The 144179-nt window shown below is 40.7% G+C and overlaps 3 protein-coding genes, 2 non-coding genes and 1 pseudogene across 12 annotated transcripts; 4 read left to right on the forward strand and 2 right to left on the reverse strand.

The window, feature by feature from the left end:
- Positions 1–18123: 18123 nt before the first annotated feature.
- NDUFS1 (NADH:ubiquinone oxidoreductase core subunit S1) lies at positions 18124–46365 on the reverse strand. 3 transcript variants are annotated; one of them, XM_045868146.3, is made up of 19 exons: positions 46208–46365; positions 42933–42997; positions 42119–42210; positions 39955–40062; positions 39188–39264; positions 38470–38551; positions 38249–38379; positions 37608–37793; positions 35557–35691; positions 34793–34907; positions 33731–33876; positions 32937–33065; positions 31853–31982; positions 29513–29673; positions 23965–24119; positions 21581–21756; positions 20879–21013; positions 20712–20784; positions 18124–19330 (listed from the first exon to the last, which is right to left on the reverse strand). In XM_045868146.3, exons 2-19 carry the CDS (start codon positions 42991–42993, stop codon positions 19239–19241), a joined length of 2184 nt encoding a protein of 727 aa, XP_045724102.1. In that variant the 5' UTR covers positions 42994–42997; positions 46208–46365; the 3' UTR covers positions 18124–19238. The 3 variants fall into 3 exon arrangements, with proteins under 3 accessions (XP_045724102.1, XP_045724103.1, XP_064443042.1); XM_045868147.3 differs by lacking the exon at positions 46208–46365 and adding an exon at positions 46124–46146; XM_064586972.1 differs by lacking the exons at positions 42119–42210; positions 46208–46365 and having other exon boundaries at positions 42933–42972.
- A 92-nt stretch (positions 46366–46457) lies between these two features.
- On the forward strand, positions 46458–49499 carry EEF1B2 (eukaryotic translation elongation factor 1 beta 2). 2 transcript variants are annotated; one of them, XM_064586975.1, is made up of 7 exons: positions 46458–46588; positions 46817–46966; positions 47394–47516; positions 48165–48303; positions 48577–48643; positions 49063–49188; positions 49299–49499. In XM_064586975.1, the coding sequence occupies exons 2-7, from the start codon at positions 46887–46889 to the stop codon at positions 49451–49453; spliced, it is 690 nt and encodes a 229-aa protein (XP_064443045.1). In that variant the 5' UTR covers positions 46458–46588; positions 46817–46886; the 3' UTR covers positions 49454–49499. The 2 variants fall into 2 exon arrangements, with proteins under 2 accessions (XP_064443045.1, XP_045724101.1); XM_045868145.2 differs by having other exon boundaries at positions 46461–46588; positions 48177–48303.
- On the forward strand, positions 48419–48497 carry LOC123840087 (small nucleolar RNA SNORD51). The gene has a single exon (XR_006789899.1). It is a non-coding gene; the product is annotated as a small nucleolar RNA SNORD51 (small nucleolar RNA).
- Positions 48793–48928, forward strand: LOC123840092 (small nucleolar RNA SNORA41). The gene has a single exon (XR_006789904.1). It is a non-coding gene; the product is annotated as a small nucleolar RNA SNORA41 (small nucleolar RNA).
- Positions 49500–53115: 3616 nt separating the features above from the next.
- Positions 53116–99921, reverse strand: CMKLR2 (chemerin chemokine-like receptor 2). Of its 5 annotated transcripts, none has more exons than XM_064586974.1 (4): positions 99686–99921; positions 88402–88452; positions 67961–68037; positions 53116–59066 (listed from the first exon to the last, which is right to left on the reverse strand). In XM_064586974.1, exon 4 carries the CDS (start codon positions 59036–59038, stop codon positions 57971–57973), a length of 1068 nt encoding a protein of 355 aa, XP_064443044.1. In that variant the 5' UTR covers positions 59039–59066; positions 67961–68037; positions 88402–88452; positions 99686–99921; the 3' UTR covers positions 53116–57970. The 5 variants fall into 5 exon arrangements, with proteins under 5 accessions (XP_064443044.1, XP_064443043.1, XP_045724095.1 ...); XM_064586973.1 differs by having other exon boundaries at positions 67965–68037; positions 99686–99916; XM_045868139.3 differs by lacking the exons at positions 88402–88452; positions 99686–99921 and adding exons at positions 81141–81217; positions 84588–85128 and having other exon boundaries at positions 67965–68037.
- Positions 89342–90209, forward strand: LOC135363781 (large ribosomal subunit protein eL42-like; annotated as a pseudogene).
- Positions 99922–144179: the final 44258 nt, after the last annotated feature.

A 144179-nucleotide genomic window follows, 5' to 3' on the forward strand; every position in this document is an offset into this window, starting at 1 on the left:
AAGATCACAGTGTTCACTTCTGCTACATTCCTGGTGAAGCGAGCTTTTTGTAGACCCACTGGGAACTTAACCACTATTTCCATGGGAAAATAAATTCCAGGTTCCAAACAGCTAATCAACAGTGATGTTCCAGAACACGTTCATTAATAAGTTTGGACTTCCTGTACTGTAACGTCTTTGCCATGTATTTGTTATAGGTGGCCAGAATTCAATAGTGAGTGTGGGAAAAAGGAGGAAATTTATTCAATTAAAGTAAGGAGTTACTGTTGTTTTAAAAAGATTTATTTATTTTAGAGCGAGAGCATGTGCGGGGGACAGAGGGGGAGAGAATCTGGAGCAGACTCCCTGCTGAGTGCAGAGCCCCACACGGGGCTCCATCTCACCACCCATGAGATCACAACCTGAGCAGAAACCAAGAGTCAGTCACTTCACTGACTGTGCCACCGAAGGCGCCCCAGTAAGGAGTTACCTTTAACACAATTCAAATAGGGGCGCCTGGGTGGCTCAGTCATGATTCTGGGAGTCCCGGGATCGAGCCCCGCATCGGACTTCCTGCTCAGAGCGGGAAGCCTGCTTCTCCCTCTCCCACTCCCCCTGCTTGTGTTCCCTTTCTCACTGTCTCTGTCAAATAAATAAATAAAATCTTAAAAAAAAAAAAAAAAAAACAGTTCAAATAGCTTGATTCAAATTCAGGCGAGGAAGATTATCAAATTATAAAAGGGTAAGGCCAGTTCTACACCAGGAGGGAAGACCTCAGTAACCAAAAATTACACTTTTTACCTTAACTATACATTGGTATTTCTGTTTTACGCATGTCTGGGTGCTTATATGAGCTTACAAGTAGGTATTTGCATTTTGTTTTATTAAGGAAAACCAGAAAGAGAAAGAAATGAGGGGATAGAAGTCAGTAAGATTCTACTAAAAATGATCCAACCTCATTCTTCTGTTAGGCTGATGCTGTTTTTTGCTCCACACAGCAAGTCATGGCCATTTTTGTCTTGATGCCCCCGTTCCCACTCTGCTTTGATGCCTTGCTCAAAATCTCGTCCCTGAAGCTTTGCGGTGCCAACCTGAGTCTACAGTGACCTTATTCTTACTCTAATGCCTTGAGTTGTTTTCTAGGTTTTTGGGGGGTTTTGTTTGTTTGTTTGTTTCCACATGTGTTCCTCTTGTGCAAAAGAACGTGAAGTGATTAGGAGCTCAATCTCCAGTCAAGGCCATCTGGTTTAGGAACTTGGCTTTACCACTTTCCTTGGTAGTGTGATCCTGGGCAAGCTCTTTAACCTCTGTTTCCTCATTTGTCAAAATGAGAGTAATAATAGTACCTAGGTTACTGTATTGTTGTAAGGATTAAGTGGCATAGTTCAGGAAAGGCCCAAGGCAGGGTCTCCAGCACGTAGTAAGTGCTATGTAAAACTGCCCTTTTTGGTTGCTTGCCAATAAACACTTTACAGGCAGTATGGCTCAGGGTCAGGGAGGACTGTTTTGTTTTTGTTTTGTTTTGAAACACTACCAAGACAGTGAGCTCAGCAGCACTAGTCACAAGTTGACCTCAACACAGAAAAAGATGAAAGGAGATTAAGATTATGGCATACCAAATATCTACATTAAAACAGAAACAGTACATTGATTTTTTTTTCCAGATAGTTTTTTTTTTTTTAAGATTTTATTTTTAAGTAATCTCTACACCCATCATGGAGCTTGACCTTACAACCCCAAGATCAAGAGTCGCATGCTTTACCGACTGAGCCAGATGGGCACCCCTTCAGGTAGTTTTGAATACCCAGATAGTTGACAGTCTACAATAAAGAATATTAAGTTTAGCTGAGATTTTGGTGTCCTTCAGACTCAATCAAGGTGTTAAATATAAAATGGGGTACAGGGAGAGTACCCACAGAATGCACAGCAGGAGAATATTGTGACCAGTTAAGCCCTCTTTCATTAGCCATTCTAAAGAATGAGAAATGCATTTAAGTTTCAGTATGAGGTATTGAAGAAAGATTTTTCTGACAAGGAAGCATAAAAATGATTATGAATTTTTTTTTTTAAGATTTATTTATTTTATTTGAGAGAGAGAGAGCACTTGGCGGGCAGGGACAGAGGGAGAGGGAGAGAGAGAGAGACTCATCAGCCGACTCCACGCTAAGCCTGGAGCCCAATCCGGGGCTCGGTCTCACGACCCATGAGATCACGACCTGAGCTGAAACCAAGAGTCAGATGCCCAACCAACTGCACCACCCAGATGCCCCAGATTATGAAATATCTTCAAAAAGAGCCATCCCACAAAGAAAATAGTGGATGTTTGACACGTATAACATTTCCAACTGTTTTATCAGACAGGTATGAGTTAATTGTTTTAAAATGCAAATACAGTGTTAGGTTAAAGTGGGGTTTAGAAAACCATGTGTGAATCCCATAGCTAATATTTACTAGCTATACAAATGGGCAAGTTCCCTAGACTCTCAAGCCTCAATGCCCTCATTCTTAAGACCACTGCTTGAGTAAGATGATTTATAGGACCATGTATAGTATACTATCTGAAACTTAACCGCCACTCCATAACTGAACATTTCTATTTCTTTTCTTTTCTCTGAGCTCATAGAAAGTGACTGGAATCAAAGTAGGACTTGAATTAGAAAACTGAAGAGGGGCCTTGCCCTAGAATCGATCTCCAAAGTCTTGAAGAACAAATATCATATCAGTTAAAACCCTATTTACATATTTACAATTTCCTTGGAAGATTTGTGTGAGATTTCTCTGTGATTGAAGTTACTAGTACTTCTGATTAAATGAAAATTAATTTTGAAACATGTGATCAAACTATGTATTTTCACTGTAAGAACAGCCTCCGCCAACACAAAGCCAGGAGCATGTACCCACTCCGTCATGTGCCGGGCTGCTAGCTGGGCATTTCCCTAGCACTTGGCTCTAACAGCAAGTGATCACAGGGGTCTCCTTGCTCAGGGTACTAGGTGATACCCTGCCCAGAGAACGGACCTCAATTCTGTGGCGTTTTGTGTTTGAAACAGGGAACTTAAGACATCAACTCAGCAGCTAATGACCTACTGAAAAGAAGAGAATGCTATAAAAGAAAATATCCAGAGTCATTGTGGTCCAAGTTTATTTCATCAAACAGTTCTCTTCGGTTACAAACACATGTATGTATCTTCATGGTGGATTGGGACAGAAAGTTGAAGAGCTCCTGCTACATATTATCAGGCTGAAATTTGTAGGGTCCTGCAGTGGTAAAGGAGTAAACCAGACAGGCCCTGTCCCCGCCTTGGCTTTACAGTTGAGGTATAGGATAAAGGTCTGAACTGGCCTGGTTGAAGGCAGTAGGGAGAGGTGGAGCCCGAGAGGAACTCGAGACCACCGGGCTTAAAAATATTAAGTTTCTTATTTTTTTCTCAACTGCTGGCCAAGCTAAACATGTTGAGGGCAAATCTGTTGGCTCATGAGAACGCGTGATGCTGGATAGGTTATCTCATGAAAATGCAAGTTTACCTTGTCATACCTCAAAGACGTGAAGAGGCCATTGTGTGGTCAAAGAATGAAAGGAAACCTGGAAACACTAGGACTCCTGTGCTTGGAAAATAAACTGAACAGGGTTGTGATTAAAGTCAATGAAGGAATTAGATCAGCTGAACCTTAAATTGTTTACCAGTAAGTCAAAGATACTAAAATCTCAGGTGAGGTTTTTAAGACTAAAAGGAAGTGGGGTGCCTGGGTGGCTCAGTCATTAAGTGTCTGCCTTCGGCTCAGGTCATGATCTCAGGGTCCTGGGATCAAGCCCTACATGGGGCTCTCCACGCTACAGCAAGTCTGCTTCTCCCTCTCTGTGATCTCTCTCTCAAATAAATAAATAAAATCTTAAAAAAAAAAAGACATGTCTATTCTATGGGTTAAATGAGAAGGGTTCTGAGGAAGCAAATGTGGACTTCCTGTCAATCTCACTAAGAGTCCAAGGTGATTAATAAAATAATATCTGTACAATTCTAACTATGCCAGTCTCTTGAGGATTATATTCCAATTGTCCATATTATAGTCTAGCTAAAAAATCTGAGAGTGGTGCTAAGTATGCTACTTTTTTCTCTTAGCTTATTTCTGTTGTACAGTCTTTATTGCTAAAATCACTTAAAGTGTGTGCACACTCTATTTTCAAATGACTACAGGGGCACCTGCACAGCACAGTCGGTTAAGCATCTGCTTTCGGCTCAGGTCGTGATCCCAGGGTCCTGGGATCGAGCCCCATGTTGGGCTCCTTGCTCAGCAGGGAGTCTGCTTCTCCCTCTCCCTCTGCACCCCGCCCCCCACTCATGCTTGCCCTCTCACTCTCTCATTCTCACTCTCTCAAATAAATAAGTAAAGTCTTAAAAAAGAGAGGAAACTCTACAGGTTAAAAAGTAAAAAATGAAATATAAGAGAATCACCTGAAGTAAAAACATACAAGAGGAGAAAAATAAAATATGGTTTTGTTACAGCCTTTTGTGTGGAAACTCTGTGGCATATTTGAGGAAGTATCTTTAAGTATTCCCTTCCCCCATTTTGTAGGACATGATCAATTATATCATCTGCTCCTCTAGGTAACTTGGCAGCTGTTAATTGACATTATTCCCTGAGTTTTGCTGTAGCCATAGATGGTTCTAGAACATAAAAAAAAAGATTTGCAAGAATAGCTTTCATGGGGAGGGGGATGAGGGGAATGGGTGAAATAGGTGATGGGGATTAAGGAGGGCACTTGTGATGAGCACCGGGTGTCGTATGGAAGTGATGAATCACTACATTGTACACCTGAAACTAATATTACACTGTATGTTAACTAACTGGAATTAAAATAAAAACTTTAAAAATAAATAAATGGGGGAAAAAGAATAAATATTGACCAACTGGGAAGAACAAAGTAAATATTTACATAGTCATAAATCATTTTCGTTTTCCCAGAGGTTTTATGATGTTCTACATATCTGAATATTTTAATGTATTGATGTATAAAGCAGAAGCAATTAAGTAATTTAATACCAACAGAATTTATACTTCAAATGGCGAAAGAATGATCATCTCAAGTTTGTGGTAAGATACCCAGATGCTTCCTGTTACTCTGTCCAGAATGATGTTAACATTAACCTCAGAGGAGGCCGTTAAGCCAGTCTTCAGCTAGAAATGGTAAGCATTATGTTTCTATCTGTGGAGGAAGGAGGGAAGAATTATGTTACCTAAAATGTATGAGCAGCAAAGTTAGAGAACGTTATACAGTAATCACTGATGATGTGATAAAGTATCATTCATTCCCTACCATATATGTCCATCTCTCTGAAATAAAGCTAACAAAAAAATTATAGGGAAAGAGACTCATGGTATCATTCTTAGAAAGCTCAGGTAAATACTCCATGCAGGCCTTTTATCTGGTTTTTTTCCTTCTATTGGAAGAGGGTTTCTATCTTTTCTAAATCAAACTGTTTGAACAGTGTGTTACTGAATTCTCTTTTGCTTCCCTCTCTTTATCCTGACTTGAGTTCAGAAAATTCTGAAATGTTCATTCTTTTAAACTACAAAAGGGGATTTTGTGTATTTGTTGTTTACGCCAACTCCTTAATTTGAAAAGAAAAAAGCAAACAGCAAAGCAGCAATTACAAAAAGCCTCCACAATGTACTAAGTTGTCCAGATTTTCATTTTTGGATTATATCCATTAATAGTATTTGGTTTAGGGGCACCTGGGTGGCTCAGTTGGTTAAGCGTCCAACTCTTGATTTCGGCTCAGGTCATGATCTCAAGGTGTGAGATAGAGCCCCATGTTGGGCTCTGTGCTGAGCATGGAACCTGCCTAAGATTCCCTCCCTCTCCCTCTGCCCTTCCCCTGCCACTCTTGTGCATGCACCCTCTCTCTCTCTCTTAAAAAAAAAAAATAGTATTTTCTTTCATTAATCTGTAACACTGCATCAAATAATACTGAAGCATACTAAGTCTTCCAAAACATACCAACTCTTCCAAAATTGAGCTATCTTAAAGGAAAATAGAATGTGCTTTTTTGTTACCTAATAATTAGAAAAACCAAGTTCTAGGCAAGTAAATTGCTTACAGTTACATAGACTAGCCCAATTCTAGAGGGAAATAGTTCCAAGTGTTTTGTTGTATTTTTTGTTGTCGTTAACTAAACTACAGACTTTATTCAGATTTCATCAGCTTACCACTAATGTCCTTTTTCCACTCCGACACTCAAGTCTTTCCTTCTCTTTCATGACCTCAACCTTTATGAAGAGTACTGGTCAGTCATTTTGTAGAATGTCTCCCAATTTGGGTTTCTCTTATGTTTTCTCATGATTAGATGAGGTAATGTAGTTTTGGCAAGAAAATCTCAGACGGGATGTGTCCTTTTCAGAGCATCCTATCAGGCGGCATGATGTTGAGATGTGTTATGGCTAGTTGTATAGTTTTCTGCTGCTGCTGGAGTAAATCACCACAGACCCAGCACCGTAACACCATCCATTTGTTATCTCTTGGTTTCTAGAGGTGAGAAGTCCAGGCAAAGTGTGGCTGGCTCTCTGCTCAGGGTCTCACAAGGGTGAAATCAAGGTGTTGCTGGACTGCATTCGCATTTGGAACTTGTAATCCTCTTGCCAGCTCACTCAGGGTGTTGGCAGAATTCAGTTTCTCGGTTATAGGACTGAACTGTTTTCTGGCTGTCTGGCAGTGAGGGATCACTCTCACTTCCAAGAGGTCCCTCTCCAGTTCTAATTGATGGCACATCCATCTATAAGGGCAGCAGGAAATCCTCCCAGACAATCCCTCTCACACCTCGAGTCTGTGACTTCTAGGCCCAGGTGTAAAAGGCCCTTATGGGACACCTGGATGGCTCAGTCAGTTAAGTGTCTGCCTTCGGCTCAGGTCATGATCCCAGCGTCCTGGGATCGAGTTCTGCATCGGGCTCCTTGCTTAGCAGGATGCCTGCTTCTCCCTCTGCCACTGTCCCTGCTTGTGCTCTCCTTCTCTCTCTGTCACATAAATAAATAAAATATTAAAAAAAAAAAGGTAAAGAGGACAAAGGGAGTAAGCAGGCATCTTAGAATTCTGCTTGCCACACTAGTGATTATTAATCTTGATTACTTGGTTAAGCTGGTGTCTTCTGGGTTTCTCCACTGCAGAGTTACTGTATTTCCACTTGTAATTACAAAGTATCTTGGGAGACATACTTTGAACTATGCAAATAGTCTGCTTCTCAAAATTTCCCATATTAATTTTTTTAATGATTTTATTTATTTGAGAAAGAGAGAGAGAGCATGAATCGTGGGGAGAGTCAGAGGGAGAGAGAGAAGCAGATTCCCTGCTGAGCAGGGAGCCAGACTGGGGCTCCATCCCAGGACCCCAAGGTCATGACCTGAGCTAAAGGCAGACGCTTTACCGACTCAGCCACCCAGGCACCCCTTTCCCATATGAATTTTAACATTCTTCAGTGGAATTGTCCATTCTCCATGTATGTATGTATTTATGTATTTATTTATTTCATTGTGGACTCATGAGAATACATATTTTATTTAGGGAGTTATAATCCATCATTATTTTGTTGTTCAACTTGTTCCAGCTTTAGCCGTTGGTAGCCTTTTCAGGTTAGTGTCTGTACCCTTTTGATATACCCCCAATCCATTTTGAACACTTCTTCACTTTCTGATACCAAAAGATGCCCGGTATTCATCTTATCTTTTTTCCTACTCCAAACCTAGAATAAATCACTTTTCCAAGGATAACTCCAGTTGTAATCCAAGAGAACTAGAAGTAAAGTTCTGTTTGTATTGACTTCAAATTAGTGTCTCCGTAGGCTAGGTGCAGGTATTAATGGGAACTTGTCCTAACAAAGTGCCACAAATTTAGTGACTTAACACAGTTTATTATCTTACAGTTCCACAAGTCAGAAGTCTGAAATGGGTTTTACTGGGCTGAAATTAAGCTATCCGCAGGGTTGCATTCCTCTGGAGGCTCCGGGGGTAAGCTGCTCCCTTGCCTTTTCCAGCTTCTAGAAGCTACTACCTGTATTCCTTGACTCATTATCCCCTCCTACATCTTTAAGACCAGCAGCACAGTGTCTTCTAATCTCCTCTGATTCTTGTCCTCCTGCCTCGCCCTTATTACGATCCTTCTGATTACATTGTCCCCACCCAGTTAATCCAGAATAATCTCCCCAACTCAAGATCCTTAACTTAATCATATCTACAAAATCTGTTTTGCCATGTAGGGTACCATATTCACGTGTTCAGGGAATTAAGACATGGACATATTTGGGGGCTATTATTCAAACTACCACATGAATATATTTAGACTAATATATATGGACATTTTCAATCTTTCTTTTTAAAGGAGAAAATAACAACTAACACTAAGCACTTATTCATACTTAGTGCTTTACACATATTTAGTGAACTCTAAGAGGCAGGTGTTATTATCATTATCCCCATTTCAACTGGTAATAGTAATGAGATGACATAGCTGGTAAGTGATAGAGCCAGGATTTAAATCTGGGGAATTGATTCCAGAACTTTCTCCCTTAACACACAAGTCAGTGTGTACATTATCACATGGTGTTGCCGCTCAGTAAGTAGTGTTGGATATAATAATTGCCCCAAATCCTTCTCATAACTTGATCATTTTTCCCAAATTTGGAATAAAGTTAAAAAATTATAATCTCAATGGACTGTGATATGTGCAGTGAACAGAAATTTTAGGAACAGCCTCAGTGCTGCAAAGACTTAGTAAAGGTGCACATACATCAACTAGAACCTGGGACCTGGCCAACTTAGGTTCATCATTGAGTTCATTTTCTCTTCGATAGCATGACTCAGTATAATTTAGGTATTTGTTATGATTTGAATGTCTGTGTTCCTTCAAAATTCATATGTTGACATCCTCATGCCCAGTGTGATGATTTTAGGAGGTAGGACCTTTGGGAGGTGGTTAGGTCATGAGGATGGAGCTTTCAATGAATGGGATTAGCGCTTTTATGAAAGGGACCACACGCAGGAGCTGCCTACTCCCTTCTATCTTGTGAGGCACAGTAAGAGATGGCAGCGTACAACCTGGAAAGGGCCTCCACCAGAAGCTGACCACAACGGCACCCTGATGGTGGAGTTCCTGACCACGATGGCACCCTGGTGGTGGAGTTCCAGGCTCTGGAGCTGTCAAAAATAAAGGCGCTTATAAGCTGCCCGGTTTGTGGTGTTTTGTTATAGCAACCCAAACAGCAGGATTTTCCCAGTTCTTGGAAAAATCCTGAAGGGAAACTCATCAGTAGATAAATTTTGGCTGCCCAGTGATAGATTCTTAAAAATATATTCTAGTCACATCTAATCAGAAGGAATGTTTTTCATGTTTACTTTATTTCTATATTTGAGTATGTACATGTGTCATTCATAGAAAAACATGTAGTTTTTCTATTCCAGGATACCCAACACTAAAATATTTTCATGTTGAAGTTTGTAGATATTTCCCAACCAAGTTTAAAAAATATATAAATCTAGGGGCATCTGACTGGCTCAGTCAGTAGAGCATGTGGCTCTTGATCTCAGGGTCATGCGTTCGAGCCCCATTTGGGTGTAGAGATTACTTAAAATATATATATATATATTTTTTTTTCCTAACATATATATGTTATATTTTTTTTTTTCTAAAACACACACATATATATGTATATGTGTTAGAAAGGGGGAAAATGGATTCAATTTATGTCCACATTTGTGTAAGTCTTTGAAATATGGGTATACTCAAGAAGAAGGGGCATTATTCAAGATAATTGAACGTTTTGGAATAAAATAGATAAAATTTATGAAATGTGACTTATATAGTCCAGTAAAATACTACATCATCTAAAATATAATTTCAAAGTTTTTGTCAGCATATATATGACTACATATGACTAATTTCTACTGAATTGCTAATCACCTGGAAGTGATTCACAAATAACAGTGTCTATCAATAACTTTAAAGAAAGAGAAGATAGTATCTGGAAGGACCAATAAATTATACAGCATAAGGGTTACTAATCAATAAGTGGATTATTTTTCTACATTTCTGTATTTTCCAAATTAAGAGAGAGGCAGTTACTCAGCATTTGACAAACTAGATAACTTCACACTCTGCTCTGGGTGATTTGCTTTTAGTTTACCCAAGATCAAATTTTAAGACCTTAAGCCATATTATGTACATAGTTCTAAAGAAGACATAGATATTCCTTATTTAGGGGAAAGACAAAGTGCTAAAAATTATCTTTTTTTTGAGAGAGAGGACATTAGTCTTAGCTTTGGAAAACTGATGAGCAGCCTTGAAAACTTTGTTCATTCATTTATTCATAAAATATTTATATTGAGGCTACCTGCTGAAAGTATACTAAGACTTATACAGATGGACACACACAATAAGTGCTTGAGAAATTATTGTCTCAACCAGAGTTTCTGATGTACATCTATGAGTAAAGCACATGTACGTATTTAGTGACCAAAAAGATACCAGATCTCAATTCCCTATTGGGCCCCCCAGTTCTTTCCCTGGTTCCTAAATGGGTATCCCTCTATTACGAGTGGTGTCTTTGTTTTGTTTTGTTTTTGTTTTAGATTTTATTTATTTATTTGAGAGAGAGAAAGGGCACGAGCAGGGGGGAGAGGGAGAAGCAGGCTCCTTGCTGAGGAGGGAGCCCAATGAGGGGCAAGGAGCCTGGGATCATGACCTGAGTCAAAGGCAGACGATTAACTGACTGAGCCATCCAGGCACCCCTACAAGTGTTCTTAATGATACATATGAACAATGTATACATTCATAGTTGTGTCTCTAAACCTATAGGTGGTAGATAAAGTAGGTAGTACTTAATATCCTCATTTTACAGATTAAAAAAAAAAAAAAAGACCTAGTCATTTAATTCAATCATTGAACTACCATGATCCAGGCCCTAGTCTAGGGCTCTTTGCCTTGCAGTTTACCTGTCTGCACTCTTAATCAAATATCAGAAAGGATGTGAGGAAAGGACCACTGAGTTAATTACTCCCTCAGGAGAAGGACTAAGATGACTTTCTAGTACTTTTGCTACTAAAATTCTAAATATAGCAAGAGGGGGCTTGTTGCCTCTGATAAAATGCTGCCTCCCCAAAACAAATGATAAATTTGGAGAAGAAACTTCTTCTGTTCGAATAAAAATGTGCTGCTCTTTGAACTCATAATGTCTTATCAAAGAATTTGTCCTTATTGATATACTTAGAAAAGTATGCAAATATTTATGTACAAGAGTATTCATTACTGCATTATCTGTAATAAAAAAAAATCTAGAGGATTCTAGAGAGAAAGGCCTATATATCCCATTAATAGGGAAGCAGTATAACATTGTGGTTAAGAATTGCCTGGATTCGTGGTGCCTGGGTGGCTCAGTCAGTTAAGCATCTGACTCTTGATTTCAGCTCAGGTCATGATCTCAGGGTTGTGAGATCGAGCCCCAAGTTGGGCTCCATTCTGGGCCTGAAGCCTGCTTGGGATTTTCTCTCTCCCTCTCCCGCTGCCCGTCTCTCTCTCTTAAAAATAAACAAATATATATATATATTCTCTCTCCCTCTCCCCCCCCACGCTCTCTCATTCTTGCTCTCTTCTCTCTCCCTTTTCTAAAAAAACAGTAATAATAATAATTTCATATATAATAATTTTTTAAAATAATTAAAAAAATAAATAAAAAGAAACTTCATTTTATAGTTGTTAATGGTCTTTTTTTCTGTGTGTCTCCTTCTTCATTGCTGTGGTACAGATACAGGGCCTATGGCAGGAACTAATTGTCCCCCAATATCTACCGTTGCAGTGGTTTTAATTCTTTGACACTCCTCCCATGGGATGTATGTTTCCTCCCCTTGAATCTGGGTGGGCTCTGACCAGATTGGCTTGATCAGTAAAGGACAATGGAAGTGATGCTATAGAACTTCCAAGGTTAAATCATAAAAACCTTCCTCCTTGGTCTTGCTCTTGGAGCCCTGAACACTCGACAAGTACAATTGTCCTGAGAATTTCATGTGGAATAGGACACAAGTAGATGCTCTGGAAGACAATCCCCTCTGAGCCTGTCTTTCTACCATTCCAGCCCAGGAGCCAAACATGAATGAAGATGCTATCTGGGAACTGAGTCTTCTCATTGGAGCTGCTCCAGGCCCCAGCTGTTTGAGTCAACCTCCAGTATTCCAGCCATCCAGCTGAGGTTCCTACCTTATAAAACAGAGATGAGTCACTCCCATCTCTGCTGTGCCCTTTCTGTATTTTGCACTCATGGCATCATCTCATGAGCATAATAAGATGGTTGTTGTTTTACACCATTAAGTTTTGGGGTAGTTTGTTACACAGCAAAAAAAATAGCTAGAACACTCCTCTTAGAATCTCTGTTTTAGCTGGGTATATGACTAGAAGTTACATTTCCCAGCCTCTTCTCTTGCAGGTGAATGTGGCTGTAAGCCTTACCTACGATATTTGAGTAGAAATGATGCAGTTTCAAAGTCATGTCAATAAGATGTTTAGAGCTTGTCCTCTGCTTCCTCTCTCTCATGCACGTCTTGCTAGCTGAGACAGTGATATTTCGAGCAGCTACCTAGGATACAGAGATATTCTGGACGGCAGTCACAGATTGGATTCCCCAGGTAGTGGACTCTGAGAAGAGTTTAGTGTACAGAACATTTATTAATGAGTTCCCTCAAGGTCAACACTGTAAGGGAGGGAAAGAAAGCAGGAATGGGCAGAGGGAAAGCTAAGCTGCAATTGCAGGCCCAGTGACAATCTCAGCCAACCTCACAGAGAGATTAAGGAGCTAAGACAGCCCTTCCGAGTTGTCCCCCAGTGGGTCTAGAAGGTCAGGCCTTTGTATTCCCACATGGATCTGTCATTGTATGTGGGTCATCCTGCCATATGCTTTTGCTGTTATAATTACAGCATATTAGTTATCTATTATTGCATAACAAAATAACCCAAAACTTAGTGGCTAAAAACAACAAACATTTAGTATCTCAGTTTCTGTGTGTCAGGAATCTAGAAGTGTATCAATATGAGTCATCTCAATGCAATTGGGGGCCAAAGGATTCAGATCACTCACATGATTGCTGGAAGGTAGTCTTCTTCCTTACCACATGGTCCTTTTCAGAGGCTGCTTATGTGTCCTCACAGCATGGCAGGTGACCTGAGAGGGAGAGAATCAGAGAGTGCCCAAGATGGAAGCCAGTCTTAAAACCCAGCAGGGACATCCCTAATGATTTACAAATGAATCAGTAAGTCCAGCGCACAAAGAGAGGGGATTACATAAGGGTGTGAATCCCAGCTGGCAAGGATCATGCGGGCCATCTTAAAAGCTGCCTACCACATGTAAATGCACAGAATTTTGTGTCCTGCTATTTTTAGTTTTCATTAACTTATATATTTTGGTTTGCTACATATTCTTCATTTAAACAATGTGTTTAAAAATTATAAAAGCAAAATATTCTTGCTGTAAAAACTCAAATGTTCAAATGATAGAGTTGTAAAATCCTTTTCTTTATCCTCGATTTAGCTGAACTACCCAGAGGTAACCACAATATTTTTTTGTATCTGCTGAAATACTTTTCACACATAGGTAAACATATATATAGATACAGATACATATTGTTGCATCTTAATGTTCTTAATGGGGACTCCTGGATGACTCAGTTGGTTGGGTGTCTGCCTTTGGCTCAGGTCATGATCCCAAAGTCCTGGGATTGAGCCCCGCATCGGGCTCCCCACTCATCGGGGAGCCTGCTTCTTCCTCTCCCTCTCCTTCTGCCTGCTGCTTCCCCTGCTTGTGCTCTCTCACTCCCTAATAAATAAATAAAATCTTTAAAAAAAATTGATGTTCTTAATGTATCTTGGAGCTCTTTCCATAACAGCAAGTGGAGATCTAGCTCATGCTTTTAAACATTTGTATATTTTATACCAAAACTATTTTATGTCCTCCATTGGCGGACATTTAAATTTTTTGTTTTATTTGATGACCAATGTGAATGTACATTCTACTCAAGTCTTTGCAAATTCATGCTGGTAATCTTTAGGATAAATTCCTGGAAGTGGAATTGTTTGGTCTAAAAAATGAGCATTTAAAATTTTGATGGGGGGGGCACCTGGCTAGCTCAGTCAGTGGAGCATGGGACTCTTGATCTCAGGATTGAGTTTGAGCCCCATGTTGGGTGTAGAGATTATTTAAAAGTAAAATCTTTAAGAAATTAAGTTTTTAGGTACCTAGGTGGCTCAGTCGGTTGGGCGGCCAACTCTTGATTTCAGCTTAGGTCATGATCTTGGGCTCCTGAGATCAAGCCCCATTTTGGGTTCCATGCTCTGCAGAGTCTGCTTGAGGATACTTTCTTCCTCTGCCCCTTCTCCTGCCCTCTCTCCAAAAAAATAAAAAATAAAATCTTAAAAAAAATAAAAAATAATGTTTTGATGGATATCATACAGTGTATGAGTGTATCTGTTTTCCTAGATAATGGCTAACACTGGGTATTACTAAACTTTAAAATTTTGTCAGGTTTAGCCATGGCCACCACTATATTATGTATACCTGTATTCAAATGTTCTGCCATTACTATAATTGATGCTTACAGATCTTTCACTACATTGTTAGCTTCTTGAGGACACAAACTAAAGTGCATTTCTCTTAGCATTATACTTGGCACACAGTACTCTGCAAATGTTTCATAAATCTCAAAGTTGAATTTAAGGCTTTGAGATGTCACTCAACCAGGAGTCAGAAGAGCTGGTTCAACCCAAAAAACCTGCCCCTAATTTTCCCCTAATTCTCTCTGGCTTCCATTTCCACATTTACAAAATGCACATGTAATACTAGATTTCTTGGGGCACCTGGGTGTCTCAGTTGGTTGACTGTCTGGCTCTTGATCTCAGTTCAGGTCTTGATCTCAGGGTTGGGAGTTCAAGCCCCTCAGCAAGGAGACTACTTAAAAAAAAAAAAAATACTAGGTTTCTTTTTACAGTCCTTTTCAGACCCCAAATTATATGCTTCTAAGAATGAAATTAATGTTATTCATCTTGTGATCTCTTTACATACCAATTCAAAATTCAATACTGTAAACTAATCACTAGTCCTAAACCACACATTCACTGTATTTTTAGTACCAACATATGCTTTCCAGTGTAAGTTATTTTTAAAATATTAAGATATCAAAGATTTTGAATATCAGTCATAGGTAAATCAATCTTCAGAATTTTTCAGTAGTAAAATCTACAAACACTTCAAGTAAAAGGTATTTGGTTCCAAGATCCCTATTCTCTTAAAATCTAGACCTGAGGTCTAGTCATAGTTTTTTCATCGTCTCTTGGGCTAAATTAAATAAGCAAGCTAATTAAAGTACTATGCAATTGTTAAGATATTTTAAAATATTGGTTATTAAAAATTATTAGGGAGTTATCAGCTATCTTCATTATTGAACAGTGGCCATATATATGTCTATACACAATTTTTTGTTCCAACAGATCTTTGTATTATTTTCATGGCCATTTGTTTCCAAACATTGAATCAACCACAAATATGAGGTCTAGCTATGCTAAGATAGGAGTAGCCTCACAAAATGTCCTAAAAAATAGCTTGTCATACTCATGCATACCTTAATTTCTGCTTGAGCCCTCACTTTCAGGCAAACCAGATCTTAGCTAACAAGGAATTTGCAGTGTTACTAGTGACATCTTAACAGTAGTCATGACATATTAACATTTTAAAAAACACCTCTTACCACTGTTTTAAGCTGCTTTAGTTCTCTCCTTAGGTGTTGAATAGTGGTAGGGCAATCTGTTTAATAGTAAATCTGACAGTTTATATATATTAATCAAAAGTTTATGTTGGCAAAAGAATCCACTGGCCCCCTTTGTGCAAATCAATAGCTCTAACCCTCTTTCAGTACCCTATCACTAGCAAATAATCTTCCCCTTCTGACAGCACTGTTTTTATGGTTTTGCTCTTAGAAGTATTCTCTTTTAAGGGTTAGAACCCAACAGACTCAGTAAATCTTCCTACAACTCGTAAAAGTTCCATCAAAATAAGTAGAGTTCTGCATAATAAATTTTCACAGCCTTGGTGGATGGTATGTAGTAGCAGTGTTTTGTTGATTAGGTTGACCTTGGATAAGTCATTTAATTCCTTGGAGCCTTAGGAAAGGAATGCATTTCTTTAGAAAAATAAAAGCTGGAGGTTATATTAGGCATGACTTTCCCTTACAACCAGTAGTTTGAGAGTTTTCCACTTCATTCATTTAAAATGGGGACTTTTTAGGATCAAGAACTCCAGTGGGGGCACCTGTCTGGTTCAGTCAGTAGAGTGACTGCTGATCTCTTGTGAGTTTGAGCCCCATGTTGGGTATAGAGCTTAGTTTAAAAAACAGCAAAACTCCCTTGGTGATTAGCTGCAACCTCCTGAAACTGTTAGAAAAATTTTGAATACACATTTCCCTATAATGATGGTCTTCAGTTATTGAGCACATTGAACATTTCCTGTGTCAGGAAGTAAGCTAAGAGTTTCATAGGTTTTCTGACCTAATCCTCATAACAACATTATGAGGTAGAGGTAAATACAATTATTCTATTTTTATCCCCGTTTTACAAATGAAGAAATAATCTTAAAATTTTTCTTAACTAACCTTTCCGAAGTTCTGACCTGGCAAGAAGTGGTGTTTAAATAACTTGTTAAATAACAAACAATAATAAATGACTGTACACTGGGTATTACTAAGAGGGCATAATACTTTTTATTAATGTATTTGTTATAATATAATTCACAATAAATTTGGGAAGCATTTTGTATAGAGCTTAGGCTTTAAGATCTTTCCTGCACATCTATTCAATTTTCATAGCTGTCCAAGAGCTTTATATCTGAGGCAACATGGGACAATAAAATCTCTAATTAAACTCCCTTGCCTTTAGCCTCTAACTCTAGCTTTAAGCAAGTTATTTGATATTTCTTGGGTCTCAATTCCTATTGTTTGCAGGGTTTTTATGAAAATTAGACATAATGTACTTAAAGCTTTAGTGATACATATTTGGGTCCTCTTTAAATGAGAGGGTATTTCCAGACTGCCTTCTTCACCCAAAGGGACCTGGCCCTTGAGCCTTTCTCACCTTCTCATTGTTGACTCTTTCATTACTTAGAATCATAATTCCAGGGTGCCTGGGTGGCTCAGTTGGTTGAGCGGCTGCCTTCGGCTCAGGTCATGATCCCAGGTTCCTGGGATTGAGCCCCGCGTTGGGCTCCCTGCTCAGTGGAGAGTCTGCTTCTCCCTCTCTCTCTGCCTACTTGTGCTCTCTATCTCTCTGTCAAATAAATAAATAAAAATCTTAAAAAAAAAAAAAAGAATCATAATTCCATCAGCCAGGTTATTCTCACCTATATGTATTTTTCTTCTATTTGGGGGCTCTTCTTCAGAAAGCCTTTTTTCCCCCCTAGCAACCACCTTTAATGTTTATGTTCACGATAACCTTATTATTTCGCATTACGTGATTAATAAGTGCCCACTAGACAGACTTTCATGTTTACTTCATGTAAAAACCAGCCAATTTTATTGAGCACTACTTACCCCAGACAAGGTATGCTTTATAAAATTATAAGTTCAACACATGTTGCCTAGATGGCAGCCCAAGGATTCTGGACCATCGTGGTCGTATACCACCTCTTCTCCATTTGAACACAATATTCCCTCACCAACAGGCCTATGAAGTCTACACACGTTCACTGAAAAGTACTGTGTAGAATACAAAACTGGAAGCATATGCCCCCTCGAGGTCAGCTACAGTGCTAAGGGATAAAGAAAGTAGAGGAGGACAGAAAGTTTGTACTGAATTCAAAGACTTTCAGCAAGAATTTGTACAATTTCAGGCAACTTAGAATTTTAAGTACTTTAAGCAAAATACACTTCATAATGTATTGCTAAATGAAAAAATAAACAGTTCGGAAAAAACTGTTACAGGTGACAAATTCTGTATAATTTATCTTTTTGAAGATAAAGTATCGATGACATACTACTATTTAAAAAATCTTATTGTTGTATCAGGAATATCGCATCCTATAATTGGGCTAAGTTTTTAGTGAAAGCAGGAATAAGGATTACACAACAAAAGGATTCTGACCATAGATTCTGAAAAACATTTAATATGGCTTTAAATTATCTCCTAGATCAATTATAAAATTTTACCTCCTTTTTGTTTTGACAACTGAAAATTATGAAAGCTTTTAGCTTTGTCTTCTATTATTGGAATATAGTTGACTTAAAAGTGCAGATGGTTAATATAATAAATATGGAACATCAACAAAGACCTAAATTACATCCCTTAACTCCATCACTCCAGTGATGCATGTGTGTGTAATCTCTTATACAAAGAAAAATGTCATATAAATCACCATGATCTATAAACAGATTCAAGAGAAAACAGAAAAATGTACTATCCATTAAGATTCTCAATGCTAATTCTTAGAAGTAACAACCTATAAGATCTGTATTAATGGGAGGGAATTATGTATAGCAGGTAAGAACAATGAGCTTTGGAGTCAGAGAGAACTAGGCTGGAGTCCTTGACTATTTTTCTGTGACCTTGGGCAAGCTACCAAATATCCCTAGGCTTCAGTTTCTTCATCTGTAAAATGAGGTAACACTACCTCAGAGTTGTAGCAAGGACAAAACAAGATAATGCATGTAAAATCAGAGTGCTTAGCACACAGAAAAAGCTAAATAATCATTATCTATCATTATTATGATTATTATTATTTATAGTTGTCCAAGATACGTATCTGATGTGTGATTATGTTACACATATTTTTTCTATTTACCCAGTTTGACAGAATGCTCAAATCTTTCCTTGAGTGTTAGAAACTACCAGTGGGTCCTAATGGAAGCTCTTATTTCATACATTTTACAAACATAAATGATCAATGAAAATGAACAAAAACTCGTATTTTAAGAATTTTCTTTGTATGTGTCACAAAGATTGCCAATACTTTTATGGAAAAAGCATCTGTATACATTGTTTATTAAACAATTTAACGTTTACACACAATACATAAATGTCTTTGAAACCTCAAAGTTCACTGATAATTGCAGTATCATTTTCAAATAAGCAAGGTACGACCTTAAGTATTACATCATTCAGATTATTTTTTAAAGAATAAACCTGTAGGAGATCATTCCAACATAACTGTCCATTAATTATTTGTAACAAAATGGGGTTCCTAGTAGAAGTTTCAGCATATGGATGGTTCCTCTACTGCCTGGGCACCCTCCGTGACAGCTTTGACACATTTGGCCATTGTCTGTGAAGCTCTGCTAATTGAGTCTGAAAGATATTAAGAAAATTTTGATAATACAATTTTTTAAAAAGCATACAGTAAAACTTTCGTGTTGCACACACTCAGGAACAACCAAAAAAAAGACTATAAAATTCTATGTAACTGTATCTAATGTGAAGAAGAACTCCAGAAAATAAGCCCCTTATAAGCTAAATGCTTTTGGTAAGTACTCCTAGGAATGATTAAATAATTACATATAGCCATACAATATGCCATTATGCAACCCTTACAAATATTATAGAAAAGTACTAAAGATAGGACAAATATGTGCACAATACTGTTATTGAAAACAAGTTTATAAAATAGTATGTGTACTAAAATCCACTGAATCCAGGGGCGCCTGGGTGGCCCAGTCGGTTCAGGTCATGATCCCTGGATCCTAGGATCTAGCCCCACGTTGGGCTCCCTGCTCAGCGGGGAGTCTGCTTCTCCCTCTGCCTCTGCCCCTTCATTCCACTCGTGTACGCGCGCGCGTGCATGCGCTCTATCTCTCTCGCTCTCAAATAAGATCTTAAAAATAATAATAAAAAAAATAAAATCCACTGAATTCAGTGAATTTTATGGTCTGTAAATGGTATTTCAATAAAGCTGTCAACCCCTTCCCCCAGTAAATGAATCATCAAATCTTTTATTTTTTAAATGAATAATATATGTGTATATCCTTGTATGATTGACAAAATGTTAAAAAAATAAAACTAGTTATTTCTGGATAGTGGTATCATAGTAAATGCTCTTTGCCCTTTGGGCTTAGGTATGTATTCTACAATAAACATAACTTTTATAACATAAGTAAAAAACCAATTAAAAATATTCTTAGATAAACAAGCTTAAAAATTTTTAAAAATATATTATCTGCTTTTAGGTAGAAAATTATTTAAAATCATCTGTCAACTACCTCATAACACAGATATTATATCAAGTGTTATATCATGTTACATCAAATGTAAAATCTGCAGTAAACAAGTATCAGTAAGTCCACATTCCTTAAAAGCATCCCTAACAATGTCCATCAGAAACACTCTTTAACATACTTCACATTTAAGTGTTTTAATGTTTCTACTGTAATTCTCAGAAAAAACCTTCACAGTTGTCACTTAAAAAAAATTCTCCCTAAATTGCTATATGGTGATTTTATACACAACAGTAAATTTTATATTTAAAATCTGCTTACATTTCAGAAACAAAAGAAATTAGAGTAAAATCAGAAAATTAGAGTAAAATCAGAAATTACATTACCTCTGATGTTTCAAAGTTTTCAAAGATTAAATAAAAATATCAAATATTCTCATAAACAGGTTGGAATCATAATTAGGTGATCTTATTCCTTCCCACCTTTCATATTTGGCAGTCATGCTAACAAATGCATACCTGTCATGTAGAAGTCTTTTATTGTTAGCTGAGGTGGAACAAGTGGATCAGCAAGAACCTGTTGGTTCACTAGCTGCAAAAAAAAGGATTATGAGGTCAATAATAGAATTGAAAACTAACATCAGAGGATACACTACTATGAAAACTGAATACAGGCAAGTTTTTACCTTAGAGAGATCATTTGCTTGCTGGAAATAATTGGCTCCTTCGACATCATCATATCGGACAAGATTAGGAGAGACTTCTTCCAATCTGTTCCTTACTTGATCCAGAGTATCATATGGAAGAGTCATACCTGCAATCTACAAATAACAGGTCTCCAGAACTGACATAAAGCTTTAGTACTTAAAACAATTCAAATCATACATAACTGCAACTATAGTGAAATAATGTTGTGCTAATGAAAATTCTATTGGGTGTCCATTTGCAAGTACATTAAGTAATTAAGAGGAAAACACAATTGACAAAAATTCTAATTCATAAACAGCTGTCAGTACATTAGTAATTTCTCTTTAGAAATCAGACTGAGTATGAAATAAATGATTAAAGGGATAATGCTATACTAAATCTGAATGCTTCTGCTAACTTGATATTGATCATATACAAAGTTTACAGACAACGTATATTATTTTAAATCTCATGCTTTTTCTTTTTTTATAATAAAGAGTTAAAAGAAGTGTTTTTAGGCAAAAAACAAGCCAAAAATAAAAATACCAATATCAAACGCCCATTTTCTGAATACTTTTGTCTCACAGAGATTATTCAAATTATCCCTGCACATCAGGCTTGCATTCTCCTTGACTTTGAAAATCATTTTGAGAAGCTAACAAGTCAAACATCCCATTAGCAGCATCACTAAGAACAAATACCTCAGAGAGGGCTCTTAGAATTTTCCAGTCTTCTCTTGCCAAGCCAGGAGGTGTCACTGCTACTTTAGTCTGCTGAGCTCGGCCCTCAGTATTGACATAAGTAGCAGATTTCTCTGTGTAAGCAGCGCCTGGGAGAATAACATCAGCTATAGGAGCGCCAACGTCACCATGATGTCCTGCGAAAAGATGGAAAGGACAAACCATATTTTAGCAAAAAACTGATTAGGTATCATACATGAACACACAAGATATCCTTTTTATATCCCATTAAGAATTACAAAAGTGTTTACAAAATTGTAACATACAAAAATATATAAAAGAATTTTGGAATAAAAAGCCCACCTTGCCCACAATTCAACTCCCTTCCCAAAGAAAATTACTAATAAGCATTTGCTACCTTCCCAGATTATTTTTTGTAAATACAGAAATATGTATAATATAGTACAAACCTACATCATGGGCAATGAGGTATATTATTTCTCTTGATTACAAAGTGGAAATGCTCAGATGTATGTTAGTGAAATTCAGTAAAACATACTGAAATGGTGGAGGAACAAAAAATGTAGAACAGAAATGACAGTGGTAATACTGAAAAGAACATAAACAGGATATTATAGAAAACAGTATAATGAAAGACTGAAATAGTATAATGAAAGTTTTAATAGTTTAACAAAACTGTTAGAAGGAAAAAAAACCTTGAGTTGAATGAAAGAAAGTTATAGAGCAATATATAAAGTCTAATAATCTCATTTGTGTACATTTTTGTATGTAACAGAAAAATATATGAAGCATACATTTCCAAAGCCATCAATGATTATTTCTGGATAGGACTAGGAACTGGATGTAAATTATGCATTTTGATTTAACTTTATCAAACTAAAGATACTAAATATTCTATAATGCTCTTTATGTGCCATGGCAATAAAAAGCCTATTATAAATTTATGGCGTTTGTGTAAAATGAACTTGAGAGTTATGTAATACTTTTCTCTGTAAAATATCCGGGAGTACTCTGGACTCCATTTATTCCAGGGAAATATATTTACAATGAGTGAGAGTTCAAGAAAATGAGTCAAAAACAAAAAAGCCAAAGAAGTACTATCAAATGTATTTCATTAAATGTCCTGTAACTTGGGCGCCCGGGTGGCTCAGTTGGTTAAGCGACTGCCTTCAGCTCAGGTCATGATCCTGGAGTCCCTGGATCGAGTCCCGCATCGGGCTCCGTGCTCTGCAGGGAGCCTGCTTCTCCCTCTGACCCTCCCCCCTCTCATGTGCTTTCTCTCATTCTCTCTCTCTCAAATAAATAAATAAAATCTTTAAAAAAAAAAAATGTCTTGTAACTCAGCACTCATGATTTTTTTTTTTTTTTAAAGATTTTATTTATTTGACAGAGAAAGACACAGTGAGAGAGGGAACACAAGCAGGGGGAGCGGGAGAGGGAGAAGCAGGCTTCCCCCCAAGCAGGGAGCCCGATGCGGAGCTCGATCCCAGGACCCTAGGATCATGACCTGAGCTGAAGGCAGACATTTAACAACTGAGCCACACAGGTGCCCCAGCACTCATGATTTTTAAACACTGTTTATGTAAAAGTACTTTCCTCTGATTATGTAATAATACTAAATATTCTTTGAAAAGCTGAATTTTAATGTTACATAATATTTAATTGTATAAATAAACCATAATTTAACCATTCCTATTAGTGAGGCATAGGTTTCTTCTAATTCTTTGTTACTAAATATCATCAGGTAATAATTCTTTTTTTTTCCAGGCAATAACCTTTTTTTTTTTTTTTTAAAGATTTTATTTATTTGAGAGAGAGAATGAGACAGAGAGAGAGCATGAGAGGGGGGAGGGTCAGAGGGAGAAGGAGACTCCCTGCCGAGCAGGGAGCCTGATGCGGGACTCGACCCCGGGCCTCCAGGATCATGACCTGAGCCGAAGGCAGTCGCCCAACCAACTGAGCCACCCAGGCGCCCGGCAATAACCTTTTTTAAAAAAAAGATTTTATTTATTTATTTGAGAGAGAAAGAGAGAGTGAGCATGCACAAGTGGTGGGGGGGTGGGCAGAAGGAGAGGGAGAAGCAAGCTCCCGGGGAGCCTGATGTGGGGCTAGATCCCAGAACCCTGGGATCATGACCTGAGCCGAAGGCAGATGCTTAAAACTGACTGAGCCACCCAGGTGCCCCACCAGGTAATAATTCTTAGTAGTATCAACTATATAACTAATAAAACCTATGATTTGGTTTAAAAAAATACTGAGGTGTGTGTGTTGGGGGGAAATTCCTGAATGGAAAATAGTCAATCCACTAAATATACTGCCATATAGTTTCTAATCTACATAGCGCAGAATTCTTTTCTGTTTCTGGTATCACAGATGCTACTTACCTTGATAAATAATGAAACAATCCTTTGGCAAATCCTGTCGAGTGATACAACCTCCATCTGCTCCCAGGAGAAACAGCACTTTGGGAGGGTTCTTACGAATTGCTTCCACCCCAGGTTTATACCCAAGATCCAAAGCAGCTACCTGGCTTGCAATCCTGTAAAACAATTATGGATTTTTAGCACACCTGCAGTGTTATCATTATAAAAAATTAAATGTGACTCCTGAAATGATACTTAATCTTTTCTATTCAATGCTGACAAAAACCTTCCTTCATCTTCTTAACCCATTTTAAAATAGATGTCAAAACCAGAAATAGCAATATTTTACTGTTTTAAGGGTGTCAAACAAAAAAACAAGATGCTTAGAACACTGTCTCTTCATGACATATTTATTTATTGTTATTTCTTATTTTGGGGGGGGGGGGAAGGGACAGGGAGAGAGAGAATCCTAACCATACCCAGCACAGAGCCCAATGCGGGGCTCAATCTCACAACCATGACACCATGATCTGAGCCAAAATTAAGAGTCAGATGCTTAACAAACTGAGCCACTCAGGCACCCCACTTCATGAGATAATAGTTAATTGAATAATTCTGGAAACTTTATGCTAATTGAAATTGTCCTAAATTGATTCTTTTTTTATTTTTTTATTTTATTTATTTGAGAGAGAGCACATGAGAGGGGGGAGGGTCAGAGGGAGAAGCAGACTCCCTGCTGAGCAGGGAGCCCGATGCAGGACTCGATCCTGGGACTCCAGGATCATGACCTGTGCCAAAGGCAGTCGCTTAACCAACTGAGCCACCCAGGCGCCCTGTCCTAAATTGATTCTTATTCAATAGAGCAAGATATAAAACACGATAAGCCAAAAGCAGTCATTAGAGAAAAGTCATATGATTTTGAAAACCAAAAGGGAGAAATTAAAACAGCACTCATAAAACTTTAACTTGGAGAAAACAATATAATTAGTACATATATGTTCTATGAGCATATATTACTTTTTTTTTCTTTTAAAGATTTTATTTATTTATTTGAGAGAGAGAGACTGAGAGAGAGAGAGCATGAGAGGGGGGAGGGTCAGAGGGAGAAGCAGACTCCCTGCCGAGCAGGGAGCCCGATGCGGGACTCGATCCTGGGACTCCAGGATCATGACCTGAGCCGAAGGCAGTCGCTTAACCAACTGAGCCACCCAGGCGCCCCATATATTACTCTTATAAGCAGAAAATAATCCTTTAAAAAAGAGGTCTGGAGGCGCCTGGGTGGCTCAGCTGGTTAAGCAACTGCCTTTGGCTCAGGTCATGATCCTGGCGTCCCAGGATTGAGCCCTGCATCAGGCTCCCTGCTCAGCGGGGAGTCTGCTGTCTCCCTCTGCCCCTCAGCCCTCTCATGCTCTCTCTCTAATAAATAAATAAATAAAATCTTAAATAAATAAATAAATAAGGGGTCTGGAATAACTATACTCTGAACAACTGGGAGTCTGGTCCAGTTTGCTATTACTAACTTTCTTTCTAGAAATAGCCATTCTGAGGACCTACTGTATATAAAGCAAGTTGGTGTTTTACCTATTTGTTAGGGGAGGAGATCAGGTCAAACCAACTCCTACTAGATGCTGCTACTCTGTCAAACTCTGGATAACATCAAAAGCATAAAATGCTTTTAAAAAAACTTAACAATAAATATAAGATTTATATAATGAAAAGTACAAAACAACTTGAAAGAAATTCAAGACCTTACTAAATGGAAAGACATCCCACATTCATGGATTAGAGGACTTCATGCTGTTATGATGGCAATACTCCCCAACTGAGCTTACAAATTCCGTGTGATCCCTATCAAAAATCCAGATGAATAATTTACAGAAATGGACAAGCTGATTCTAAAATTCATATGGAATGCAAAGGACCCAAAATAGCCAACCTATCATAAAAGTGAACAAAGTTGGAGGACTCATACTTTCCCATTTCAAAACAAATCCCTCTGCCCCAACAGTTCCTTCTTAACTTCCCTCAGTGTAAGTCTTGACATGTCTCTCTCAAAAATCTGGGCAGAGACTCACATTAACTTAAGACACAGTCCACTTCATCCTGGAAAACAAATTGAGTAAGCTTATGTCTGCCTTTACAATAAAAGATATGTCCTGGGGCACCTGGGTGGCTCAGTTTGTTGAGTGTCTGACTCTTGGTTTCGGCTCAGGTCATGATCTCAAGTTTGTGGGATTGAGCCCCATGTCGGGCTACGCTCTCAGCGTGGAGTCTGCTTATCTCTCTCCCTCTGCTTCTCCCTCTGCTCATGTGCCCTCTCTCTCTCTCTCAAGTAAATGAACAAATAAAATCTTAAAGAAAAAAAAAAGATAGGTCCTAATAAACTAAAATGAACTTTCATAAAAAGGAAATCTTGTAAGAATGACAAACAAGGTTAATAAATTAAAAATTGTAACAAAGTCAGCGTTCTCCAGAATGAAAACTCACAAAATGATGGAACAAAATGTAAGAAATTTTCTCTAAACCCAGAGAAAAAAGATATGAGAAAAATTATGAGCCAAAAGTCTCAAGGCCAATCAATGCATAGCAAAAGAGGCTTCTGCATGAGAACAAATAACTAAGTAAAAGTAAACCAATAACCTTTTTCTGAGCTTAAAAGAAAAAAAAATCAAAACATTTCAATTTGATAATGGGAGTCTCTATGATATTCCCAGGCAAAAGTAATGACATCTGAGTGTCACCTACTTAAAATCTGGTAGAATTTTTTTTTTTTTTTTAACGTCAAAAATAAGGAGCCCAAAGGGTGAGGAGGCAGACACACATACAAAGTCAGGTCATCCTCAGTGACAAAACTGAGATTACATCAGATCCTCCCTAAAATATTAAATGAAAGAAAGGGTGCAGAAATACTTAGTATTAAAGGAAAAAAGACTGTCATCTTTGTACCTACCCAAGTAGTCATTTGTGAGAAGGAATCAGAAATACAATGTTAGACAACTGGGAATTTTTTAAAAAGTTTAATTAATTTTGGTACCCATTCAGAAAAACAAAACTGTATAAATAAAGACACAGATGGAAAAGTGAACTAAAAATAAGAAGTAAAAATGGTGGCTAGAAAAGATCCAGAGGTGAACAATGCAAATAAACTCTACCTAAAAAATATAAAGTTTTTAAAAATGTTTACATGATGGGGCACCTGGGTGGCTCAGATGGTAAAGCGTCTGCCTTCGGCTCAGGTCATGATCCCAGGGTCCTGGGATCGAGTCCCGCATAGGGCTCCCTGCTTCTTGGGAGCCTGCTTCTCCTTCTGCCTCTCTCTCTCTCTGTCTCTCATGAATAAATAAATAAAATCTTTAAAAAAAAAAATGTTTACATGATGATCTACAATGCCAAATTAAACCAAACAGAAATATAACATTGAAACTGAAATTAATGTTTAAGAATTTATTCAAGGGTGCCTGGGTGGCTCAGTTGGTTAAGCATCTGCCTTTCGGCTCAGGTCATGATCCCAGGGTCCTGAGATTGAGTCCCGCATCGGGCTCCCTGCTCAGTGAGGAGTTTGCTTCTCCCTCTCCCTCTGCCCCTCCCCCATGCTCTCTCTTTCTCTCTCAAATAAAATCTTAAAAAAAACCCACAATGTATTCAAATACTTTTAAAATTTAAAAAATTTGCCTATCATATTTAAAAGTGTTTAGCCTCAATCCTTAAAAAATTTGAAAAATAAAACTTTTTTTTTAAAAAAGATTTTATTTATTTGAGAGAGAGAAGCAGACTCCCTACTGAGCAGGGAGCCTAATGAGGGGCTCGATCGCAGGACCCTGGGATCATGACCTGAGCCAAAGGTCAGCTTAACTGACTGAGCCACCCAGGCGCCCCCTGAAAAATAATTCTTTTTTTTTTTTTTTTTAAAGATTTTTATTTATTTATTCATGAGAGACAGAGAGAGAGAGAGAGAGAGAGGCAGAGGGAGAAGCAGGCTCCCAAGGAGCAGAGAGCCCGATGCAGGACTCAATCCCAGGACCCTGGGATCATGACCTGAGCCGAAGGCAGACGCTTAACCATCTGAGCCACCCAGGTGCCCTGAAAAATAATTCTTAAGATCAAAAGGATTATGCGAAATGGGAAAACTTATTTACTAAGGTAAAACTGTTACAACATTTCTTTTTTATTTTTATTTTTTTAAGATTTTACTTATTTGTCAGAGAGAGAGAAAGAGAAACAAGCAGGGGAGCAGCAGGAGAGGGAGAGGGAGAAGCAGGCTCCCCACTGAGCAAGGAGCCCGATGCAGGGCTCGATCCCGGGACCCCGGGATCATGACCCAAGCCAAAGGCAGATGCTTAACTGACTGAGCCACCCAGGTGTCCCTGTTACATTTCTAAAACTTGGAAATATGCATTAAGAGCCTCAGAAATGCTTATCCTGTTTACCTTAAGAGCTCTACTTTTAGAAATCCACTGTAAGAAAATAATATAAAGTTCCTAAGTATCTGTGTATCATTGCATTATTTATAGTTTAAAGACTAGTATCAATTTATATGTTAACAAGAATTAAATGGCTAAAAAATTGTACATATTCATGATATTAAACAGCCATTCAAGTTTATAAAAAATTTCTAATTACAGGAAGAAATTTTATATGGTAATGAAAATTGATCAAAATCAGGATACAAAACTGTTCACACAGTATGATTTCAACTATATAACTAAAAAATATTTACACAGGAAAAAGAACCAGACAAAAGTAGGAACAGTAATTATCTATAATTTGTAGAAGAATAATTTCCATTTTCATATTTTCTTCTCTTTCCAACTTCCTAAAACAAATGTGTATTACTATTTTTTTTTGAGAGGTGTGTGCAGGGGTGGGGGGGGAGGGGTAGAGGAAGGGGGAGAAATACCTCAAGCAGGCTCCACACCCAGCACGGAGCGTGACTCGGGGCTCAATCTCACGACCCCTAAGATCACTGACCTGAGCCAAAATCAAGAGTCAGACGCTTAACCAACTGAGCCACCCAGGTGCTTCAAATGTGTATTAATACAGTCAGAAAAAAACTTCCCTTATGTTGAATTCTCACGTTAGCTTACATTTTTATCATTTAATCAAAGTCAGAGGGCTTGTTGCAATTTTTGAACCAAAATATACTAATATAATACAGATTTTCAAGATTTTCTCAGCACTGCTATTTCAAATATATTTTTTTTAAGATTTTATTTATTTATTTGAGAGACAGAGAGAACACAAGCAGGGGAAGGGGCAGAGGAAGAAGCAGATTCCCTGCTGAGCAGGGAGCCCTACATGGGGCTCGATCCCAGGACCCTGGGATCACGACCTAAGCCAACGGCAGACACTTAACCAACTGAGCCACCCAGGCGCCCCTCAAATATTTTAAATATTATTTATTATCTTCGGTTTTCACACAGAAAATAAAGGCATCTCTTTCACATCTACTACTGAGACATTGCTAAATATTAAGCTATTAGTAAATCTAAATGTGATAGTACAACAGTAACACATGTACACAAAATTACTTGAATCTTACAGTATATAATAAAACAATCACCCAACATACCTATGAAGGATATTCATAACTTTCCAATCACCAGTAACACCACTACTCATCTGAATCTTTTGAGCAATGTTGGAAACAGCTGCAAGAATTGCTGCCCCATCACTTCTCTGGAGTGCAGAACTGCCTACAACCACCATTGGTTTTTTAGCTTCATGTAATACCTATTTAAAAAAAGAACTTTGATTAAAAAATCTTTTTAATTTGCATCTACAATATGTTGTAGGCGCCCAGAAAAATAGTTTTCAATAGACTTATAGAAAATAAAAAACACACTTTTTCTCACATGAAAAAAAAAAGCATAAAAAAGTGACACAACAGTATTATACAGTAGAAGGAGCTTTTCGTCACAGAACTCAGGAAAGAACTGGAAGAGAAACAAATTAGAAATGAACACCATTCCAGAAACAATAAAAAACAAAATAAAACATGACCTTAAATGCAGGGACAAGAAAAGCAGACTACAGGAAATAATATAAAACAAACTGAAAAAGAACAAAAGAACAAAGGAAAAATGACAGAAAAGATACAAAAGGGGAACCACTATCTGTTAGGTTTTTTTGTTGTTGTTGTTAGGAGTTCTTTTTGTTTTTTTAAAAAGATTTTATTTATTTATTTGTCAGAGAGAGAGAGCACAAGCGTGGGGAGCAGTGAGCCCGATGCAGGGCTTAATTCCAAGACTCTAGGATCATGACCTGAGCCAAAGGCACTTAACTGATGGGCCACCTAGGTGACCCTTGTTAGGAGTTCTTAATGAAGGGAACACCACTAACAGAAAATATATTTAAATCTAGTATAGAAAAAAACTTCTGAAAAACACTGATCATTTTCTGGGGCATGGAGATGGGAATTAGAAAAGAGGAATACTTTTCAATATGTATTTCTTTTGCATTTTTGATCACTGCAATCATGATAATGTTTTTCCTATTCAAAACAAAGGAATTGCGCTTAGCCGCTTTGTACCACTTGATTACACCTAAGGCTACACCATCTTGGAACCATGAGAAGAAGTTCACTCAAATACACATGAATAAGCAAAGGCACTGAGGTAGTAAAGCAGGAAGGAATGTCCTTCCTTGATGACATCCTTGGACATCTGTCCAACTGCCTACCCTCCAGAACTGTTATGTGAAAACAGAAACCTCTTACATTTTTTAATAATCAGCATTCCACCACACATGCACAAATACTAAAATAAAAAGAGCCTTGAATTTTCACAATGAAAGGTGCTCCATGTCCCATAAAAAAGTGAAGAGAACCACCACTGTTAATTCTGAAGTTATTAAATTTCAAAGATAAAGAACCCACTATAAAGGTTCAAAAAAAGTATCTAGACAGTAAAAAAAAAAAAATTAGGACAGGGTTGGGAGGAAATATGACTGACATCAGGCTTCTCCACAGTAACAAAAGGCAGTGTCTATATAAAGTTCAGAGAGGAAAAAAGTGTGATCCTAGAACTTTGTATTCTGCCAAGGCTCTCTTCGGTAATAAAACAGACATTCGCAAGCAAGCAAGAACCCAACGAATAGGGTACTTATGAGCCCCTCTTGGAAAAGTAAGTAAAAACCTATTAATACCAGAAAGCAATGAAATGAATGTAAATAAAGTACTCAGTAATGAAAAAATCATTAAAAGGACTCATGAAATTTAAGAATAACTCTTGCAGTAAAGAAAGATTTCCCTTAACTTCAAAGTTTAATTGCTTCAGTTGCACTTCAACTTGGAGAGGCTTGAATTCATGAACCTGAAATCATGACCTGAGCTGAGATCAAGAGTCAGACACTTAACGGATTAAGCCACCCAGGCACCCCTTACGTCAATTTCTTTTCTGATAATTTCAAGTAAAATTAAGCTCTGGTATATAAAATAACACATATAATATAAGCTCATTTTTGTCTGCTTATCTGTTCATCCATCTTGCTCTATATATGAATAGAGAAATGATTATGTTTCATCAATATTTGTTTGGGGGTGCCTGGGTGGCTCAGTTGGTTAAGCGTCTGCCTTTGGCTCAGGTCATGATCCCAGGGTCCTAGGATCCAGCCCTGCATCGAGCTCCGTGCTCTGCAGGGAGCCTGCTTCTCCCTCTCTCTGCTGGCCACTCCCCCTGCTTGTGCACACACTCTCTCTCTGTCAAATAAATAAATAAAATCTTTAAAAAAATAAAAAATTCTTGTTTGGGTTGGTGGAACCTGGGGTAATGTTTTATTTTTTTCCATTTTTCTTTTCTATATTGCTATAATTTTTAATAGTAAACACGTATCATTATGACAAAAATAATAACTCTTAAAAATAATAATACTTAAAAATCAACAAAAGTAGATATGTATAACTTGAGAGCACCTGGCTGAATGGATGGCTACCGAAAGCAATGTCTTGAAGAATTTTGGGAGAATCTCCCAGATGGTCATATCTATAAGTGAGATCCACTGGGCTGCCAATAAGGGCCACTTTTAAGTCATTGTGAAGCCAGCTGAAATAAAAACGACAAAGTTTTTAGAGCTAAATTACTAAATTAGCATAGTCACCAGTCTCATCAATGCTAGGGGCTACATCTACTTATGTTACAAATGTTAAAAGCACAAAGCAGTCACAGAACATGTGGCCTTAACAGATATAATTTATTGTGTACCTTTCAAAATAACAGTGTTGTAAAAATGCACACCAAGGTAAGTCAGTGAATTAATTTCCTGTGAAGAATGCAAACCCTAAGCAAGCTATAAAAACTTTAATTTTAGAATAAATGATGTATAATTTTTATTTCACCATATTTACACAGCAGAGTCAATTATCTCCTAATTATCCATTAAGGTGATTTAAATATAGTTAATGAAAATAAACTACATCACTTTATTCTCTTTGACAGGGAAGTATGGATCCAGCTCTTCTAAAACTAGTTATAAACATGGTGACCATATATTGTTTGTCTGAGACAGTGGTTTTCATCTGTATCCTGCAGCATTAACAATTCCCCCTTTCACTCTCAACAATGTCACAGTATAGACAATAAATTATACCAACCTATTCATAAGTCTCGAAGATATGAAAAGATGGAGGTATTCTACAAAGTAACTGCCTGTGCTCTTCAAAAAAACGTCAAAAAAGAAAACTGAAGAGTCATGACACTAACTGCAATGTGTGACTTGAGACTGAATCCTGAGCAGGAAAAAAAATCATTATAAAAAAATCATTATAAAAGAAATCATGGAAAAATTGGTGCATCGTGAATTATGTCAAAATAAGAGGACAAAGTATAAAGACTAGCAGGGGGAGAGGGAGGGAATGGACCTTTTAGAAGCTGCACTCCAATTACCTTTTGAGTCTCATTCCCACTAACACTATTAGGAATTAACTAAAACAGTCATTTTTCAAATGTAAAATAAATTATTATATAAACATTTTTAAAACCCTCAATATTACTACTAACCTCTTCCGAATTCTAGCATTAAATAGTGGTGCCTCAAAACGTGGATTTGTACCAACCAGAAGGACAACATCTGCCTCTTCCACACCAGCAATTGTAGTATTAAGAAGATAACTGGAACGCAAATCTGTGCTAGAAATACAAAATAAAAAATGCAGGTTTACTTCAAAACTAATACACAATGATAATCCATGCAATATTCTCATGTCAACAAGCCCATGGTTATTTCCAAAAAATTCTTATGAAGTATTTCTAAATTACATCAAAGTTTCAGATTTTTTTTTTAAGATTTATTTATGTGAGAGAGACACAGTGCGCATGCAAGCAGGGGGAGGGGCAGAGAGAGAGAGGGAGACAAGCAGATACCCCGCTGAGTGGGGAGCCTACTCGGGGCTTCTTCCCAGGACCCTGAGATCATGACCTCAGCCGAAATCAAGAGCTGGATGCTTAACAAACTGAGCCACCCAGGTGCCATTCAGATACTTTTTAATAACTGGGATTCTCCAACAGTTCCTGGCTTGACTTTGGTCTCTAAGTGAAAAGAAACTGGTGGGTATGATGGAGAATCCAAGCTGTCACGTATCACTTATTGATGCCACAGATGTACTTATTTATTTATTTAAGTAAACTCTACCACCAATGTGGGATTGAACTTAGGACCCCGAGATTAAGTTACCCACTCTACCAATACCAAAGTTACCTGTAGCCAGCCAGGTGCACCAGATGTATTGATTTATACACAACTTGTACAAAAACAACAACAAAGCAGGCCTAGATGCTAGCTTCGTAGTTCTCACCCAGCTCCTGTAGTGGGGAAGACCTCTTCCGTGCACAAGGTGTCAGAGTCCACTCTATTAAGCAAATCTTTGAGAGCTATTAGGGCTTCGGCATCCACCAAGCCACCTGCAATTGCTGCCACATCATTGCCTTGAAAACTCTGCAACTAGAAATGGATAAAAAGGGCATCACCAAAAAACCTCCATTCAGCAAAGACCACTGCTCAGAAAACAAAACAAGTCATTTTTTTTTTTAAAGATATTATTTATTTGACAGAGAGAGCACAAGCAGAAGGAGAGACAGAGGGAAGCAGGCTCCCTGCTGAGCAAGGAGCCCGATGTGGGACTCGATCCCAGGACCCTGGGATCATGACCCTGGCCGAAGGCAGCCACTTAACCGACTGAGCCACCCAGGTGTCCCAACAATAGTCATTTTAAAGTATAAAAAAAGCAACGAACTTTTGACTAAAAAGGCTTACACTAATTATTAATCTAAAAGTGAGAAGCAAGGTGTATGTGAGGCCAAGGTTAGTAATACCACCAGCTTGGAGGGAAGGTATTTGTTTTAAATTAGAAACAAAGGGGCCTCGTGATGAGGTTTGGAAGATGAAGACTTCTTCAGAAGTATCTACCATTCCCTCAAGCCCTTTATGTACATTGCCTTTCTCTGACTAGAAAGCCACTCCCTCCATTTTTGCTCTGGCAAGTTTGCATTCATTCTTAGACTTTGCCTAATTCACCTTATGTAGGAAGGCATCCTTGATATGCTAGCCTGGTTAGGTACTCCTCCCAGGTGCTCTCTCATACATCATTTCTTGCACAACTACCCAAGCACATGATACCTGACTCACTATAGGTCTTACCATAACTACTACAAGATTGTGGGAAGTAGGTACCCTGTGTTAGTGGTCTCTACATCGCTACTTCATGCATGATATCTGGCATATGGTTCTTAATAAATGTTAAATGGAAGGCAATCCTGATAAGAGGAAAGAAGAGAAGAGACACACATTCCCACACTCTGCTACAAAGATGTTCCTTGAAAATCACAAATACTATTTATTCTATATTTCAATTTTTTACCATTCCAGCTACACGAGAGAGTGCATCCTCCCAGGAGGTATAGGTTAAAAGCCCCTTTTCGTTTCTGACCATCGGCTCGGTAAGTCTTTGACGTTTTAGCCCATCATAGGCAAATCTAGATAAAAGAAATTATACCATTTGTGGAATCCTGCTTAAGAGGCAACTATAGTTTTCAAGTTTAACATCTAAAAAAAATGTTATTTAAATATAGTACGAGTTAAAGTGTCAAATAGACTGATAAATTCTTGGATACAAATAATTATTCCAGGTTTTTTGAAAGATGAATAAATATTTTATGCACATCATCCAAAACTAAAACATTATCTAAAAAGTTTGAGTTTTTATAATTTGTTTTCAGCTACTTGAATAATCTTAAAATTACAACACAAAAATATCTGATAGCTGAAGAAGGAAAATCATTTTTATTTATAAAACTTGAATACTTTTAGATATTTTATCAAAATTATGATGTACAAGCTCTAAGTTACATTTAGCTTTTCTCTAATGAACAAACTGAAATAGATTAAATATCTTAATCCACTTCAAAATTGTAGGATGGATATTTGTCAAAGTTTATATGAAAGCCAATGATATGCCTAGACTATTGTTAATTTTGTCCAATTCTCCATATAAAGTCTAGATTTTCAATAGTCTCTATTTATTAACTAATTTGCAAGTATAAAAACGGTGTTTTAAAATTAAAATTACCATAAAATGTACTTCAAATCAATTGCAAAAATTAAGGAAAACGATGCAGCATATACCTGGTTTTATCAGAGATCCACTCTTCATTGATGTCCTCATGCATCCTTGGTAAAATCCTCATCACCTCTCCTGTTCTTGTGCTTACCACAATATTACTTCCAACCGCATCCATGACATCAATGGATTCTGTCTTTCTAAGAAAATAAACACATATATTTACTATGCTGAGTTTGGCAATAAGGACAAAGTTTCTGTTACCTGATTTACCCAAAACAAAAAAATTTTACAATGACTTGCCTTTCTGAATTTCTAAAAATAATGGGAACCAGAGAAATTGCAATAAAAAAAATTACCCTCATATTTGACTACTTCACACAAATTTCTACTGTAAAAATAAAGCTTTAGGGGCGCCTGGGTGGCTCAGTCGGTTGGTTGGGTGTCTGCTGATTTCGGCTCAGGTCATGATCTCAAGGTAGTGAGATTGAGCCCTGTGTAGTATGCAGAGTCTGCTCTCCCTCTGCTCCTCCCCGCAATCACACATGCATGAGCTCACATGCTCTCTCAAGTAAATAAATAAAATCTTAAAAAAAAAAAAAAACTTTAGAGATTGTTACCTAATACAAAAGCTAATGGTAAGGGTTCCAAATGGCCAAATCTCAGACATAAGATTATCAAAATAAATAGCAAGAGGGTAAGATTTCTGGGTATGGGTGATTATAAAAGCCTGACAAATCCTCCCCACAAAAAGCAAAAATAAAGCTAGACAAAATTAACAAAAACAACCACTTTGGAAATCTACCAAAGGCATACACTATCATGAGAAGCTTTTATGCAGGGAAAAACTACTGAAGTTCAAGTAAGAAGGCTGGAAATCAGTGGTGGTGTGGCTTGGGGCCTGTTCTCATCTCCTTCCCTACCACCTTGAACACATTCTGCCAGGCTGAGGTAGGCTGTGGAGATGGAAGCTTCTTTTCTGCTCGCATTATGGGAGTCTCAGAAGAAAAAGAGAAAAATCTCTACTTACATCTCAGCTATGTACTGTGCCCTATCCCCCTAATCCTTTTATATACATAAATATGTGGTTTAAAGCCTAAAATTGTAAGATACTCCCATATACTCTAGTGGAAGTTTAAAAATGGAGGGCAATTTAATGATATGTTTCTAGACCCTTAAAAATATTCAGGGGCGCCTGGGTGGCTCAGTCATTAAGTGTCTGCCTTCGGCTCAGGTCATGATCCCAGGGTCCTGGGATAGAGTCCAGCATTGGGCTCCCTGCTCGGCGGGAGGCCTGCTTCTCCCTCTCCCACTCCCCCTGCTTGTGTTCCCTCTCTCGCATAATCTCTCTCTGTCAAATAAATAAAATAAAATCTTTAAAAAAAAAAAAAATTCAAACATACTGCAACTACCTACTCCATTTCCTGGTTTAGTAAAAAGAATCAGATATATACAAGAAAATCTATGAATAACAATTTTTAAAAGAAGATTTTATTATTCATTCACTTGAGAGATGGGGAGAGAGAGAGACAGAAAGCATAAGCTGGGGGCGGGGGTTGGAGAATCTGAAGCAGACTCTGCCCTGAGCACAGAGCTGTAGGTGGGGCTTGATCTCACGACTCTGAGATCATGATCTAAGCCAAAACCAAGAGTTGGACACTTAAGTGACTGAGCCACCCAGCCACCCCAATAACAATTTTTATCATAGATTTACCACTACAGAGAAACAAACTAAATGTCTAATAATAGGAACTGACTAAATAAAATACGATCTAGCCACATGGTTGAAAACTTAATGTACAATGAAAGGAGACTATAAATCTTAAAAAATCAAGACAATTTTACTCTTTGGAAGAACGAGTGAATAAAATAATTATGTGGTTAAGTACTTTGGAATTAATTTCCAAGAAAACTGTACTTAATTTCCACAGGTTCATCCTATCCTTTAATCTATCTTCTTACCTTCCAGTAAGAGGGTTTTACTTAAAGCAAATACATAAAAACTTAGCAGACCAAAACAATTAGAATACAGGAAGAACATGAATCTTAAATTTTTTTGAACAGTAGCCAACTAAAGGACAAAAAACAAATTGTCAAAAAATACAACAATGAATACCTTGTTTCCCAAGGGCGGGCAGTAAAAGCATAGGGCTTAGAGGTCAGGGCACCTACAGGGCAGATATCAATGACATTTCCAGACAGTTCAGACATGAACATCTTTTCAATGTACGTGCCAACTTGCATATCATTTCCTCTGCCTGTTGTTCCCAAATCATCTACTCCTGCAATCTCACTTGCAAACCTGCAAGATAAAAATGTACTGTCAAATGGTCAAATCCAGCAAAATTATCTCCTTTTCTATGATCACAAAGAGATAATGATTTTCAAAACACTAAAAAGATGAGTATATTTTCAATGGTGAGCATAGTCCTTGAATAAAAAAGAGTTCAATAAACGTTTGCTTATAAGTTAATTGCAGTATAACACACATATAGAAAATTGCACAAATCATGTATAGCTCAACAAGTTATCACAGAGTTAATGCTTGTAGATTTTGATTTGTAAATTCAACAGAAGTTGATATTCACTGAAAGTGAACAATTCATTTCATTGGCTTATGCAGAAAACATTAAAAACATCCCTCTTCTACAACCAAAAAAAAGTTGCCATTTTTTCTAGTGTTGTTATTTCACCAAATTTGTGAGTATTAACTAGGTATGTGAATGATATTCCAGAAGACAGAAGAAAAAACATTACCTGATGCAGCGAGTACATTGTATACATCTAGTCATGATGGTCTTTACCAATGGCCCAATATTCTTGTCCTCCACAGCACGTTTCCCCTCTAAAAATCGGCTCCTATCACTTCCGAACATCATGGACTGGTCCTTAAGTAGATTAGGAGAGTTAATCTAATGATGCTAGTGAAATTAAAACTTAAGACAACCAAAAAAGATTTATGAAGTTAGATGACATACCTGCAGATCACATTCACCTCCCTGGTCACAAATAGGACAGTCCAGTGGGTGATTTGCTAACAAGAACTCCATCACACCTTCTCTGTATGGAAAATTTTAATATATAAAATGATATAAATTTTTGGCACCCAAAATGGTTTGGATATAGGCTATCTAAATAACCTTCAGAGATGTATCCTTTCTTAGAGTATTAATTTTACATTTATTATCAGAAATGCCAATGCAACCATTATTCTGGTATTAGACATACTATCTAAAAAAATGTTTATATAAATCTAGGAATAAAATATCAGTATAGAACCTAGAAAATTATGACTTTTAACAATATAAAACTACTGAAAATTGCTAAATGGTCTTCAGAAAACATTCACATTAACTCAAAACAAAAACAAACATATAAATGCATAGCAAAAACAAGTAACAGTGTAATATGTTACTGAAATAATCTCAGATCAATAAGCCCCAGATTTACTATTCATCACAAGTTTAACAAGTTGTTAAAGAAGAGCTTTTAGTGCTAATTCCATTCTAGGCTCAAAACCATAAACACCTGACTTCACCTCCTCAATGTGTACTTATTTCCACTGCTCCTATGAGCTGAACATGTCAACTTTTTCAGAGTTTGTTATTGAATTTCTCATCTATGAGAGGTCTAAATACTGAAATGAGCAATTTTCTCCTCTAAGAAAAGTTACTATGTTAAGTAGCATTAAAGTACCTGGCTTTCTTAGATTTCTCTGAGTTTGTCAGGATATTCCAACCTTTCATTACTGGCATGGCACAAGCAGCTACAACCTGAAATTTCAATGGAAAAATCTTTTAAGTACTTGTATTTGCTTGTAATTATAAGCAACCCAACATATAAAAACATTAAGTCATACATCTACAAAGAGACAAAACAGTATTTTTGAAGGCTCAATTTTTCAGTTTTCATATTCACAATATGATAACCTGACACTTTATATTTCTCTTAGAAAAAAATAAGACATCATGCTTTTAAATTCTATTCTCATAGCTAAAGCTACTTTATAAAGAGACTGTGAAACAGAACATCAATGTATGTTTTGATTAGCAGGTGCTACTGAATTAAAACTGTATGAGACAAAATGAAATTAAACTGAAAGTGAACCTCTTCATTGCAATCCCTTTCTCTACTGAAAATGGAACAGCAGAAGTGCTTTCAACGTGCTGCTTCGCAATTCCACATCCTAGCTGTGTCATATAGCCATGTGGAAATACTGGCAGGTATTTTACTTTCTAAATCTGTTACAGTTATATAGTGCTTGCATTTATAAAGCACTTTCATCACTGCATTTCCAGTTTTGAAATGAACAGATTTAACTGCACACAAAAGAATAAATTTCCAGATACAATTAAACAGGGCTAGGTTTCTCCACTACAACAATGATTCTAAATAAAGTTTGCTGCAAGATTTAAAGTTTTCTACCTTCTACAGCATGGTGTGGAATTTTAGGTATCAAGTACCTTAGGAGCTTTCTCAATTTCAACCAGGCACATCCTGCAGTTTCCAGCAACAGACAATCTTTCATGATAACAGAATCGAGGGATCTGCATGCCAACCTTCTCACAAGCCTAGAAGACAAAGTAAACATTTTTTTGCATTAGAATAACCTAACCTCATCCTTGTCTTGCCTAAAACACAGAAGGAAAGTCATCCCCACCTACTTTATTACTCCTATCTGTAAATATCTATACCTTCATTCATTCTTACTTCATTCCTGAAGAGACTTCCCTCCTTCTTTGCTCTTAATTCCTACCTCTGTTTGCTCCAAAGCTGCCTCTTTAAGAATCCTCAGCATACCTACACCTTATGTGGAAGAAACTGAATTAACCAACCTCTCAGATTGTGCTGAAGGTTTGACTCCCCATTTCCACTCTGAACCACTGTCCACAAAGACACCCCTTCAAACTCTGTCCCAGTGGTTTCATACTGGCATTTCCTCTTTGCTTAGCTCTCCTCCTTTGGATTAGACTCCATCTCACACTGTCTAGTTGGCTATGATCTGCTTCTATATTTGGCTCCATATACCCTACCTAGGATTCATACTCCCACTGTGGTTGAAGCTCTCCTCAGTTACCATTTGCCTACTAAGGGGGATTAGCCCAGCTCTCCTAATTATCACTCCTCCTTCTCGAGGCCTACAAACCTATTCAAATTTCCACTGGGGTTAGTTCTTCCATCTTCAGCCCTTACTCTAAAGCAATTTCCTCAAATTCCAATGTTTTAACTACTTAGCAAAAATGTACTGAGTCTTCCTATGTGCTAGATGCAGAAGGTATAGTAAGTAACAAGCAAGATCTGGTCCCAACCTTCATACTAGCTCACATTCCAGATGATGATTATATCTAAACCCTCATCTGTGGCCCTGACAGTCCATACCAAGTTTTAGACTTAAATAGGCATGCACATGTGTATGCTCTATAGAGAGTTAAAATTCAACCTATTTCTGTCTCCTATGATACATCCCCAAATAAACTAACAAAGCCAGAAACCACAAAAATTCCCCTGCTCTTCACTGTTCCTAAAGGCCTGTCTATCTACATTTCACTCTCCCTGAATCTGTCCTCTTACTTTCCTTCCCATTGCCACTATCTGTTTTAGGCCTTTCGTTTTCTGCTCTACTAATGCAAGATACTTCTCCTTTGTCTCTCACACCAGTCTTGTTATTCTCCAAACCAACATCCTCTATATTCACTGTCATATTGCTTAATTGCCATGAAAACTATTGATGGGTCAAACTCTAAGCTCTTTAGCATGACATATATCTTCTTTCATCATGGACCTATCAGAGTAATTTGATTTCCTGCTATCTCATCTTCTACATACACCTTATGTCCAAATGATACCAAGCTATTTGAAGCTTCTTTGTCCAAATACAAACACTTATTTATCCTTTAAAATCTCCTCAGGGATCCCTTGAGATACCCCAAAATCTCTTTCTATCACCTCCTGTACCTGGCAAAAATACTCTCTACTGTACCTTGAACATATACCTCTGTTATATACTTACTATTTACCTGTCTGTGCCTGGCAGATAGTCTAGAAATGACTGCGAACATGAATAAAGAGCATTTTAGCTTTTGATAACTCGCAGATAGAATGAAGCATCACTTGTCCATGACCGACTCTGTTAGGTCTGAAGGAATCTGGAGTAATTACGTATTCAGGGCATGAATTCAAGAACGGACTACCCTCCATTTACCTGCTTTGTAGGACACATTCTTAGAAATGTTATAAAAATTGAGAAGTTATATGAAGTGAAAAGCATCAAGCAGGTTCACAACAAAGACTGCCTTTTCTCCAAACTTACCTATATTAACTTATAATTTATTTTTGGTAACTTCAAATTTCTAGTAGGCATTTACTTGGAAAGCAGAAGTGAAACAAAATAACTACCATAATTCACTAAGAAAGTTATAAACAGATAAATGATAGCTCACTTTGAAATGCCAAGATTTTAAATCCAACTTATTTTCATATAATTTTACTATCTATAGTTCTTTTATGAGCATTTATCAAGGAATCTTAAAATTTTTAGAAGTAAATAAACAGTATTAAGGAAATAAATTGATATTCCTTAAAAAACCAGAACATACGCAAAAATAAAGAATTAGAACATATGCCTACTTGAAGGACGGTAGTTCCTGGTTCCACCATGACAGACTGACCATCAACAAATACTTCAATTAAGTTGCTTGCTGCTGTGGCAGTTGTTCGAACTGACCATCAAAAATATTGAGATGAGAAATAAATTAAAAGAGTTAAATTTATTATAGCAGAGGGTAGTGGATTAACTCTAACCTACAAGCCTAAGATTTTTCCTAATTTTATACCATTTCCCTCTATTTCTCTAGATGCAAACCTATAAAATATAGAATTAGATAAAAGCTTTTCCAATCCTGAATACCAGATAGAATATGGCTATCCACTCTTAATGGTAGCTTAAGCTGAAACTTTTAATACCACTGAAAATATGTTCATGGGAATACCACTTTTCAAAAGCAGCATGACTGCTTTTCCTTTCTGGCAATGATAGGCAGTTCCTACTACTTTCTATTTCATGACACCTCCTATAAATTGTTTAGTTATATTTTAAAAATTACTCTAGGTCGCCTGGGTGGCTCAGTCAGTTAAGTGGTCTACTCTTGATTTTGGCTCAGGTCATGATCTCCGGGTTGTGAGATCAAGCCCTGGGTCAGGCTTCCAGCTCAGTGGGGAGTCTGCTTGAGATTCTCTCCCTCTGCCCCTCCCCCTGCCTGTGTGCTCTTTCTCTCTAAAATATATAAATAAATCTTTTAAAAAATTATTCTATTCGACTACGGTCACTTGTTTCTATTTTATTTAAAACAAATTACAGCTTAGAAACATTCCATAAACCAATAAATTTACAAAGATAGAAAATCTAGTATCCACAAGTGCAAAATAAAAATAAAATACTTACCACATCCTTTAGAAGACTTAGAAAGGCCTACTAAGGCCCTTTTTAGAGGTATCCTTAACATATTGCTAAGAATAAAACAAAGAAGAGTTATATTATCATAGGGGGGAAAAAACCCTAATTACAAACTTTTTGGTAATAGTTCATAAGTTTTAAACACTTCACAAACATTATTACATTGAACATTCATGAGTCCTGATGTTTTCCCTCAAATTCTAGAGATGAGAATACTCAGTCTCAGGAGATCAACTGACTTGTACAATGTCAAGGAGCTAAGGAGCAGCAGCTAGTATATAAATCTATATAAAGGGCAGTTTTGTGTTGTTTTTAACTATCAAAAATGATCAAATGTAAAACATTATGTAGTAAAATAAACTCGAAGAACAACAGTGAGCTTACCATTAATACTATGTAAAATAACGTCTACCTTTCTGCCTTCATTTCCTACCAATACTCATTCTAACATCCTATGTTCTAAGCAGTTATCTACTAAATGTTCCTGAGATTCTGAGCTGGCTCACAAGTCCAAGCCTTTTAAGTGTCTGGGGTGCCATCTTCTGTGCTTAGTACATTTATCTTACAGATTTGCAATTATAAGTCTGTTCTACCCTCACTGTATTATGAACTTCTTCAATTTTTCCATCTTCAGTGCCTATTTCCAAGGCTGGTACACAGTAAGCTCCAAAATAGTGGTTCTCAACCAGGGACAGTTTTGCTTCCCTGGTTGCTTCCCATTTATCAATATTTGGACACATTGTTGTCACAACTGGGGGAAAGCTACTGGCATTTAGTGGGTAGAGGCCAGGGTGCTGTTAAACATCCTGTAATGCACAAGGACAGTTTCCCGTAATAAACGTTTGTTGTATTACTAAAAGAAATGGGAATTATATAAATAATACTAATTAAAGATACACACAAGCAAACAGAAAAGTTATCTGCACTTTTAGTTTTTATCCATTCACTTGATCATAAGGGCTAAGCACTGAACTTTCTGTCCACTCACTTGATCAAATGGGCTAAGCATCTGAATTGTCATTTTTCACTTAGAACTTCTAAAAATGGAAATTATGTGATCAGAATGTATCAACATAATGACTTTCAAAGTTAGAGAGTGGAAGACAGTCTTACACTTTTTAAGCATGAAGTTTCACATACCTACTACAGAAGAGGTATAACAGAAAATTTCATTAATTCAGACTTTAGTTAATTCATAACATTCATTAATTCAGAACTTTTGATATTAAATTTGCAGACATGAAGTCTATCACCTACAAGTGAGTGATTTTTGGTAAATCGAGTTTCTGCTTCTTTATCTATTGGTAAGGAAGAAAACAATACTTCCTAGGCTATGCGTTATTGGTAAGAGTTCAATAAATGTCAATTAAATCTAAATTCAGTTCAGACAGTACTAGCCACTGAAGATCAGTTTCAAAGTCCTCTTCCTTGGTACTCCCTCTGTACCATCAGCACACACTGTGTATATAGCTTTATTATTCCACCTACTAAATTATAGGTTAGTAATCAATTTTAGTACCTACTAAAGTGTAAGTTCCTTGAAGAGAAATGGTGCAATTTGGTCATTTCCCTTTTCTGAAGACTTAGCCCTTGAAAAAATAACCACCACATAACCTTACCACCAAGTTCCAAAGTGAGTAGCATCTGTCTTACTAAATTCTTCTGATGATATAAAGGTAAATCTGAATTTGCTGAATTAGAGTAATGACAGATTGAAAATCAACAATCAATATTTCATACAACAATGTAAACACTTTCTTACTATTATTTTGTCTCCAATACAATCTAAAAGTATTGTCCACTTTAGCTAGGAAATCAACGAGAACTAGGATGTCTCTTGAAAATCCAGCATCGAATGGAAGAGTGCGTAGCCCCAACAGAAGACAGTTTTACAAAACTTTGAAATGTACTTTACACATATTTATCTCCCACGTAGGAATGGAAATAGTCATTTCTAAATGGGAAAATGTTAATGACCAATCATTTCTAAAACTGGAGTGGACACTTTTTAGTATAAGAACAGTACTATTCCACATTCCCCACCGTATATCCTGCATCCATGCACTTCTCTCCTTCCAAGGTACCGCTCTACTGTATGCCACCATCGTCTTGTCTGGACTATTACAATAGCCCCCCAGCAGGTCTCCTAGCTTCCACACTGTCCCTACAGCCTCTCCCCTCTCCCCACAGGCTGTGGCCTCAAACTGAAATGCTCTTTCTTCAGATCTTTCTGGCTTCTTGTCCTTCAGATTTGGGCTTAACAGACATTCCTCACGGAGGCTTTCCTTGATCAGCCTATCTTAAATTCCCTAACTACTCCCCAGTCAAATCACCCATTTTATTCTTCCTCATGGACTGATTTCTAGTTTATAACAGACATTCAACACTATTTGCGAAATGAATTCTATCTCAAATTTCTGGCCAAAACTTCCACTTCCCTGGAATTAAAAAGTGCAGGTGCTCTGACAGCTTTGTAACACCCCGCTCAACGATGCATATGCAATTCGGTGTAAAAAAAAAAATTCCCTATGGAAACAACCTGGATGTTCATTCATCAGAAACAGTTCACGATACATTTTCAATGCCCTCAAATCGTTCTGGAGCAGAGTTGGGTCTGATCCACGGTCTTAAACGGTACATGCATTAGATCCCTACACAGCTAAACGTAGCCATGTCATTCGCAGTGCGACCTTGGGCAAACTTTTTAAGTATCATTTTCTTCAGTTTCCCCACCCGGGAAAGGAATAAAAAATATTGCCCAATGCACTCAACGTACAAAAACAAAACAAAACAACAACAACAACAAAACCCCAGAGGTGTGGATGGTTGCTAAGGCAACAGCGGCCAAACTGTGTACTATACCAAGTATAGGTTAATTTGGGGGTGTGTTAAACGCTCAGTCTTTAGGCCTAAGTCACTTGACATACGTCCTCTCCCAGGGAACAAAACGGCCTCCTCTCCACAAAGGGAAATGTCCTGCATTTCCCTTGCAGAATGAAGGTCACCCACAAGCCTGCCTCCGGGCCAGCGCTCCCAGGGCCTCCAGGTTCTCCACCTGCTTTGCGCTCCAAGAGACCGGAGACCACGCCAACAGCCCTCACCTGCCGGCTCTAGGGGCTTCCGGGGGAAGGGGGGGTGGGACGTGGCGCCCAGTCAAGGACAAGAGTAGAATGAGTCACCTGGGCCAAAAGAAACAGTGTCGTCAAGAAATCAACTGCTATGGCAAGGGGAACCTCAGCCTTCTCACGCTATCACGGCCTCACCTTCTCCCTGGAAACGCCGAAGCTGCTCTGCAGAACTGTCTGTACCGCACCAACCCCCTCAGAGGCCGGGTTGCTTATTCAATATGGCGGCCTCGGCTAACCTCGCCCGCAGGGCCTGGAGAACGGGAAGCCAGGAGGGACTAGAAACTCCAGATTCGACAATTTCCGCTCAGTTTGAGTTCGGCAATTTCCGTCCCCTGACAGGGGGCGGGGCGGAGGGCGGGCAGCCTGGAGGGGGCGGGGGCGGGGGCGGGGGCGGGGGCGGGGAGACCGTTTGGAACCGCAGTTCCGCCGGAAGTGGTCAGGCGCCTGAAGCTGAGCGTCTTCGGTCATCTCCGGCGCTTCGAGGGGCGGTTCTTGTAGTGTTCCAGAGCCGTGGAGGTACTAATTTAAGAAATACCCCTTTTATTAATTTATTCCTAAACACATAGAGGCCCGCAGATAATTTGTGGGGCGTTCAATTCAGAGCCCTCGAGTTTTTCGTGGAGTAAGGAGGATATTAACGTACTTTGACCTTTAACCTTCGACCCTGTGCGGCAGAGGGAAACGCCTCCGTCTCTATATAAGGCATTTTCCGGCCTTTTGCGGCCCTTTTTTTTTTCTTCTTAGCGCTAGGCGCCGACTACCTCCGCTCGTCTTTTCCTTCGCTGCCCCCCGGTTCCTGGGATCAGCCGACGGCATGGGTTTTGGAGACCTGAAAAGCCCCGCCGGTCTCCAGGTGCTCAACGACTACCTAGCGGACAGGAGCTACATCGAGGGGTGAGGACGGGCCCGGGCTTGGGGCCGGGCCACGTGGCGCGGCCTCTGCCGCCGCCGCTGGGGGAAAGGTAGCGGGGCTGCGAGGGGCGAAGGGTTAAACATACGCTTTCTTTCCACTGACTTGATTCAGCCATGGTTTTCCCCTTGTTCACTCAGTTTGTGGAAGTAAGCTTGTAGGTCTCCCGTTAGGGATTACAAACTTCGAGGTCCACGAGGTGGCAGGGATTCTCAGGGTAGGGCGGAAAACCAAACACATGGACCCCGATCTTGAGTTTATTTTACAAAATAAATACAGCGGCTTAGGTTGCCCAGTAGCAAATGGGCCAGTTCACAGTAATTAGTTTGACGGATGTGCCGTTTGTCATTTATTTGCTGATGTTTGTAGATTTTCTCCTAAAGGTGTGTGTAATTTTTGTATCCTTGGCAGGTATGTGCCGTCACAAGCAGACGTGGCAGTATTTGAGGCAGTCTCCGGCCCCCCACCTGCCGACTTGTATCATGCCCTCCGTTGGTATAATCACATCAAGTCTTATGAAAAGGAGAAGGCCAGGTAAAATTACCTTTGTATTTATCTGAAGAACAGAACGCTTTCTGAGCTTAAACTCAGGATTTTCACATGACAAAATTGGACCCAGGCTACTTCAGTTTTGTTTGGGGTATTGTAAGCTAAATTATCTTTGTGACTTGAGAAGGCCAAGAGACTGAAGTCCTCCATTTTTTCACAGAACAGGTAGAACATGGACAACAGCAGTTCAACTTTTCCCCACAATGCCCTGACAATGTGCCTCCACCCTGACCTGGGGGGCCCACCTCTGGGGTGAGAGGGTGGCTCATTCATTCAGTCCTTGGCCATTCTTCTGAAACTGCCAACAAGGGTGGAAGTTTGGGGAAGTGGACTCCAGTTCACTAAGAATGGAACTGAGCATACTTAATGAAATCTCAAACAGAAATATTCATACTGAAAGAGTAAATCATAGTGAGTATTGAATATAATGTCTCACATGCTACTAATGTTTGTTGGGTGAGGAGTTAAACATTCAAAAGTATTTACTTTTAAGGGTATATAAATACAAAAGTATTTACTGTTTAAGGGTAAATTCTTAGTACAGAAGGGATCTATTGGTAAATAGTGATGGAAACAAGTTCTCATGTGCTGTCTGAAAAAGAACATACTGACCTAGTGGTGGTTGAACTTAAGTTTTTTTTCAAGCCTTCCAGGAGTGAAGAAAGCTTTGGGCAAGTATGGCCCTGCTAATGTGGAAGACACCACAGGAAGTGGAGCTACAGATAGTAAAGATGATGATGACATTGATCTCTTTGGATCTGATGATGAGGAGGTATGGCATAAAGTAATATGTATATCAGTGAGCTTAATCATAGGCTCTGTGGTGAAATTGCCTGGATTTGAATTCTAGTTTCACCACTTTATTACCTGACTTTTAAAAATTCTCACTGGTTACATGATGAATAAAATCCAATCACCATCTTTCGGCTGAGCTTGTGATGGATTTGCTTTTTTCTGAAAAAACTGGTCTTTGCTGTGATGGTTCCACTAGCATTAAGCTGAGGAACAACCAGCTTTGTGAAACACACTTAATTTTTCTTTATAGGAAAGTGAAGAAGCGAAGAGGCTAAGAGAGGAACGCCTTGCACAGTATGAGTCAAAGAAAGCCAAAAGTAGGTCATTTTATAATTTGTGCTGCTTTAACTTCATTTCATAGTAATGTGAGTAATCTTTTCTGAAGCTTGATTTCCAAAGTAATTGCCTCTGCATTTGTTAACTAGGTCGGTATTTAAAAACCTATATAGGTGGTTCTTCATAAAACTTCCACAGCTACTGGTCTGCAGCTGTTCTTATGGTAGCAGTTGTGGCATTCCTCTGTGGGAAAGAAACTGTTACTACACAATTAAATACCTCTTTCTTAGCACAACAGAAAGTGGGCATGTGCATAACAAACATAAGATGTGTTCTGTAGTTTTGTTTGGCTGAGGAGATGATCCATTAGGAAACAGATTAAGATTATAAAGGTGTCACCAACTAAAATGAAAAACATAACTGAGTGTCTGAATAATGCTGATTGTACCTTTTTTTTTAGAACCTGCACTTGTTGCCAAGTCTTCCATATTACTAGATGTGAAACCTTGGGACGATGAGACAGATATGGCAAAACTAGAGGAGTGTGTCCGAAGCATTCAGGCAGACGGCTTGGTCTGGGGCTCTTGTGAGTTCAATCTTTGCTTTTTGGAAGTGGCATCTGGAAGTTGCATAGTTAAAATGTTTGTCAATCAACAGGACTTTGCTAACTAAGATTTTTCTTAATGTTCTTTTCAGCTAAACTAGTTCCAGTGGGATATGGAATTAAAAAACTTCAAATACAGTGTGTAGTGGAAGATGATAAAGTTGGAACAGATATGCTGGAGGAGCGGATCACTGCTTTTGAGGACTATGTGCAGTCCATGGACGTGGCTGCTTTTAATAAGATCTAATATCTACATCATAGATCATTGCCCTTAAATAAAAGCTTAAAAGACAGCTGCTGGCTCTTGACTCTTATGTAGGGTAGTTTCCATTTTGAGGGAAGAAATTCAATGGTTATATAATTCATAAAAATAAATTTGGGTCAGCATTGTTAGATATTTAGCCTAAAAACGAGGAAAATATCTATTGTGAATACTATAAATAGAGGTAGGTGTTGAATAGATTTTACAAACAAATTAATAGAAATGTACTCAGTCTTAGCATAGTTTCTGTACCCAATGCACAAGGATGCCGGTTTTAATACCACAGTGTTGTAAGTTTCATATTTGCTTTGTTTTAAAAAGAAATCAGGTAAGCTTCACTTGGGGAAATTTTGGATTAAGAATTTCAACTAGATTTTTTAGCCCTGTAGATTATAATGGTTCACACCTTGGGCTTTTTTGCAAGGAGTTTCAATGTAATACCCGGGCTGGTTTTCTGCAATGGAAATGTTGGAAGTACCTTAATGATGAGAAGTGGATCAATACATATAAAGTGCTTAAGATGGTAACTGGGCACAGTGAATGTTCTTTGTTTGCTGGAATAGTTAATGAAATATTTGGAAAAAGTTAAATGTTGAGATGGCTCAATGACTTAAATGACTGATGAAGTAATTTGTTGTCACATAGGATCTTCAAGTTGGGGGTTACTCCAGATTGAAAAATCACACAATTAAAAATCCCACTTGAAAGCAATATGATATAGGATGGGTGTGCAACTTCACTAAAGGACACCTAACCCAGAGGATGGAAGTTAGGTCCAAGGAAGGATTCCCAAAATTTGTTACAAATTAATCTGTCAAGGCAAATACTGCAAGTTGAAGATCATGCCTCATTTACTGTTAAGGGAGAACTTAATTAATTTTAAGATTTTTTATTTGAGAGCCAGAGCACAAGCAGCGGGGAGGGGTAGAGGGAGAAGCAGACTCCCTGCTGACCCACGAGGGGTTCAATCCCAGGACACTGAGATGACCTGAACAGAAGGCAGATGCTTAACCGGCTCAGGCACCCTAATGGAGAGCTTGATTTGTGCTTTGGAGAATGGTTTTGCACTATGTCATGGGAAGGAGGTTATACAGGTAATTGATGCCCAGGCTGTGGTTCATAAACCTGGCTTTGGTGTGGAGGTGGAGACTGAGTGGGACATTTTTTTGGATTTGGATAGCAACCTGTTGTGGTGAAGGGACTTCAATAATGAGGTAGTGCAGGGCACCTGGGTGGCTCAATTGGTAGAGCGTCTGCCTTTGGCTCCGGTCATGGCCTTGGAGTCCCAGGATTGAGCCCCACATTGGGCTCCCTGCTGGGTGGGGAGTCTGCTGCTCCCTCTGCCCCTCCCCACTGCTTATGCTTGCTCTTGCTTCTCAAAGTTTTAAAAATCTTTAAAAAATGAGGTAGTGCTGCAGCTAAGTAGGTGAAGGCAGCTTTTGGTTCTTAAAGGTCTTGAACTCATGACCTTGAGATCAAGACCTGAGCTAAAACCAAGAGTTGGATGCTTAACTGACTGAGCCAGTCAGGCACCCCAGGAATTACTGACTTCTAAAAGTCTTTGTGGTCTCTAATCTGTAGACCAAAAAGATTAAATGATTTGTTTGAGGTCAGAATTTTCCTAGCCAAACCAGACAGTTCTATTCTTTTCCTCTCAATCTGATTTTATTTATATGGGAGACTACCTTAAATGTGGGAGATTGTTTATTAAATTTGAGAGGTAATTTATTTAACTGGTACAAGTATGTACCAATGACTATGATCATCTTCACTAAGTACTTCCAACGTCATGAGAAATTTTCTGGTTGTCAGTGTCCTGAGAGCCAGCAGAGGGCAGCACTTCATTTTCTGTAGAACCAGAGCCTGGGGATTCTGGAAATGTTGCCATGGAAAGATCGAGATGTAGCAACTAGTAAATAGTAGCCCCAGATCACTCACAATCATTAACATGTTAAAGGGATTGAGCACCAAAAAGCTGGAAGAAGTATTAACAAAAATGATAGAAACCATTGATTAAAAATATGGTTAAAAGTAAAAAATTTAGAATGGTCATTTCAAACCACAGCTGTCTTGTAATCTTAAAATGATAAATGAAGCACATGACTAAAAATCTTGATTCCAGGGGCGCCTGGGTGGCTCAGTCGTTAAGCGTCTGCCTTCAGTGACTCAGGTCATGGTCCCAGGGTCCTGGAATTGAGCCCTGTGTCGGCCTGTCTGCTCCGCCGGAAGCCTGCTTCTCCCTCTCCCACTCCCCCTGCTTGTGTTCCCTCTCTCGCTGTGTCTCTCTCTGTCAAATAAGTAATCTTTTTTTTTTTTTTAAAGATTTTATTTATTCATTTGAGACACAGAGATAGCATGAGCAGAGAGAGAGGCAGAGGGAGAGGGAGAAGCAGGCTCCCTGCTGAGCCAGGAGCCCGATGTGGGGCTTGATCCCAGGACCCTGGGATCATGACCTGAGCTGAAGACAGACGCTTAACCATCTGAGCCACCCAGGCGCCCCAATAAATAAAAAATCTTAAAAAAAAAAATCTTGACTCCGCGGCCTCACATAAATATATTTAATGGTATCTTTTAATTTTGTATTTAAAAAAATAGATAATACAGTAACATAGTTCAAAACAAAGAAGTTATACAGTGAAGTCTCTGTGTGTGTCTCCCCTCCCCCCACTGCCCCCTCTCCCAGGCCTCCCATTTAGCTCCATAAAAACAACCAATGTCAACAGTTTCTTAGCTCTTTCCAGAACTAGTGTGAGCATATGCATGAAATAATTGTAGCATACAATGCAAACTGTTCACCTTTTACTTCGTCCATAAAAATAGACTTGGATGTCTTGGAAATTATATCTTGAATATTCCATGTCAGTACTTATAAAGCTTTCTCATTTTCTTTTTTTTTTTTTTAAAGATTTTATTTATTTGAGAGAGAGAGAGGGGACAAGAGGGGGTAGGATTAGAGGGAGAAGCAGACTCCCCGCCGAGCAGGGAGCCCAATGTGGGACTCGATCCCGGGACTCCGGGATCATGACCTGAGCCGAAGGCAGTCGCTCAACCAACTGAGCCACCCAGGCACCCAAGCTTTCTCATTTTCTAACAGTTACATAATCTTTTGTCTCATATCTTATTTAACCAGTCTATTTATTGGAGCTTTAGATTGCTTCAGCTTTCTGCTGTTATAAGCAATGCTCACATTTGCATGTGAGCCTGTATACTGAATAACCTGTTTTTGAACCAATGGGCTCAGAAGGCATAGGTGGACATAGAGAAAGAGATTTTTTGGTTTGTTTCTGGCTTTGGAGTATTAACAAAAGATAAAAGAGGCCAGCTTTTTTTTGTATGCCCATAAATGATTACAGTAACTCAGACCGTACTTATTTTTCATATTTGGCATCCCTCACAGAAGGCTGAGAACAGTGTGGGAATTAAAAATGATTCAGTGTCACTATGTTAGAAGCTATAAAAATACAAAAAAGGTAAGAAAATTACAATAGGGAGGTGGCTTGAACACACATAAAATTGTTAAAAATTAGTCATTTTGTGATTAAGCAAGTAATCAAAAGTTCAGAGGGTCCAGGAAGGCTAGAATCGAAAAATTTTTTGGAGAAGTTGGGACTTGAGCTGGGTGGACCTTGATCAGTAATTTGTTTAAAAAAAAAAAAAGAAAAAATATTCCAGGAGGGGATAAAACACAGGAATAGAATAGACAAAGCAACATTTACAAGGCAATTAGATCAATTTGGCTGGATTTTGCAGTGTCTGTTTGGGATTAGGTAGGGTGGGGCCAGGCGGCACATCCAGTCTGGCTCCTTCTGTGAGAGCAGTGTGTGTATGGGGGCGGGGGTGGGGGGGCATGGGGGTGAGGAGTGGGGAGAGCCTTGAAGTTTTCTGAGCCAGAAAATGACAAAGGCAGACAGCTCTGACCTGGAGGTGGTATGGATGGAAGCATGTGAATAAAAGGATTGTTACAGTCCTAACATGAATGGAAATGGCTAAATTATGGCATATATACTCAAGGAAATACTTTATAAACAATATAATTAAAAAGTAACAGACTAGAGCAACATTGAGAAATGCTGGAGTTTTTTTCCGTATTACGAAAAGATAAGCTTATGGACAAAAACAAATACAAAAGGAGTTGCATTCATGTTTTGGGATCTATATGTATTCCCCCCCACCCCGAACAAATCCAATTTGGCAATGGCAATTATTGTCCTTAGATTAAAAAACTAAAAAAAATAGAAAAATACATGCCTCATCACACTGTCCATTTTGGACCCCATTATAAGCTATGAGATAAGCAAAGCAGACACTTTTATCACCATTTAGATGAGGAAACAACTCTGAAAGATGATTTGCCCGATTATTCACCTAGAGAGAGAGAACTGAAACCGGGGTCCTTGGCCAGGTAATGTGTTGGCAATAGAATGAAGAAAGTTCTTCATCCCTGCTTTTAGACAATTTAATCCTATTTCATTGGTGTAACCCTTGCTTTATATCCTCAATTAGGGAGAGTGAGAAGATAAAGTCACATAAAGGTAAATTTTAAATGGAACTGAGACTGATAAACACATTTTGTCATTATGCGCTCTGTATGGATGGTAATAGATGCATTCAAGAAATGACCCAAATGAGCATCTGTTGTTTGGAATGCCATTGGCCTGCATAGCTTTCAGTAAAGTAAAAATCAAAGGAAAATGTTCATGGACTTCTTAAATTCATTCTCCCAAAGAACTGCCCATATGTAAGAATATTGAGGAACTATGGATTACTATTCAAGCTGGACACCAACTTGTGAATCTTCTATCCTCACTCTGTCCCTAGAAAATGGGACCTTTTTTTTTTTTTCACTATTTTTTCTGATCATAGCCTGTTTTCCTCTGTACTTTTGCCCCTACTGTGTCACCTACCTGAAAAGGCTCTTTTCTCATCTGCACTCGTTAAAATTGGAGTCATTCTTCAAGATGCACTTCAAATACATCTTTCAACTTTTATTCTGCTTCTTGCCCTTTACAACCTCTAGGCACATAGTCTTTTATACATATAAACTATCTTGTTTTAAAGTTCTCTGTGTAGCTCCCTTATTCTTCCTGTGAAATGTTTGTATTCATCCAAGAGGAAAGGATCTAACATTTACTAAGCAGTTACTAGGTTGGAAGATGCCAAGAATTTACTGACTAATACCAGCTAAGATTGCTCAAGTTATTTATAGGTCTAAGTACCCCTCTAAGTGCTTTACCTGCATTGCCTCATTTAATTTCCACAACAGCCCTGTAGCGCATACTACTATTGTTGTCCCCATTTTGCAGATGGGAGAAACAGGTCTAGAAATTTGAATTAATTTAGCCAAGGACACAGACACAGCATGTGTTGGAACTTTAGTTCAAATCCTGATATCCTGCCTCTGGAGGCCCTGGGACTTGCCCTCTTCAAAGAGGGGCTTTCCGGGGCGCCTGGGTGGCTCAGTTGGTTAAGCCACTGCCTTCGGCTCAGGTCATGATCCTGGAGTCCCTGGATTGAGTCCCACATCGGACTCCCTGCTCAGCAGGGAGTCTGCTTCTCCCTCTGATCCTCCCCCCTCTCATGCTCTCTCTCTCTGTCTCAATCTCTCTCTCAGATAAATAAAATCTTTAAAAAAAAAAAAAAAGAGCTGTTTTCCATTAGAGAGGCAGGTCTGTCTCCTGGTGTCTATGCCCCAGTCCCTGAGAGCCTGGGATTCTTTACTCTTCTGCCAACTGGGCACTGAGCTCCCTCACTTCCTTCCCTAATTGCTCCAGTGCTTGTCCTCTCCTCCAGCCTCTGTCCTTTTAGACGTTCATCCTGCTCTTAATCAGGAGACCCCTGGAAAGCCCCACTAACCAAATTCCAACTGTTAGGGGAGGAGGCTTGGAGTCCCCAGGCCCAGGCCCAATGCTACTCTTCAGATCTTCCCTCAAACTGAGAATAAGATATTAAGTACTTGTACTGGCTGCTACTTTCACTAGCAGATTTCTGTTTACATCCCCACTATCAGCTATTTTAAAAGCCACTAAAACTAGGGTCTTTAGCCCAGGATCTAAGGACTCTGATATTTTATTTAAAAGCATGTTTCTAGGGAGGGGTACCTGGCAGTCACATGAGACTTGATTCTTGATCTTGGGGTTGTGAGTTTAAGCTCCACGTTTGGGCAGAGACTGATTTAAAAAAAAAAAAAAAAAAAAAAGCATGTTTCTAGGGAAAGGACCCATAACCTTCCTTAGGTTCTCAAATGAATTCAGAGTTCTTTAAGACCTTTGTAGACCTTGGGGTGCCTGGGTGGCTCAGTCATTAAGTATCTGCCTTGGGCTCAGGTCATGATCCCAGGGTCCTGGGATGGAGCCCCACATTGGGCTCCCTGCTCAGCGGAGAGCCTGCTTCTTCCTCTCCCTCTGCCTGCCACTCCCCCTGCTTATGCTCTCTCTCTCTCCCTCTCTCTCTCTCTGTGTCAAATAAATTAATAAAATCTTAAAAAAAAAAAAAAGACCTTTATAGACCTTCCTTAAAGCATTTTTTTCGGTTTCACTCCTCATATCAAACACTGAAACATATTGAAAGTCCATATTAAATATAAGTTTTTATATAACTATGAAATATTTCATTTGACTCATTGACATAAAGGTGTATTTTATAGACATGTGATTAAGTATTTATTAATTTTGACTTTTCAAGTTTCCTTTTTTGTATTTTAAATGTTATAAAAAATAACATTTTTTTAAAGATCTCAAATATTTTCATAGGCCTTTGGTAAGCTGCTTCTTAGGTGGTAACACCATCTGCTCCATCATTTCCTTCTGCCCTTGGTTGCTTAATCCCTTTCCTGCTCTTCAGCCTTCCTCTTTCTCCCACAGCCTTGAGAATCCCTCCATCTGCTCAAACTAAGGATGAGCCTAAGGAATTCTCTTTGTCTTTGATCCTCCAGCTTTTCTCCTGATCCTGGGAAATCAGGGCCTGTCCCTTGAAGGTGACGGGGAACCCAGAATGGAATATCTTAAACTCCGGTCGTGGAGGGGACAGACACTCACAATGAGCCTTTCTCTCCTTGCCTTCCCTCCATACTGGGTGTGCAGAAATCATGAAATTGGGGGATGACAGAAGTTTGGGATATGCTGAGCTATGCCACACATTTTTGAGGAATAATTTCCAAAACCAGATCTGATTGTTGCTATGGGCTAATGGGCATGTCCAGAAGCTGAGAGATGAAATAAAAAAGGATACTGATTCAAAAAATAACACAGCTCCCCTCCCAACTTTCAAAATAAAATAAAGAAATTACAGAAAATTAAATGCTTTTTAAAATTGAAGAGGTTACTGACTTAAAGGTATACTTTATTGGTCTTGTACTGTGTCTGTATCTATAGAGTTATAGGAATAGAAGGTGGAAATATATCAATGTCATACATGCTTTCTTTTTCTGAAATCATTCTGAGATTAGGCTGGCCTATCTACCATCTAGATGTCAGTGTTTTATGTTTACAGCAATCTTATACATATTTGCACATACCCAGAATTTTCCAAGAATGTTAACATTTATAATGATTTCACGAGGGATTAAAGATAGGAGCATATCCCCATTGGCAGGTGGGGTTTATGTCGCCTCCCCTTGAACCTGAGCTGGCCCAGGACTACTTTGACCAAGAGAGTACAGTGGATGTGATACTGTGTCAGGGGTGGGCATAGGCTTAAAGAGGACTAGAAATGTCCACTTTGGTCTCTTAGAGCCCTACACTGCCATATAAGAAGTCTGGCTACCCTGAGCTACCATACTGGACAAGCTGTGTGGAAAAAAAAAAAAAGAAGAAGAGAAGGAACAGTAGGGCAGAGGAGACAAGCTGTTCCAAAATTCTACCATTTGGGTCATCCCAGTCCAGCTGATGATCCAGACCTCGTGAAGCAGAGAGATGAACGTCCCTTCTAGGCCTTGTCTGAGTTTCTGACTCAGAATTGTGAGATATTATAATAATAAATTGTCATTTCAAGCAACTAGATTCTGGGACACTTCACTAAGCATGAATAGTTCATAATGTTTTAAACTACTATAACCAACTATTACTTTAATTTATAAATGTACATATATAGGTTTCATGAAATAAAGAAATGAAGTACATGTTGCATTTGAAAAATATGTCTAATAGGTTACTGGTGCAAAATTAAAGTGAGCTTAAGCAGCACATACGTTAACATTTTTGAAATGAATTAATCATCTATTTAATATTAAGATTTAGGACTTCAAAGTTATTAGGACTTAAAAAATAATAGCTGATACTGCATCCACAGTGGTGACTAATCCACGACGGTATAATTAGCAAGAATGACAGATAATTTAATTTGCAGGGGGAAAAAATGAAGATCTTTCCTACGTTTTATACCAACACAAAAATGTAATGCCGCTAAACTGATTAACAGAAAGAGATGGTTATTACCATACCTTGGAACCAAATAATCTGAAAGCATTTGTCAGGGTCCCCCCCCCAAAAGCCTTCTACTGATAACTCACTGAGCTGTTTCCAGAAGACATGGGTTCTTGGTCTCAGAGTTCCTGAGCTGTTCGCTCACTGTGCCAGAACAGCTGACCTCCCACAGTGTGTGCTTTAGGATCTCAGCAACTGAGAGCCGAAAGCGAGTTTGGAACTTCTTACTAATTAGGACGTAAAGGATTGGGTTCAAGCAACTATTGAGGAAAGCCAAGCCAGTGGAGAGGGGGATGCCGGCCTGAAGCACCTGGTGGAAATAGCTACTGTGGTGGATTGTGAGCTCCCAAATGCTAAACAGGTGATAAGGAGTCCAGCAAATCAAAAAGGCCATGACCACAGCCAGGATGGTCCAGAAATGCTTACTGGAGACCAGGATGCTTCGCTTCTTCACCTTGAAGATGAGACACAAGTAGCAAATGCTCATTGCTAGCAAGGGGAAGAGGTACCCGACAATAAATTTCACCCAGGTCAGAACATGGTGCCTCATCAAAGTAAGGTCAGGATCATGCTCATGGAAATTGTTATAGCAAATAGTGTGGTTATTGAACTCCAGAGTGTCCCGGAAGTAGAGGGCAGGACCACCCATTAGAGAAGCCACAAACCAAACGGATATAATAACAATCAGGGAGTTCCTTAGGGTTCGGTGCCGATGAGATACGACAGGATGGATCAAGTGGATATAGCGGTCCAGGCTGATCACCGTCAGGAAAAAGACACTAGCAAACATGTTCAACTGGGCAATGAAGGAATTGGCCTTGCACAACCAGATGCCAAAGGGCCAGTGGAAATTCATTGCCACATAGGAGATGTACAGAGGTAGGAAGAGAAGAAAAATAAAATCTGCAATAGCCAGATTGAGAAACCAGAGAGTGGTGACTGTCTTCTTCCACTTGAACCCCATGAACCAAATAACAGTGGCATTTCCTGGAATGCCCAGAATAAATGCTAAACAGTATAACACCAGGGAGAGCCAATGAACAACTCCCAGTTGGACTTTCTCCTCCAAATCAGACTCTGAGGAATAATATTCCAGGTTATAGGAGTAGTTCTCAAATTCTTCAAATAATGTTTCCTCTAGATCTTCCATGACCTTGTCAAGTAGAGAATGAGGATATCTATAAAAGCAAATTTGAAAAGAAAGAAAACAATTTTTAAAAGAGGAAATGTTCGGTGAACAAGGAACATTAGGATAAAAATGTTTCATCTGATGAACTGGATGGAAATAGTACAATTTTTGGTAAGGTCTGTGATTATATTCTAGACATCCAAATCTTGGGGTACCTCAGTTTTGCTCTGATTACTCTCAAAGCTGCGACAGCTCATTTTTGCAAAGTATTCAGTAAGCGCTAAATTAAAATGATTGACTCTACAGGGCAATTCCTCTATCCGTAAGGCTTATAGGCCTGACTAGAGAGAATCTAACATTCAATGGGCATTTATTAGGTTCTGACTCTGCATTATTATTTTATGGAAGATACAAAAGAAAACAGAGGAATAATTACGTGGTGATGACTTCAAAGCCCTTAGTTATACCTTGACTTTCTAAGCTCTAGAAAGGGAGTTCCAACTGCTTCATCAATCCACAAATCCAGATGTCATACGCAAGACCTGGAGATTTTGACACACTATTTTGCACCCATGGATGTTTTGAATCTATGTTTATGAATGCAAACATGTTCATAAGAATTATATCAGTGTGGAAGACTTTTCAACCAAAAGGTATCTTTTGGAATAAAATTGACTATGACCATTTAATTTCTATACCAATTTCCTATAGAGTGCCCTAAATTTTATTGAAATTTTAATTTTATTGAAATTCCTTTGTTTTGAATTAATTTGGATTAATTATCTTCTACATTTACAACAAAAATGTGATTTGTTCAGTTTTATTTTGTTTATTTTTGCCCATACCAAAATTTATCTATTATAATTTCACCCAAAGTTAAGTTTTCTTTTGTGATCTTTTTTTTTCCTTCCTATCAAGACCAGTTTTTCTGGGTTAAGAAGAAGTAAAAGTCATTTTTACAATCAAAACAAAGTTTACTGGGTACAATTTTAAATACATCAATTTTATTTTGTGTTATTTCTGTTTGTTAGTATTCAAAATCAAGAAGAAAGAAAATTAATAGTTGTATTCATTTCATGGAGCTACAGTAATTAATGGAGCAAACATATAAGATATGGGATTATAGGGGTGCCTGAGTGGCTCAGTCGGTTAAGTGTCTGCCTTCAGTTCAGGTCATGATCCCAGGGTGCTGGGATTGACCCCCGCGTGGGGCTCCCTGCTCAGCAGGGAGTCTGCTTCTCTGTCTCCCTCTGCCCCTCCCCCTGCTCATGCTCTCTCTCACTCTCTCTCTCAAATAAATAAATAAATAAAATCTTTAAAAGAAAAAAAAATATGGGATTATAGTAGGGTTAGAATGAAGAGGTCAAAGCATGTAGTGTTGCTCAGAGACATGTCACATTAAATTCTACTAACACCGAATTCATCATCCTACCTCAAATTCTTTGAGGAGCCTGGCAGGACATAATTAAAAAATAAAAGCCATTCATTAGCCACCTCCCAATCCCAGGCCCAGCCACCTTCTCTTTGTTTTTCAATATTCAGCTTAAGTGCCACCTTTTCCTGGAAACATTTCCTGACATTACCTTTCCCAGATAATTACAATAATAATCACTATTATTATAAAAAAAGGTCAATGTTATTGGGAATTGTCCAGGTGCCAGGCATGTATGGTCTAATTTGATCCTCACGAGAATCTTATAAAGTAGTTAAGTAGTACTATTTATTATTCCCATTTACAAGAAAAGGTACTGAAGTTTAGGAAGCTTAGTGACTTGCTCAGGATCACACAACCTATAACTGGAGAATCAGGATCTAGACTCAGATCTATTGGACCCAGAGCCTGAGCCCTTAGTTACCATGATTTTGTATGACACTGTACTCTTATTGTACTTAATACACTAATAAATTGTCATTGGTTTATCTTCAATTTCTGCCCTACCAAACTCTTAACTCCTTGAGAACAATGCCTGTCATCTCTGACCCTCATGGTGCCTAGTACACATCTTAACATATCACAGGTGCTTAACATGGGCTGGATAAATGATTGACTCGGCTACAGATCCTGTTCAGAACCAAATGTAACGAGAGAGTTTGTTAGTTCACCCCTAAGTCACCGTCATTGCCAGAATCTCTCTGGCCTTGACCCACAATGCTATCCCCAGGATCTTGGCTTTTTTCTTGACACCAAGTCTTATCCTTCATGTATCCTACTTCACTGAGCAAGAATTGGCTTCCTTCTTGCTGCCTTTTTCTTGCAGGTCTGGGGATCTTACTCTGCCCACTGCTTCTGGTGGCTGAACCTCCTCAATGTCAAATCTTTTCTAGCCTAGTGTCTAACTCCCTGTCTCTGTTTTCTGCCTGTATACTGGGACACCCTTCCCTCCTCGTGCCTATGACCTTTTAGGCTATTAGGAATTCTGAAGCCAAATGCTCCAGGTGGCAGTTTAAATCACCTTACAAAATCCTAAGCAGTAAGTAGAAGGACCTTCATTCTCCAAACACAGAAAGCCAGTGGAAGACCCCTAATTGCACTAGAACCATTATCCTCACCAAAAGTCAGGAATGGCCCCTTCTAATGCCATTACTGAAATGATCACAGGGCCTGCTGAAGGACACCAACCACCTCTCTTCCCAGTTCTCTTGGTTGGGGGGAAGGTACCTTGAGGATGAGTGATCTAGCTCGTCCATTTTAGAATCCCTTCAAACGGAAAACCCTGTATCAGAGAGGTCCCCAATCTTCCAGAAAGCAGATGAGTTGATTAGACACAAGGTCCAGTTAGTTCAAGCTTGGAGAAAGATCTTCGAGAGTTGCTGAATGCTGCCCAGCTGAATCCTTCACAGGAAATATAATCTAGGAATTCCCCTGTGATTTAGAGCAGATGTTTTTGTGTGGTGGCGATGGTGAGGGATATGGGTAGGATGGGGAAAAGACAGAGAAGTAAGGCAGAATTCAGCAACTGTCCCCCTGAGTCCTTGGAGAAGCACAGTTAACCCTTAAGGACATATTCTTGTTTAATTATTACAGCTTGTTTATATGTTGCTTTATAGTTTATAGGCACCTCCGGATCTAATTAAGTTTCCAAATCTCATGCCTACGCACATATCTCGTGACTAACTATATGAGTTTCATAGGGCTGATGTGACAAAGTGCTCTAAACTTAAAATTTTTAAATAACAGAAATTTACTGTCTCACAGTCTGGAGGCTAGAAGTCTGATGTCAGGTGTAGGTGGGGTGGTTTCCTCGTGAGAGATGTCTGTGAGGGAGAATCTGTCCCCTGCATCTTCCCTAGTTTCTGGTGATTTGCTGGCAAACTTTGGCCTTTCTTGGCTTGTACATGTGTCACCCTAATATCTGCCTTCATCACCTCCTGGTGCTCTCCCTGCGTGTCTGTCTCTGTGTCCAAATTTCGCCCTTCCATAAGGACAGGAGTCATACTGGATTACAACCCACCCTAATGACCTCGTTTTAACTTGATGACCTCTGTAAAAACCCTAATTCCAAATAAGATCACATTGTGAAATGCTGAGGGTGAAGACTTCAACAGACCTTTTTGGAGGGGCACAATTCAACCCAAAGCATTAGCCCAGAGCTGGCAGCCACCATTTCCGAATCGTAATCACTCATTCATTTAGCGCATATTCAGTAAGTGCCTACATTTCTCAGGCACTATTCTAGTTAATTGTGCTTCTTCACTAAATGAGACAATTATTTCTTCCCTTTTAGATTTTAGATTCTAGCCGGAGAGAGTAAAAAATAAACATAATAGAAAAGCAAATTACATAGTGTGTTAAAGTGTGTTAAAAGCTGGTAAGTGCTGCAGGAAAACTGGGGAGGGGGGAGAATGGAATAAAGGGAAAAGGAGAGGGGGCTCTAATTTTCAGTAAGGTGGTCAGAGAAGGACTCATTGGGAAGCCAGCAACCACAAAGTCGGGGGGAGGTAAGGGAGTTAGTCGTGTGGATATTGCAGGCAAGAGTGTTCTAGGCAGAGGAACAGCCAGTCCCTTATGGCAGAAGTGCCTCTAACATATTCCGGAAATGGGAAGGATACCAGTATGTCTAGAACAGGGTGAGCAAGGTGAACAAGAGAAGAGTAGAAGAAAAGAAGCAACAAGGATGTGTGGGAAGTCAGATATGTAGACACTTGCAGGCCATTGGAGGACTCTGGTTTTTACTCTAAGGGAAACGGGGGATGCCCCTGAAGGATCTGAGCCGAGCAGAAAAGTAATCTGTTTCTATTATGGTGCAATCCTCCTTCTGCTATGCTGAGAACAGACCTCTGTGGGTAGTGGTGGCCGTGGTGGTGGGCAAGCAAGTGTACAAGTAACAAGACCAATTCGAAGATTATTGGAATAATCCTGGCCAGAGAGGAGGGTGGTTTGGATCAAGGGGGTAGCAGAAGTGATGAGAAAGGACTGAATTTGGGGCGCCTGGGTGGCTCAGTTGGTTGAGCATCTGACTCTTGATTCCGGCTCAGGTCATGATCTCAGGGCTGTGGGATTGAGCCCTTGGTCGGGCTCTGCACCCAGTGGGGAGTCTTTCCCTCGGCCCCTCCCTCCACTCACGTGCATGCTCTCTCTCTACCTCTTTCTCTCAAATAAATAAATAAATCTTAAAAAAAAAAAAGGACAGACTGATTTCTAATTTGTATTTTGAAGACAGAATCAATAGGTTTCTTAGTGGACCAGATGTGAAAGAGAAGAGTAAAAAATGACCCCCAGGTTTGGGGGCCTTGTGTACCAGGGTTTAAGGCCCTCTACTACCCCTTGTTCCCTCTTGTCATTGGCTAGACTATGGATGCAGTGAGGAGCTATCTTGCACCACCTGGATGAGGAAAACATGTGTCTTCATAAGCTGTAAGAAGCGTGGGCCCTCCTATGACCTCGTGGAGCACAGCTGCCCTACTTCTCTGGCCTTTCTCCTTCTGGAGGAAGTGAGAACATATTGGCCCTGCTATTCTTTTGGGCTTTTGCTAAAGCAGCAGGACCTGTATCCTAACTCATTTAGCTCCCCTGGGCCTTGCCTATAAGCCCTGTGGCGGAGACCTGGCCGTGCCCACGTCCTGTGAAAAGATGCTGCAAGAAACCCTTGAGGAAGCGGCTATTCCTACCAATGGCCATGGCTTCTGGAAGCTTCCTGGGAGAGAGGGAGTGGGGAGCTTCCCTTGGGGACAACAGAAAGAGAAAGAAGCTGACCTTGTAAGGAGGATCTCTCTACCCCAGCAAGAGTCATTCAAGGAACACTCTTTTCAATCATGGAGACCCGAATATAAGGGAGTGTTTGCAATTGACCATGGTAAGCTGATAAGACTCCTACTTTATAAGGAAATGAGGGGCAGATCTTGAGTTGTGACGATATTAGACCTATACTCTTTTGGCAGAGGTTAAACATCCTCTGCCCTCTATTTCAAATTCAAATGTCCCAGGGGCAGGTGACCATAAGAGGTGTGGTAGTTCAGGTTGGGGAGACAATGGGATTTGAGGGAACTGAAGAACAATAGACTCGCCCACAGTGGTCAGCAGCTACTCCGTCCTAGCCAATTGTCCCCATGTGGGAAATAAGGGCTTAGTGTTGTCAGAGATTTTGAAGAATGGCTGGATATCTATGTTACTAATGTGAAAAGCTTCCAGCTTCCAAACTACTATTTCAGAACCAAACCGCTGCAGACCGCATTCAGACCATCTACAGATTTTGTGACCCCTGGGGCGGGCCAACTCTTGAAAACTTTGCGCTTTTAACAGTGAAGGTGGAGGCTATACCTTAAAATGGAAATAGAAACTCTGAATTGGCCTCTGCAAATGACTTGCCCCTTGGTCTCAGGAAGGCGACCGTAGATTTAAGACTACTCAACGCCTCTCCAGAGACCCTCACTTTAACTTTCTACCAATTAATACAGCAGACTAGCTGTGAGTTGGGACAAAGGAAAGGGAGAGGGACAAGCAGACTCTGTGCTGAGCATGGAGCCCGACACAGGGCTCGATCTCACGACCCATGAGATCAGATGACCTGAGCTAAAATCACAAAGTTGGATGCTCAGCTGACTGAGCCACCCCGGCGCCCCTAGAGACAACTTTTTTATTTTTATTTTTACTTTTAGAGATGACTTTTTAAACTTTTAAAAATTGATATTCTGCTGTATCATCAATCGTGTTGTGTTCATCTGTGGTGGGATAAGAGAGAAAGGGCAGAAAGAGATACAGAAAGAAAACACGAGAAAATGTGTCCTCAGTTTAATGATGTGGATACAGCACACACACACGTGCTTCTGTACACATGCACATATGGCTTAGAAAGTGATGGAAGGATGAGAATCAGATGCAGCGGTGAAACAAGAGAAACATCTGGGCGAGAGAAACGAGCCTTGCTGGGCAGTCACCCAAAATGAAGATGAACAGCAAGCGAAGTGAGTCTTTAAACCCAGGCCTAAAGGAAGCACTGCCTCTTACTTAACAGGCAGCGTCCATCCGTGTTGGCCGGCAGTGACTTTCCATCGGGACCTCGTACAGCGTTCTCGATGTGGAAATGCTTCGAAGAGCACAATAATAACAATGCCAGGATGAGACTTTCGGACTTGACTGGAAAGAGGAAAGAGCTACTGTATTTGTCTTAGGCCATATGTGCTGCTGAAAGGCAAATAAATTATTCCGACTGAGATGAAGACTAACAAAGGTATACGTGACCATAACAGTTTTTGAGGGGCCATTTAAGTAAGTGCCAGGCTGCGCTGTGTGTGAGAACAGACGCGGGCTCCCCCAAGTCGGCTGCAAACGTGTGCAAAACGCTCGGCGTGGAGCAGAGATCAGGGGACTGTCCCTGAAGGGTATGGTTTGGTTTCCAAAGAATGTGAAGAGGTTTGTTTACCGCGGGGAATCAGATTCTGGGAGGACCCACATTATCACATTCCTGGGTGACATTTACCCAGAGATTCAAGTGGCAAATGTCTAGTCCTGGAGCAGGGAACTGTTTTTAAAATTAAATAAATTGGTTTCTGCTCTATTCAGATTTAAAAGATAGCAAAGCCTGAACTCTTCTCTGAATAAATAGATTTCACTGCAAGGGTCCTGGCAGAAAGCATAGTGATAAATCGTCTGCAAAACCCAGATGATTTGGGGGAAAGACATCTGGTAGAAATGTGTATCATTTTACTTTTAAAGGTGACTTTCAACTTTTAAACTTTTTTTTTTAAAGATTTTATTTATTTGACAGAGAGAGACACAGTGAGAGAGGGAACACAAGCTGGGGGAGTGGGAGAGGGAGAAGCAGGCTTCTCGCTGAGCAGGGAGCCCAATGTGGGGCTTGATCCCAGGACCCTGGGATCATGACCTGAGTTGAAGGCAGACGCTTAACGACTGAGCCACCCAGGCGCCCCTCAACTTTTAAACTTTTAAATGTAGCTCGGCTATAGAGGGAAGCATTTTGTTTATCTACCTTGACAAAACACAAAGATTCCTTCTGGCAGAACATTTGGTGAATGCAAAGGGGTTTAATTTAGTTCCATAGTGATGAGTTAGATGGATTTTTTACGGACAATTGCAAAAGTCTTAAGAAAAGTTAGTCTCTAATCTACTTGGAACAGAGAAAAAGATTTGATGTTGCTGATCTTTGTCTATGAGGATTGCCCTTGTAGAGTTCCCCCATCAACCCTGGTAAAAAAAAAGAACTTGAGAGCTGAATGTGCCTCCTGTGGAAACCTTGAGGGAACATGTATTTTGCTTCTGAATGGATGACAGGAATGAGTAGAAAGAATCGATGGACATGACAGAGAAACTCGTGAATACCATAGATCCATGACCCAGCAAACTTTATTTTCCAAGCGCTATCTTCTTAGGAAAGAGATTTTTTTTTTTTTTTAAAGAATGTGTGTGTGTATGTGCGTGTGTGTGTGTGTGTGTGTGTGGAGGGGGGTTATTTGGAGGCATTGCTCAGTATTTTCCACTAGCTATCAAATATAAACTCTATACCACACCCCAGGTTGTATTCAAGATGTTTGACAGTGGCAGAATATTTTGCTGCCCTTTGGATGAACAATCTCTACTTGGAAGATGCTGCAGTATAGCAATGTTTTATAAAGATACTCTGTTGATTCGGTCAAGGGAAGCAAAGGAGGTTTAAATTGGAACAAAAGGTTGGGTTGGTCCAATGGGAGGAGATGGAGCAGTGATTTTCATATCGTTTCTCCCACCCCAAGCCCTGGCATCACATAGCCATTAATAGAGAAACATCTCGCCTATCTGTAGTTCTTATGTCGTTTATTACTTAATGTCAGACATTAAGATAAATAACAACAGTCCTTGGCATGCGAGGAAGATGGAAGTATTTTGGTTTGGCTCAAAAAAGACAACAAAAAAAGGGGAGTGTTCTGGTAATGAAGCCCTTGAATGTCATGTTTAGTATTTGGATTTTATTCCGTTGCCAGTTGGGAGCAAGTAAGAATGTTTGCAGCAAGTAAGAATGTTTGTAAAGATCGTCTGGCAGTGGTTTGGGAGAACGTCACCATGACTGAAGCCAAAGACGGAAGGGCCTTAGGCATGAGAGTGAGAATAAAGATGAGGGAGACATCTTTGATAGACTTTCATCGGGGAAATTAATAGATGCTTTCAGGAAGCTTAGCTAAACTGAATATAACCTTCACAATGACTTTTTTATTGAGTTGGCATTAAAATGAACCTCAGATAGGAAAGCTAACTAATTTTAGGGATACAAATGTTTTATTCACTTTTAAAGGCAGTGGGGTTGGGAGAAAGTTCTTCCTTTATGTGAAAAAAAAAAAACAAAACAAACAACAATTGAATTACGTGGAAATGAAATGATACCTATTTTCATTCTGTTGGGGTCCAGGTCTTTTCATAAAAAGGCACCTGCAGGCTGACTGCAAGTCTAAACCCCAGGTTCCACTTGAACAGTTGAAGAGGACACAGCACGTATTTGCAAAGTCAACACCTACTTACGTCTCCGTTGTTTCAATGCTTCACCCAGAAATTCGTGTCCGGAGTCGTACAATCCGTATGGCTCTGTGGATTGCTTGGAGAAAACAGTGAATGATTAGCTTTGGGTCAGGGAGAAACTTGCAGGCTTAATTTGTTTACGAGACTTTGAGCTAATGAACACACAGGTATAATTGAAATACTCAGCAATAAAGTGGTCCATGGGCTCTGGAATCACAATGCCCGTTATCTGATCCCAGTCCCACCTCTTCCTGGTTCTGGAATCTTAGACATATCACCTCCTACCTCAAAACCTCAGCTTTCTCGCCTGTAAAATGGTATAGGAATGGCACTAACTCTTCGGGTGGCTGCAATCATCACATAAGGAAATCCTCAAAAAGAGGCTTACTCAGGATCTGGCACATAAAGCATATTCATGATTTGATTATTGATTGTTGCCAGTTCAGGACTAAATCCAGCACACAGTGGAGGGGGAGGTAGAACAGAAGAGGACTTGTTTGTGTTACTTCATGAAAAGTGTGAGAAGTGGGGCCTCTGGGGTGGCTCAGTCAGTTAAGTGTCTGCCTTCGGTTCAGGTCATGATCTCAGGGTCCTGGGATCGAGCCCCGCATCGGGCTCCCTGCTCAACAGGGAGCCCGCTTCTCCCTCTCCTCCCAGCTTGTGCTCTCTCTCGCTATCTCTCTCTCTCAAATAAATAAATAAAATCTTAAAAAAAAAAGTGTGAGAAGATTTTAAGCAGAGATTTAAAAACTTGTTTTGGCAGAGGAGAGCCTGGGTGGCTCAGTCTGTTAAGTGTCCGACTCTTGATTTTGGCTCAGGTCATGATCTCAGAGGGCCTGCTTAAGAGTCTCCCCCTCCCTCTCCCTCTCCCTCTGCCTCTCTCTCTCTCTAAAAAATTAAATAAATAAAACTAAAAAAACTAAAAACTAAAAAAAAACTTGTTTTGGGGGCGCCTGGCTGGCTCAGTCAGAAGAGCAAGCCACTCTTGGTCTTGGGGTCATGAGTTCAAGCCCCACGTTGGGAGTAGAGATTACCTAAATAACTTTAAAAAATATAAATAAATAAATACTTGCTTTGTTTAGGGGCACCTGGGGGGCTCAGTTGGTTAAGTGTCTGCCTTCGGCTCAGGTCATGATCTTAGGGTCCTGGGATTGAGCTCTACATCCGAGCCCTACATCCAAGCCCCACAACCAGCTCCCTGCTCAGTGGGAAGCCTACTTATCCCTCTGCCCCTCCCCCCTGCTTATTCCCATACACAGGCACTCTCAAATAAATAAATAAAATCTTTTTAAAAAAACTTGTTTTGTTTTGTGGGCTTCATATTTTTAAAAATATTAAATCTGTATGGAGTTCACACATTGTTAGACACCTGCTTTCTGAAGGTGTTTGAGTTGGGGGCCCCCCTGTGTCTAGCCCTCAGATACCATTATTATCCCCATATCTGGCCAAGAGTGGTGAAAAATGGAATACTATAGAGCATTATATTCCTCTTACTTCTCTCTTTTAAATAAGCTACCTATTTACTTTTGAATAAGGATATGGTCTAGGCCTTTTTACTTTTTTCATTCTTTTTAAATGTAAGCTCTATGCCAAACATGGGGTTCGGACTCATGACACTGAGATAAAGAGTCGCGATCAAGACTCACGTGTTCTACCAACTGAGCCAGCCAGGCACCCCAACACAGTCTAGGTCTTTATCTCACTTCTTTTCAAATTTTACCCAGAGTCTGGGAGAATCACCACCATCAATAACGTAATGTTTCAAAACCTTGGTCATAGCAAAGAGAAAACCCCAAATCAGTATTTCCTTGAAAAGGGATTTTTCAAGTAATTTTTTAGCAGAAGGAATGCGGGTACTGAGTTTGAAAACCTCGATGGCACAGGACTTGTGTAACTTTATTTTTGTAGGGCATATGACTACACAGCTGCTAGAGACCTGAATTTTCCCAATTTATTTTTGGATATTTTCATTCACATAAATAAATGGTCAACACTAAAGCTTTCATCTTTTTAAATGTCTTCTGACAGTGTTATGTCTCCTGAAGAATTGATTTTGGCAGCAGGAGTCACAACAGGGCACCTCACTGATAACACGACCTCTCATAAGTAGGTACCACCCATGGTTTAAATTCCGAAACGTCAGGGGCACCCAGTATAACTCTGTGCAGCCTACCATAACATACCGGTTTTCTATCTCATCATTACTTGGCACTGAAGACGTCCTGCTTCTCAGTCACGTATTGTCAATGACATTTACAGAAGTCCAAGGGGAATACCCAATTTCGGGTGGAAACTGAATGGGCAGCCACTGGTGTCTTACTTTAATTTATACTAAGACGTTTCCTTTGTTAAGGAGAGAGAAGGCCTGGGCGCCTTGGTGGCTCAGTCGGTTAAGCGTCAGACTGTTGGATTCGGCTCAGCTCGTGATCTTATAGGTCCTGAGATGGAGGCTCGCATCAGGCTTTGCTCTCAGTGGGGAGTCTGCTTGAGATTCTCTCCCTTTGCCCCGTCCCCACTTGCATGCTCTCATGCTCTCTCCCTTGCTCTCTAAAATCAATCAATCAATCTTAAAAAAAAAAAAAATTAAAAAGGAGAAGGAAGGCTATTCTAAAGAAGGAACAGAAATCAAGGGACTTGCAGAATAGACTGAATTTGTAGCCACTTCACAAAACAATACTGTGTATCACTGGGAGAGGTGGTAAGTGAACTTGGTCAAGGAATTGGAAAGGAAATTTGTTTTGGTTGCAACAGTAAAGTTTTTTCAACACCCAGCAAAAATGTGGGGGCTGGAGGGAAGGGCAACAATTCTAGAACTTCCGCCCATTCATGTAAGATTATGCCTGACAATATTTTTGCCTTTTTCCCCTCCCTGGGAGGACATGGGAGGGGGCGTGGGATAAAATGTAGTTGCAGAAGATAAAATAAAGCCTAAGTTGAAAGTCTTGCCAACGGATCATTATCAAACAGTTGGGTTCCAGAACTGTTATTTTGATGGTTTAGAGCCATTCTTCATGAACATTTAAAATGATTTTATGGTAATGAAAACAAAGCTGGCAGCCTCAGCCCCATCTTGTCATGGTCAATCTGCCTTAGGAGGAGTTTGTTAAGGTTGGCAAAACAGATTTCGAGAAGACCACTGGAAAGCGAAGGCAGCGTAAAAGGAAGGACTCGGGAGACTGAGGGGACTCGAAGTTATGTCTTTGTTGGCATGTTTGAAGCAAGCCAGCGAGAAAGGAAAACTGAAGGAGTCTGATAGCTGTCTGCAGATACTCGAAGATGAGGAAAAAATGAGACATTTACTCTCTGTGTTTCTCATGTTGGAGCTAGGGCAAAAAATATGTTGGCATAACAGCCAGGAAAATTTTGGCTTAGTAGAAACAAGAATTTATAGCTGTTCAAAACGGAGAATGTTAAAAACCTACCAGCCAACAAATCGGGCAAACAGATGCATAGCATTGGGTGGGCACTGAGCAGGGTTTGGGCACAGGCTGACTGCCTGATGGGGAGGCTCCAGAAGGCACGGAGGCATGCACGAAGGGGGGTCTTTAACTTCATCTTTTAAGAGCAAGAATCTATGACAACTGTTCTTGAGATTATTTTTGAGCCCTTATTTTCTATCTACTGATTAGGACACTGAAGACGAGGAAAATTGCTGAACTTGGAAAAACCATCGGCCAGCAAGCTGGCATCATTCAAATTCTTATCCAAATTTGTGAATGTACATGTTCTTAACCTTTAGGCACCCCAGGCACAAGAAGCCTTTCTCAGGCAGGAGAGATTCTGAGAATGACACTGACTTTAGAGAATAATTCTACTTTCCTTTACTAGAGCGATACCTGTGGCTAAATGAAAAAAACCAAACCAAACCAAACCAAACCAAAAATGAAGCAGTCTTCCCTACAAACGAGGATTACTAGATAGGAAGAAGCTGAGAATGACATGAGAGCTGCTTGGGTTCTTTCTTAGACTTCCTCACCACTCACCACCTGCCACCCCCACCCCTAGGTGCAGGGGACCAGCCTGGGCACGCAGGTTGTAACTCTGAGCTCCTGTCGCAGATGCGTATTAATCCTGTGTCATAGGCCCCCGTTTACCCAGAAACTATTCTGTTTCTGGGGCTGGTTCTGACTCTGCTGTTAAAGTCCCTGCAAAATATGGAAAAGTGAAGAACCAAACTGTCTGACCAGGAACCTAAACCAACTCCCACATAGCTCTGTGGCTGGATGTCTGAGGACATTCACGCAAGTGCATAGTCTTCACGGCTCTGTAGCAGGTGAAGTCTCTCTTGGTGAACTGGACCATGTATGAACCCAGAGGACTGAATTTGTCAAAGGCTTCTCCTTTCCTCCTGGATTCACTGGGATTTCTTCTTGGCTTCCTAAGGGCAAGGGTACTTTCAAATGGCATGTACCCAGGTCCTAGCTTACTGCTTCGGGCATAGGACATGGATGAGAGAGAAGAAAATAAAAAAAAGGGAAGAAAACTTAAAAAAAAAAAAGATTTATTTATTTATTTGAGAGTGAGAGAGAGACAGAAAGAGTACAAGCAGAGGGAGAGGCAGAGGGAGAGGGAGAAGCAGACTCCCCGCTGAGCTGGGAGCCCAATGTGGGGCTCGATCCCAGGACCTGGAGACCATGACCTGAGCTGGAGGCAGACGCTTAACCATCTGAGCCACCCAGGCGCCCAGGGAAGAAAACGTTTAACCCAGTTTCTACTTCTGATCAAAGCCCTCCAACCAAACCTCACTGTGAGGCTCCATTTTGTCCAGAACCTTTGAAGGGATCCAGGTTCATTATGGAAACAGTGTTCCCTAGATGTTAGCAAGACCCACTGTCACATCTCAAGTTTTCTTGTTTCTTTCTTTTTTCTCTTTTTAAAAGATTTTATTTGGGGTGCCTGAGTGGCTCAGTAGGTTAAGCATCTGCCTTCAGCTCAGGTCATGATCCCAGGGTTCTGGGATCGAGCCCCAAGTTGAGCTCCTTACTCAGCAGGGAGCCTGCTTCTCCCCCTGCCTGCTGCTTTCCCTGCTTCTGCGTGCTCTCTCTCTCTGACAAATAAATAAAATCTTAAAGAAAATAATAAAACAATCGTGAGCGATTTTACATCAATACACTACTGTGGATAGTTTGTGATCTATCTCCAAACATCGGGGCATCTCACTCTATACATTCAAGGATTCCATTACAACTTACAATTATAATAATAATTTACTATTATCCCAGCCATGGGAATATTTCCTTATTGTTTGCCCCCTTAGCTCACCCAAGAGTTCAGATTGCATGATGTAGGGCCAAGATCAGAGTAAGGCAAGTGAGGCAGGGTCATATAAGAGCAGGGCCAGATCCTGACTTCGCTTACAATTTTGATATTTTTTTGTTCAGCAGATGTTTTGCATTCATTTTGATTAATGAGATTTTTGGTACCTGTGACAATTTTGTGTCAATTGCTTCATCCTATAGTGTTGGCCCTGCCATAACACTTGACCCCATTTAAGTCCACAGGTACCAAGTAGCCTGGGGTGTTGAAAATGCTTTGGAACTAAGGAGAGATGGTTGTAAGTCTTAGTTCTGCATGTTACTAGCTGCATGACTCTGGAAGAGTCACCTTCCCACTGGGGACCCCAGGGGTCTCCTCTGGAAAATACAGGGGACATTTAATTTTAAACTTTTATGAGAAGCGCAAAGATGGCAGGACAATGTATTCTAGCTCTTTAACTACCCTCCATGCCTCCAAGTAGCACCAAATCTGGTGCTTTGCACAGAGTGGGCATTCAAAAAATGTCTTCTAGTCAGTGTTTTTTTGCACATTGAAACAAAATTATAGACCAAGGTCCAAAAGGAAAAGCCCACACAAATTAGAAACATTCTGCAAATAAAACCAAAACCTCCCCGAACAAGAACATTGTCCCTCTCTCTTTCTTCCCAGAAAAAAAATAATAATAAAATCATTGCTCTCTGATTTATTTAATTACGGCAAATTCTTTTTTTTCCCCGGGAAATATGCTATTCAAATATTTCAGGTTTTGAGTGAAGCAGACTTGCGTAATCATCCAGCCCTCAGGGATTTCTTTCCATCTAAAGATACTAGTACCACCCTAATGAGTCAGATTTCATAAAATGTAACATCTGTGAGAAAAGGTTATAAACATGCAGTGGTGCCCAAAACAGCTGGGGGACTGCCAAAGAAATAGAATCTCCACTGCCTAGCTAGGTCTTCATATTTGTGTTTGCGTAACTAGAAGGTAAGGAGAGAGAGCATTTATATATTCCCCTCTTCCTTCCTTGACTAAGAAAGAAAAAAAAATAAATGAAGAAGGAAGGAAGAAAGGAAGGAAGGGGTAAGGAAGGAATATCATCAGACCCTGGTCCAATGGTAAAACCTAGGACTGTATTTTAAGAGCTTTCTTTCTTTCTTAGTTCATCTTACAAGAGGCAGCTTTTCCATTTACTTACTGTCTATAGTGGTAGAAATGAGAGGGATGAACCACTTCTGAGGTCTCTTAACTATATTATTTTGTAAATTGGTCCTGGACACAGTAACTATACAATAAAATAATCTGCATTTATTTAATATCTTTCTTTCATCTTTGATATGATTCACCTTGTCCCAGAGACGGAGGTCTGGTATTTGAGGGAAAGAAAAGGGATCTTGTGAAAGTCATTAAATACAGTGGTATGGGAGAAAGAGTGGACGTATGCATATATCTGCACTGTTCCTATCGACTCAGTACTTGGAGAACTCAAAAGCTAAGTGCTTCACCTGGTACTCAAATCAGAAAATATTTTGGCACCTATACAAGTCCTATAATATATCTTCAAAGAAACATAATATAAGCAGTTTGTTTCCTGGCAAGGAACTTAGAAGGAACTCCGTAACAAACCACTTGATACAATAAAAAAAAATTTTTTAATTTTACTTTTAGCAAAGGTTCCTGTATCTTTTCTGTTCATCATAGATTTCCTCTAACAAGGCAAAGGTAGACAAACCATTTTAACCTGAAGTCCAATTACAGAAAGTTATTAAAAGCAGAAAAAGCAGGCGCCTGGGTGGCTCAGTCAGTTAAGCATCTGCCTTTGGTTCAGGTCGTGGTCCCAGGGTCCTGGGATCGAGTTCCGCATCAGGTTCCCTGCTCAGCGGGGAGTTTGCTTCTCCCTCTGCCCCTCCCCCTGCTTATGCTTTCTCCGTCCCTCTCTCTCTAATAAATAAATAAAATCTAAAGCATGGCAATTCTAAGTTCATCTTTAAAACCACCATACAAGAGTGCCTGGGTGGCTCATTCAGCTAAGTGGCTGCCTTCAGCTCAGGTCATGATCCCAGGGTCCTGGGATGGAGCCCCGCATCGGGCTCCCTGCTCAGAGGGGAGCCTGCTTCTCCCTCTGCCTCTGCCACTCCCCCTGCTTGTGCTCTCTCTCTCTCTCAGATCTCTCAAATTAATAAATAAAATCTTAAAAAATAAAATAAAACCACCATACAGAGTCATATTAATAGTAACCATAGAGGGCTTGAGTTGAAGACACTTTAGTTTTGCTTGCGTTCAAGATAATCAAGTTTTGAAGGTTCTGAAAAGAGATATTCAGAATGGCCTTCCTATTACTTCTTAAAAAATCTAGTTTCAGGGGCACCTGGGTGGCTCAGTTGTTAAGCGTCTGCCTTCAGTTCAGGTCATGATCCCAGGGTCCTGGGATCGAGCCCCGCATTGGGCTCTCTGCTCCGCGGGAAGCCTGCTTCTCCCTCTCCCACTCCCCCTGCTTGTGTTCCCTCTCTTGCTGTTTCTCTCTCTGTCAAATAAATAAATAAAATCTTAAAAAAAAATCTGATTTCACCATACTGACCTGTTAAATAGGACTTGAAGGCAGTGTCCAGAATGTTCGTTAGAAATTACCTGTCTTCTCTCACTTCAGAATTCACTTGTTAAGCAACACCTGCGTTGAACTTCATGCCAGTTACTATAGAAAACAAATCATCTCCTGACAGGTTTTCCTAGTTGGTAATGTGCTTAGGCAGCAATTACAGGCCCTGAATTTTTTTCCTAAGATGGGTTTGGTAAGCCTACATCAAAGAGATAGAGAAGATGGGCTAATGGCTTGTGCAGGGCCTTTTTATCATCCAAGAGAAGGGAATTGATGTGGTCTCCCTGGGCGGGGTCCCAGCCCAGCAACTCCACTCATATTTCCACGATATGCACCATTCACCAAAGGCACTGTGACTAGTGTCCTGTTCTGACATTTGCCTAGTGGCAACCTGTTCTGACATTTAGACGTGCTGAATTTCTGCATCAAACTAAGACTTCTCCTTGACCGTGAGCTCTATGTGAGTCCACAAACGGATGTGACTGCTTTAAAAAAAGCGGGGGGAAAGGTGAATTTGTCCTTGAAATGTTCTAATAGAATTAAGGGAGTGTTTGTCCAACTCTGCTTGAACTGGTCAGGTTGCACCTGGGAGTATTGTATTCTTTTCTGCGAATTACAGTTTCAGAGGAACAATGGTAAACTGGAGCATGTCCAGAAAAGAGACAACAGGACAGAGAGAAAGCTTAAAAATTACATCATGTGAGGAACGCTGAATGAATTGGTGGAAGCAATTCATTCTAGAAAAGAAAGGACAGGATAACTTTTTTTTTTAATTTATTTTTTTGGTAAGCTCTGTACCCAACATGGGGCTCAAACTCACAACCCTGAGATCAAAAGTCACATGCTCTTCTGACTGAGCCAGCCAGGTGCCTCAGAGCAGGGTAACTTTTTTCAGATGGTTCAAGATCTGGTATGCAGATGAGGGAACTTTTATCTGACCAGAGAGCAAAACTAAGGACATGAGAAAAAGACACATTTTAGCTCAACCCAAGGCAAAACTTCCTGAAGATGATAGTTGTTAAGATGTTTATTCATTTTAACAATATCTGTCAAAAAACATTTTAGAAAATATTTATTGAGCATCTACTATATGTTCTAGGCCCTGAACAAATAGGAGTGAATAGCGGTGAACAGAACCCATGGAGCTTTCATTCTAGTGCAAAGCTGTGTCAGATGATGGCACATTTCTCATACGCGGAGGTGTTTAATGAGGCAACCACAAATTGAGAGTTTTGTAGGAGGACACCAGGAGTTAAGTGTGACCGGGCTTGATGCTGTCTAAAGCTCTGCCAACCCTGAAACCCTAATGCTATACCTGATACAGTTTGCTGGTTCTCCCGGCCGATGGTCAGGATGTACAGTTCTGATTCTGTGGCTTAGCCACAGTCTCCTGCTAGTACACGCGCACATGCAGGGCCTCCTTCACGAAGTGGGTTTGGAGGGCTGGGGTGCCAGGAAGGATAAAAGTAGGCCATGTACTGTACCGTGATGGGAAGCAATTTTCTTATATGTCATTTTCACCCCCAAAGATGTAGCTGCCATTTCTCTTTGTTTTCATCTTTTTCAACTTGCCCTTATTAGTTGGGGAAGGGGAGTTCTCCCTTTACAAACCAATTTCTATTCTTTAATCTCTTTGAAAGAGGCTGAAGTTAGCATGGCCAAAGATTATAGAATTATTGGGGTGCCTGGGTGGCTTAGTCGGTTAAGTGCCTGCCTTTTGATTTCGGCTCAGGTCATGCATGGCACTTAACCGACTAAGCCACCCAGGCATCCCAATATTAGTGCTTCTCTCTGACTTCTGATTTCGGCTCAGGTCATGCATGGTCTCAGGGTTGTGGGATTGAGCCCTGCATTGGGCTCCGTGCTCAGGGGGAGTCTGCTTGAGATTCCCTCTCTCCCTCTCCTTCTGCCCCTCCCCTTGCTCACACGCGAGCACTCGCTCTCTCTCAAATAAATAAGTAAATCTTTAAAGATCGTAGAATTATTATTATTTTTTAAATTATATTTATTTATTTATTTATTTATTTATTTAAAAAAGATTTTTATTTATTTATTTATTTGACAGAGAAAGACACAGCGAGAGAGTGAACACAAGCAGGGGGAGTGGGAGAGGGAGAAGCAGGCTCCCCGCAGAGCAGGGAGCCCGATGCGGGACTCGATCCCAGGACCCTGGGATCATGACCTGAGCTGAAGGCAGTTGCTTAACCAACTGAGCCACCCAGGCGCCCAAGATCATAGAATTATTGTCTGTTAAAGTGAAATGAGATGTCAGAGACAATTTAATCTAGTCCCTTCATTTTATACATGAGAAAAACAGAGAGTTAGTAGAACACATAAATACCTGAATATGGAGTGGTGGGGGTAGAAAAAAAATCCCTGAATACCTAAGACAGAAGTACTAATTATTCCTAGGATTTTAGGCAAAATATCTACTTTGGGTCCAGAAAGTTTTATAAAGAATCATGCAGAGCTTTTAGAAATTACACAGTTAATATTGATATTTATTTTACTGGATGCATAAAGTAGTAGCTTAGACCCAGTCAAAGGTAGAATGTAAACTAGAAGATATATCTGAAGAGGGTACCTAAAATGTAGCACAGCGAGACAATGAGATGGAAAATAGGAAAGAAAGGCTAAAATATAAAGGACAGAGAGTAAAGCGGTCTAACATATTATCAAATCAACGTGGCAGAAGGGAATAAAGCTTTGTGCTAACCAGGGGGTTAAAAGTAGGACCACAGTCAAAGTCTAGCTGATATGTGGGTATTTTGAGCATCTAAAAATAGGATTATAAAATAATGCCCATAATATTCCTTTAAAAAAAAAAAGATTTTATTTATTTATTTATCAGAGAGAGAGAGGGGGCACAAGCAGGGGAAGTGGCAGGCGGAGGGAGAAGCAAGCTTCCCGCTGGGTAAGGAGCCCGAGGCGGGGCTCGATCCCAGGACCCTGGGATCATGACCTGAGCTGAAGGCAGACCCTTAACTGACTGAGCCACCCAGACGCCCCCATGATATTCCTGATCAGGACAGAGGATGACTGATTTGGGAATCATTCAATCTGGCGATTCTGGACAAGGACAGGGACACCTTTGTTCTGCCCTGATAGCATCCATAGGCCCTTCCATCTTCAATTTAAGAAGAAGGGTCATGTTTGAAAGCAGGATCCCTTTGGCCTTCACCAAATATGGAACAACTCCCTAAGAGAATAAAATTGGAAGACAAAAACTCACTCTAGAAGGAAATTGGGACCATGATTCTAAGACCTTTTATAAAATTATGAAATGCTTGGAAATTTCTTATACCGATCATGTTTCTGGTATCTACTATTCTCCTCTGGTAATTAACAGTAAAAGATTTTAAGGTAAAGATAAATGTTTGTGGAGCAAAGAATACAGCAGTTGGACAGATGTGCAACAAGAAAAGTGGGTAGAGTCAGCTGCTGAGGGAGAGGGAGGTGTCTGAGTTGCTGGGGCCCCTCCTGGATAAGGAGAGAAAACAGGAGCTGCTTTGAGCCTGGCTCGGAGGCTGAATAGCAGACAAAGACAAGTGAGATGCTCCAGCAAGGCAATCGGTGAAATCTACATGATGTCTTACGCCTGAATATATATATATTCAGATGTGAATTGACAGTGTATGTAGATTCCTCCTAATAGCTCAAAAGCTGGATGGAGTTATGTTTCTGGCAATATGGTACTCTAGATACTCTAGGTATTCTTTAAACACTTTTCACTACAAAACCTTGAAAAACACTGGATTAAACATAAAATCATCTTTTTAAATGTATGGCTGAGCTGGCAAGAAAGTAAGGATATTTCTTAGTGGCCTGAACTGAAATGGGGGGAATCAAGAATGCAGAGAAACATCAAAGCCATGGCTTATGCAACCTTTCCTTTGTTGCTACACCTTGCAAAGCTCAGAAGGTATAATGTAGGACCCAGAAATTTCCTTAAATGCCTGGAACCAATAAGTCTCCTAGTTTTTAGTGAGGGGCGCTGATGCATGTTGGGGGCACACTTTCAACTCTGCCTTAGCCTTCATTTTCTGCTCACAGAACCTTCAAGTTTATCCAGGGTGAAAGCTTAGGGCCTTTTCATGGCTTTCTTGGCAATGCACAGAACCCTGGGCACGAGCAAAACCCTATACTTGCATGTGGCCTTCTTGATTCTCAGGTATACGTCAGAGCTTGTCAAAGCCTCTCGGTATGTCTCATTCCTCAAGTCTTTATTTTAAAGCTTTTGGTTAGGGGTGCCTGGGTGGCTCAGTCAGTGAAGCATTGACTCTTTGTTTTGGCCCAGGTCATGATCTCAGGGTCTTGAATGGAGCCTGGATTCGGGGTATCATCTTCCTCCTTCTCCCTCTGCCCCTCACGCGCGCATGCACTCTTTCTCAAATAAATGAATAAATAAATCTTAAATTTTTTTTTAAATAAAGCTTTTGGTTAGTCTAATGTTTTCCCTCAACTGGTATCCGTCTCCTCAGGCAGCTGCAAAGCTAAATAACTGCCTGTTATTATTTTCGATAAATGTTTACGGGAAAAAGCTTTTCACCGTAGGTGAGCTGACTTGGATCAAATATGGATAGTCTTGCAAGTGAGGCTTTGCAGGGAGCCACCAGACAGGTACATAATAATTCTCTGGGAATGAAGCTTTTAAGGAGTTCCCAAACTACTTTCTGTTCCTTTCAGTTGCTACCAGACTGCTGGCCTTCACTGGGATGCAGGTTGTTAGTTTTCAAGAAGATTGCAAAGCAGGGTAAGACTAGAGCAAGTTATACGTGCCACACAGCTCACTTCTTTTACTGAGATTAAGCCATTTTCAATTTTGTTGTTTTTGTTTGATTTTGACGAACACTCCCAGATTGTTGCCCAAGCCTTTGGATAAATATCAGAGTTCTGAAAAAGTCAATTCAGACCATTTTGCCAGTTCCTTGCTGCTTTGTGGACAAGAGAGTTTTCTGAGGTCCTTCCTCTGCTAGTTTTGCTCATGTCACCTGGATGGGGAGTTTGAATAGGCATACTTTGTGCATATGGGAACCATGTGGCTCAAAAAGCATGGTGTTCTTTAAAAAATCAGGCTTAGGGGTGCCTAGGTTAAGCGTCCGACTCTTGGTTTCAGCTCAGGTCATGATCTCAGGGTCGTGAGATCAAGCCCCGAGTCAGGCTCTGTGCTCAGTTCCGAGTCTGCTTGAGATGGTCTCTCTCCCTCTACCCCTCCTGCTCACCCTTGCTCGCTCTCTCTCTCTGAAATAAATAAATAAATCTTTAAAACGAGTTAAAGAATAAAAAATTAGGCTTATTAAGTCTAAGAATAGTAATATAGTCCACTTACTAGTTAAACTCCTATGGAAACATGTATATTTTTCCACCACCTTCTTCTCCTTCCTAAACTTGCTTTGGTTGTAGAGACTATAAAAGTGAATGAATGAATAAATGAGTGAATCAATCAATCAGTCAAATTTGTGACTTATCAAAGGGTCCAGTACAGAGACTTAAACACAATGAATATTCAAGGAATGGTGCTGAATCAAAACATATGGGCTCAAAATAGGCAAAATCGACCAATTCTCTACTATATTTTATCCTCACGTAACACTAAATCTTTAGCTTTAAAAGTTGTAAATTTTATGTTGATGATTTCCCACTTCCTTTAATGTTTATGGGATAGATCTTTGTTTGGGTGGAAAATGAGTACTATGATATACTTTTAGCAGTAAATTCTTTCCATAAAACAAGGGAAAAAAGGAGAGAGGAGGGATGGAGGGAAGGAGAGCGGGAGAGAGGAAGATACTCCTGTCCCTTGTCAAGGTGGTGGCCACTGACAAATTTTGAAAGTATTTGACTAATACCTAGCAGAGATAATTATTTTCCATCAGAAAACTTATAACTAGCTCAACTGAAGGACATTAGTTAAAGAAGCCTGTCTGGAAATAATCTGAAAAGATCTTTGTGTCTCATGTCTTCCTTAATTTGTTATAATGAATGAGTCATAATATTTTAAGAGGATTAGAGCTGCTTATAATGAGTGCTACATTTAAAGGACTAAAGAAGCTTTAGTAACAATATCATGTAATATGATTATGGTACAACATAATATGATGGGACAAGATAATATGATTCTTTCATTTCCTGTTTTCACTAGCAAATTACAGAAAAAACACAAAGCAGCTTTTTGTTTCGTTCTTTGCTAGAGAAGAAAATGTGAAGGTTAAGTAGTATCTAGCTATATATACACACACAGGCACAAATACTGAGTTAACTCGATTATATAAATATGTAATAAAATTGGTGTCATAAATCATTTTATCTCTTCTCTATGATTCTCCTTTATTAATAATTAATATAAAAGTGGGCCTTCAATGACTATGCTAGCAAAGATAGTCCACATCTTTGAAAATTGTTTCATCTGTATTAATACTTAAAATCATTGAATTAAAAGCAAATGGTATTTTCCTCAGTTCTTGTGACTTAATGTCAAAACACTGAAAATTTGAAAAACAGGAAGATTCTGTTTCTGAATCTTCTGAAACATCAGACCTGTTCTGTTTAGCCTTTGTCAAGGAAAAACAAATAGAAGGGTAGTTCCAGATTAAAAGAGAAAAGAGGGGTGCCTGACTGGCTGTGAGTGGAACATGCAACTCTGGATCTGGGGTCATGAGTTCAAGACCCACATTACATGTAGAGCTTGCTTTCTTTTTCTTTTTTAAAGCTTTTATTTATTTATTTGGGAGAGAGAGAGAGCACAAGGGAGAACACGAGCTGGAGGGAGAGACAGAGGGAGAAGCAGGCTCCCCGCTGAGCAGGGAGCCCACCTGCGACTCGATCTCAGGACCCTGAGATCATGATCTGGGCCGAAGGCACATGCTTAACCCACTGAGCCACCCAGGCGCCCCTAGAGCTTTCTTTAAGAAAAGAAAAAAAAAAAAAAAAAGAAAAACAATGTAATCTGTGACAATTGGTTAGATATTGATTTTTTGCCTTTATTTTTTTTTTTAATGAGGTATAGTTACTACATAGTCTAGATCCCAAACTTGTTGCCCAAGCTTGTGGGCGAGCCATCAAGAGACAGAGTCCAATGAGCAGCCTTTCAGAGGCCGCTGTTACTACATAGAGCTCCTTTCTGGGGCCATGCCTTCTAGAGTGGCTCACCTGCAGTGAGGATCGGAAGGGAAGTAGAAAGGCCTGGCCATGGTGGCCTCGTGGGGGGAAATTCTGATGGGTCCATTTTAGCTTCACAGGCCCACCTCTCGCTATGGTTGCCAGTCCTACCTTGCAGCTCAATTTCTCCCCCTGCCCAATTGTCTTTCCACCTTCCACACACGGGTATTGATCCTAAGGACACAATCTAATATCCAATCATTAAACTCTGTCTCTGAGTTTTCTTCTAGAAGAACTCAACCTGTGACACGAGATGGATATCGGACAACCTCTAGGAGCGCCTGGGTGGCTCAGTCGTTAAGCGTCTGCCTTCGGCTCAGGTCATGACCCCAGGGTCATGGGATGGAGACCCGCACCGGGCTCCCAGCTCCGCGGGAGGCCTGCTTCTCCTTCTCGCACTCCCCCTGCTTGTTTACCCTCTCTTGCTGTGTCTCTGTCTGTCAAATAAATAAATAAAATCCTTAAAAACAAAAAAGACAACCCCTAAATGAGGAACTTTTTTTTTTTTTTTTAAGTTCTGTTTTCTTTAAAAATGCCAATGTCATCAAAGACAAAGAAAGGCTATGGAAATGTTCCAGATTAAAAGAGACTAAAGACACATGGCAACTAAATGTAATATATGATTCTGGACTGCATCCTATACTAGAGAAGAATAGAAGGCCAAAAAGGACATTATTGAAGCAATTGACAGAACTAGAACATGGATTAGGGATTGGCTAAAAGTATTGCATCAACTTAAAATTTCCTGTGATTATTAAGTATACAGCAATTATGTAGAAGAATGTCTTTGCTCTTAAGAAATAGACACTAAAATATATAGGGAGAAGGGAGCTGGGAGGTATGTAATTTCCTCTCAAATGATTCGGAAAAACTACATACACACATTACACAGACAGAATATAAACACAAATGGAGCAAAAATTTAACAATTGGTGAATAGAGGTAAAAAAGGATTTGAGAGGATTCTTTGAATTTTTCTTGTAACTCTTTTGCAAGCTTGAGATTATCTTCAAATAATAAGTTGAAAATACATAAATAATTACAGGTCAATCAGATATAGCAAAATGTTAATAATCGATCTAGATTATAAGTATGTAATTGTTCTCTGCACTAGTCTTTCGACTTTTCTGAATGTTTGGAATTTTTCATAATAAAAAGTTGGAAAAAAACACAGGCCAGGATATTTGCTATGTCTCAACTCTTTAAGGCTTGCAAGACTATACCTTTTGGAACACTGTGCCCTGATTTCAGGTAGGGGCCACAGAATTAATGGTTACTTTATCTGTGATTAACTGAGAGCATATATTAGCATACCAATTAGACACTGAAGTTCTCCCCTCTCTAAAGTAGAACTCTTTAAATCATTAATTATTTACCTCCTCTCTCTAAGAAACCCCATTAGATGTACAGTGTAAGCTCTGAGTACCCAAACTTTGTTTTTTTTTAGTCTCTGCTATATCCTTAGTTGCTAGAACAATTCCCAGCACTTGAAATATGCTCAATAAATACCTGTTGAAAGAACAAGTGAGGAAGATCTTAGATAAATATAGACGTGGGGGTTAAGTCAATAATTTTACCTATGAAACATCAACCTCTATCATTATCGTCAAAATTTGCTTACTTTCTCCTTCTTATTCCAAGCTGGGACCATCAGAATTCTGGAATTATCTCAGCAACCAAGTCGTCTATCTGGATAAACCTGAGCCAGGAAATAGCTTGTGGTAGTGCTGCGGGGCTCCTGGAGGAAGCAAGCCTGCTGGGGCGGGAAGCGTAGAGTGACCTCGAGGAAGGAGGTGCGGCCGCCGCTGCTGGGGACCTGCCAGGGGAGAACTCACCACACAGGACAGAGCTGACTCGGAGCCTGGAGCACCGATGTTCCACCACATGTGGAGGAATGAAGGCAGCCAGCTAAAGGAAGCCGTGCGTCAGAGAATGTAGCTTATTTATTAGCCAAGGATGGACACTCACTCAGTAAGACCAGGAACAAAGAAAGCTGCAGGAACCGGATCAGCCAGGAGTCAGAATGCAGAAATCATGTCTGGAGCAAGAACCAAGAGGAACCTAAACAGATGTGGAAATGGAGAGCAGTAGCCTGGCCATCAGTTTTGTCTAATTTGGATGTTTGCCCGCATGGAGCTGGGTGGAAGTGTTAACCACGGAGCAACAGCCTTCCCCTGATCACGTCCTCCTGGCAAACCCCTGGTGCTCACTGATGGTGCTGGTGGCTAGCGGGGGCTCGGTCCCAGCTGGCAAGGGTCACCCTGGGACGCATGCTGCTGTTGTTTCGGGGCACCCTTTAGATTCTACTTGACTATACTCTACGGACTATTTCTACTCCCAGCTCAGAGTTAGAACACTTGGAGGAAAGTATAACCAAAAGCCTTCAACTTTTCATCCTTTATCCCCCTGTCAGTCCCCACCTTCTCATTTTCAAATCTAGAAAGCTGCTTGCTTCCTAGGCAACTTTTATTTAAAATAATTTGTTCAGGGGCGCCTGGGTGGCTCAGTCGTTCGGCTCAAGTCATGATCCCAGGGTCCTGGGATCGAGCCCCACATCGGGGTCCCTGCTCGGCGGGAAGCCTGCTTCTCCCTCTCCCGCTCCCCCTGCTTGTGTTCCCTCTCTTGCTGTCTCTCCTTCTGTCAAATAAATAGACAAAATCTTTAAAATAAATAAATAAATAAATAAATAAATAAATAAATAAATAAATAAATAAATAAAATAATGTGTTCAGGGACGCCTGGGTGGCTCAGTCATTAAGCGTCTGCCTTCAGCTCAGATCATGATCTCAGGGTCCTGGGATCCAGCCCTGTGTCAGACTTCCTGTTCAGCGGGGAGTCTGCTTCTCCCTCTCCCTCTGCCCCCTCCCCTCAAATAAATAAATAAAATGTCAAAAAAAAATAAAATAAATAATTTGTTTAAATTTGTAATTAGTTATTTTACATTGAATAATAAAAAACTATCCATTTAACTAACAGACCCAACAAATATCTAAAGTGTTTTCCAGGTGACATCTTATCATACTGCTTACAAACACACACACACACACACACTCCTTAACCTCTTGGCACATTAAGTGGAACATTAGAATTAAAATCAGTACAGTGGTCTTAATACAGAAGTATACTGTAAGACATGATTTGTGATATGTAGGTGTCCTGAAAAATATGATTTATGGTTGTTGTGGCTTTTTAAAGATTTTTAAAAAATTTAAAGTAATCTCTACACCCAACATGGGGCTTGAATTCACAACCCCAAGATCAAGGGTCGCATGTTCTTCCAACCAAGCCAGCCAGGCCCCCCTATGGTTGGCTTTTATTTCAGAGATTTTACCCATTCACAGTGACAGTACCACATGTTTCTTCCATTTTTTTTTTCCTTGGATCTATTTCATTAGAAAATACTCAGCCTATTGGCCTATAAGAGGATTTTACTAAAGATGTCACCAGTGTGGCCAAAAGCTGGGTTGTCATGGGATGAGTTATTACTCCAAAAGCGGACTAAGTTAGTATACCTGTAAAGCAGAGGCAGTAAAACAACAAAAAGGTTTAACTTCCATGGATTAATGTATCATTTTGCAGTAAGAAAATTCTGGAAAAAAATTATTTTACTTTCATTATGAAATTTATGAGTTTGGTTTAGTGTGTGTATATATATATTATGTTGAATTACATATGAAGAGGGATATAAGTTTTTCAGCATTTAGGGCCTGTCAGGAAAAATTGTGAAGGATACTGAAATGGGAAGACAGATTCTGAGTATCCTACCTGGTGTGTGTTTTCGGGTTCTCTGCCTGTTACTGTCTGAATATTTCACAATTGTTCACATTGTCGACAACTTATAATAATGCAAATGATCCTTGTCCACAGAAATATGAATGAATTGTGTCCAGTGGAATGCAATTGATTATTGCCCTGTGAATTACTAACCAGTTTTGCCAATTTTTGCAACTGTTTATAAACTCATTTCAACATTCCTGATGGCCTATATATGTGTGACACTTTGAAATCTCTTTTTAACCCATGGCAACATCTTACTGATTCTATCATTCATTAATGAGTTAAATAAAACATTTGAGACATGTTAATTTTATATTTGTATATGAGTCATGATTTATCTGTTAAAAAATTATCTTTTAATAGATCTGTAGTCTAAAAGTGTTGGTCTGACCTTGAGAGGACAATGAAGAGGGAGAGGAGGATGGGGGTGAGGTAAGGTTTTTAAAAAATGTATATGAAGTTTCTTTCTGGTCCACTCAATTTCCAAAACCTAAATTTACCTCCCACTCCTAGGATAATGATGGAACTGAACATCAAGATGGGGAAGCAGCCCCTCAGAGGAAAGGAGGACTAAGTGGAATTCCAGACAAGCAGGGAAAGGCTTCAGGAGAGAAAATTCTGATAGCACTCCAAGTTTGGTATTGTGGATGCAAATTCTTTCTTTAAGAAATCCCAGACTCTCTTCCTTGCACCCCAACCTGTCCTCTTCAAGGACTGTGTGTTGGAAGCCAGGTCCCTAATACGACTGTTGGAATCGAGAGACCAATAGGCAAGATTAATAGAATTGCTTTGCATAGCCAGAACATTAACACAGTATTCAAATATGTACAGCTTTCTGTTTATCTCTCTCTCTCTCTCTCTTTTTTTTTTTTGGCAGTCAGACTGAGGCTACTTTAATCGCTGCTGCAGCTACCCTAACCAAGGAAGGGAGCCAAGCCCATGCTCTAGCCACCCCCAAACTACAGATAATTGGTTAGATGTGGCGTTTTGCCTGATCAACGCTGCAGTTCCAGAACACAGAATGTCTTCCTTGGCCCGAAGACTGGCTCGCCAGTTTGGGATGAAGAGAAGTCATGGCAGCCCCCAAAGACACTCCAGTGATGTCTCATCTGTCACTGCCCTTGCTCCCCACTGTCTCTTGAGATATCTAAATATATCTAGGATGTTTACGCAGAGTTGAATTTTATTTTATTTTTATTATTATTTTTTTAAGATTTTATTTATTTATTTTTGCACACGCACGAGAAAGCAAGAGAGCAAGAATGAGCCGGGTGGGTGGGGTGGGGGGGAGGGGCAGAGGAAGAAGCAGACTCCCTGCTGAGCAAGAAGCCCCATGTGGAACTCGATCCCAGGACCCTGGGATCATGACCCGAGCTGAAGACAGATGCTTAACCGACTGAGCCACTCAGGCGGCCCGAGTTGAATTTTAGTTCTCCGTTTCCTTTCCAGTCTTCCATGTCTATCTTCCCTCTCTGTCACCCTCATCTCTTCAGTGGTTAAACTGCCCTCTTTCCCACCAGCCCATCCTCACCACGTGCTTTGATGAAATCCACAATCACAAGCATTTCTGGGCGGGCGGTATTTTATGGTAGTGAAGGACTAGGGCCCTGGAGTCAGGCAGACCCTGGTTTCAAATTGCAGTTCCACTTACTACCTACCTGAGTGGCCTTGCGAAGTTAGTCAAAAGTTCCAAGCCTCAATTTCTGCATCTGGAAAAGAGGGATAATAATAGTATCTACTTGACTAGGTTGCTGTGGGGATGAAATGAGGCAGTCAAGTGAGGCTCACTGTCTGATAGAGAGTCATCTGCTACTATTATAATGTATTTTCCTGCCTCCAGACTCCTGTTTCCCATTTTCCCTCTATTTCTAATGTACTTCTATTTCCCATTGTCTTATTTGTAGGTACTATTTCACATTTTTTTCTCAATCCACCATAGATACTGATAAAGTACAGGACATGCTACCCCAAAATATGGCACCTTGGTATATTGAATGGTTTAAGCGGAAGGAGTTTGAGAAACAGCAGTTTCAGGAAGGACTCTCTGATTTTCCTGGTCTCCTTGAAGCAGGTCATATGAGCCTCACGTGAGAGGTGCCTTCCATATACCCTGAGGGAAGCATCCTTACCTCTGAGGAAGGAGGGACTCTGAGAAGAATCTGAATAAGCCTTGCTATATTTCCCCCACTGTACTACTGTCTGCTCCTAACCCTTTGACCTAGCACATTTTCCACGAGTCCCCATTTTTGGTCAAACGTAGTATAAAAACACTCAGGTTTAACTGTTTCCTCAGGTCATTTCCTTATGAAGGCTCCCATGTCAGGTAAAACTTACATTAAAAAATCTGTATGCTTTTCTCTGGATACTCTGTCCTTTGTTACAGGGGCCCCAGCTGAGAATTTAGAAGAGGAGGAGGCAAAGATTTTTTTTTCCTCCCCTATACTGGCAAATCAAAGACAGTGGTCATATATATCACATCATTTTTTTTTTTATTACAATCAACTTGAGTTTCTTCATCTGTCATCTGGGGAGAAAGCTCATCAGTGAACCATTGTTGGGTTGTTTTAAGAATTATACAAGGATAGCACTCTCACAGACATGGTGACCATTCCTAAAACTGCCAGACTTTCTGTAAGAAGTGTGGCAAACACTAACCCCACAAAGTGACACATTACAAGAGGGGCAAGGATTCTCTGTATGCCAGGGAAAACAGCGTTATGACAGGAAGCACGTGGCTATGGTGGGCGGATGGATTTTCTGGAAAAAGGTTAAATCTATAAAGAAGATTGTGCTGAGGCTTGAATGTGTTGATCCCAACTGTGGATCTAAGAGAATGCTGGCTATTAAGAGAAGCAAGCATTTTGATAAGAAGAGAAAGGGCCAAATGATCTAGTTCTAAGTGTCATATTTTGTTTTATTAGAAGAAAATATAATCTTGAGTTTATGTTTCACTTAAAAAATCATATAAGATATGTAAGTGTCTCTCACAGCACCTGGCTTATAGGAGGAGCTCAAGAATTGTGAGCTATTATTATTATCTTACTTCAATTAATCTTTTTATTAGGGTGTATTATGAAATAATTCACACAACATGACTCTTGAAAGGTAGCAAATTCGTAGGCTTCCAGCTAATGTAATGATCACTGGCTATAATCAGAGAGCTCGTTTGATATTATTCGTGATTAGTTTAGCTAACACTTTGGATTTGTGGTTCCTTCTAAGAAAACATGGGCTGAAACATACCACTGTGAGCAACAAAATAATGGTTTCCTGCTGTTACTGTAAAGCTACATTGTGTTCATTCTTTCCTTTCCAAAGTAGGACATTCTGATCCTGTGATAATGTTCTACTGAAGGAATTTATTTATTTTGCACCAAATGATTCGTGTAGATGAGTTCATTTCTTGTGATAAAAACGGGTACAACATAGCTGAGCTTCTTGCTGTGATCTCACTGACTTGCTGTAATCCAACTGGCTAGAAAACACAGTAATTGTCTGGCTCAGCAAGAAGAAAAACAGCTTTTCCAAAAAAATTCTTTTGGGGCATTCTCTCAAGTTTGATGAATAAGTTAGTTACCGATTGCTTGAGAAAAATGTAAATTGGACGAAGTGGTATTTCTTTAGGAAATTACTGAAGACCATTCAGTGGATTTGAGCAGATTCCATTGGACATGGCAAAAAAAATCTAGTTTTTTTAAATCAAGCTTTTGTTTATTTGAGGCTGAAATAAATGAATGTGAATATTCTTTTATTTTCTTTTATTTATTTTAAGTAATCTCTATATGCAACATGGGGCTCGAACCTGAGACCCTGAGATCAAGAGTCACATGCTCTTCCAACTGAGCCGGCCAGGCACCCCAGGATGTGAAGATTCTTGTAAAATTTTTTTTTTTTTTTTTTGAGAGAGAGAGAGAGAGTGGGGAGGGGCAGAGGGAGAGGGAGAAAGAATCTGAAGCAGAATCTGCACTGAGCGCAGAGCCAGACGTGGGGCTCGATCCCACAATCTGGAGATCACGACCTTAGCGGAAACCAAGAGTCAGCTGCTCAACTGATTAAGCCACCCAGGTGCCCCTGTAAATATTTCAATAAAAAGTTAAAATGGACAGGCACTCTCTGCAATCATTCCTCCCCCCACCCCCCGCCCTGGGTTCTGGGAGACCAATGCCTTTCTGAGGAAATCTTTTATAGAGTGGTTGGTATGTTATAATCCTTCCTATGAGATAAGCAATCTTAAGTGTGTGCTGACGTTCCCCCTTCCTTATTTAATCTCTTAAAAAAAACCCAAAGGCAAACCATGGAGAAATGGCATGTTTATACATTAAATATCATTCCAGAGCAAGGCATCTCTCCCAGATAAGGTAAGAAGAACTTAGTCATTTTACTGTTTTCTAAATTTTCCCCATCTTCTTGGTTAGTGCATGTGAAGGACAGTACTGAAGTACACATTTTGCGTGTGAGCGTGTTGATAATGAGAAAATCACCCCAGAGGTGAAGGGCTTTATTTTGAATACTGTTAATGAAATGAAACCTATGTGGGGCAAAATGTCAATCAAACAGAAAAGTCATGTTTAACATTAGGTATCTGATTGGCTAAGAGTAAATAATTTATATCAGCTTAGTATTTTTCATAAATGCAGCCAGATAATTGATTTGACTAAACTTTTATTTTCTTATAACATAAGAATAAAACAAGTAATTATATATATAAATATCTTATTTAGTTTTGGAATTTGGAGAAAATTGCCAGCTCTACTCAAGGGTAAGCAGTATTTTCAGATGTTACTTTTTTTTTTTTTTAAGATTTATTTATTCATTTGAGAGAGAGAGGGAGGGAGAGAGCATGTGCAAGGCAGGGGGTGCAGAGGGAGAGGGAAAGAGAGAATCCCAAGCAAACTCCCGGCTGAGCACGGAGCCTGACGTGGGGCTCTATCTCACAAACCTGAGACCACAACCTGAGCCAAAATAAAGAAGTTGGACGCTTAACCCACCAAGCCCCCAGATGTTACTTTCCTAAATGAACTCTTCCCTGACCACCACCAGCCTGTCCCTCAGTCTCAGTCAGGGTCACTGCTCTCTACACTTTACTTACAATTTTTAGTTATATAATTGAATACTCATTTTATAAATGTCTCTCCTCCAGCAGGCTGTAGTTTTTGCTTGCCTTTATACCCTCAGATCCTAGCACAGTGCCTGACAAATAGTAGAGCTCAATAATATTTACTGACTAGCAGGAAGATGACTTAGTGTCTTTTGGTAGAAGGCATTTAAGACCGTGCATCTCGACAATAACTAACAATAATTTTTATCTGAGAAGGCAAAGGTGAGTTTGAGGTGAGGATGTAAGTTTTTGATTATCGTCAAATTCATTAGTTCCTGTGTTCAGGTCCTCTTTTTTATTAAAGATATTAAAAGAATGTTGAGTACTTAGGAAAGATAGCCTCACTCCTGAGGGATATGTTAAATCTGTTCAGCCAGTTATTTAGACAAGGGCTTTTGGTTGACAGTGGGTCTTCCTTCCAGGGAAAGATGATGAAAATCTTACCAAGAGCAAACTAGTTCACTATTAACCATATGGTTGTCTAATCATGTATTACTCATAATTAAAACCAGTTCACCTAACCACATGCAAAAGGAGGCCAATCCCAGGCACACCTAATTAAATAATAACATTTAACACCATATGGCAATACCTAATGTTTCCCACAGACTTGTTAACTACAACACAATACTAAGCAATTTTTACATGCATTTTCACATTTAATTCTCACAACAACCCTGTGAAGTACTATTATTATTTCCATGAGGCAAAGCGAGGTTGGCTATTTAGCAATAGTGTTGAAACTCAGACAAGACTCCTGGGTCTGTCTGACTTCAGAGACTTCCTTCTTAACCCTTGTACACCACCTCGGTAGTAATTATCTGTGGATGTGTTTATCTCCCCTACTAAACTGGGAGAGCCTCAAGGGCAAGGACTATGCTTTACTCATCCTATGTGTCAAGCACAGAGCAGAGTGCAGAAAACATAACAGGTGCTCAATAAAAGTTTAGTGAATGAAGGAGAAAGTGCTTTCTCAGTCATCAAAACTAGAGTGTGTTTACAATGGTTTTAATGTTAAATATAGTTAACCATATCATGTATATAAATAAAATACACAAATCAAACAAATATTTACATAATAAAACAAGTAACTATATATGTATATAAATATCTCACTGATCTTATTAAAGGAGTAATCCATGTTTTCTGTTAAAGCATAAGAAACTGCCGTTTTGTTAGGTCAAAAATGGTCAAGTCAACTAATAGGATTTTATAGGGTATAACCTAATAAAAAAAGAAAAACTATGTCAAATCTACATAATTAAGCAGAATACTCCATTACCATATTTTTTTCTATTCAAAGTTTGTCACTATAAACCACCAAAGAGAAAGTTTTATGAAAAATTAAGGATGTCCTATCTATAAGCACTTCGTTCTAGCTCCAGTGATACAACTTTATATACAAATCATTTTTCATGCCATTGGGGACAGCATGGTCCTAATGAAAACTCAACCGCAAACATATTTAGACTTGGTTTGAATTTTTTTCCAAGTTGCCAGTTTGCATACCTCCTTTCAAAATCCTTCTCCATGAAGTCCTCCCTTTTTTAATAGCAACTCTGCCTTTATCCCAAGGCCTGATACACCCCCTAGTGTTCCTCAAACACTTTTGTAATGATTACATTACATGTGTTTGTAATGATCACTTTTTGTTGAGTAGCGAGGTCTGTTACATGTAATTATGTAAAACATGTGAAAAGGCAGAACTAAACCCAACTGATTCAGTTTTTATACTAGATGACTGGTTGACCATAGACAGTTCTTTAATAACATATTTGTTGTTGTTGTTGTTGTTGTTTGGCATAGAAAGAAATGCAAAATTAGAGCTTCAGAGAGTAACCCTGCAAGCCATTTTAAGCACGAGTGACATCTGCTTCCACATGATTCCTGAGGGAACACTATGACCTCCCCTCACTGAATTCTTTGTGTTAAACTTTATGAAATGAATTACTTTCTTGACTTCATCTTACTTGGAACTTTGTAATCATGAGATCACCTTTTTGACAGTAATACCAACAAAGCCTCCTGCTTTTTGGTGTTCTAAAATGTCCGCCTAACGCACTGATGGGCCTGAATCCTTTTCCTACTCTACTTCCGTCTTCAGTTTAGAAAGTACACTCAAGGGGCACGTGGCTGGCTCAGTTGGTAGAGCCAACGACTCTTGATCTCAGGGGTGTGAGTTCGAGCCCCATGGTGGTGGTAGAGAGGACTTAAACAAAATAAAATTTTAAAATAAATAAAAAGTAAAAATAAATAAATAAATAAACACTCAAAACAAAGTCTGCTAGGGAATTTCCTGGTCCCAGTTGGGTTAGCCTGACTTTGAGCCCAGCTGTATTACCAGATCGGTTAAATTCTGAAATACTTCACATAGCTCAGCCACACTGGTAATACAGGTTTTCAGGATTTAAGTGAGAACCTTCAATGCAGAATTGAGTTAGATGCGCGGATTCCCAAGGACAGTAGTCAGCAGTATTGCTGAAAATAGCAGAGAAAAAAATCACGTGTTCTAAAAATATATTTCTACCATAACCTGAAAACTTCCCCAGTTGACAGTGGGCACAAACGGGGTGGTATTGAGCTTTAATTCAGGATTCATTGGGGTGTGTCCATTGGCTGATGTGGTACTCACTGTGTTTGCCCAATAAATACATCACACGTGAGAAGAGGTCACCAAAAGGATTTCCGGGGCCTCCAGGAAGTGAATGACCTGTGTTTGCGTACAAGTCTGTGCCTCCTGGGCGCCACAACTCCAACAGGTGCGCGGCCAGAGCCCTGGAATGCTTGCCCTGCAAAGCTGGGGGGAGCTTTGGGATGAAGTGAGGGTAGTGGAACAGAGAATTCTGTTTCGTGGATATTTTTTTTCTTAGAGGAGATCCCAGATGGGGCTTCTGTGCCCTGATGTCTTAGTGGAAACAGCTCTTTGCTTTTCACTTGCATGCTCTCTCATACCCCTTCTCCTCTCGAGGGTCAAAGGTTTGTGCTCCTCCCTCCTAGCAAGTTCTTCTGCAAGCTCCTCAGGCTGAGGAGGACTTCTGGTGGGTATACCACATCAGTTCCTCAGTCAAGTCCAAATCTTGTCATCTCACTTTGAGTCATGATGGGACACTGATATCCACCTATCTCACTGTCTCACCTCCTCCGTCAACAGTTAAGTTGCATACCCCTGTTCATACCCCTCCCTCCCTTTTGAGAACCACCTTCTATAGGAACTCCACACTTCTAAACCTTTTTTTAAAAAAAGATTTTATTTATTTATTTGAGAGAGAGAGAGAGCAGGAGCAGGTGAGGGGCAAAGGGAGAGGGAGAAGCAGACTCTCCTCTGGGTGCAGAGCTAGACTCCCAAGCTCGATCTCAGGACCCAGACATTATGACCTGAGCCGAAGGGAGACCCCTAACCGACTGAGCCACCCAGGCGTCCCAGTTCTAAACTTTTCTAGTTTAGGGCACCGGGCTGGCTCAGTCAGTAGAGCAGGCAACTCTTGATCTCAGGGTTGTGAGTTTGAGCCCCATTGAGCATAGAGATTACTAAAAAAATACAACAAACAAACATTTTTAGTTGAATGACTTCATTCTGTCCCCCAAGCAGCACAACTTTAAGCTTACAGAGGGCAGGGATCTTCCTTTAAAAATCTTGTGTCTTCTTCTACCACTGGAGCCGAGGGTTCTGTTGATATCTGATTGACTGAATAGGACATGTACAGGCAGCTTCTCTTCGTTAATGATAAACAAATAACCCCTCTCTCCCCCACAAAATAAAAAATAGTAGACTTCCAAATAAATAACCAAAATTTCCAACCTCCATCTTTTTTTTTTAAGATTTTTTTTTTTTTTAAGTAATGTCTGCACCCAACGTGGGGCTCTAACTTATAACCCCGAAATCAAGATCTTGGGATCATGAGATGGAGCCCTACAATGCTTCTGTCCTCAGCGAGGAGTCTGCTTGTCCCCATCCCCCTCTGCCCCACCCCCCCTTCTCGAGGGTGCACTCTCTCTCATATAAATACATACATACATACATACATACATAAAACCTTTTTAAAAAAATTTTAAAAAGAGTCACATGCTCTACCAGGTGAGCCAGCTAGGCGCCCCCCATCTTCCGCCTTCCACATGGAGGTGACACAGAGTAAGACACAACAAAAGAATATTTAAACCATTTGGAAAGTCCTAACAGACTTTATTTATTTGATTTGGTGAATTCCTTTGTCACAAACCAAGTCTTTATTTGCACGCATCCTGCAGAGAGCTGCTGTATGCAATATTGCATACGTTCAAGTTCACATGCGCTAGTTGATTATTGTTTTGACAATGAACAACGGCCAATGAGGCCAAGATCGGAAGGTTGGCTCCCCCCTGGGTCAATTCCCTTCATGGAGAGAAACTCTTCCACAGTCAAAGCCAGGCCCTATTTAACCTCTGCCCTCCACCCTCTAATTAATCATCTGACCGATATATTAATTTAGCGGAAGGGACAACTGCATAATTTCTAACAAAACGTTTGTGCCTGAATCATGTATACTTTGTTTCAACTGACACTATTGTCTTTAACAATGAAGAGCATTTTCATCTTATTTGAGTATCAGTGGAATAATCAAAACATACTATAATAATTGAAGAATATGAAAAAACAGTCTGAATTAAAGGGTTGTCTCAACTAATATTTATTAGGTACCTACTGTTTGTGCTAGGTACCCATTATATATGTCACATTGAGCAATGACTTAACCAGAGATTTAAGAAGAGAGGGAGGTGGGGTACTTGGGTAGCTCAGTTGGTTAAACATCTGAGTCTTGATCTCACAGTAATGAGTTCAAGCTCCACATTGGGCATGGAGCTTACTTTACAAAAAAAAAAAGAAAAGACAAAAAAGGGAAGGAGGTGGATTGTGGTGCTGGAAGAAAATTTAGCCCATCAGATTTATTTTGGAGAAAAGGAAACTGAGGTCCAGAGAGTTTGTTCTGCCTCAAACAATGAAACAAGCTAAAAGCAGAGTTGGTATTAGAGCTCTGGGGTGACAAGCAAAGTCAAAATAGCAAGGGTAAAGATATTGTGCAATCATAAATTTGGACATTGTCTGATTTAAGAGAATGGTGTTAGTAATCTTCATTTAACTAGTTATGTTTTTTTCTATCAAGTTTTATACAATCAGTTTTTATTGTATTGTCATTACTTTCATTAGAAGTTTTATGAGGCAGGGCGCCTGGGTGGCTCAGTCGTTAAGCGGCTGCCTTCAGCTCAGGTCATGATCCCAGGGTCCTGGGATCGAGCCCTGCATCGGGCTCCCTGCTCGGCGGGAAGCCTGCTTCTCCCTCTCCCACTCCCCCTGCTTGTGTTCCCTCTCTCACTGTGTCTCTCTCTGTCAAATAAATAAAATCTTAAAAAAAAAAAAAAAGAAGTTTTATGAGCAGAAACCTTTACTAAAGTTAATGTCATCAAAGAAACCAGGTGAATTAGAACTGAAGAGCTCCCATGAGATCAAAGGATTTAACTTTTTGTGGTTTTTATGAAAATTGAAGACTAAAGAAAAAATAGGAATTTTCAATATGATAGAGTTTTGGGGTTTTTTTCAAGATTTTATTTATTTATCAGAGAGAGACACAGCAAGAGAAGGAACACAAGCAGGGGGAGTGGGAGAGGGAGAAGCAGGCCTCCCGCCGAACAGGGAGCCCGATGCGGGGCTCGATCCCAGGACTCCGGGATCACGACCTGAGCTGAAGGCAGATGCCCAACGACTGGGCCACCCAGGTGCCCCAATATGATAGAGTTTTTAAATGATAAAAGTAATAGACTATTAGAGAAAGTTTAGGAAAAAAAGAAGAGATGTATCACATAAAGGGTCCAGCATACACCACTGTGGCATAAAAATTATTTTGAGCAGAAGGCATTTGACATCCCCAAATAACTCAATTGTCATAAAGCCCTTCCTGGAAAGCAACCAGGGAAGACTGACTCCTCACCAGAGGCAAGAAGTCTACACACCACATCTAAAGAGACAACAGTCACATCTATTCTTTTAAGGGCCTATCTTTCTAAAAAGTCATTTGTTTTCCCATAAGTGGCCTTTCTTCCCTTCCCCTTTCTTTATTAAGATGATATATAAACCCCCAATTCTAACCATCTCTTTGAGTCACATTTTTCTCTGAACTCCTCTATAAATGTTAATACAAATATGTAATTAAACTTGATATTTTTTCTTACTAATCTGTCTCTAGTAAGTTTAATTCACAGTGTCTCAGAACCGAACCTAAGAGGATAGAGGGAAAGTTTTCTCTCCCTAACATACCATCAGCTCACCATCGGCACATCATCACATCATAAACTCAGTTTTGGCTTAACACAACTATTTCAATTTTTCATATTTTCTTCAGTTTTCTCAGCTGCATTTACTTTTTACTAATTATTATCATTGTTAATATTATAAGCACCCATTCATGATGCAACATAATCCTCCAAATTATGATTTCCTGATGACTGCAAAATATTTCAGTGAGATGATATATAAGAAGTTCCTTAACTAGCCTCTTATCATTGGATATTTGCTTCTGATTTTTAAAAAATTATAAATAATTTTGAAAAAAAAATGTTGAGCATAAAGCTTTTCTCCTTTCAAAATTACTTCCATGGGTTATCTCCGACTGCTGTGGCCTTCGAAAAGGGAATGTTGACTTAAATATCCATCTCTGACGGATGACAATTAGTAGTAAAGTAACACAGAAAATATGTGACATTCTGTTATAAATTAAATGCCTAAAGTCTCAGGTAGAAGTCATAAAGGCCATGAAAAAACTTAAAAGGCATTTAGCATTTAGTGTCTGGAAGATGTGCAAATGTGATGAGAATTTATTCAGTAAGAGGAATTACTTGAACTAGAGACCTGGAGAAAGGTCCCTCGGCCTTTTTTTTTTCTTTCCCCCACAAAACAAACAAAAAATAGTGGTGGATTCATTGAACAACAAGTTTGTGGAAGCTTGGACAAGAGTTTGTTTTAAGTGAAAATGGCCAATCTGAAAGAATAATTGCTGGTGAAAGTTATCAACTTTTCATTCGGTTTTCATTAGCTTTCACTTGGAGGGAAGGATCCATTATTAGACAGAAAGCAATTGGTGCTCAGTTACCTGCCTCCCAAAAGAACAATCAAGTTCTCTGAACCTTTTCTCCCAGCGATTTCCTTGCATTTAGCCATTTGTCCTTCATTAGGGGAGCCCAGGTACCAATTATTCTCACAGGCAATTGATTATGAGATTTCAAAAATGCAACAACAACAAAGAAGTGTTTGCTTTGACAAACCACCAGCTATTCATCTTTAAAAGAGAGGGAAAAACCCAACCAGACCACATTACAGCTCCATTGAGAACTTTTCCTCTACCTCGTCGTCTAAGGAGGGCAAAATCAGTTTTCATTTGAGAACATCATCTCCTCCTTCCAGTTTTTTCTAAGTGGCCTTTCCACAAATGATGTCTGATTATTTCTGAGTCACAACTACTTAGAGGCCACATTTATGAGCTGTAATTTCCTAGGTAAAAGCCGAGGGAATTACTGAAAGTTCTCTGTGCCCTCCCCCTCTGCCCCCAGCAACATCCTCATGTTCTCTCTGTCGGCGTTTGAGGTTTTAACATGCAGCTGTAGCAAGCCCGGGAATGACCTTCCCTAAACGCTCTGATGGGACTAAAAACATGAATCTGCACACAGAGCTTTCCCTAAACTATCAGGAGTCCTTTTTCCTGTTTGCCAGCTGGTAGTTTGTCAAAATACTGTTTTGTAAACAAATCACCTGCAGAAAATGCTCATCAGGTCAGCCGCAAATGTGTCAGTCTAAGGAAAACAAACAAGAAAGCACTTACCAGTTAATTTACTTTGAGGAGAGAAGCTATTTTGATGCCTGGGTGTGACCTCGCGGCTCCAGAATGAAATGGAGGGTGGTTTTCAGAACGGCTACGTTGGACACTTTTTCCCAGCTTCCTCATTTGGCTTTTATCTGGCTTTTGAAATGACACTGTAGAAGGAGAGTGATGTTGGGTTTCGTTTGAATGTGGTTCTTCCCTTCCTCCACCACCCTCCATAAAAATTCATCATGTATTCCAGGAGAAAAGTAAGCAATGAACATACTGCACAAATTAATTCTTTTGCTCAGCGTGTATGTGTGTATAACTGAGGTTTGTGTTTTGAATGGAAATCTTTGCTATTGGCTGCAGTACCGCAGGCTGAGAAGTGAAGGGGGGGGCACTGATCCTTCCTTTGTTTGGTGGGCTTTTGCTTATGAAAAGTCAAGTTAAATTTCTTTCCAACGAGGGAATGAAAAGAACCTTAGAATGTCAAAGGAGAGCTCTTCAATTGCACAGCAAACTCTGTGGGGCTCATTAGGAGAGAGATTTCACTCACTGGGTTTCAGTGTGTTTCTGAGAGTGAAGAATGGTAATCACACATTAATTATGTGTTTTAGTTTTCATTTCTTTGCCTAGATAGGTTGAGAGAGAACTCCCTAGGATCTGAGGCAATTAAAGGATTGATTTTTTTTTTTTTTAATCCCTCATCTCCTTCTGGGGTTCTGGCAGATGTGAGCACATCTGTGCATCTGAGGCAGGGCTCAGAATTCAGAAATTCACAGGATGAGAAACATGGAGGCTGAAGGTAAACAAGACTTGATGTGGTTAGCTTCTCGCTGCAGAGCTAACTTGATTTTTGTAAGCTCTAACATCAGCTCTATCATGTGATATTGGAAATTGAACATTATTAGGTCATAAAACATTGTTAGGCCGGCTAATTGAACATCGTTAGGTGAGCTGGCAGAGAAGCAAACGATTTTGTATTTGACTGGAGGGTAGCTGAATATGCCACCCCAAAATATGCCTCTTCAACATAACGATTATTTTGAGCTGATTATTTCTAAGAAACTGCAGACACAGAACAAGCTCTGAAAACAGAATAGAAGTTACCCTTTTGTGAGGGAAATCTATATTTATAAAGGGAATTTACATTAGAAAGGGGGCCTGTATCAGGAAGGGAGCTATTACCAGAGATGACTTTTTCACCTGGGAGACTTAGCTGCTCGGCCAGGCAACCTTTGTTTACCAAACATTTCCTCTTCTCACCTTCCTGTGAATTGCCTTCTGGTGAATGGCCTTCCCCCGCTTTCAGGCCCAGACCCCTATCCCTTTCCTTAGTTCTGGATGGTACATAATCCTCCATCTTCTGGGCTTCTGAGTCTGATATTCTAGTGGGGCTCCTGTACTTATGTAATTAAAATAGGGTTTTTTTCCTCCTCCTGTTAATCTTTTGCTGTTGTTGTTTAACAGGAGGGCATCTTAGCCAAGAACAGAGAAAGGTAGAGGGAAAATTATTTTCCTCCCCTACAAGACCAAGTCTAGAAAATCTAAAGCAGTCATCCTCGTGTGGGTGTGGGGTGGGCTGGGGTGGGAGCATATCAGAATAACCCACACCTTTTCAAAATACAAATATCCCTCAGCCCCATAAGGATGTACACTCTCCCGCATTTGCCCCCTATCCCTTGACTCCACAGAAAATAACCACAATTAACAATCTTTGCATATTTCTTTTCAGTATTATCTGAACATAGAGATGGTCATTGAAGGAGGTAGTAGCAGAGTGCTCTGTGGGAGATTCCTGTATGCTCACCAGTTCCTACTCCTTTGCATCAGCAATATTACTATTTGTTAATAATCATGTAATCGGGGCGCCTGGGTGGCTCAGTCGTTAAGCGTCTGCCTTCGGCTCAGGTCGTGGTCCCAGGGTCCTGGGATCGAGCCCCACATCGAGCCCCACATCGAGCCCCGCATCGAGCCCCGCATCGGGCTCCCTGCTCGGCGGGAAGCCTGCTTCTCCTTCTCCCACTCCCCCTGCTTGTATTCCCTCTCTCACTGTGTCTCTCTCTGTCAAAGAAATAAATACAATCTTAAAAAAAAATAATCATACGTAATCTTCTGTAATCGCACCAAAGCACAATTTCATCCACAAAGATATTTTGAGGAGAATTTCGGGAAGTTCGGGTTCCTTTACATAATTTTGACTTTATTTTTTGGTGGTAGAGCAGGAAGCATTGAGTAGCAAGGGGGAGAGAAAGAAGACTAGAGAAATGACAGCAAGAATTTACTATGTACCAAGTGTAGTTTAAGCACTGAAACCCAGGGCATTTTTTAAAAAAGATTTTATTTTGGGGGCGCCTGGGTGGCTCGGTCGGTTAGGCATTTGCCTCTGGCTCGGGTCATGATCCCAGAGTCCTGGAATCGAGTCCCACATCGGGCTCCCTGATGGGTGGGAAGTCTGCTTCTCCCTTTTCCTCTATCCCTCTCCCTCCTTGTGTTCGCTTGCTCTCTCTTTCCCTCAAATAAATAAATAAATAAATAAATAAATAAATAAATAAATAAATAAATAAAATAAATAAATATCTCTTTAAAAAAAGATTTTATTTTTAAGGAATCTCTACCCAACATGGGGCTTCAACTCACAACAGAGATTAAGAGTTGCACACTCCACTGACTGAGCCAGCCAGGTGCCCCAGTGTAACCATTTTTATTTTAATGTTTTAGTTAGCACCCAAAACAACAGAATTGCAACATATGCTTACTTATCTTTGAAATTGGTCCCCAAAACTCAGGAACAATAGATAAAATCTCTTAGCTAATGAACCTTATAGTTTGCTGTGCATTTGAAGACCTCCCCTTGAACACTGTAAGGTATGCCTTATAGTTGATCTGTTATTCAAAAGTAGTTGAAACTGAAATGCTCAGATATAGTAGAGATAACTTACTTGCCACCCTAGCTTACAATAGGTGCAGTGGACATCAGCCAGGCCCCTGGGTGCATTGGTTAAGTGGGTGAGTCAGTTCACTGGAGACGGGTCAAGAGAGCCTCTACTGAAAGTTGCATTGTTGTTCAGTGTTGGGCATTCTGACTCCAAACACCATGCTCTTAAGAGGCTTGACCATTAGAAGGGAAGCTGGCTGGTTCAGTCGGTAGATTATGCGACTCTTGATGTCAAGGTAACAGTATGGCTCTCTCTAAAAGTAGCTTTTTGGGGAAGCTGGGTGGCTCAGTTGGTTAAGCATCGGCCTTTGGCTCAGGTCATGATCCCAGGGTCCTGGGGTCGAGCCCTGCGTCTGACTCCCTGCTCAGTGGGGAGTCTGCTTCTCCCTCTCCACCACTCGTGTGCGTGCTCTCTCTCTCAAATAAATAAATAAAATCTTAAAAATAAAATAAAATAAAATAAAATAAAAGTAGATTTTCTTCACTGATGCTTGAAATTTCACTGTTAGCGAGTTGTTCTTTGGAAGAGATAACATTTTAAGAGAAAAGCTTTGGGGTGCCTGGGTGGCTCAGTCAGTTGAGCATCTGCCTTCTGCTCAGGTCATGATCCCATGAGCCATGGGTCGGACTCCCTGTTGGGAGGAGAGTCTGCTTCTCCCTCTCCCACTGCCCCTCCATCCCCCAGCTGTGCTCTTTCTTTCTCACTCACTCTCTCTCAAATAAATAAATAAAATCTTTTTTAAAAATTTAAAAAAGAAAAGCTTTGTATTAATCTAGTGAAGCTCTAATAGTTAGAATGGATTGGTTTTAAGATAGTCATCCCCTCTTCCCACCCCAACCCCACCAGAAAAAAAATTGGGATCAGCAGTTTGGTCTCCCCTGTTTTGATATGATCAAAATCATTATTTTTTTCCTTTCTTGTTTGTTGTTAAAATAGCTTACTTGCCCCAAACACCTGAATACTCCTGATGATGGAACTTTTAGAAAGAGATATTTGGGAAAACACGGTCGGGTCACATTGATTTTTATTAATGATCATTTCTAATCTTTTTGCTGTCGCTTGTTTATTTAAAAGAAAAAAGAAAAAGAATAATTCAGCCTAGAACACTGGAAAAGAGATAATGTGCAAGCAGATATTTTCTTATTCAAGAAGTTGATGTGCGAACAATGGGAAAACTTCACTTCTTTTCATTTTTTTCCCCTCCCCTCTTGTCATACAGGGAGACTACAGTTGCTTTGTGGAAGTGCCTTTCTTGGGCCAGTCCTTCAGGGTCAGAGATTAAACTTTGGGGCTTTATTGGGTTGAACGGTGTGGCTGGAACCATGCAAAGCTTTTCCTAGACACTGAAAAGGACTCTCAGGCGCAGACTGGGTGGCTCTAGGAGGTTGCAGGGAGGAGCCAGGCTCACCAGCCCGGACAGGGCAGCTTGCCTGCCACTTAAAGCAGACCATTCTGAAAGGCCATTGAGGACAAAGCCCTTCTCCAAATTCTTGCTTTTAATTCTCTGTGGCCCCTGCGAGCCTTGAGGATGCTCAGGAAGTCTGTGAGAGGATTTAGCTATACATCTTTTTAATTAAAACACACAAAGCTCTAATTACCTGCGGAAATGTGGGGAACAGCTTCCATTGTTCTCTCTCATGTGAATGGACCTTCTCTTTTAATATGGCAAATGCCACATCAAATGAGAGCTCATCAGAAGGATTTAGACTGGTTTTCTTAACTACAAATCTCGGCTGCTCAGGGCCTGAAAGCTTTCGGAGGGCAGAGCAAACACCTTTCCAAAGGAACCTCTGTCCTGGTGCTGCAGGGAGGCAAGTGGGCCAAGGCAGGGCTCTGTGCTCTCAGTCATCTTTATGGTTCCTAATTTCTCTGGCAGAACTGGCCGCAGCTCCCCTAATTCTTGGAAGAAGTATTTCCTCTTTTTGTAACCAAGGGAAGTAAATAACCTTTTAACTTATTGCCCTGGAAAAAGAAATGTGGTTTGCCAGTGGTTGACTAAATCTGTTGTATATCACTTAGTCAACAGGCATCTGGGTGACACCATCCCTGGTCCTCATTCAAGAGAAAGGACTGCTCTGGGAATTCAGGCCACTCCCAGCTATCTACTCTAATTATGCTACTTTGCTCGTTAAACTGCTGATTATGGGTATGATGTAAGTACCTCTGTATTTTTCTAAAATGTCACATTTTGGGGAAAGGAAAAGGATCAGAGAATAAAGCATATTTTCTCGACTTCTGTAAGTGGTTCAATCCCTATTTGCATTTTTCATTAGGAAATTGGTAGCCTAGGGGCATACTGCAGCTGGAGACGTGTTTTGTTTGCGCTGCACAGTGTTTTCTAGAGTTTGAATTAATTTCCATCATTTAAAAATCAGGAGATCTTACACAGCCATCCTGATTATCATCTCCTCATGAAAAAATGGACAGGGCTGGGTAACAATGGGCCTGCATCCCGAAAGGATGCAGTTGCAAGAGGCTGAGTAGTAGCTGCTCCCAGAACCATCCACTCACTTTGGGCAGAGCGTTGCTGCCCGTTCCGTCCCTTTCTCCGCTGCCCTCCTGACTCCTGGACAATAGCCCATCTGACCCTCCAGGAATTTGCCCTTTCAACCCTTGTGCTCCTTTCTAATTCTTTTCCTGTTGAATTTCTTCAATTTAGGAGAATTGAGTACACAGAGAGAGAAGTCATTGGGCAGACATTTTTGTTGCATGAGGAATTTTCGTTTTTTTAAAATAAAAAAACGAATCCTCCGCATTTCCCTAGTAAAACCTGAATGCATTACAAAATATGATGAAATTAACAAAACCAACTTTAGCCAGCTTAACTGTGGAACAGCGGTATGCCAAAGGGGGTGCTTTGGGGGCGCCATCTGCCCAGGTGCAGGCAATAAAGGAGTGCCCTGTCTGTAGGGAATTTAAAAACAATAATAAAACCAATTAAAGCCCTTCTGCTTTTTTGTGTGATCACCATGTGCCAGCAATTCTAAACAAGGTCAGTGATGAAATACTCCTCCCTCAAAAACTCTTTTGTTGGCTTGAGGTCTAAACAGTTGCTTTGAAAACTATGAGTTTTAATGTATATATATATAACATATTATATGGTTGTATATATACACATACATTTTATTTTACAAGGTGTTTTACATGAAACTTATTCTTACTTATTCTCATTTTAATTTTTGTTACTTATTTTTTAATAGACAATGTAGCTTACGTGGAAGTTAATTGAAAAAACTCCCTGTTGTAGAGATGCCCCGTGCCATGCGTGTGCTCAGTGCTTTCTTTTGAGATTAAGTTGGTAATGCTTCCAAATCATTGGTAGCTTGTGTTTCCCCACTGTGATACTACAATGCTTATATTTCAGTATAAACACACAGTGATAGCACATGGTAAAAATGAAGAAACGGAGCTTAAGTCATTTCAGTTTCTTCATTCCACAGTACCACTTGAAGTCTGTCATTCTAGTTAAAATGTGAAACAGTAAGACAAAAGGAGAGCTTGCAAGGTGTGCTATTTTTTATTTGGCAAATGTAAACTTTAGTCCACAAACTTTTTTTTTTTCTTTACTGAATTTGGATAGTATTTCTAAAATCAAAAATCATTTTTTAAAAAGATTTTATTCATTTATTTGAGAGAGAGTACAAAAGGGGTGAGGGGCAGAGAAGCAGGCTCCCCGCTGAGCAGGGAGCCCGATGCGGGACTTGGTCCCAGGAGCCCGATGCGGGGCTCGATCCCAGGACCCCGGGATCATGACCTGAGCCGAAGGCAGACACTTAACGACTGAGCCATCCAGGCACCCCGAAAATCATTTTTAAAAATTGTTTTAAGGGGCACCTGGTTGGCTCAGTCAGTGGAGCATGTGATTCTTGATGGCGGGGTTGTGAGTTTGAGCCCCACATTGGGTGTAGAGATTACTTAAAAATAAAATCTGAAAAAATAAATAAATAAAACATTAGAAAAATTGTTTTAAACAATTTTTTAAAGACTGATTCAAGAAGTAAAAGCATTACAGCAATGATGTGATTTAATTGTACCCTCTGTAGACATATCAGTTTCATTGAAATTCAATTATTAATTGCTGCTGTAGGAGAGGAAAAGTATCTTTTTCTCCTATCCTTTTAAGTGGGACCCCTGTAAGAAAAGACAGATTAACAAGAGAAAAGCATACAAATTTATTTAATATAAATTTTACGTGACTATGGAAGCCTTCATAAGGAAAGGAAAACCTGAAGAATGTCTTATGCCAGGTTTGATGAAGAATGAAAAGTTGTCAAAAAATGTGGTAGGACAAAGAAGGGTATGAGCTAAGTGTATAACCTGGGGGAACAGCCAGACCTGTTTGTTCAAATTCCTCCTGGTGTCGTGGAAAGGATGCTCCTTTCCTCAGGTATAGTGGGGAGGGCACCTCACACACGAGGGTTTTAGGACAGCTTCAGGAGAAGGTCAGAAGGCTCTTCCTGCACACGCTCTTTCTCAAATCCCTTCATGATTAAAATATTCAATATGTCCAGGTGCCATATTTAGGGGTAGCATGTCCTGAGCCTTGTCACTGGACAATTATTTGCATAAAATATTATTATATCAGACTGCAACCAAGGTTTCTACAGTCAAACTGTTAATTAGATATAAAAAGGAGCAGGGGCGCCCCAGTGGTTCAGTTGGTTAAGCGTCCGACTCTTGATTTCAGCTCCAGTCATAATCTCAGGTTTCTTGGATCAAGCCCTGTGTTGGGCTCTGCACTCAGCGTGAAGTCTGCTTGGGTTTCTCTCTCCATCTCCCTCTGCACTTTCTCTCTCTCTCTCTCTCTAAAATAAATAAATAAAATCTTAAAAAAAAGAAGCAGTTAGGCCTGGGAACTTATATACCATTTTAACAAAGGGTGTTACATTGAAGAGAAGTGATGGACAAAAGAAGAGAGGGAGATGGGCTTCTAGAAGTGATAAATTTGGGGAAGCTGACCAGGAAATATATGGTAGGTAAGGGTTGTTTAGTAAGTGCTTTGGTCTGAATATCTGTGTCCCCACCAAGATTCATGTGTTAAGTCCTAAACCCCAGAAGTGATAGTATTGGGGGGGACTTTGAGAGGTGATTGGGTCATGAGGCGGAGCCCTCATGAATGGGATTCGTGCTCTTATAAAAGAGCCCCAGTGAGCTCCCTTGCCCCCTGCCACCACGTGAGGACACAGCAGAAAGTGCCCGCTGTGAATCAAGAAGAGGGCCCTCACCAGAACACAGCCATGTTGGCGCCTACCTTGGGCATCCCAGCCTCCAGAACTGTGAGAAATAAATTTCCATTGTTTATACACTACCCAGTCTGTGGTATTTTCTTACAGCGGCCTGAAGGGACTAAGACAGTAAGGTTTGTGAATGTAGACTCAGGTCAGTGCCATCCCTAGTGATACTGGGTGGTACATGAAGGGGGAAGTTCACTTAGGTCCTGCTTTTAGGCAGGAGGGAGAGCAGAGAATTCCTTCTGGGTCTGCTGTTTCTTTTTTTCTTTTTTTAAAGATTTATTAACTTATTTGACAGAGAGAGACACAGTGAGAGAGGGAACACAAGCAGGGGGAGTGGGAGAGGGAGAAGCAGGCTCCCCGCGGAGCAGAGAGCCCGATGCGGGACTCGATCCCAGGACCCTGGGATCATGACCTGAGCCGAAGGCAGTCGCTTAACGACTCAGCCACCCAGGCACCCAAGGGTCTGTTGTTTCTTAATTGCCTTCAGGTCAAAATAATCCTTATGCCAAAGTGACATATTTCAGGGTAGCATACGTTTCACTAACCTCATGGACTCAGCAAGATGTGTTCAGAATCACTGGGCTTTCTGTTGTTGTCGGAGCTCTTTGTACTGATTTTTTAACAATTTTTATTTTAAATTGTGGTTAAAAAAACACATAGCATAAAATTTACCAGATTAACCATTTTTAAATACACAGTTCAACAGTTCAATATTCACACTGTCATGAAATAGATCTCCAGAACTTCCTCCACTGTGTTTTTTTTTGTTTTTGTTTTTGTTTTTTAAAGATTTTATTTATTTATTCATGAGAGACAGAGAGAGAGGCAGAGGGAGAAGCAGGCTCCCAAGGAGCCGAGAGCCTGACGCGGGACTCGATCCCAGGACCCCGGGATCATGACCCGAGCCGAAGGCAGACGCTTAACCATCTGAGCCACCCAGGCGCCCTTGTTTTTGTTTTTTAATTGAAGTGTAGTTGACACATAGTGTTACGTTAGTTTCGGGTGTACAACACAGTGATTCAACAAGTGTATGCCCTATGCTCTGCTCCGCTCAAGTGTCGCTCCCGTCTGTCACCAGGTAATGCTATGACAGTGCTGCTATGTTCCCTATGCTGGGCCTTTTATCCCCGTGACTTCTTCATTCCATGACTGGAAGCCCCTACCTCCCACTCCCCTTCACTCCTCTTTGCCTCTCTTCTCACCTCCCTCTTCTCCGGCAACCACCAGTTCTCCGGATTTATGGGTCTGTTTCTGCTTTTTTGTTTGTTTGTTCATTTGTTGTGTTTTTTAGATTTCACATGTAAGTGAAATCAAATGGTATTTGTCTTTCTCTTCTGACTTATTTCACTCAGCATAAAAACCTCAGGCCCATCCATGTTGTCACAAATGGTAAGATCTCATTCTTTTTTTATGGCTGAGTAATATTCCAGTGTGTGTGTGTGTGTGTGTGTGTGTGTGTGTGTGTGTGTATACCACATCTTCTTTATCCATTCATCTGTGGATGGACACTTGGGTTGCTCCCATATCTTGGCTATTGTAAATAATATGGCACCAAGCATAGGGGTGCATATATCTTTTCAAATTTGTCTTTTCATTTTCTTTGGTTAAATACCCAGTGGTGGAAAAGAACTTTTAAAGCTTCCAAATGTGCAACTCTATACCCATTATAGAATTGAAATTTTAAAAGACATTTCAAAAAGGGCATGCCTGGCTGGCTTAGTCAGTGGAGCATGCGACTCTTGACCTTGGGGTCATGAATTCAAGCCCCATGTAGGGCGTAGAAATTACTTTAAAAGGTTTTTCTAAAAACGGCATTTCAGTGGACAGGTTAGGCAGAGAAGGGACCTCAGGCTAAGTAACCAGCATGAAGAAAGGCAGGGGGAGGGGCGAGGATACCAACCTCAGCAGCAAGGTGCATAGAAAGGACAATACGAGCAGGTCCTGCCAGGACAACCTGACTTGCTGGGAGAGGCGGAGGTCCAGGTCGAGTTCCTGGAGAGGTCAGAAAGGGGCCCAGGCCATTATTTTTACCATAGTCTTTGAGGATGCTTGGTATCCTTGGACTGAAACTGTCCGTGAATGAGGTATCAGCTGCTTTGTTTAGGCTTTATTGCTCTGTAGTCAGAGTCATGCCACAATACCTTCCACCCACCCATTCGAAGTAACTGCCAAACTAATTAACTTTTTTTTTCTTTCTTTTTTTTTTTTTAAAGATTATTTATTTATTTATTTATTTGAGAGAGAGAGAGCATGAGAGGGAGGAGGGTCAGAGGGAGAAGCAGACTCCCCGCCGAGCAGGGAGCCCGATGCGGGACTCGATCCAGGGACTCCAGGATCATGACCCGAGCCGAAGGCAGTCGCTCAACGACTGAGCCACCCAGGCGCCCTTTTTTTTCAATTAAAGAAGCAGAACGCTGGGGCGCCTGGGTGGCTCAGTCGGTTGAGCGTCTGACTCTAGATTTCGACTCAGGTCACAGTCTCAGGGTCGTGAGTTGGAGCCCCACGGCTGGCAGCTGCCTGGTGGGCTCTGGGCTCAGCAGGGAGTCTGCTTCTTTCCTTCTCCCTCTCCCTCTGCTCCTGCCCCCCTCACATGCACGCCCTCGATGCTCTCCCTCTCAAATAAATAGATCTTAAATAAAAAGTAGAATGCTTACCATAGTATTTTCAGAAAATAGAAAAGAGCATAAAATGACAATTAAAATCATCCCAATATCCATCATTTATGGAAGCAAACCCATGACGTTTTGTCATAATTCTATACTTTAATTAATTATTGTAAGTAATCTCTACCCCCAATGTGGGGCTTGAACTCACCACCCTGAGACAAGACCTGAGCTGAGATTAAGAGTTGGATGCCTAACTGACTGAGCCACCCAGGGGCTCCCCCAAAATGTATTTTTAATGACTGCATAATATCACAGATGTTCTTTAAGGCATTTTAAAAAGTGGCAATCTTATTGCCATCCTAGAACACAAAAGTTGTGGTGCTGTCTTCAAAGCAATTCCTGGTATCTTATGCTGAAATAAAGCACTATCAAGGTAACCACCTTGGATCCCAAAGATAAGCATATTTTACGAAATACTGAAGTGAAATATAAAATCCTAGCATAGGGAAAAAAAAAACAAACCCACAAAACCCTAACACAGGCTGCAATTTAAGCAAATAGAAACAGAATCCGGTACTTTCACTGTCAACAAATAACTTAGAAAGCTTTTCCATAAAATTAAATAATGATGTGATGTGTTATCCGCTACATTTGTAGCAGCATAATTACAATAATGAGACACATTTAATATAATGAGACTCCGTATGTTAAAAATGCTAAGTCACGCCAAGCATGCTATTTGGTGTTGCCCAGTTATTAAACCATTTAATATTTCCATTTAAATTTTATGAGGTCCAGGAAGCAAAGTGAGAAGAAATTTTGTTGAGTAATAAGCATATTAGATGGAAAAATGAAAGCTTCTCCTGCATCCTCCAGAGTCAGTTAGCAACAGAGTTGCAAGTTTATAGCTTCAGTTAGAGGTCCAGGAACCCTCGCCAATGAATACAAATTTATGGCATTTTAAAGAGCATACTTAACGTTTTATTTTCTTTCCTGTCACTTCAGTTATCAAAGTGTTGCAGTAAATGTCACACTTGGAAACTTACCTGGAAAACTTCCTCCAAATCATTATGGTACCAATACATGTAAGGGTGATAAATGCAAAGAGCAGGGCACTTATGGCCAAAACAGAATATGGAAATGGTGTTGACGAAATTGCTCGCTGGGAGAAAAAGCAGAGTCAGATTGATTAAGTAACATTGCACTTTGAGATAAAGGGTCCTGAGAAAGGTTTTTCTAGGAGAGGTCTCTGCTCTTTAGAACAGAGCCTCTCGATTCTGTGATTGGCCACTTGGTTCAGGGCAAGAGGGGAAACCACCACATACTGACAGCAAAATCTGGGCTTTAGGAGAACCTGGATTCTAGTTCTGGCTGTTCTCCCACTGACTGGCTGAATGGCTTTAAGCAAGTTTCTGAAATTCTCGAAGCCCTGGTTTTCTTATCTGGAGAATGATAACGGCATTACCTACATCCTTGTAGGGAATGATCACAACATCATTGTTACGAGGTCTCCACAAGACAGTATACATAAAGCACAGAAAGAGGAAGGTCTCCATACATGTTCATGTTATGATTACCCGCCATGAATCGCGTGAGGTACTTTCCAGTTATATTATCTGTTGATGAGGTGCTTTACCATCTATTTACTTTGTAGCAGTGACCACAATTGCCTTCTCAAAATCCATTCCTTCCTTCTTTCTCATCATCAGAACCACTGTTTTATTTAGGACAGCAGTGTATCCAGATAAAACACTACCCTTCCCAGCTCCCACTGAAGCTGAGAATGGCCACAAGGATTTATGTGGAAAACTTTGGCTGAGGCGTCAAGGAAAGCCCCTCCCCTTTGGAGGTATGCCTGGAAGGTCAACGAGATGACTGAAGCTTCAGCAGCTTTTTGGAACCGTAACGGAATGAGAAATGCAGGGCAGAAGTTACAAAAAGTCTAAAATCCTGGAGATCTCAGCCTTGAAATTCTTGAGGCACTAAAGTGAAACCAGCAACATTCTACCTCCAAGCTTACTGTTTCGTGAGAGATATAGGCCTTTAATGAGTTTGGGTCACCACTACTTTGAGTTTGTTGTTATATGTCACCAGACCAGATTGTGACTCACATAAACCATGCCGTATTAGACTCCTTGAAAAATGATGACACCTTCATCATTCAAGGTATCATTATAACAAAGTCTCATTGTATAAGGTAACCCAGGTAGGTTTGTTTGTGAAACAAACAAAAAACTTAACTGACTGAGAATCTACCTCCCAGTGCTGTTGTAGGAATGGAAGGAAAGGGAGAAAAGCACGTAAACTGACTTGTCTAATACAGTCCCTTGCGTGTAGTGATTATTTGGCTTATATGGGCTACCTCTATAGGGCTATCGCAAAAGAAAACAAATTAGACAAAAATCTTGCTTTGTCCTTGGAATAGAAACCAAGGACGATCATTTTTATAGTTCATCAGTTGATATTATGTATTATTATTATTTTCCTAAACTCATTGTCTGATGAATTCATTATTCAAGGAAGATTTCAGCTCAAAAGCGACTGAGAAGGCAAAGCATGAAGGAAAGTCAGTGAACTTTCCTCTTGAGACTAGAAGCACAAAAGGAATAAGCTCTACTTGCCAGGCAACAATGTAATCTCCCGATGTTGTTTCTGGGATATGAGAGAAATCATATAATTGTACCCTATCTCTAAGTTCTAAACTGATGATGTCAGGTAGGATGTATATTTAGAAAAGTGCAGCTGTACCCAGTCCTGATGGCTTGGCTCATCATTTCCTGATTCTCTACTCCTATTTGCTGGTGTTAGAACTACTGTACCCCAACACAGAATCGGGATGAACTCAGTGGCTCTGGGTGAAGTTTTTGAGTGGTGGAAACACACACAAGGACCTTCCCCCGAACAGTCAATGTGACTAAATGGGTGACTCTGAAACCTTCAGGTGGGTATCACTGCCAAGAGCCCTGAGTGAGGTCCCAATTCATATGCTGAGGAGCATTTTTGTATTGGCCCAGTCTGTGTTAACATCAACTTTCTTTTAGTTAAGCTGTCAAAGAGCAATAAAATGTCAGAGACAGCTCCCAGACAATGTATATTTATCTCATCTTAAGTTTAGTCTCACTGGACTTTGGAGAGAGGTTTCTCCGAAAATTCTTGGCAGGGTCCTCAGGCATCTTATTGTGCAGCCCCAGTGTCCAAGATGACGTACAAGACACATACAGGATAAGATTACTGCTTTCCCAGCATTTTGCCTTGCTTATCCAAACTGTGACCTAATTTAAGTGGAAGGAAACATTTTCTATGGCAGTCATTCATAGAAGCGTCATACACACATAGTGTAGGATTGGTAACCACTAAAATTATAAATCATTTCGTGACATTTTACAAGCTAACTCAATGCTATGCTATATATGACACACCTGCATCGAAGAGATGATGCTACTTTTGCACAATGGAGTCTTCTGCGGGGGAAAAAGGATTAAAGATTATCTCTATATACTGACAGTGTTCAGCAAGATAGATTTGAATACGAAAAGATGGGTCTAGAACTGCATTAGAGTATGCTGCCTTTTGAGTAAGACAGGGGTGCGTGTATGTATGTATTTGTGTGTATATTGACAAAGATTCTTTGCTTGACTAAACTTTACTCAGGCTCCCCCGAACCTTCTCCTCAATACGGATTCTTCTTTGTAGAAGCCAGTTTTAGCAAGAATCCTGCTAAATCAACTCCGGAGAATTCTCCACCATGATAAATACCTAGTACTATATGTGAAACTAACAAACTCTTCTCCAACAATTCAAGAAACCCAAGCAGTTTCCAAGCCTTGGGACTATGCCCCTAGGTCCCATTTCAAGGCCCTGGACCCTTGGTGGGATTATTCACCTTCCTCAAGGAAGAGAACTTCTTTAGGATGACTCTTAGGGAAGTCATAAAAGATCTGCAAGACCCAGATAACAACTTCCTATCCATTCAGAAAGAATTGGATAGGAAAAAGCTGGATGTTTAATCCACTTAGATGGACTTTGGACACACCAAGACGTCTGCTTGGTTGCTTCTAAGTCTACCTCTCAATTCCTTGTGTATGGTTTATCCAGCATGACTCACCATGGAAAGGACAAATTACAGGATATATTAGACAAATAGTGGTTTGGACCCTTCCCATGGAGGATGGGGCACTCTCATTAAGCTGATTTAGCAGGGTTCTTGCTAATACCAGATTTTATAAGGAAAAACACAGAGGGTCTAGGAGAAGTTTCAGGAGTCTGACTAAAGTTTGATCAAAGAATCTTTGTTAATAACTGTTTTTTATAATGAATTGAACGGAATCAAATAAAAAGAATATTTGGGGAGGAAAAACTATCTTTTTGAGGTCTCGAGCTGTGTCCAAGAATTAAACTGACAGAATCCTGAAAGATTAACAAGAGAAAAGTATAAAATTTTATTAAGTTTTTGCACTTCCATGGGAGCCTTCACAAGGGAATGACGACTGGATGTGACCAGAACAGGAAATTTTTATACCTTTTTAGACAACATAGCTAGAAATTTATGAAAAACTGGCAAGACAAAGGGTTTGGGCTAAGGGTGGGAAATGGTGAAGAATTAACCAGGAAGACAAGAGTTACTTTAACAAGATTTATCTGTACAGATTCTTGGCCCCAAATTCCCTGCCTCTGGTAGGAATGTTTTCCCTTCTTCCAGGCACAGGGAGGGCATCTTTCACAGGAGAGAGAGACCTCCTGCTTTTAGGAGGACATAGGAGAGTCAGACAGTTTTTCTGGCTCTTTCTTATATGCCTTTAATTCAAATTATTCAATATGTCCACAAGGCCTATTTTGGGGTGACATATTCTGGTTTCCTTCAAGAACAATCCTTAAAGGGATGCTTAGGTGGCTCAGTAGTTAAGCGTCTGCCTTCGGCTCATGTCATGATCCCGGGGTCCTGTCCTTGTGTTCCCTCTCTCACTGTCTCTCTCTCTGTCAAATAAATAAATAAAATCCTTAAAAAAAAAAAAGAACAACCCTTAAAAACTGGAAACAAACTGGGGTGCCTGGTGGACTCAGTGGGCAGAACATGTGACTCTTGATCTTGGGGTTGTGAGTTCACATTGGGCATAGAACTTACTAAAAAAAAAAAAAAATTGAAAACAAACTAACACTAATGAACCTAACTATATATCAAGTTTGTAGCATATCCATACAGAGAAAAAAAGTACAGTACTTTAAGAGACTTTAAAATACAATATTTTGCCTGCACATCCTTGTGGAATATAATTTAAGAACTGCAAAGAAGTTTTATTTTTTTGTTTTTAAAGATTTTATTTATTTATTTGACAGAAAGAGAGAGAGATCACAAGTAGGCAGACAGGCAGGCAGAGGGAGAGGGAGAAGCAGGCTCCCCGCTGAGCAGGGAGCCCCATGTGGGGCTCGACCAGGACTCTGGGATCATGACCTGAGCTGAAGGCAGACACTTAATCGACTGAGCCACCCAGGCACCCCCAAACCTTTCCTGTTTCAAGCCACTGACATTTTTGGGGTTGCTTGTTACTGTAGCAGAACTCAGCCCATTTGACTTAGGAATGCTTTTCTTCTTCTTCTTTTTTTTTTTTTTTTAAGTAAATTCTACATCCAAAGTGGGGCTCGAACCCATGACCCTATCAAGAGCCACGTGCTGTACGGATTGAGCCAGTCTGGTGGCCCATGGGATACTTTATAATATATTAAAATATAAAAGATGCTTAATGGATTCCGACAGCAGCTTTTCTCAGTGAGACATTGGTGACAGCACCTTCCCAATGTGGCTGGGGGAGGAGTTGCTGTGGTCCACTGTGCGTCCTCCGTCTCTGTGTCCCCTAGTTGTCTGTGTCTCCTGTGGCAGGAACAGTGGCAGGTAATTGTTGACTTGTGTTTGTTGACTCCGGGAACAGCTCTATTTGTTCCTTGAGTATCTGCACCACTGTTCTATGTTTTCAGAGAAGGTTTCTACATATCTGTCCACAAGAATGAAAGTAATCGCTGGATGAGGCACTCCAAATTTTAGGAAGTCGATAGAGGACTTGGAAAGCATTCAAAGAACATGATTAACGAAAGGAAAGTTTGGAAAATCTGACCCAGTCCAGGCCCGGAAACTCTGAGAACCAAGCAGGATGGAATATTAGGAACTCCTTCCCCATCTTCAGGCCGAATCTGGAATTTGTGACCTGCCTTAATCTTGCTGACGTCATCCAGGCGCTGCAGTGGTAACTTAGCAACTCTCCGCAGAGCCCACTGCGCAGGAATGTGATTAAGTCGCCCATGGCACAAAATCCTAGCTAATGCTTCAGAGGACCAGGCTTTGTCTTAGAAATATTTTCCAGTGCATAGAAAAACAGCTCCTTCTGGCTCGCTGCAGGGTCTGTCTCTGAGCAGTGACGGAAGTGCTGATCGTGTGGTTAGTTATTCCCCCGCCAGAGGCTGAGCCCGTTTGCCCCACAGGCAGGTTTGCAGGCAGGTAGCAGGGAGCCCTCCTCAACAGCCTAAACTGGGTTCATCCAGGATTTGGACTTGCTGTGGCCTGATCTGGGGGGCTGACCTGTGCCAGGCCAGGAGGCTGGTCTTCTTTGCATTAGGAGCCTCATGGAAAAGAAATTCTTGGATTCAGTTCAAAGAGAGGGAGAGGGCAAGTGTCAGGGGACAGGGGCTTCTGAGGACAGCACGGGCGGGGGCTGCCACTCAGATTGTCCGCCGTGGCTGCTCCCTGGGCTGCACTCCTGGGTACCTGGGAGGAGAAGGAGCTGCAATAGACATCAAGTGCAAATGCAAAGAGCTGTCCCATTTCTAACGTCTGGAAGGTGCACGAAGGGTTGGGAGAAATGACCTCGAAGCCTCATCTGAGAACACCTGCTCTTTTGCTGTCTGTGGGATGTTCCCACGGCCCCCTCTGACTCCTGCTCCCATGGCACTCCCTATCCACCCTCCACTTTGGTGGCCAGTCACCCAGCAGGCCCTGCGCTCTACCTCAAGGCCCCAGATGCTTTGCTGCCTAAAAGGCTTTCTCAGGCCCAGGACTGGGGTGGGGGTGGGGGCGATTTAATTCACCAGTGCCAACCCCCAACTGATGAAAGGCACAAACAGGTAGGTAAAGGCTCTAGCTTCCCAATCCTGCAGTGGGACAATTCCGGGGCAGTTCTGCACAGCTCCTCAGGGGTCCCCAGCAGGACTGGGACAAACTTGTCCCTGCCGGTAATGCCCTCATTAGCATATCTTTCACTGACTCTCACTTAACTCCCGCCTTCTCTTCTGCTTCCTAGCAACACCTCCCAAACAAACTGCCTGCACCTACGCCGCTCCCCAGGGGCTGCTTTTTGGGAAAATGTAAACCAAGACACCCACTCTCTGTATTTTCCTGCCTTGCCACCCATTTAAATTCTCTAACCTCTTTTCATTCTCCAAGCCTTTCTTCTTGGGGCTGATGTCGCATTCCTACCTCCGCTGAAGCCATGCACCTCCTACCTGGTAACACACCGCTTAGCAACCTACAGATGCCGTGTCTTTGAAATTTCAGTCTTGCTTTTCCTCTCTCCCCCACCAGCGTCTGCACGTACAAAGAGGCAGGGAAGACATTCCTTTGTCTCTTGATAGGAACTGTGCACGTACACAGCCCCTTGAAAGGCAGAAGTCACTGCTTTAAGCTTGCTTTTAACTATTTTGACTCCCACCCAGAAGGATATTTTTTTCCTCATTGGATGCTGCTGGAGCAGGCAGTGGACACAGTGACTCACGGGGTGAGAGTGGGAAGGACATCAGGCCTTGGCAATATCGTGGTGGCTTTAGAGGCCCAGGCCCCCGATATAACTGCTGCATGTGGAGGGTTGCTCCGAGGGTACATGGAAGGCACCCACCAGAGATGAGCAGCACCCTTTGGGAGGAATTTGAGGGAGGGCTGGAATTCCCACAGCATCGGCGAGAATGGAATCGGGGCTATCCTTCTAGACCACGTCTGTTTTGACTGGTGTGGCCTGGAGAACGATGCATTATACTAAGACAGTTGTGATTATTCACCACGTACTCTAAATTGCTTCCTTTGGCTGAGTGGATACACATGAATACATTCACTGGTGAAGCAGACACAAAGGGTTAGTTCCCCATAAAGCAAAGCATGATGACAGGTATTAATGGGAGACTGGAGGTTCCATCGTACTTGAATGTGGGTAGAACCTTGTAAGTCAGAATGCCACAGAAGTAAGGGCTTGCTGGCATCTTGAAGAAAGCCTAGAATTGTGAATGGTTTGAAGAGGTCAATCTGCTAAGAAAAATTCACCCAGGAGATAGTGTGACTTAATTCTTTAAAGGAATCAAATTCATGGAGAGCTACTCTAAGACCATGCAAGCTCCTAGAGCCTTAGGTCTCAGTGAAACACAAAGAAATAACATTTGTTGAATGTGTTCTTGGTGTGGGGACATAAACTCCCTAAAATTGAAGGCAACTTTTTCTTAGGAAAGGATCTATAGTGAAGGGAGCCTGGCTGGCTCAGTCAGTGGAGCGTGTGACTCTTGATCTTGGGGTCGTGAGCTCAAGCCCCATGTTGGGCGTAGAGATTACTTTAAAAAATGATAAATAGAAATCAAATAAGAAAGAATTTGTAGTATCATCAGATTCTCATTGGGGGATCTGACCCCCAAAGACTAAAAACAGTTGGTGTATTTTAAGAAGAGAAATACCGTGAATCATATATAGCTACCTACATGCAACCTCTATCTTGTTACTATTCCTGCATGGATTTGTACTTAAAACAATCATGATAACAGCAACAAGCCTCACCACCACCTCCTAGTGAGCCTGAGAATCCTGACTGCCAAGCAGACTTACATGCTACTGTATGTATGGAAAGTGTGGGTTTTGTACTCAGATGGTAATGGGCCCACATTCCAGTTCTGCTATTTAGTAATTAAATGACCTTAACCCAGTAACTTCATCCCCTTTTGCCTGTTTTCTTTTCTCTAAAATGGAAATGCTACCTCATATATAGCTGTGAGGATTAGTATGAATATATTTGACCTCCCTGGAATTCCTTCTTTACCCTCAGAACCCTTTGTTATGGGATGTAGATAGGTTGCTGTAACGATTGGGGTTCATTGATAGAGCATAGAATCTACTCCAGCTGGGGGCGCCTGGGTGGCTCAGTCGTTGAGTGGCTGCCTTCGGCTCAGGTCATGATCCCAGGGTCCTGGGATCGAGTCCCACATCGGGCTCTCTGCTCAGCGGGAAGCCTGCTTCTCCCTCTCCCGCTCCCCCTGCTTGTGTTCCCTCTCTCGCTGTCTCTCCTCTGTCAAATAAATAAAATCTTAAAAAAAAAAAAGAATCTACTCCAGCTGATTTACATAGAAAAGTAGTCACAATTCGGAGGGCTGAGGAAACAGGTTCTATGCTGAACCTTTAGAAGGGAATCTCAAAACCACACTGGAGAACCAGGACACCAGGGAAGCTGAAGGAGATTCTAGTCAGGAAGCCATTTACCAAACTGGGAAGCCGCCACAACGATTGTTAACCATGAAGCCATACCACCCCGACTTCCGCTGGGAAGGCATCATGAATAGACGTCTGCCTCCACAGCTACCAGCTTCAGAACCACACCACACCGTGATAGTAAGCCCTGCCCTTTGTCAGCATGGTCTGGATGCTGGGACCTTTGCTCATGTGCCTGCAGAGAAGCCACATCCCTTTGCAACCATCTTATTATTTTATTTTATTTATTTATTTTAAAGATTTTATTATTCATTTATTAGAGAGCGAGAGAGGGCACACGAACAGGGGCAGAGGGAGAGGGAGAGAGAGAATATGAAGCAGGCTTCCCCCGAGTGTAGAGCCTGATGCAGGGTTCCATACAGGTCTCGAAGTGGGGCTCAATCTCATGACCCTGAGATCATGACCTGAGCCGAAACTAGGAGTTGGACACTTAATGGACTGAGCCACCCAGGCGCCCCCTTAGCGACCATTTTCAAAACAGAAACATAAAGGGGCGCCTGGGTGGCTCAGTCAGTTAAGCGTCTTGCCTTCAGCTCAGGTCATGATCCCAGGGTCCTGGGATGGAGCCGCACATCAGGCTCCTTGCTCACTGGGGAGCCTGTTTCTCGCTCTCTCACTCCCCCTGCTTGTGCTCTCTCTCTCTGTCAAATAAATAAATAAAATCTTTAAAAAAACAAAAAACAAAACAAACCCCCAAAAAACAAAAGCAGGACTCTTACCTCATGATCTGATTTGAAGAATCTAAATCATATCCAGGGTTTTAGCTGCAAGGGGGCTTGGAAAATGTGGGATTTTTTTTTCTTTAATCTTTTTATCGTCTGATATAAGAGGGCACACTAGAAATAGAGATTAGAATGTGTCCGGAGCCCTAATCTGCCATATGCACTCTAGTATGTTTTGTCAAGATAGTATTATTTTTTATCCTTTTATTGTTTTAAATTATAAAAGTAATACATCAATATATTCACTTTGCAGAAGATAAAACAACACAGAAATTTGTAGAGTAAAAAGTGAATGTTCACCTCAGTTCTCACCTTATTTCCCAGAGGAAATTACTCATGCCAGTTTACCTTCTGTCTGCCTAATCTTTTGTATGTACACATATCTGAGATTGAAAAAAAACATAAGTATGGTAACTGCAGTCCATAATTTTGCTTGGAAATCTTTCCATGTCAGGACATAAAGATCTAAGGGTTGGGAAACTTTTTGTGAAGGGCCAGATAGTAATAATTTTAGGGCTTATGGGCCACATGAGAGCTCTGTCACTTCTTTTTTTGTGGTTATTGCTTTTTAAAAATTTTTTACTTTTTATACAATCATTACAAAATATGAAAAACCTTCTTAACTTAGAGGCCACACAAAACAGGCCACATATAAAAAATGGCCTGTGGGTCATAGTTTGCTGACCCCTGAGCTAATCTCATTCTTTTTAATGGCTGGATAGTGCCCTCTGGTATGAATACATCACAGTTTTGGGTGGGGGGTCAATTTTCTTACTGAAATCATTTAGAGACTTTATAGTTGTTGTTTTTTTTTTAAGGTTTTTTTATTGGGGCAATAAATAGATTGGGTGACTCGGTTGAGAGTCTGGTTGGTTGAGTTGTCTGACTCTTGGTTGACAGTCTGACTCTTGGTTGAGAGTCTGACTCTTGATTTTGGCTCAGGTCGTGATCTTGGGGTCGTGGGATCAAGTCCCTTATCAGGTCTGCGCTCAGCGTGGAGTCTGCTTGTCCCTCTCCCTCTGCTCCTCCCCTAGTGCACTCTCTCTCTCAAATAAGTAAATAAATAAAATCTTAAAAAAAGAAAAATATTTTTTTATTTATTTGAGAGGGAGAGAGAGAGAGAACAAGCTGGGGGAAGGGCAGAGGGAGAGGGAGAGGGAGAGAGAGTCTCAAGCAGATTCCCCGCTGAGCACGGAGTTTGACGCAGGGCTCGATCTCATGAGCCTGGGATCACAACCCTGAGATCAGGACCTGAGCTGAAACTAAGAGTCAGACACTTAACCAACTGCACCACCCAGGTGCCCCTACTGCTTTTTTTTAATTGCAATGTTTTAGAAAAAAACACCAGCATAAATTTCTCAGTGCATGTGTGTGTAAATGTTTGTATCTAGGTCTCAGAAGTGGAATTTCTTGTTCAAAAGGTATATGCAACCTAAAGTTTCACATACATTATCAAATTCCCCTTCAGGAAGGCTTTTCTAATTTAGACTGACACTAGCATTATATGAGAATGCTTGTTTTCTACCACTCTTCCCAGTCCTCAGTATTATTCTGTTAAATTTTCATTAATTGGGTGGGAAATAAATCACACAGAAAGAATATTCTTTTTCTCAGTGGCACATTGAATTCTTTTTTATTTTTTTTAAAAGATTTTATTTATTTATCTGAGAGAGAGAGAGCTCGCTTGCAAGAGCAGGGGGAGGGATAGAGGGAGAGGGGGAAGCAGGCTCCCCACTGAGCAGGGAGCCTGATGTGGGGCTTGATCCCAGGACCCTGAGATCATGACCTGAGCTGAAGGCAGATGTTTAACTGACTGAGCCACCCAGGTGACCCTTGAATTTTTTTAAAGACACCTTTAGGAGCTCCTGGGTGGCTCAGTTGGTTAAGCAGCTGCCTTCGGCTCAGGTCATGATCCTAGGGTCCTGGCTCCCTGCTCAGTGAGGAGTCTGTTGCTTCTTCCGGCCGTGCCCCCTGTTTGGGCTCTCTCTCTCTGTCAAATAAATAAATAAAATCTTAAAAAAAGAAGACAGCTTTATTGAGGTGTAATCGATATACCAAAAAATTGCAAATATTTAATATATGTAAATTGATGAGTTTGGACATACGAACACACCTATGCACCATAGTAAAGGTACCCAACATACCCATCACCTCTAAGTTTCCTCATGCCCCCTGCTTTTTTTTTTTTGTGATGCAAACATTTGACATGACATTTACTCCACGTTTAAGTGCGCAATACGGTGTTGTTAACCATAGGCACCATGTTGTATGGCAGATCTTAGAACTCACTCATCTCACGTAACTCAAATTTTTCTATTCAACAACTCCCATCCCCGCCTATCCCCAGCCCCTGACAACTACCCTCTGCTTCTATAAATTAAATGATTTTAGGTACCTCACCTTCCACATTGTATGTGGAAGCATACAATATTTGTCCTTCTGTAAGAGAATTATTTCATGTGGCATAATGTTCTCCAGGTTCACCCATACTGTTTGAGATTTCCTTCTTTTTTTAATGCTGAAAAATATTTCTTGGTATGTACATACCACATTTCTTTATCTACTCATCTGTCAATGAACATTTAGGTTGTTTCCATATCTGACTATTGTGAGTAATGTTGCAATGAACACGGGGGTGTACATATCTCTTCAAGATCTTGATTTCAACTCTTGGATATATACCCAGAAGTGGGATTACTGGATGATATGGTAGTTCTATTTTTATTTTTTTTTAATTTTTAAAAAAGATTTTATTTATTTGACAGAGACACAGCGAGAGAGGGAACACAAGCGGGGAGGGGGGTGTGGAAGAGGGAGAAGCAGGCCTCCTACCAAGCAGGGAGCCCGATGCGGGGCTCAATCCCAGGACCCTGGGATCATGACCTGAGTCGAAGGCAGACGCTTAATGACTGAGCCACCCAGGCACCCCTGGTAGTTCTAGTTTTAATTTTTTGAAGAACATCGATACTGTTCTCCATAGTGGCTACACCATTTGACAGTGTTCAAGGGTTCTAATTTCTCCAAATCCTTGCCAACACTTGTTATCTTTTGTTATTTTGATAACAGCCATCCTGACAGATGTGAGGTGCTATTTCATTGTGGCTCTGATGTGATGATTGAGCATCTTTTCATATACTTGTTGATGTTGAGCATTTTTTCATATACTTGTTGGCCATTTGTATGCTTTCTTTGGAGGAATGTGTATTCAAGTCCTTTGCCCATTTTAAAATCAGGTTATTTGTTTCTTTTGTTATTGAGCTGTGGGAGTTCCTTATCTATTTTGGATATTAACCCTTTCTCAGATCGATGGTTTGCAAATATTTTCTCCCATTCCATAGGCTGCCTTTTCATTCTGTTGATTGTATCTTTTGCTGTGCAGAAGCGTTTTAGTTTAATGTTAGTCTGATTTGTTTATTTTTGCTTTTGTTTCTTGTCCTTTTGGTGTCATATCCAAAAGGTTTTGGTGTCATATCCAAGACCAATGTCAAGGAGCTTTTTTCTTATGTTCTCTTCTAGAACTGTTATTGCTTCAGTCTTACATTTAAGTCTTTCATCCATTTTGAGTTAAGTTTTGTGACTGCTGTAAGATAGGGGTGCAATTTCATTCTTTTATGTGAATATCCAGTGTTCCTGACACCATTTATCAAAAAGATTTTCTTTTCCCCATTCAGTTCTGGACTCCATTGTCAAATATTAATTGACCATATATGCCTGGATTGATTACAGTGCTCTTGAATTTATTCTATTGGTCTATGTATCAGTTTTTATGCCAGTAAATATGATTTTCATAGCTTTGTGATATAGTTTGAAATCAGGACGTGTGATGCCTCCAGCTGTGTTCTTTCTCAAGATTGCTTTGGCTATTCAAGGTCTTTTGTTCCATATGAATTTTAGGATTGCTTACCCTGTGAAAAATAACATTGGAATTTTGATCAGGATTTCATTGAATCTTTGCATGATTTGGGGGTGCCTGGCTGGCTCAGTTGGTAGAACAAGTGACTCTTGATCTTGGGATCATGAGTTCAAGCCCCATGTTGGGTGTAGAGAGTACTTAAAAATAAAATCTTAAAGGGGCATCTGGGTAGCACAGTGGGTTAAGCGTCTGCCTCTTGACCTCAGCTCAGGGTTATGAGTTCAAGTCCTTCACTGGGCTCCATGCTGGGTGTGGAGCCTACTTAAAAAGAATAAATAAAATCTTATTTATTTATTTAGAGAGAAAACATCTTAAAAAAATGGGGCACGCCTGGGTGGCTCAATCAGTTAAGCATCTGCCTTTGGCTCAGGTCATGATCCTGGGGTCCTGGGATTGAGCCCCACATCTGGCTCCTTGCTCAGTGGGGAGCCTCCTTCTCCCTCTTCCTCTGCCTGCAGCTCCCTCTGCTTGTGCTCTCTCTTTCTCTGTCAAAAAAAGAAAAAAATCTTAGAGAGAGTGTGAGCAGGGGGAGGGGCAGAGGAAGAGGGGGAGAAAGTGAACCCGAAGCAGACCACGTTGAGCCTGGAGCCTGACTTGAGGATTGATCCCATGACCCTGAGATCATGACCTGAGCAGAAACCAAGAGTCAGATGCTTAACTGACTGAATCACACAGGTGCACCTAAAATAAAATCAAATCTCAAAAATGTAAATTAAAGTTATAGATGATTTTGGGTAGTATGGACATTTTAATAATATTATTTCTTTCTATCTATGAACATGGGATGTTTTTCCATTCATTTGCATTTTTTTCTCAATTTCTTTTATCAGTATCTTATTGTTTTCATTGTACAGATCTTTCACCTCCTTGGTTAAATTTATTCATAAATATTTTATTCTTTTTTAAAAAATATTTTATTCTTTTTCAATCTATTGTAAATGAGATTGTTTATTTTTCTTTTAGATATTTTATTGTTGGGGCACCTGGGTGGCTCAGTGGTTAAGTGTCTACCTTTGGCTCAGGTCATGATCTTAGGGTCCTGGGATCGAGTCCTACATTGGGCTCTCCTTTCAGTGGGGAGTCTTCTTCTCCCTCTGCCCCTGGCCCTGCTTGTGCTCTCTTCTTTCTCTTCCTCCTTCTCTCTCAAATAAATAAAATCTTTTAAAAAAGATATTTCATTGTTAATGTATAGAAATGCAAAACATTTTTGTACATTGATTTTGTATCATGCAACTTTACTGAATACATTGATTAGTTCTGACAGTTTTTTCAATGGAGTCTTTGCAGTTTTCTGTGTATAAGACCATGACATCTGCAAACAGAGACAATCTAACTTCTTCCTTTCTGACTTGGATGCCATTGATTGATCTATCTATCTCTCATCTATCCATTTATTTTTGCCTCATTACTCTGGCTAGGACTTCTAGTAATATGCTGAACATGAGTAGTGAGAGTGGGCACCCTTGTCTTGTTCCTTGTTTTTGAGGAAATCTTTCATTGTTGAGTATGATGTTAGCTGTGGGTTTGTCATTGGGGCCTTTATTTTATGTTGAAATATGTCCATTCTATACCCAGTTTTTAAGAGCTTTTATCATGAAAAGGTGTTGAAATTTTTTGAAATTTGTTTTTCTCTTTTGAGAGGATATGATTTTCATCCTTCATTCTATTACTGTGGTGCATCATGTTAAGATTTGCATATGTTGAAATGTCCTTTTATCCCAAAGATAAATTCCACTTGATCCTAGTGTATGATCCCTTTAATGTGTAGTTAAATTTGGTTCAGTAGAATTTTGTTGAGAATTTTTACATCTATATTCATCCGGGATATTGGCCTCTAGTTTCCTTTTCTCATAGTGAGAACTGGCTTTGGAATCGTGGTAATGCTGGCCTCATTAAATGAGTTTGAGAGTGTTTCGCCTTCTTCAAATTTTTGGAGGAGTTTAAGAAGGACTGGTGTTAATTCTTCTTTAGATGTTTGGTTGAATTCACCAGTGAAACTTTTTGGTTTGTGCTTGTCTTGGTTGGAAGGTTGGGGATTATTGCTTCAATCATCTGAGTCATTATTAGTTATTCAGGGCTTTGATTTCATCATTATTCAGTCTTGAGAGACTGTATTTTTCTAGGAATTTATCCATTTCTTCTAGATTATCCAATTTGTTGGCACATAATTGTTCATAGTCACCTCTTAAGATCCTTTGTATTTCTGTGGTGTCAGTTGCAATGTCTCCTCTTTCATCTATAACTTTGAGTCCTCTCTTTTTCTTGTTAGGCTAGCTAAAGGTTGGTAAATTTTGTTTATCTCTTTGAAACTTCAACTCTAAGTTTCATTCTTATTTTCTGTTGTCTTTCTAGTCTCCATTTTATTTATTTCCCAGTAAGGCAGGACTATTACTCCAGTGGATCCAGTTGGCCTGGTGGGCAGAGCATGGAGCCAAAGATTATTCATGAGCCTTGAGTTTTAATGTTGTTTGCCCTGTTGGATTTTGAACTTCCTTGGAAACCATCACTCCTTTCTTCTTTCCTATTTCTCCTTTTTGGAATGGGAATGTCTACCCTATGCCTGTCTCACCATGTCTCACCATTGTATTTTGGAAACACTCAACATGTTTGATTTCACAGGTTCACAGTTGGAGAGGAATTTGCCTCATGCTGATTTAGATGGTATGTAGAGGAAATTTTGGATTTAGGCTTTGGAGTTGACATTTGGTAAGGATACGAATCGTTGGGGTCCAGAGACAGAATGTTATGGATTGAATTTTTGTAGCCTCCCCAAATTCATATGTTGAAACCTAACTCCCAGTGAGATGGTACTTGGAGGTAGGACCTTTGGGAGGTGATTGGATCATGAGAGCTGAATGCTCATTAATGGGGTTAGCACCCTTAAAAAAGTTGCCCCAGAGAGCTCCTCTGCCCCACCTCTGACATGTGAGAACACAGAGAAAAGATGACTGTCCAAGAACCAGGAAGTGGGCTCTCATCAGACACCTAATTGGCCAGCACCTTAATCTGGACTCCCCAGGTTCCACAACTGCGAGAAATACATTTCTGTTGTTTACAAACCCCCCAGTCTATGATTCTGTGACCACAGCCTGATTGGACTAAGACAGGAATTACAATGTTTTCCAGCCCACGCTTCCACCTCCATTCTCCCCTGGGATGCTAAACTGTGCCGTACTGGTCAGAGCCTCAAGATTGGCAGACAGAAGCTTGTCTTTGGGGAACCCCTTTGGGAAACTTGAGAGCTGGGCAAAACTGGGAGCTAAGGGGTTTCTTTCTGATCGTATGGCACTGTACAAGGGGGCAGTGTCTCTGTCCTGAATTTCCTCACCAGCTTTGAGGAGTGTGGCTTTATTCTCTCCAGGGGTGGGAGCCTTTCCACTAGTTTCTGATTTCTCACAAAGGGGATTATTGATGAACCTGTGTGTCTTGGGGGGAAGGAGGTTCCAGGGCTTCTTACTCCTCCATGTTGTTGCCTCCATGTGACTTCCTCATTTAATTTTTTAATTGTATTATGAATTTGGCAAGTTCTTGATCTTCTTTGAGCCTCATTTCTTTTTATAAACCTACAAAGGGGTGGTGGGATTGTTGCAGATATTAAGTGAGGTAATACACGTATTTCCTGTGGGTTTTACTGGCTCCCATTCCCAATGGGGCAGAAGCCCAGTTCGACTTCATGGAGCAGCCAAGAGTGTCGACATCTGCTTAACAACCAAACTGATTAATTAAAACTTGGCTTAAAAGAAACAAAACAAAAACAAACAAACAAACCAACAAAAAAACAAACTTTGGCTTTAGCCATGGTCTCCCTCTCCTACTCTGGGCTATCTTTTCTGAAAACCACCACTTTGGCTCAGAACTGCTGACTTTCTCCAGCAGCTACTTTCTCCTCTGTCTCCATACGCTAGGCATAGGCTCTCCTCCAGGCACACCTGCTGACCTGCACCAGGATGTGAACCTTCCCATAACCCACAAACAGGCAGTTTCCAAGGAGTCGAGAAGTCTGGTCTGTGGCAGGTGGCAGGTGGAGAGAATGCTGCCTCTGTCTGTCTGTTAGGGATATGGTAGGAAAGCAGGCCTACTTATGTGCCAAATCTTCAGGCACATATCGAAGCCCTGTCTCCTAGTCTTTCCAGCTTCTTCAGGCTCCTTCCTTTGTGAAGGACTAAGTCTGTGTAATTTGACAAACCTCATCATCTCTGCTCCCTTCCTCGTTAGGATCACTTTTCTCCCAGAAGTGTCTTCATTGCCTTCTGCATACATTTTCTGGCAAGAAGTGCCCCGTGGTTTTCTAGATCCGCACAAGCATGTATGCATCAGAGCAGAAAGGCACTGATGAGGTGACTTAAACGGTAGGTTCTGCTGAATAAGTAAAGCATCCAGCCTTCAAAACTGGTAAAAAGCACTAGTTCTGAGCTTGACTCAAATCATCTTTAACTGGGGCACACAGAGTAGGGCCGTTCCGAAGTCATTTACACTTGAATTTGGACTCCATCTCTACTGTTTTCCTGATTCCATACTCACTGATTTCTGATCTAATTCTTATGATTTATTTTATTCCGCTTACTTTGGATTTAATTTGCTCTTTTTTTTCTAGTTTCCTAAAGTGGAAACTTAGATCGCTGATTTTAGGTCTTTCTCTTTTTCTAACTAAAGCATTCAATTGTATACATTTCTCTCCAAGCTCTGATCTCACTGCATCACTCAAATAGTGGTGTGTTGTGTTTTCATTTTCATTTAATTCAAAATATTTTCAAATTTCTCTTGAGATTTCTTCTCTGACCCATGTGTTATTTAGAAATGTGGGGTTTGCTTTTGTTTTTGTTTTTTTTCCATTTTTACTTTTAGAAACGTTGATTTTTCTGTCAACCTTAGTTCCATTTTCTGTTTACGAGTCTGTGGAAGAACAGGCAAAGTAGCCTCAGTGGCTGTTCCTACCCATTCAGTGGCCTGAGCAGTGGGAGCCGCAGACCAGTCCTCAGTGGCCGGCTGTGTGCTCCAGTCTTCCTGAGGGGACTGTTGAAGAGGTACAGAGGGCCCCTCAGACCCATCTGTGACCTTATTGAAAGGCAGCAAATTCGGGACCTGGAGCAATCTATTCACCCAGAAATTTCTCCTTGGTCACAGCCTTTTCATCAGTGGCCTGCTTTTCCTTTCCAATCTCTTCAGGATCTCTGTAGGGGTAGAGATCATGTATGACCTCCCATGGGTGTTTACGGGAGGTAGTGTTGTGCATGCATAGAACTTCCTGGGTCAGCACCCACCACATCACACCCGCTGAGTGAGCTCTCTAGTTTGTAAGGGGTGGCAACACTACTTAGCTCAGAGGAGAGTCTGTGTTACACAGAGCAGTGGGAGGCGGGTGAACATAAGACACCTCTGTGATGGGGCGCCTGGCTCAGTTGGTTGAGCGTCCGACTCTTGGTTTCGGCTCGGGTCATGATCTCAGGGTGGTGAGATCGCGCGTCCAGCTCCACGCTAGTGGGGAGTCAGCTTCAGGAGTCTCTCTCTCCCTCCGCCCCAACCCGCCCTCTTTCTCGAAAAAAAAAAAAAAAAAAAAAAAGATGCCTCCATGAGAGACTGGTGATCAGCCCTGAAATCAGTAAGCACCGTAAGTTATGGCTTCCAGAAGGCTGTCTGGAGCTGGTTAGTGAAGGTTCCAGGAGTGAAGCACCAGCAATAGGAGTGGCCCCGGACAGCAACAACTTCAGCACAGCCCACTGGCCAGGACTCCTGGATGATATGACTGACATCAGCTGGGTTTTCAAGGGCACAAGCTGCCTGCAGAAGCTTCTTTCAGCTTCTCTTCAGACTTAGGATGAAGATGCTGTCGCTTTTTCTTTTATAGATGTACTGTTCCATTTGGAAATCATGGTTGGTGCCACGTAAGTGGGTTTGCACTGCAAGGAATTTGAAGACTTCCTTCTCCTTCATTTTCAGGACATCAAGGGCTCCAGACATTGTGAATTTTTTCCTTATAGGTTACAATAGAAACCCAGAACAATGCTGTATGGATCCCTTACTCTGGGTAGCACAGAAAGGCTAGAAGTGTATTTTTTAATTTCCCCACACTTCCTAATTTTCCAGTTATCTTTGTAATTGATTTCCAGTTTAATTCCATTGTGGTCTGAGAGCAGACACTACATAATTTCTATTCTTTTGAGTGTAGTGAGGTATGTTTTATAGCTCAGAATATGCTCTATCTTGGTCAATGTTTCGTTTAATTTTTTTTTAAAGATTTTATTTATTTATTTGACAGAGAGAGACACAGTGAGAGAGGGAACACAAGCAGGGGGAGTGGGAGAGGGAGAAGCAGGCCTCCCGTGGAACAGGGAGCCCGGTGCGGGGCTCGATCCCAGAACCCTGGCATCATGACCTGAGCCGAAGGCAGACGCTTAACGACTGAGCCACCCAGGCGCCCCAGTTTAATTTAATTTAATTTAATTTAATTTAATTTAATTTAATTTAATTTTACTTTAATATTTGTCAGAGGGAGAGAGGGGGAGCACAAATGGGGGAGCGGCAGAGAGAGGGAGAAGCAGGAAGGCCAATGCAGGACTTGATCCCAGGATCCTGAGATGGTGAGCTGAGCTGAAGGCAGACACTTAACCTACTGAGCCCCCCAGGCATCCCTCTTGGTCAGTGTTTCATGTGAGCCGGAGGAGAATGTGTATGCTGCTGTTGGATGAAGCTGTCTATAGATGTTGATTATATCCAGCTGATTGATGGTGTTGTTGAGTTCAACTACGTCCCTGCTGATTTTCTGCCTGCAGCATCTGTCCATTTCTGATGGAGGGATGTTGAAGTCTCCAACTATGATAGTGGATTCATTGATTTTTCTTTGCTGTTCTATTAGTTTTTGCGTCACATAGTTTGATGTTCTGGTGTTAGGTACATACTCATTAAGGGTTGCTACATCTTCTTGGAGAATTGACCCCTAGTACCCTTCTTTATCCCTGATAAATTTTCTTGCTTTGGAGTCCATTCTGTCTGAAATAAATATAGCTACCCTTGTTTTCTTTTGGTTAGGGTTAGCTGGTATATTTTTCTCCATTCATTCACTTCTTAAAAAAATCTTCATTTATTTTTTAAGTGATCTCTATGCCCAATGTGGGGTTTGAACTCACGACCCTAAGATCAGGAGTCACATGCTCTACCGACTGGGCCGGCCAGGTGCCCCTATTTTTAAAATTTTAATTAATTAATTAATTATCACTTTTTCTTGTGAAAAGTTTATTTATTTATTTATTTATTTATTTATTCATTTATTTATTTATTTTTTGTGTGTGTGAAAAGTTTATTGACCGGACTAGTCCTTGCATAGAACCAGGTTTTGTTTCTGGGATGCTGTCTTACATATAATTGTTCAGATATAAGCAAGAAAGCACACCAGCTCCTAAATGCACAATAGAAATGGGTTGACCAAGGTGGGAAGAGAGTGGAGGAGAATTAATATTATCAAACATTTTAGAATAAGAATGGCAAGCAATCACATGAATTTTTCATTCATGCAAGTAATTATCTAACTCCCTCAGACTGCGTTTTTATTTACTCAGTAAGTATTTCAGATCTGTTGTGTCTAGACCCACATTTCTATTCTCATAGACACCTCCAAAGATAGACACTCTATAGCTTTCCTTGCAAACTTAAGTAAATTTTAGTGTCTAGTTTGATTTTCTTCACTCATTTGATTTCTTTTTAAAAAAGTTTTTAATGATTGGGGTGCCTGGGTGGCTCAGTCGTTAAGTCTCTGCCTTTGGCTCAGGTCATGCTCCCAGGCTCCTGGGATCGGGCCCCGCATCGGGCTCCCTGCTCTGTGGGGAGCATGCTTCTTCCTCTCCCACTCCTCCTGCTTGTGTTCCCTCTCTTGCTGTCTCTTTCTCTCTGTCAAATGAATAAATAAAATCTTAAAAAAAAAGTTTTTAATTATTGCCCTAGAGTTTGCAATAAACATTTACAACAAATCTAAGTCCACTTTCCAAAAACTCCATACAATTCCCAGGATAGTTTAAGTATCTTATAAAAACAAAAGAGTCCTAATTCTTCCTTCTTGTCCCTTGAATCATTGCTGTCATTCATTTCACTTATATGCATAATGAAGCATATATATGTATGTAGTCAAGATATATACATAAGCATACATAGCTTAATACATTGTTGATATTAAGATTGGGAACGAACTGTTACCTGTAACTTCGATTATGAATAAGAAAAATAAAAGTTTTTATTTTACCTTCACTACTCCTTTGATGTTTTTCCTCTCTTTACATTTATATCTGAGTTCCTAGCTATATATTTTTTCTGTCTCTCTCTCTAAAGAAAACTTTTTTTTTAAAGATTTTATTTTATTTTTTTAAAGATTTTATTTATTTGACAGAGAGAGACACAGTGAGAGAGGGAACACAAGCAGGGGGAGTGGGAGAGGGAGAAGCAGGCTTCCCGTAGACCAGGGAGCTCAATGCAGGGCTCGATCCCAGGACCCTGGGATCATGACCTGAGCCAAAGGCAGACGCTTAATGACTGAGCCACCCAGGTGCCCCTAAAGATTTTATTTTTAAGTAATCTGTACGTCCAGCTGGGGCTCGAACTCACAACCCTGAGATCAAAAGTCCCGCGCTCTATGAAAGGAGCCAGCCAGGCTTTCCTCTAAAGAAAACTTTGAACACTTCTTGCAGGCAGCTCTACTAGCCCCAACCTCCATTTTTGTTTGAGAGTGTCTTTATTTCTTCATAAACAAATTCCTTATATACTGCTGGGTTGGAGTACCAATCCTGACCACACTGGGCACGAGCTCCTTAAGAGGTTGTACACCAGCGCAGCAACCGTCCCAGATGCTTGAAGGAATGGTGGGGAGGGCATTCCCTCACCTCTCGGCAGAAGCTGGTATTTGACTCAGAAAAAGTCAGAGAAAGTGAAAAGTGGTTTTTCAAGTGCTCCTGGGAGCACATAGTGTGGAGAAAAGATTGAGCACTAAGTCTCAGACCCTTGACCCTGTAGCCTCTGCACCACGTGTGACAATGTTCCGGGCACCTTATACAGATCCGTGCACAGGACCCGGGGCGGGGAGCATGGGGTTGGGGGGGCACCCTAAATGCATGGTAGCTCACGCAGTCAACTTTTGGAGCTCCTCAATTTTAGGCTGGGAAATCATGGCAATACTCCGTGAAAATCAACCCAATGCCCTAGCCATCAAGTGACAAGGTTGGCAAATGACCAGCGGGTCCCTTAGGCAGTGGCCCCAGCTTGTGGTTCCAGTTGATGAGCCCAAGTAGTCCAGGATAGATGTAGCATGTCCATCTGGTGTGAACTATTCTGCTCGCAGCGCCAATTGTTCTAAAAACGTGCTCTGGACTCGTTTTGAGGAGAAATAGTAAGACACACAAACACCAAAATGATTGCAATTGAAGGAAAACGTTTTCTTTTTTCTTTTTTTTTTTTAAGATTTTATTTATTTATTTGAGAGAGAGAGAATGAGAGAGAGCACATGAGAAGGGGGAGGGTCAGAGGGAGAAGCAGACTCCCTGATGAGCAGGGAGCCCGATGCGGGACTCAATCCCGGGACTCCAGGATCATGACCTGAGCCGAAGGCAATCGCGTAACCAACTGAGCCACCCAGGCGCCCAGGAAAACGTTTTGTATTATCCTTATGGTCCCCTAGAAACAAGAGACACTGGCAGTCCCGGCAGGGCGACCGGAGAAGCATCCAGTGGGCAGAGAGACAGGAGGGAGAACGATCTCTGCAAGCCTTTGCGGAAGTGCTTCTTGGAAGGAATGGGTGAAGCAGGTAAGCAAGGGGGTACAAACTTATAACTTACCCATTTCTTTTAGGTATCCAGTTTGTGGACATATAATTGTTTTAGTAGTCGCTTATAATCCTCTGTATTTCACTCATACCAGTTACACTGACTCCTTTTTCATCTCTGATTTTGAGTCCTGCCTTTTTTTCTCTGTTAGTTTAGCTAAAGTTTTGCCCATTTTGTCTCCTTTCAAAATATCAACTCTAATTTTATTGATTTTTTTTCCTATTGTCTTTCTAGTCTCTACTTCATTGACCTGTTCAAATCTGTATTGTTTCCTTCTTCTGTTAACTTTGGGTTTAGTGCGTTCCTCTCTCTATTGTTCCTTGGATTAAAGTTAGGTTGCTTATTTGAGATCTTTCTTTTTTCCTAACATAGGCATTTAGTGTTCGAAATGCCCCTCTTAGGATTGCTTTCGCTATATCTCATAAGTTTTGTTATGTTGCATTTTTATTTTCATTTGTCTCAAGATACTTTGTGATTTCCTTTTGATTTCCTCTTTGACCCATTGGTTGTTCTGGAATTGGGGCTTATTTTCTACATGTTTGTGAATTTTCCAAATTTTCTCCTGCTAGTAATTTTTTGGCAATACCCAATGAAAACAACAAATGCACTAGCCATTAAGCAGCAAGCGTGCCAACAACCAGTGGTGCCCCTTAGGCTGTGGCCGCAGCTGTTGGGTCCAGTTGGTGAGTCCAAGCAGTCCAAGGGCTTATCGTCTCCTTCTGGGGAAACCACCTGCTGACTGCACCAATTGTTCTAATAATGTACTCTGGATTTGTTTTGAGCCGAAACAGTAAGAGACAGAGACATGAACAAGATTGTCATGAAGGAAGAATATTTTTATTATAATCATGGACTGGCAGCATTCCGGGCCATGCAGAGCAACCAGGGAAGTCGTCTGCAAGATCAGCAGGTAGAGAGATAGAAGGCAATGGCTGGTGGGAACCTTAATGGAGGTTTTTTGGGGAGGGAATGAGTGAAGCAAGGTAGGTAAGAAATATGAACTTATGATTGGAGAATTTGAAAAGTTTGGGCACACTCTGGGCTACCATGGTTCCCCAGCCACGTAAAATCTCATCCCAAAGAGTCTGGAGATCTGTAGGGAAATCCGGAATCTCAGGACTCATGCTATGGTGGCTACTTGCTTCTTGTCCATGGCACCAAGCCATAGCTTGGAGCCCATGAGGCAGAGTCTTCACAGTTAGTTATCCCATCGTTCTATGTCCTTTATGCTTTTCTTTTTTAAAAAATTATTTTTCATTGTGTAAAAAGTACATAGCATTAAATGTACCATCTTAAGTATTTTTAGGCATTTGGTTAATCAGTGTTAAGTATACTTACATTGTTGTTCAACAGCTCTCTAAAATTTTTCGTCTTGTAGTCCTGTAACCAACAAACACTAATATCCCCTCCCTTCTCCTTTTCTTTCCATAATTTTCATAACTTCGGTATTTCGTAGTGGTGAGATAATATAAGATTTTTCATTTTTGTTACTGGCTTATTTCTCTTAGCACAATCTTCTTGAAGTCTATTCATGCAGGAGCATGTGACAAGATTTTTTTTTTTCTTTCTTTCTTTTTTTTTTTTTGACAACAAATGTTGGCGAAGATGTGGAGAAAGGGGAAAAACTCTTACACTATTGGTGGGAATGCAAGCTGGTGCAGCCACTCTGGAAAACAGTATGGAGGTTCCTCAGGAAGTTATAAATAGAGTTACTCTACGACCCAGCAATTGCACTACTGGGCATTTATCCCGAAGATACAGATGTAGTGAAAAGAAGGGGCACCTGCACCTCAATGTTCATAGCAGCAATGTCCACAATAGCCAAACTGTGGAAGGAGCTGAGATGTCCTTCAACACATGAATGGATAAAGAAGATGTGGTTCATATATACAATGGAATATTACTCTGCCATCAGAAAGGATGAATACCTATGATTTACATCAAGATGGATGGAACTGGAGGAGATTATGCTAAGTGAAATAAGTCAATCAGAGAAAGAATATTATCATATGGTTTCACTCATATGTGGAACATAAGAAATAACGCAGAGGATCAAAGTGGAAGGGAAGGAAAACTGAATAGGAAGAAATCAGAGAGGGAGACAAACCATGAGAGGCTCTTGACTTTTGGAAACTGAGGATTGTGAAAGGGGTGGTGGGTGAGGGGATGGGGTGGGGGCAGGTGGAGAAATAGGCTTTCCACTGAGCAGGGACCCTGGGATCATGACCTGAGCCAAAGGCAGATGCTTAACTGACTCAACCACCCAGGCACCCCACGACAAGATTTTTTCTTAAGGCTATATAATAGTCCATTGTATGTGTATACCTGATTTTCTCTGTCCATTCATCTAGCAATGGACATTTGGGTTGGTGCAACTCTTGGTATCGTGAATAATGGTGCAAAGATCATTGGGGGTCCAAATATCTCTTTGAAATCCTATGTTGAGTATTTTGGATGAATACTGTAGTGGATTGCAGGATCATATGGTATTCTCTCTTTTTATATTTTTGAGTAACCTCCATACAGTTTTCTATCACGGAGCACTATTTACAATCACACCACAGTGCTCTTGTGTTCCAACTTCATTTCCTGCAAAAATCATCATTTCCTGTTCTTTTGATAATGGCCATCCTGATATATGTGAGGCATTATATCATTGTGCTTTTGATATGCATTTTCCTGGTAATTAGTGATGCTGACCATCTTTTTAAAAATTTCTGAATTTTTAATTTTTTTAAAGTAGGCTTCACCCCAAACATGGGGGCTTGAACTCACAACCCTGAGATCAAGAGTCACATGCTGAGTCAGCCAGGCTCCCCATGTTGACCATCTTTTCATATACATGTTGGCCGTATTTATACCCTCTTTGGAGAAGTGTTTATCCAATCTTCTGCCCATATGTTTTTTTTAAAGGTTTTATTTATTTATTTGAAAGAGAGAGAGAGTGAGCTCACAAGGGTGGGGGGAGGAGCAGAGGGAGAGGGACAAGCAGAATCTGCACCAAGCATAGAGACCAATGCACTGAAACCAAGAGCTGGACAATTACCTGACTGAGCCACCCAGGAGCCCCTCTTCTGCCTGCCTATATTTTAATCACGTTGTTTTTTTAAAATTTTTATTTAAATTACAATTAGTTAACGTACAGTGTAATATTAATTTCAGGTGTACAATATAGCAATTCAACACTTCCATCCAACGCCCAGTGCTCATCACAAGTGCACTCCTTAATCCCCATCACCTATTTCACACACACACACACACACACACACACACAGCACCCCACTCCCCTCTGGTAACTGTCAGTTTGTTCTCTATAGTTAAGAGTCGATTTGCTGGTTTGCCCCTCTCTCTCTCTTTCCCCTATCCCCCGCTTTGCTTGTTTGTTTTATTTCTTAAATTCCACATACAACTGAAATTATATGATGTTTGTCTTTTTCTGACTGACTTATTTCGCTTAGCATAATACTCTCTAGCTCCATCCATGTCATTGCAAATGCAAGATTTAATCACATTATTTGTTTGTTTGTTTTGTTTTTTACTTTCAAAAGTTCCTGAAATACGCTGGATAGGAAAAAAACAAAACAAAAAAACCTTAGGGGCGCCTGGGTGGCACAGTCAGTTAAGCATCGGATCTTGGTTTCAGATCAGGTCATGATCTCAGGGTTGTGAGATCAAGCTCTGCTTTGGGCTCCCGGCTTAGCAGGGAGTCTGCTTAAGACTCTCTATTCCTCTGCCCATTTCCCCCTGTAGCTCTCACTCTGTCTCTCTATAAATTTTTAAAATCAAAACAAAACAAAAAAATCCCCTTATTTTCTATATGATTTGCAATTATTATCTCCCATTCTAGTAAGTTGCCTTTTACTCTGTTGATTGCTTCCTTTGATATGCAGAAGTTTCAGAGTTTGATGTAGTCTCATAAACCAATTTTTTTCAAAAAATTTATAAGAACAATACATGGTATATTTCTTATGCAGTAAGTATTATAATTGATTTCACATTTATTACTGTAATAGTTTTATATTGCTGGGTAACAAATTGCCACAAACTCAGTGGCTCAAAGGAAACCCTAGTTCAAGTTCAGCGGGCAGAACTGTGTAGGCTGTATATGGAGCTAAGCCCAGTCTCTCCCCCAGTCTCAAATTCCAAATGAAGAGGTCCCTACTGCTGAGGTCCTGAATAACGCCTTACTTATTATCTTAACCAGTGCAGCAGGGCGCCTGGCATGCTCGGTCAGTGGAGCAACTCTTGATTTCCTGGTCATGAGTTCGAGCCCTGCATTGGGTGTAGAGAGTACCTAAAAAAAATTAAAGAATAAAAAGCACATACATGTTTTCTGTAAAGTGGCACCGTATGCGACACTGGACCGCTGATCTGCACGCAGCACCCACCTCTGCATTTATGCAGCAGGAGAGGGGGACCATGCGCCACACCGAATGTGGTGGCTACCTGCACAGTGACTCTTAACACCCTAGTGCACCAGACCTCAGTCACCGCCGTGACAAAGGTTTTTGGTTTCCCATAGCTTAGTTAGGCTCCTGAAATTTCTCCTGGGCTCACCTGTGCATGTCCTTGTAAAGTCTAGTTTTAGCAAGAACCATACTAGGTTAGCTTTGAACAGAACCCACACCAGCCACATCCAAACACCCTACCTCTTTTCAGAAACAGCCTTTTCAGTTGCTTTAACCAGAATCCTGCTTAGTTATCTCTTAGTATTTTTCATCAACTGTCCCCGACCTTCCTCTTTAGCCACAATTCTCACTTGCCCCTGCTGTAGTTGGAGTGAACGGCGCTCTCTCCAAAGTGAAGTCCCAGTCGGAGGGGTCTCTGTATCTATTGCTATGATCCCAGTCATACCTGCCTTACCATCCTAACAGGCATCATGGAATGTTCTTTATCCCTGCGGAGGCTCGTCTTGGCAACAGCGAGCCGCCTGAGCGCACCCCGACGCTGTGCTCGGCCCCATCAGCGCTCCTCGGCGGCCCCCTCGCGGCACCGCACACGGCCGAGTTAGGGGCTCGTCTGGGTCCCCAGAGGGGCTCTGCGGGGCTTGGCACTCCTCACCGCACTCTTTGAGGCAGTTTAGGGGGACCCCACTTTCTAGGAGGTGCCCGCCTCCGTTGGGTCCCGTCTGTGAGCCCAGCCATCCAGGGTGTGTGTCCTCGGCTCTGTGTGGGGATCCCCATGCCTGCAGGCCCCTTGTCCGACCTACATGGCCTGCCATTGTTTTGGGCAGAAAGAGAGAGGAACACAGGCAGGAAAACGATTGCCCTGAAGGAAGAGGTTCCTATTCTGCTCGCGGTCCCCTAAAACAGGAGAGGCGGCAGGGCGGGCAGGGCCAGTGGGGAAGCAGCCTGCAAGGTCAGCGGGCAGAGGAGGGGACAGGGCACTGCGGGACCGAGGCTGGATGGAGGATTTGTCGGGAAGGAGTGAGCAAAGCAAGGTCAAGGAGACGCACCAGCTGAGGATCTAACTGCTTCTTCGAGGCTGTCCTGTTGTGGGCACGGAATTGATATAGTCGTTTCTTCTGCCACTTTGTCCTTCTGTGGTGGGAGTTGCAGTGTCCCCTCTTTCGTTCCTGATGGTATTAATGGGAGTCCTCCTTCGTTTTGTCTTCGTCAGTCTCACGAAAATTGTTAATTTCGTTTATCTTTATTCAAGGGAACACTTATCTGTTGTCTGTCTTTTGTGCTTCTATCTATACATCCTCGATTTCTGCTCCATCCATACTATTTCCTTCCTAGAGCTAATTTTTTGATTTACTAGGTTGTTTTTACTGTTCTTCACAGACTAAAGTTAGGTTGTTTTTTGAGGGATTTCTTTATTCTTAGTGTAGTAGTTTTCAGTACAAATGTCCTCTGAGAATTGCTTTAACTGCATCTCATAAACTGTTATGGTGTGTTTTCATTTAGTGTGTGTGTGTGTTCATGATTGCTTGTGTCAAGATAAACTGTGCTCCATTTGGTTAACAAGTTTCATCCATTGATTGTTCTATAGTTGTGGTTCAATTTCCATGAATTTGTGAAGTTTTCCCTTTTTCTCCCCATAGGAATTTGTCCCCTCACACCAGTGTGGCCAGAAAAGAACGCGATGTGATTCCAGACGTGTCCCTCTAGCCTACTGGGTACCATTGGGGGCTCTCTGTGTGGCGCGGGAGGCGTCACTGTTCTGGGGTCCTCGCGTGTGGCTCTCTGTATGACTATATGACCGCTCAGCAAACACTGGACTTTTTAAGCTCCCCGTTTTTAGGCTGAAGAATGACGGCGATACATGGGAAAAAGCATCAGAACGCAGCTGCCACCAGGCAGCGGCGCCCCTCAGGTGGTGGCCGTGCTGTTGGGTCAGTGAGGAGCGCCAGTCGCCCATGGATGTAGCCCGTTCAGCGGGCGTCAACCAAGCTGCTCATCGCACCAAATGCCCTGAAAATGTACCCTGGACTTGTTTGTGCAGATACAAAGATAGAGAGAGACACAAACACGTTGCCATGAGGCACAAACTTTTTGAAAACTCAAAGGCCCCCAGAAATATTGGCTGCGGAGCCCAGAAATGTCACTGGGGAAGGGGCTGCATGGTCAGCGGGACAGGGGAAGTGTGGGAAACAATGGGCAGCAGTCTTATATTATTATTTTTTAAGATTTTATTTATTTATTTATTTGGGAGAGAGAGCGAGAAACAGCATGAGAGGGGATAGGGTCAGAGGGAGAAGCAGGCTCCCTGCTGAGCCGGGAGCCCGATGCTGGACTCGATCCCAGGACTCCGGGATCATGACCTGAGCCGAAGGCAGTCGCTTAACCAACTGAGCCACCCAGGCGGCCAGCAGTCTTATCTTATTAAGTAGGATCCACACCCAACGTGGGGCTTCAACTCATGGAAATAACGCTGTGATGAAGATGGGGGTCCACGTATCTCTTTAGGATCCTACTTTGAGTAGTGTTGGGTGAACACCGCTGGTGGAATTGCAAGATCTTATGGCATGCTCTCTTTTTATATCTTTCAGTCACCCCCATACTGTTTTCCATCCTGGGGCACTGTTTACACACACAGCAAGGGCTCTGGTCTTGCACTTTCTCCATTTCCCCTCAATACTTGTCAGTTTCTGCTCCTTTGGTAATGGCCATCCTCATCCACGTGAGGCATTCGCTCATTGTGGTTTGATGTGCATTTCCCTGAGGATCAGGGAAGTTGACCATCTTTTTATCCAAGTGTTGGCCATATTTATACCCTTTTTGGAGAAATGGTTACCCAGTTTGCTGCCCATATTTTACTCAGGTGATTTGCTTCCTTCTGGTGGAGCAGTAGATGATCCTGACATGTGCTGGATGGGCAACCGCCCATCAGCTGCCTGAGCAGCAATTATTACCTCCTATTCTGTGGGTTGCCTTTACTCAGGTGATTGCTTCCTTGGACATGCAGATGTTTAAAATTTGTTGTGGTCAAGTTTGTCTATTTTTCAAAATTCATAAGTTCAGTATTTATGTATTGCTTGTGTAATGAATATACTAATTGATTTCACATTGATTACTGTAAATGTTTTCTATTACTGGATAAAAAAATGCCACACACTCAATGGCTTAGATGAAATCCATGTATTTATTCAAGGTATATGGTCAGAAAAGCAGGATCTATTTGGAGCTGAGCCCAGTCTCTTCCCCAGTTTCAAATCCCAATAGCACAGGTCCCTATATGTATTTCGAAGAACCTGAACAAAGCCTTTCTTACCATCTTAACATGTGTCATTACACTTTTTGTTCCTCATCGAGTGGCCTGCATGAGAAGTAGCTCTGGAATGCACTGCAGCTCTGAAACCAGGCTCCTGACCAGGCATTACCTGGGCGCCTTATCTTGGCTCCATCCCTCAGCTCTGCACTCTACCCTACTCAGACCACACCTCGGTTCCATAGGTCCCACGAAATGTGGATGGTTTTCTTTACCATACCACAGCTCCATACCAAGTTAGTCTTTGGTGACAGAGATACCTTACCTCGGTACACTTTATTCAGGTTTCTAAATCCTCACAAGGCTCATGTGTGCACTGTTTGTAATTCGAGTATTAGAGACCCGTGATATATGATTTTCTCCAAAACATCCATATCTGAGCACCCTGGGTATGCAATCAGGATCCTCATTTCTCCTTATCTCTTAGGTGACATTTGGTCACCCCTTCTGTCTTCAGCAAGACTCATGTTAGATGGGTTTAGCCAGAAACCCCCTTACCCTGATGTTCCCTCTTAGTAATATCCATGCACAGTCCACACGGCTTCTTGTCTCCAAATGCGCACTCGTCCTGCTGTATTCAGAGGTGGGCCAGTCTTTCCCGCACTGAGAAGCGCCAGTTGGAGGGGTCCCTGTACCTAGTACCAAGGTCCTGAAGAAAGCCCGCATTCCTTTGTTTAACAAGTTCACTGAATACTCCTTTCCTTTTTTTTTTTTTTAAAGATTTCATTTATTTCTTTGACAGAGAGAGACACAACGAGAGAGGGAACACAAGCAGGGGGAGTGGGAGAGGGAGAAGCAGGCTTCCCGCTGAGCAGGGAGCCCGATGCGGGACTTGATCCCAGGACCCTGGGACCATGACCTGAGCCGAAGGCAGACGCTTAATGACTGAGCCACCCAGGCGCCCCATGAATACTCCTTTCCTTTACCAGGGTCAATGGGATGCGCTGCTGCTGGACCCCGGGGCGACGTCGCTCCTCCGAAACTCTGCACAACCTCGTGAGCAGCATGGTATGCAGCCCCGCACGTGCGCCCCTAAGTGGTTCTGAGGCGGCATCGTACCTCGGGACCAGAAGTCAGTACCCTGCCTCGCACCTTACTGCAGCTGTACCTCTGCCCGGTACCTCTCACCGCACTTCCAGGCCTTTCCAGGCGCTGTTTGGTGAGGACAATTCTTGGTTCACCATACTGGGTCAGACAACTGAACCATCTCTTAGACTCTGTGCACTTCCTTGTCAAGTCGAGGTTAAACTCCCACCTTGCTAAGTCTGTTGGCCCAGGACCAGCACCCTCCACTTCTGATACCTCGGATATGTGATTGGGTTTGTCATCCTTTTCATTGTTACTGATGTCTCATCACCTTGACCTGTCTTCTTCAAGAATGCACCGGGGAGGCTCATCCAGAACCCTCTTTATCCTCGACATTTCCTGATAGGATTTTTGATCAATCCACTACCTCTAGTCCTCTCTCCTGTGTTTGGGTAAAATTGCTCACATGGTCAAATAAAAAATCACCGAAACAATTGCACATTTGTTCTTGCTATATTCAGAGTGAGTCCTGTCTCTCCCCCAGGGTAAAGCTCAATTGCAGAAGTCCCTATACGAATTGCAGTTCTCCTATGTGAAAGCTGCATTACCATTTTTAACAAGTGTCATGAATGTATTTTTTAAAAGATTTTATTTATTTATTTGACAGAGGGAGAAACTGCGAGAGAGGGAACACAAACGGGGGGAGTGGGAGAGGGAGAAGCAGGCTTCCCGCGGAGCAGGGAGCCTGGTGCAGGGCTGACCTGAGCCTAAGGCAGATGCTGAATGACTGAGCCACCCAGGCGGCCAGCATTACCATTTTTAACAAGTGTCATGAACATACTTTCACTTTAACTCTGGCGCCATATAGGGAACCGCATCGTGGTACCACCGTACCGTGGTGCTCCTCCCCGCACCGGCGAAGTTACCAGTAATACCATGCTTTAAGGAAGTGGGGCAAACAGATTTATCTTTCTTGTGACTGGGTTATTTTACTGAATGAAATGTCTTTGATTTGCATTCATGTCGTAGTGTCTGAAAGGTTTGTGTTGTTGTTGTT

This window comes from Mirounga angustirostris, unplaced genomic scaffold (genome assembly GCF_029215605.1).
Source record: "Mirounga angustirostris isolate CCGP_5_RB_7025 unplaced genomic scaffold, mMirAng1.0.hap1 SCAF_3, whole genome shotgun sequence".
Lineage (NCBI taxonomy): Eukaryota > Metazoa > Chordata > Mammalia > Carnivora > Phocidae > Mirounga > Mirounga angustirostris.

What these genes read in the sequence shown, in the direction of transcription:
- NDUFS1 (XM_045868146.3), bottom strand. Translation starts at nt 42,993, where the DNA reads ATGTTAAGGATACCTCTAAAAAGGGCCTTAGTAGGCCTTTCTAAGTCT. An exon ending in TGGATCTCTGATAAAACCAG is followed by an intron (nt 34,908 to 35,556) that starts GTATATGCTGCA and finishes TCTTTTATCTAG; the next exon opens with ATTTGCCTATGATGGGCTAA. An exon ending in AATGCTAGAATTCGGAAGAG is followed by an intron (nt 31,983 to 32,936) that starts GTTAGTAGTAAT and finishes TTTTTATTTCAG; the next exon opens with CTGGCTTCACAATGACTTAA.
- EEF1B2 (XM_064586975.1), top strand. Translation starts at nt 46,887, where the DNA reads ATGGGTTTTGGAGACCTGAAAAGCCCCGCCGGTCTCCAGGTGCTCAAC. An exon ending in TGAGTCAAAGAAAGCCAAAA is followed by an intron (nt 48,644 to 49,062) that starts GTAGGTCATTTT and finishes CTTTTTTTTTAG; the next exon opens with AACCTGCACTTGTTGCCAAG. An exon ending in CGGCTTGGTCTGGGGCTCTT is followed by an intron (nt 49,189 to 49,298) that starts GTGAGTTCAATC and finishes TGTTCTTTTCAG; the next exon opens with CTAAACTAGTTCCAGTGGGA.
- CMKLR2 (XM_045868138.3), bottom strand. Translation starts at nt 84,617, where the DNA reads ATGGTCCCAGCTTGGAATAAGAAGGAGAAA. An exon ending in CTTGGAATAAGAAGGAGAAA is followed by an intron (nt 68,038 to 84,587) that starts GTAAGCAAATTT and finishes GTTTTCTCCAAG; the next exon opens with CAATCCACAGAGCCATACGG. An exon ending in TTGAAACAACGGAGACGTAA is followed by an intron (nt 59,067 to 67,960) that starts GTAGGTGTTGAC and finishes TTGCTTTTATAG; the next exon opens with ATATCCTCATTCTCTACTTG.